Source organism: Folsomia candida, unplaced genomic scaffold (assembly GCF_002217175.1).
Source record: "Folsomia candida strain VU population unplaced genomic scaffold, ASM221717v1 Fcan01_Sc012, whole genome shotgun sequence".
NCBI lineage: Eukaryota > Metazoa > Arthropoda > Collembola > Entomobryomorpha > Isotomidae > Folsomia > Folsomia candida.
The window spans coordinates 3,786,561-3,930,739 of record NW_019091204.1 but is presented as its reverse complement, the minus strand read 5'-3'; the positions used below and the strand labels follow the sequence as shown (position 1 = coordinate 3,930,739).

General features: G+C 36.9%; 9 protein-coding genes and 6 long non-coding RNA genes across 18 annotated transcripts in view; 11 read left to right on the top strand and 4 right to left on the bottom strand.

Moving 5' to 3' along the window:
- The window catches only part of LOC110855440, a 2,434-nt gene extending 2,155 nt beyond the window's left edge, over positions 1 to 279 (top strand). The window contains exon 4 of the long non-coding RNA XR_002548476.2: positions 1 to 279. This exon is cut by the window's left edge and continues 457 nt beyond it. This is a non-coding gene — a long non-coding RNA (uncharacterized LOC110855440).
- Positions 280 to 24,911: 24,632 nt separating this feature from the next.
- On the top strand, positions 24,912 to 25,454 carry LOC118437261. The gene is made up of 3 exons (XR_004835986.1): positions 24,912 to 25,012; positions 25,184 to 25,281; positions 25,343 to 25,454. It is a non-coding gene; the product is annotated as an uncharacterized LOC118437261 (long non-coding RNA).
- A 9,048-nt stretch (positions 25,455 to 34,502) lies between these two features.
- Positions 34,503 to 35,044, top strand: LOC110855422. The gene is made up of 2 exons (XR_002548471.2): positions 34,503 to 34,663; positions 34,799 to 35,044. It is a non-coding gene; the product is annotated as an uncharacterized LOC110855422 (long non-coding RNA).
- Positions 35,045 to 37,128: 2,084 nt separating this feature from the next.
- On the top strand, positions 37,129 to 40,079 carry LOC118437199. Its single transcript, XM_035856072.1, has 7 exons — positions 37,129 to 37,300; positions 37,729 to 37,928; positions 38,012 to 38,117; positions 38,410 to 38,521; positions 38,949 to 39,046; positions 39,121 to 39,239; positions 39,880 to 40,079. The coding sequence occupies exons 1-7, from the start codon at positions 37,184 to 37,186 to the stop codon at positions 39,971 to 39,973; spliced, it is 846 nt and encodes a 281-aa protein (XP_035711965.1). The 5' UTR covers positions 37,129 to 37,183; the 3' UTR covers positions 39,974 to 40,079.
- Positions 40,080 to 51,334: 11,255 nt separating this feature from the next.
- On the top strand, positions 51,335 to 52,247 carry LOC118437234. The gene is made up of 4 exons (XR_004835963.1): positions 51,335 to 51,617; positions 51,713 to 51,775; positions 51,866 to 52,000; positions 52,094 to 52,247. It is a non-coding gene; the product is annotated as an uncharacterized LOC118437234 (long non-coding RNA).
- A 7,823-nt stretch (positions 52,248 to 60,070) lies between these two features.
- On the top strand, positions 60,071 to 64,416 carry LOC110855323. The gene is made up of 8 exons (XR_002548439.2): positions 60,071 to 60,262; positions 60,355 to 60,417; positions 60,529 to 60,576; positions 60,691 to 60,767; positions 60,886 to 60,960; positions 61,120 to 61,175; positions 61,281 to 61,376; positions 61,466 to 64,416. It is a non-coding gene; the product is annotated as an uncharacterized LOC110855323 (long non-coding RNA).
- Positions 64,417 to 65,456: 1,040 nt separating this feature from the next.
- Positions 65,457 to 69,809, bottom strand: LOC110855295 (calpain-9). The gene is made up of 7 exons (XM_022103715.2): positions 69,288 to 69,809; positions 69,026 to 69,105; positions 68,820 to 68,930; positions 68,150 to 68,477; positions 67,231 to 67,666; positions 66,585 to 66,754; positions 65,457 to 66,195 (listed from the first exon to the last, which is right to left on the bottom strand). The coding sequence occupies exons 1-7, from the start codon at positions 69,459 to 69,461 to the stop codon at positions 65,743 to 65,745; spliced, it is 1,752 nt and encodes a 583-aa protein (XP_021959407.1). The 5' UTR covers positions 69,462 to 69,809; the 3' UTR covers positions 65,457 to 65,742.
- A 7,103-nt stretch (positions 69,810 to 76,912) lies between these two features.
- LOC110855235 (prolyl 4-hydroxylase subunit alpha-1) lies at positions 76,913 to 83,379 on the top strand. Its single transcript, XM_022103652.1, has 6 exons — positions 76,913 to 77,074; positions 78,206 to 78,394; positions 80,496 to 80,750; positions 81,051 to 81,215; positions 82,672 to 82,807; positions 83,357 to 83,379. The coding sequence occupies exons 1-6, from the start codon at positions 76,913 to 76,915 to the stop codon at positions 83,377 to 83,379; spliced, it is 930 nt and encodes a 309-aa protein (XP_021959344.1).
- Positions 83,380 to 89,514: 6,135 nt separating this feature from the next.
- On the top strand, positions 89,515 to 92,573 carry LOC118437126. Its single transcript, XM_035855926.1, has 8 exons — positions 89,515 to 89,675; positions 89,742 to 89,872; positions 90,037 to 90,179; positions 90,468 to 90,665; positions 90,990 to 91,184; positions 91,326 to 91,580; positions 92,037 to 92,201; positions 92,490 to 92,573. The coding sequence occupies exons 1-8, from the start codon at positions 89,515 to 89,517 to the stop codon at positions 92,571 to 92,573; spliced, it is 1,332 nt and encodes a 443-aa protein (XP_035711819.1).
- A 2,985-nt stretch (positions 92,574 to 95,558) lies between these two features.
- LOC118437125 (prolyl 4-hydroxylase subunit alpha-2-like) lies at positions 95,559 to 100,655 on the top strand. Its single transcript, XM_035855924.1, has 9 exons — positions 95,559 to 95,773; positions 96,259 to 96,392; positions 96,907 to 97,049; positions 97,527 to 97,721; positions 97,835 to 98,029; positions 98,479 to 98,730; positions 98,812 to 98,919; positions 100,467 to 100,602; positions 100,651 to 100,655. The coding sequence occupies exons 1-9, from the start codon at positions 95,559 to 95,561 to the stop codon at positions 100,653 to 100,655; spliced, it is 1,383 nt and encodes a 460-aa protein (XP_035711817.1).
- A 1,048-nt stretch (positions 100,656 to 101,703) lies between these two features.
- LOC110855275 lies at positions 101,704 to 114,764 on the bottom strand. Of its 4 annotated transcripts, none has more exons than XM_022103691.1 (7): positions 114,588 to 114,764; positions 104,848 to 105,041; positions 104,482 to 104,659; positions 104,320 to 104,425; positions 103,254 to 103,366; positions 102,431 to 102,540; positions 101,704 to 101,855 (listed from the first exon to the last, which is right to left on the bottom strand). In XM_022103691.1, the coding sequence occupies exons 1-7, from the start codon at positions 114,702 to 114,704 to the stop codon at positions 101,756 to 101,758; spliced, it is 918 nt and encodes a 305-aa protein (XP_021959383.1). In that variant the 5' UTR covers positions 114,705 to 114,764; the 3' UTR covers positions 101,704 to 101,755. The 4 variants fall into 4 exon arrangements, with proteins under 4 accessions (XP_021959383.1, XP_021959387.1, XP_021959384.1 ...); XM_022103695.1 differs by having other exon boundaries at positions 104,512 to 104,659; XM_022103692.2 differs by lacking the exon at positions 114,588 to 114,764 and adding an exon at positions 105,148 to 105,328.
- LOC118437210 lies at positions 107,363 to 108,748 on the bottom strand. The gene is made up of 4 exons (XR_004835944.1): positions 108,172 to 108,748; positions 107,747 to 107,831; positions 107,569 to 107,668; positions 107,363 to 107,506 (listed from the first exon to the last, which is right to left on the bottom strand). It is a non-coding gene; the product is annotated as an uncharacterized LOC118437210 (long non-coding RNA).
- Positions 114,765 to 118,579: 3,815 nt separating the features above from the next.
- LOC110855234 (delta(24)-sterol reductase) lies at positions 118,580 to 119,325 on the top strand. The gene is made up of 3 exons (XM_022103650.1): positions 118,580 to 118,612; positions 118,916 to 119,097; positions 119,178 to 119,325. The coding sequence occupies exons 1-3, from the start codon at positions 118,580 to 118,582 to the stop codon at positions 119,323 to 119,325; spliced, it is 363 nt and encodes a 120-aa protein (XP_021959342.1).
- Positions 119,326 to 127,378: 8,053 nt separating this feature from the next.
- On the top strand, positions 127,379 to 128,716 carry LOC118437227. Its single transcript, XM_035856113.1, has 3 exons — positions 127,379 to 127,468; positions 128,133 to 128,338; positions 128,404 to 128,716. Exons 1-3 carry the CDS (start codon positions 127,424 to 127,426, stop codon positions 128,558 to 128,560), a joined length of 408 nt encoding a protein of 135 aa, XP_035712006.1. The 5' UTR covers positions 127,379 to 127,423; the 3' UTR covers positions 128,561 to 128,716.
- A 675-nt stretch (positions 128,717 to 129,391) lies between these two features.
- LOC110855233 (esterase E4) lies at positions 129,392 to 137,719 on the bottom strand. Its single transcript, XM_022103649.2, has 9 exons — positions 137,422 to 137,719; positions 136,821 to 136,961; positions 136,665 to 136,746; positions 136,298 to 136,399; positions 136,071 to 136,226; positions 135,203 to 135,595; positions 134,464 to 134,651; positions 130,248 to 130,525; positions 129,392 to 129,786 (listed from the first exon to the last, which is right to left on the bottom strand). The coding sequence occupies exons 1-9, from the start codon at positions 137,653 to 137,655 to the stop codon at positions 129,591 to 129,593; spliced, it is 1,770 nt and encodes a 589-aa protein (XP_021959341.1). The 5' UTR covers positions 137,656 to 137,719; the 3' UTR covers positions 129,392 to 129,590.
- Between the last annotated feature and the right edge of the window lie 6,460 nt (positions 137,720 to 144,179).

The window sequence follows — 144,179 nt, the reverse complement described above, 5'->3', positions numbered from 1 at the left end:
GAGGGGTTTAAGGTGGCAATCCGTAGGGGACACCTACATATTATGTAGTGATGTTCCCCAGTAAGTATTTTCTCAGTTTTTACATAGCTACCAATGGATTCTACCTGATTCGATCGGCCCTTTGGATTGGAAATCAGCAGTGGGAACTTGGATTGCACCCGGAAGGTCCAAATCCTACGTTCCCAATGGTTTGGGTAATTTCACGACTTACATGCACATTCAAAATAATGCAGAAATAAATTCGAACATTGCAAAGTGACCGTAATGCTGAATAACTTATGTATGAAGATGATCCATAGCAATAATATCCACGAAATTTAAAGTTGCCACCAAACTTAACATCATGCATACATATGTGGATCAATAAATTTGAATTTCGCGGATATTATTATTAGTTTGTTACCATCTTGCGAGAAATTATGACTGCCAAGATGACGATTTTTTATCACCTCATTTTGAGTGTAACCCCAGATTTTCCTTGGATTTCTTTATAGATACGTAATTATAAATATTTCCTTAGCAATTCATACCCAACGAATATTGGGTGGATTCGTACTGGGAGTTGGATGCAGTCCCGGGAACTCAGTTTCACACAATTTATCAAACTTGGCGGCTGAGGGCGGGCAACGTTAGATATACCGGGTGGGTTACAAGAGTTGTCAGCTTGTAGATAATAAATAAATACGTACAATCAAAACTACTATTCAAGCAAGGTTAATAGTCTAAATTTAAATTCCTTGGAAAATTTTCTGTAATGATTTCTGGTTTCATGAAAATATCTGTACATATTATGAAATATGTAGGTATTTGCCCGGAAACCTTACAGATTTTTTTTCAAATTATTAGTATTGGCTGGACAGGTTGTGGTAATCAGTGGCCGCGGAAGCGTAAGTACGGAGTGACAATGTTCCCACTGATATCGCCCTGATCTCCCCATGTTATGTATATAAACCCCCCCCTGCCCTATCCTACAATGTCCCCTCATGTTCCACGGCCACTGGTGGTAATAATCTGTGCCATGACGCTTAACCGCGTTAGTTTTTCGCCAAAGTGAAACAATGACCCAGGACAACGTCTTATTTGAAATAAACCGTAGTAACGTTAGAAGTAGCGCACCCTGTCATAATGATTTCCATATAACTTTCCACCAAAGGTACGGAATAAGGCGACAAAATAGATTATGACTGTCATAGATTATTGCACCAATGGTGTAATATAAACGGAAAAATAAGAAAAAACGAAAATAGTTTGCACCACTAGTGGAACATTAGCGACCAACGGGATACATAATTTTGAAAACTTTGAAAAAATTGTATGGTTCTTTATCCCGACATTCTGAATACGAACAGGAACAGGGTTTCTTGGAAATCCGTGGACACCAAGAATTCACAGGATGCCAGGTATATGGCAAGATTTAGGATGAGTAGGCGCCCCTTGGGGATTGGTACTTCATACTTAAGCCGTTGAGCCAATCAAATTACATATCTCTTGATTGCAGATGCAGATGTTTTCACTAATTCAACATTCACATGAAATAAATTAGGTAAAGATATACAGTTGAAAATTTTATTAACGTTGTTAAAAAAGCTAAAAAAATATGTACCTACATACATAATTGAGCTTTAAAACTCTGCATTGCATTACAAAATTAAAGCAGTACATATTGAAATATAAATACACGGTAAAGCTTACGTTGCTAATATTACGGTAGTTTCTACATAAATACATCAAATCGTCTCGTGGCAGCTTTACATTTCGAAATTTTGTTTAATAAATTTATCAATCTTTCAGCAAAAATACGACAGGAATATAAAGATATGGTTTATACATATCTACTAATAAAAGATTAATTATATCTAAATGAACTCCGTAACCCTTGCATCATAAAGTTAAAACAACATCAAAGTTTCCACACAACAATCCACAAATACACTGGACAGTCTCACATTCAAATCTTTATCCACCATTGTAAACACCGTGCCGGCCACACCGATCGGAATTCTCATCACGGGTAACCTTGCAACCATTGGAACGCTGATGCAAATGTGACATCAGCATTTCAAAGGTCAAGGGATTTAAAATACATAGATGTAGTTTTCATATGTATCTCGCCTCTCATGTGTGTCCAAACCATATTGTGTGCAGGAGGAGATCATGAAGGGGAAGAGAGGATAGGAATGAGGTGCACAGAATGATGCCTACGTCATCATGATCATCATGATCATGAGGGCGTAGTTTGTGCATATGTAGCGTAAGTAAAGGCAGTGATCAAGAAGGCGTGGCTTATGTGATCACGTATATATAGAGTAAGCAGAGAGAAGAAGAATAGAGTGTAGTTTTAGATTCAGGATCAGCAGGTTAGTTTTAGTAATCATCAAGATCAAGTTCAAGGTTTTAGATTTTCGAAAACTTAGTAATAAGTTCCCGTATAGATAATCAGTTAAAATATAAATTATAGCATTAGCTCTCCCACGTATTTATAATACGAGCATTTCTGTAAAGACAATATTTTTCAGTCGGTATTGATGTAAATAAATTTATTCATTATTCTTGTAAAAAAGTTATTTTCTACTACAAATTTATTGCACAACGTCACAAAGAAAAGGGGCATCCGCGAAAGTGGATGTGAATCAGGACACGCAATCCCACAATAGAATAGGGAGCGTTACAACCTCCTGACATCCTTACCGTAACCCTTTTTGAGACCGTGGCGCATTTCCAGCAGAATATCTGCTTCTTTGAAGGATCTTAAAACCTTCGCATTTTTGAACGCACCGCTCGTCATACTTAAGATCGTTTTCGCCAACAAGGATATAAAAACTCCCGAGGATACTAAAGTTAGTAGCAAATAGTCCGGCAGCACGTGGCCTAATCGCACCGAAACAAAAGTAACCGTTACCAGGGTAACGATCCCGACGCGTATGTCCAAGGACAAGGACAACATAAGAATATCCTTCACGGCTTGAGCAGCCATTTGCAGACTGACATAGTAAACAATGTGACGATGGAATAGCCCGGCCTGAATTCCCCGCTTATTAATCCTCACAAGTTTCGTGATAAGCCGCACAATCGATGTGGCAGTATTTATACCGATGTATATCGTCCCAAAGGTGAAAGCATGGATGCGTTCCGCCTCATAAAGTGCGACCGTCATGCCCCAAAATCGTCCAGTTAGGAGGCAAAATTGGAGTAGAAATGCGTTGTTGAAGGTCATCTTACGAACGAGAAACCAAATCGAAGGGTGTGTGGTGCTAACATGTTGGACAAAATAGAATTGCGGATCGAATCCGAGCACCATAAAGATTACGGCGAATACTGGGGTGATGAGGTATTCGAAAAATACGAAAAATTTGTAAGCATGAAAGATAACGAGTTCGAAGAGGGTTTCATTCTCAGGCTTGTGTTCATTTGGTAATTTGACGGCTGTAAAAATTTTAAAATGAGTAATATTTACGTGGGTGTTTTATTATTAATTTTCAAAATGTATGTTCCACACTGTTTCTGACCAAACTTTTGATGAAATAACAAACTTCAAATACTTTTAGAATGCTGTGATTTTTTTCAGTTCTGTAGGTTAACATTAACACTAGCAATAACTCATTAAAATTTACCTCGAAAATATCCCAAAATTTACGACTTGATTTCATTATCATCCGAAAACCGTTTTCCCCTGATGTTTTTCTTTAAGTTTCGAAACGAATAATAATCACTAAGGGACAAGTCTGGACTGCACGGGGCGTGGTTTGTGCAGGTAAAGCGATTTTCGTCTGCACTAACCCTCGCAAAAAGCCAGGTATGAGGTGGCGCGTTGTCGTCTATAAAAAGGCCAACTCTTTATTTTGACCCCACGTTTCTTTTCAACCGGAGGACGCAGCTCCTTCGGGGTTCCTGCATACACGGCCCCATTTATTGTAGTATTTACAGCAATAAATTTTATAAGGAGGGGACCTTTGTTATCCTTGAAAGTGGTCATCATCATTTTTTTGTCAGATTTTTGCACTTTTCAATTCACGGGCGGTGGCAACCCCTCGTGCTTCCATTGAGGGAATTATTATTTGGTCACCGGGTCATAATAGTAAACCCAAGCACCATATGCAACTAATAAAATATTGAGCAGGTTCAAGTCTTCATTTAATAGGTTAAAATTGGCATTGCAAAAGTCGACTCGATCCTGTTTGTCAGATGCCGAAAGCAATTTTGGTACCCAACGGGCGGAAACCATTTTCATACCTAAGTCTTCAGTTAACATGGAACAAATTGCTGGTTTTGAAACACCCATCTCATCTGCTAAATAGCACAGTTTCAATCGCGGATCTCTCATTATTTGTTCCTCTAGTTTCCGGAGCCTTTCTGTGGAAGAAACGGATTTTGAGCGTCCTGGCGACTTTTTGCCCGAGACCTCGTTTCGCCATCATTTAAAATTATTGACCCAATTGAATTTTTGTTTTGTGTTGGGCAGTCTTCATCGTAAATTTTAAGGATTCAACCATAAATCTGCGACACGTATTGCCGATCCGGCATTAAAAATTAAATCACACTACGATATTTAATTTGCAAATCTAGCATTTTTTCCGTCGAGGTAAAGTTTGCCGATTTATTGCTAGTGTTCATGTTAACCCACAGAGCTGAAAAAAATCACAGCCTCCTAAATGTATTTGAAGTTTGTTATTTCATCAAAATTTTGGTCAGAAACAGTGCGGAACATACCTTTTGAAAATTAATAATAAAACACCTACGTAAAAGCTATTTATTCTAAGGCGAGACCCAAACGTAACCATGCACCCAAAAAAAATACGTGCATGGTTACGGCGAAGCCATAGTATGCAGTTAAGTGCCCACCTCAAAACAGTCAGGAGTTTTGAGAGAACCATACGTCGTAGAGACATGCGGTTTCGACCAATGGGTAGTAAATTCTGTGTAGTATTGTTTATAGATCTCTGGGCTTAATCGGTTCATACCTTCATGGTGTAATTCTTGTTTTAGTGAATTTTTTTCTGTATCTCAAAATATTCCACTGAAAGTGAAAAATCGGCAAAGGAAAATCGAAAGGGCTTCAAAAAACATTAACATCATACTTTAGGGTCATGAAGATCGGATGCAAAATGACAAAGTTATGGAGGTTTTTTAATAAAAGCAAATCAATTTTAATTACATCCATAGCAACTTTTATTAATAAATTCTTAACGTATGTAAAATGAATGCACTTTGAAAAGGAAATATCTTATTTATACATTCCATCCAGGAGGAGGAGGGGAAGGATAAATATTCGGATAAATCCCCGTATATGCATCAGGGCGAGGAATATCGAAAGCGTTGTCCACGACCGGATTTTTATTCTTCCTCTGTATTTTTTTACTTACCAATAACTTTAATATCATTAGCGCGAATCTTTTAGGAAGTTTAAAGAAAAAAATGATGAATCGTACCAGGATTCGAGGCCCGTTAAATATAATAAACAAGTACAAAGCTGCAAAAAATATTAATCCGAACACGATGTAGTATAATAAATACTTAAACAGTGAGAATGGGAAAAGCGATGCAAAAAAATCATAGATTTGGTTAAGAACATCCTGTTGATTATCATTCTCGGGTAATTCGCCGTGCGTTAATCAAGCCTCTGCTTGCGTAATGCCTCTGCTTGCGTAATTGGTTTTCTTCTTCCATCATTCTGGTAGTAGTGAACTGAAGGAATGTATGCCCCAATAGCATTTATTTCAGGTCGAGCTGCTGCTCCAGGATTTGGAAGGGTTTCAATGTCATGAACCAGCATCCTCTCCCCAAGATTAACAACTAGTCCATTGATCCAATTAAAATAGAACGGGCGTGAAGGGCAAGGTACCTGCAACATAATAATTCGGTCACAACAACTACTATGTAAGCACAAATTTAAGTTAAAACTCCAACGTACCAAAGTTGGTGTATCCACAACTTCTGAATATGAAGCCAGCCATCTTTCATGTGCTTGATCCCCAGCCATGAAATGAACTGGATGCTCCAAAGTGCAATTTTTATTTACAGGGAAGTAGTAAAAATAAACCGTAGTAACGTTAGAAGTAGCTCACCCTGGTATAATTAGTTGGACAGAAGTTAGCACTGAAGGTGCAAAATAAGCCGACAAAATAGATCATGACTCTTATACATTCTTGCACCGATGGTGCAATACAAACGGGAAAATATATAAAATGTCGGAATTACTTTCATTTAACTTTAGACCAAATGTGCTGAATAACCGCAAGTATAAAATTTATATATTTTAGCGTCAATGGTACAGAATAATGGAGCAAATAGATTAGAATAGAATTTTCAAATAAGTTTGCATTAATGGTGCAGGATAATCGAACAAATAGAACAGAATTCTGACATGATTTTTGGGGGGAAATAGATGGCCCACTTGTTACACATCATTGATTTTTGGGGGGAAACAGATGGCCCAATTGTTACGCATCATTTTTAATAACCAATTGCTCGGTACTAACGGTGCTACTTATTCCAAAATTATAGTCCTATCTCGATCTATTTGCTGAATTAGCTTGCACCATTTGCGCTCGGATTGTTCTATATCAATGGTGGGACCAAACAAGTCTATAATGGACAAAGGGATTTTTAATCAGCATCAATTGATGCAAAAAACTCGTCAACGGACGGACGGACGGACGGACGGACGGACAGACAAGAGGAATTCAATAGGTCCCGTGCTATGCAGGGTGAGCTAATAATACGTTTGGCACCTTCTAAGCGACACAAGATCTCCCACCATGTCACCCCTACAACATATTTTTGTTGCAAACAAAATTAAGGAGTAATTGATGCCAATTGTTACCTTATATCAGGATCTTGATACAGGCCAGCAAGTAAGCTGTTAACATTTCCTTGGGCTGCGTCTCTTAGATGCATTTCCAACTGCATTCTGTTCCGTCTGCAATCAGTGAGGTGGAAGTTTGACACAACAGATTCGATGTTTTCATTCACCACAGCAGAGATGTGGTCAAGGTGGGCCCCAAATGAAGTGGTGGAGATGACACCCTCATCTGTCCTGTTCTCTATCATCATTCGATTTCCGTGCTCTTTATGGAACTGTGCAATAATTTCTGCATGCGAGTTAACTTCGTCGTGAAGCTCTTTGGACCTATTTGTCGCAAAGAATATTCCTGCGCTTGATTTGGCCACCGTCACTCCACATAATGACGTCGTGATCCATCCATCAATTGACAGCAATGCCTCGCGGCAAGTAATGTGGACACCTGCTCCGAAATTTGTTTTAAATACATGCTTTCTAGGATGAACATGGTATGATTAATGACTTACCAGTTCGTAGACAAGGTGTTGGTTTCCCTTGAATAAGTCTGCACGTTTTGTGATCAGTTTTGTCCCAGATAAGAATCCCTCGGCTTGTAGGACACTGTTCATCCTCAACTGTGCACTCTTGTGTAATAGCTACACCAATTGGCTTGATGTAGTTATCATTGGCGTTCAGCCAAATCTTTGTAACATAATAGTTGGTATTAGTTATTTCTGCGGGTGTGAACCATTTTGGACTGGGCACTTTATTGTTCTTTGTCCCAATCGCACCTTCTCCATGGTCTTCTAGCTTTTGATTGTCGGGGGTGGTCTTGGTAAGAACCAAGTCTTGGCAAGCTCCAGCTGTCAGTGGTTCATATTTCTCGTCCTGGATAAGGAGCAAAGCCCTCTTAATACCCACCAGCGTTGGTGGTACGTAGTACGTATAAGAGCGAATATAACACTCAGTTGCAGATATGATTTGCTCGCTTTTATCGGTCGAATAACTTGTCAGAATTATTGCGGAAGAATTTTTCTTTGTGTCAACGGGTCTGCAAACGGGTAAAGCAGGCAATTTTCTCAAAACTCCGTTCAGGTTACTTCCCCCACAGTAGCGTAAGGGAAGTTCCTGCTTCTTAAAACCATCAAACAGGACGTTCACGTTTCCACAAGCTTGACTTAAGCAAATAATGGCAACAAAAAGGCTCAATGTGGCCATGATTTTAAATTTTGAGAAGTAATTAAGTTCAAGAAATTAACTGATTTTTAAATTAAAATAAATATTTCACAGCTTCGTTAAGGCGTAATGGTGGAAAAAGAATGCGGAAACTAAGAAAATCATAAACAAGTTTCATGGATTTTAAAACAAAGCATGCTTTATTACTGGAATAGTAATATTTACATAATATGTTGATTGTGTTAAAGAAATATGTTAAACATTAATTAGGTCTTCATGACCATACTTCCGGGTTACGAAGGGTGTTTTTACAAATCAGAGTACTCATACTAGTTTTTGGCGAGATATTAATTTCCAAAAAATGAAGAATACTGATGTAGCTTGGCGTTCATCAATTGGACGATTTAAAAATTGTAAATTTAAAACTAAATGTGTACTATTAATACCGGTGAGTACAGTCCGGCTAATAGCCATAATTTCCATTCTTCTGTGCATTGGTGGAATAGAACTGAATCCTGGACCAGAAACTACGGTAAGAAATTGCGTATGCATACATATTTACTCGGGTTTAGTTATAACATGTGTGGTTTAATAGATGGACTTCAAGGATGTTACTTATGGACTTATATTGCGTGACAAAGACCGATATAAGGGAATTCATAGGTGGAAAATGATGGCAATGGCTTTACTTGGAAAATCATCCAAACCTTTTTATGACTTTCTTCGTCGACTTGAAGATATTTCAATTGCAAATCCAAAGGTAACATACAATAACAATTCCATCATAATCATATCCATAGTACATTATTAAGAATCTTTTGCATTTAATTAGGGTAAATACCATCAAACTTCAGTAAATGACCTGCTGATTTTTCTATCCGGCATTCAATCAATTGGGAAAGTGGACGTAGTATTGAGAGATGGATTATGGGGGCAACCATCTGATCAAATGTTTGGAACTAATAGCAGAGATGATAGAATGTTTTTGTGTGCTCTTTGGAAGATTGCAAATGAGGTATATAATTTAGTTACTTATCTTTAATCATGACTCGTTCGTTCCCTTTTCACTGCATTAAATACTTACAGGTTGAATGTCTCGGTCCTCTGGAACAATTAGGTAGAGGTGAAATGGATATCCATTTTATCCAATCCATTTGGAATCCAATCCATATCCATGGATATGGATTGGATTGGATAATCAGAGATCTGGATTGGATTGGATGGATTTTCGGTTCTGGAAAAATTATTGATTGGATTGGATTGGATAATCGGAAATCTGGATTGGAATGGATAGATTTTCGGTTATGGAAAAATTATGAATTTTCACTGTGACTTTCTGTATAGAAATCATAACCAGGGCGTTATGTCATTCTAAATATTCTAAAATCTGTGTATTTATCTACGTATATTTTTAACTTAAAGCAGGCGGGTGTATTGCTGGTTTGGTCGATAACATATTGGCATTTGAAAGGAGAGCCAAATTCACTAATGTTTAATAATTGGATTACACGGAGTTAAGTGGAAAAGTCGAAGAAAAAGTTTTGCTTTATTTTGTCAATATTTCGAATGCTATCTGCTATTCATTATCAAGACATTTACAAGATGGGAAATTTGTTACAAGATTTCGTAGTTGAAATTAGTTAGTGTAAATTCATAAAAATAGTTGTCATGTTTGTGGCGTTGGATACTGGGGTCACGTTTTGAAGTGATAAATTCACTAATGTTGGCATCTAGTTTTTGTCTGTCGATTGGCGGTCGTATAAACTAGTTTTGTTATATTAAAAATATAACGAAATTTAACAATACGTGTGTATATCATGGTAGTAATTTTTTAAATATAGTTTTGCTGATTTTGTAAATATTATATCCATGTTTTTACACGGGATTCTATTGGTTTAATTTAAAACTAGAACTGGATAATGTAGATTTTTTGTTTTTGGTTTGAATTGGATTGGATTTTTAATGGTTTGAAAGTTATGGATTGGATTGGATATTTTTTTTTACAAAATTTCGAATGGATTGGATGGATTGGATAAATCCAAATGGATTATGGATTGGATGGATTTTCGTTTTGGTAATCCATTTCACCTCTACAATTAGGCACAGATACTCAAACTGACAGGGACGACAGCATGCGAAGGAAAAAGGAGTACCACCATAACAATTTTATTGAAAGCAGATCTGCTGCTACTAGTATTAATACCGAAGACTCGCCTCCAGTTTCAAATGGTTCTCAAAATATTGAAAATTCAAATGATCGGGTGATTAACAAAGTCTCAGCAAATTTCAAGAAGAAAGTGTTCAACTATCTAACTGAGGTGTGTGATATTTGTGACATGATTATTAGCTCACCCTGCGTAGCATGAGAGCTATTGAATTCCTCCTGTCCGTCTGTCTGTCCGTCTGTCCGTCCGTGTGTTCACGAGTTTTTTGCATCAATTGATGCTAATTAAAAATCCCCTTGACCATTATTGGATAAGTTCGGCGCACCATTGGTATCGAATAATCCGTGGCGTAAATGGTGCGAATTAATTGTGCAAGTACATCGAGATAGGACTATAATTATGGAATAAGTAGCACCATTAGTACCGAGCAATTGGTTATTAAAAATGATGCGTAACAATTGGGCCCTTTATTTACCCCCAAAAATCAATTAGGCGTAACAATTGGACCATCTATTTCCCCCCAAAAATCTGTTCTATTTGTTCGATTTTTCTGCACCATTGACGCTAAAATATATAAATTTTATAATAAATAATTGGGAAAGGGATGCCATACGCACCAATGATGCAGAATGTCGGGATAAGGAACCATACAATTTTTTCAAAGTTTTCAAAATTATGTATCCATAATGTTCCACTAGTGGTGCACACTATTTTTGTTTGTTTTTTTTATTTTTCCGTTTATATTACACCATTGGTGCAATAATAATCTATTTTGTCGCCTTATTCCGTACCTTTGGTGGAAAGTTATATGGAAATCATTATGACAGGGTGAGCTACTTCTAACGTTACTACGGTTTATTTATAATCATAAAAATCATCGTCAAGTACGGAAAGTTACTGACTACTTGCAACTGCTTCGGACGGTGGAGCCAACCTATGCCACAAATAAGGACAGCTTTGTTCTTTGCAAGAGATGCGACTCCAATCTACAAAGAGGAAAGGTGCCAGCAAAGGCAAAGATAAATAAAATGGAACTACAGGAAATACCACCCGAAATCAAATGCGTTTCGGCTGCAGAAGTAAGACTAATAAGTCAAGTCAGAGCGTATGTCAAAATTTACATACTATCAAATGGCCGTGGTCAAAAAGCTTGCAAAGGAATGGTTGTCCACTTTCCAACGGAAGTTTCTGAAGTGGTTAAGCAGTTACCACTAACGACTTTGGAGGCAGATTTTATTGTGGTTAAGGAAACAGCAGACAATGGAAACACGTCGCCAGTAATAGAAATTGACCCTGTGAAAGTCACTCGAGCTCTGCGATGGCTAATTCACAATAATCCCCTTTATAAAGATGTGCAAATAAGGGATGATGCTGAACCCAGACAAATGCAGTCCATTATAATAACTAAATCACAGACTGACAATGTGGCCGAATACCAGTATGATCAAGCCAGCAGAGGTTACCATGATATTGGAGATGGCGTTTCTATTCTTCATGCCTCGTTTTCACAAGGAAATATTCAGTTATTTGGTGGTACTGCAGGCACCCAATGCACTGCAATGTCAGCTAGTTTTATTGCCCACTGTTATATACAACCTCCACCACTTTGGACACGTCAGGTTTTGGATGGAGTCTTGTTGACGGGAAATGACTTCTATATAAAACGCAGAGAAGAACTAAATCATAATATTGTTTACCTGGCTGCAGATGAGGTGGCTACATCTATTTCAGTATTTGGAGGGGCTGAGGTCAACTTAAATATCGATAATTCAACACCAGCAATTCGATTTGTAGGATACGCCAATAAGTGTTGCTTGAGAGACTTACCAAAATTGGATGAAACTATTCGAAGCTTTCTTGATGCCGGATACGTGAATGGAATATTAACAATAAACGAATTCTCAATGGGGATTCATGTACACGAGAATTATGTTTACTACTTTGACAGCCACAATAGAGGACTAAAAGGGGGACGAACCCGTTTAAGACAAGGGACTGCGTGTGTGCTTAAATTTCAAAGTGACTCGGCCCACAGAAAAATATCATCGAAAGCCAATTCTAATTGTGTCTCCCCTCAGACAAGTCCAACTGATGTAAACAGACTTAGATTTACACTTACCGTCTTTAATATTACCAGGGAGGAGGACACAGCCTCTGTGAACACAAATTTAACGCCAAGGGACATGTCTCCGGCCAAATCTCCGCCTAGAAAAATTCGAAGGGTAGAACATTATGAGCCAGACTCTAGTTCAGGTGACGATGATGACGCTCTCCTGCCAGAAGAACCTATGCCAGCTTCCTTACCAACTTTCGGGACCATTGCATTAAGTGATTGTGTCATTGAACTTGACGATCCTGTAGCCCCAGAAATAGACAAGGTACTACAAGAGTACGAACTTCATCGTCCCCGGCAACCCCCCATTAGCTCTCAATACGAAGAGAATTTGGACCTGCTGGCATTTCCTCATTTATATCCGAATGGTATTAATGGACTACATGCTGATCGTGTCATTCCAATAACCCCGTTGGATTATTACCAACAAAGATTCATGTCCTCAGACCCAAGATTTGCTGGAGAATCTGAAGCAGTTTTTGCTTCTTTGGCTGACTGCGACAAGCATAGAATGAAGCAGAAAATTGCAGTTTGTTGTAAGCAAAAGAGGCAAGGTCGAGGAGGTCGCAGGCGTGGAGGTTCAAGAGAAGGTTCTCAATTTCCTGGCGGAAGGCAACGGCTCGCAGACCTTTCTCAAGAAGATTTACTGGGTGTGAGAAATCCACATATATATATGTCAGGGATCAGAGGGTCAAGTAGCTACTGGCGTCAGTAATCAGGTGATCTAATAGCCATGGTTAAAAGTTTGGGTCGTCCGACGTTCTTTTTCACGTTCAGCTATGATGATCTGAATTCAGTGGATAGTATTAACGCTATGTGGAAAGCTAAACACGGGCAATCGGCTGCTGATGTTGACCCTCAAACTATACCATTTATGGAAAGGAAGCAACTGTTAAATGACTATCCAGTCATTGCTGCCAGGCATTTCTCAATGAGATTATCCAAGTTTATGGTCCTACTTAAACAAAATGGGAAAGAAATTTTTGGCAGGGAGTTGGAGGATTACTCTGTAAAGGTCGAATTCCAGGTAAGGTATAAATGAAGAGTAATTATAAGAGTAAGTATGTATACGTGTTCCATATATATGTGCATTATGTAGGCCAGGGGAAGCCCCCACGCACATATGCTTTTATGGCTCAAAGATGTCCCCGACTGGAACACCCCAGAGGGAACTCAATTCATTGAAAGGAATGTGAGCTGCAGCCTGTCTACCAAATTTAAGGACATAGTGCTTCGCTATCAAAAACATTGCCATACTAAAACTTGCTTCAAAAACAATAAACCGTAGTAACGTTAGAAGTAGCTCACCCTGTCATAATGATTTCCATATAACTTTCCACCAAAGGTACGGAATAAGGCGACAAAATAGATTATTATTGCACCAATGGTGTAATATAAACGGAAAAATAAAAAAAACAAACAAAAATAGTGTGCACCACTAGTGGAACATTATGGATACATAATTTTGAAAACTTTGAAAAAATTGTATGGTTCCTTATCCCGACATTCTGCATCATTGGTGCGTATGGCATCCCTTTCCCAATTATTTATTATAAAATTTATATATTTTAGCGTCAATGGTGCAGAAAAATCGAACAAATAGAACAGATTTTTGGGGGGAAATAGATGGTCCAATTGTTACGCCTAATTGATTTTTGGGGGTAAATAAAGGGCCCAATTGTTACGCATCATTTTTAATAACCAATTGCTCGGTACTAATGGTGCTACTTATTCCATAATTATAGTCCTATCTCGATGTACTTGCACAATTAATTCGCACCATTTACGCCACGGATTATTCGATACCAATGGTGCGCCGAACTTATCCAATAATGGTCAAGGGGATTTTTAATTAGCATCAATTGATGCAAAAAACTCGTGAACACACGGACGGACAGACGGACAGGAGGAATTCAATAGCTCTCATGCTACGCAGGGTGAGCTAATAAGGGAAGATTTATGATTCTTAAACGAACAAAGGAAGAAGGAATGACTGGATTTTATCATCCGATTTTACTGCCAGTTCTCCTCTGCAACATGGACATTCAAGTGGTAACCTCGTCTGTCGGGGTGGCCTACTACATAGCTAAATATATGTCCAAAGCAGAACCAATGGACATCAGAGAAGATATTAAAGGGTCAATAGCAAGAATACAAGCTTCAGAAATCCCTGCAAAAAGTAAGATGTTTAAAATAGCTATGAAACTGATGAGCATACCCCGGAAAAATATTTTTTTATCCTACCCTACTCATGTTGAGCTCAACACGAGTAGGGTAGGATAAAAAAATATTTGTCCGGGGTATGCTGATGAGGAATCGGGAGGTCAGTGCACAAGAAGCAGCATTCCGCCTGTGTCACCTTTACCTGCGTAATTCATCTCGTTCAATAGTTTTTCTGCCAACATTCCTAAAGGATAACAGAGTCCGGATGTTAAAGAAGGAATCTTTAGCTCAACGAGAAGTAGAGTTTTGTACAAACATAATTGACCGCTATCAAGCAAGACCAAGGATACCTGAGTTTGAGGCTTTGTGTTTGGCAGAGTTTGCATCAAACTATGAACTCGTTCCTCGTAAAAATTATAAAGACGATGCCGTGCCTGATGATGACCTTATTGAGTTTCCGTTAAGTCCCGTCATTGACGAAAGTACGAGGAGACAATACAGATGCATAAATCAAAGCGGACAAGAAGTTGGCCGAATCAGAAAGCGAACAAAGCCAGCAGTAATTAAACATCCAAACTTTCACCCTGTAACAGACTCGGATTCATATTAGTACTCGTTGGTTCTCCTGTATCTTCCATTCAGAGAAGAAAATTTTTGTGACAATGGCAGAAGTCCAGCCAATGTATTTCAAGAATGTCATCCGCAATTTTGTACTCATGCAAATGACCCATGCCTGCGAAGGGAACTCTCTGAAGAAATTGATAGAGCTTTGCTATTTGTAGCTGAGTTTGATGAAGAGGAAAGAGAAGAAATGGATATTGATAATCAATTCGACCCCCCTTTCGCGTCTGTAGATAGAAGTCAAGCTCCTCCGCCAACAGAGGTGGAAATGTTTCCAAATGTAGAACGTGGAAGATCGCCCGAAGCCTACAATAGGTTGAAGCGATTAGTTGCAGGGCTGAACCCTGAACAGAGAGTAATTTTTAACAAATTTCACAATGCTATTAGGAATAATGAAACTGGCATCAACCAAATTTTACAGGCACCCGGTGGAACAGTAAAGAGTTATCTCATATCAGTCTTAACAATGCTGATCAGATATACTTTGGGTCACGACGCACTGCTAATCGGAGCACCGACGGGGAAAGCCAGCTTTGCTATTAGAGGGATGACTTTGCATCGCCTTTTCCAGCTGCCCATACAAAAAGGATTTATAAAACGCTACGAGCCCTTAAATGGTAAACGGCTTGCTGAGTTCAGAAAAAGATATAGAAATGTTCAGTACATCATTATAGATGAAATTTCCATGGTGTCATATGAAACATTCCGAATAATACATCTTCGCCTTTGCGATATATTTGGAACTGATGGGACGCAACCATTTGCTGGTAAAAACCTACTGGTGGTAGGTGACCTCCTTCAGTTACCTCCAGTAAAAAGTTCGAAAATATTTAAGCAACCAAAGGCTTTCTCTGCCGAACCTGATCTCTGGCGTCACCTTGAATTTTCGGAGTTAACAATAAACATGCGCCAAGGAAATGATCCACTAGGAAAGATATGCTCAGAATTGAGAACTGGAAAATTGTCTAGGGAAAGTCTGGACTTATTAAGGAGTAGGGTGATATCAGGGACGAACCCCACTACAATTAACTGGAATAACGCGGTCCATATTTTTCCCGAAAATGTAGAATGCAGAAAACACAATGCAAGGAAGGTCAAAGAACTTGAACATTCTGGGGTTATAGTCACAACAATCAAAGCCTTTGACACCTATTCTGATGGGCCCAAGCAAGGTAGAAAAGTTGAAGTAACTGAAATTCCTAAAAAAGAGGAAGATACCGGCGGTATTCCTACGTCAATTAAACTTGCAGTTGGAGCGAAGGTTATGCTTAGGTCCAATTTGAACACTGAACAAGGTAGTGTTATTCACAAAACTGATTTGACTTGCAAAATATTTGTAAATCAACTGCAACCTCAAGATAAATTTGTTTATTAAGGTCTCTGCAATGGATCAACAGGAATTGTAACTAGAATAATCTGGCCAGTCAATAGGGATGTACAGATTGGAGAAAACCAAATGCCTCGGGCAGTCGTCGTTAAATTCGACCATGATGAATTGGAAAACCACATTGAACCCATTACGATGGACTTTCAAGGCCGGCATCAACAGCGAATTACCCGCAGGATGCTTCATTTGATTTTATCTTGGGCCTGCACTATCCACAAAATGCAGGTTAGAGGTACACAATATGCCTCCTAGAAAGTTATTTGATTTGAAAGTAACTGACTCCTTAATTAATTCAAGGGTGCTACACTTACTAGGGCTGTCATTGACCTTTCATCTAAATGCAACAAGAAAGGAATTGCATATGTAGCCTTATCCAGGGTAAAACTCTTGAAGGGCTAGCAATTAGAGGATTGGACGCTTCAAAATTATTAGGCAACTGTCCCGTCGACGTTGAAGCTTTGAGTGAGATAGACAGATTGAGATCCACATTGCCTGTGGTTGATCTTGCAACCCTACAAATGAATGACAGGGAGGAGGATGACGAGATGCTTCCGGAAGACGAAGAAGGAAATTTGTGCAGCATTACATAGTCAATAACGATTAAATACTTATACTTATGTGATGTGTTCACATACTAATGTGTTCACTTAGGTCTCCTTCTTCAAAACTTGTCAAAATCTAGAGTGCATATTTTTAATAAATTGGTACTGACAAATGGATCCGACGGAATTTTAAAATTTCCCAGTACCGAGAAATAGGTAAAAATGTTCAGATTTTTAGACCTGTGACGTCGCAGGCGATGAGTCACCTAATCCAACGTAAAACTCGTTTAAGGGTTAAGTAGATTTACCATTTTTTAAATCCAATTCTAACTGCAACATCTCATTAGTCCAGAAAATTGTGGTTTTCTTCTCCTTAACACACCACAAATAATACACCGTAGCCCCACAGATGGAAGTAACAATCATTAAAGACCACGCCCAGATTCTGACATCCATCCATGCTTGCGACGACCGAGGCGCCACAATTGAAGTTGCTCTTCCACACGTGTACACAATTACGGACAAGATCATGCACAGGATCAGGGTTTGCACGGTGTCGAATTTTCGCGTTGAACCAACCACATGTATCCTATCTTTCCCCTTGCGAATATAAATGGAAGTTTTTTTTAAGGGGGGATAATTGTCTATGAACAATTTCTGCAATAAAAGCGCCAGTTCGTACTGCTTATCCATAATGGTTAGAGCAGAATGAGTGGATTTCTTGTTTAACTTGTGTCTTGAGGCGAACGTTCGGAAGTTCATAGAGAAATTACGAATTTTGCTGTTTATTTTTAAGACATTTCGAGTTACATATTTGGTTCGAAAGCTTTTCCCTACTAAATCTGTAATTTAATAGAGCTTTACTTTAAGAACTTTTGACTGTTCAGGTACGCTTTTGGCGAATTAGATAATTCAGAATATTACAGAATACAGCCAGACATAAAGAATACAGGGAATAGGTATTTCTTTTATAATTTAGTTATGACGGTTGTGAAATTGTGTATTTAAGTAATTTCGTGAATATTTATGTATTTAGCATGCGACCAATATATAAACAGAAATTAAATATGTAGGTATACATATAGGCTTACGCTTTTAATCTTAATTTTCTAAATAAGTAAATTCAGCAACTCTCCCTGATGAGAACATTTATTCGAGATAAAATGTTTTCAAATGACGTAACTATGTCTAAAATGCTGTAAACAGTTTAAAATTTAAAATTTGATTACTAATCCAAATGTCAAACTGATCGTAAGAACTATTTGTGTAGCCGAGTTTTATTTCTTTTTTAAACCTTGGAATTTAATTAATTACCAAATTCTGATAAAAGTAGGTTTGAGTTAAACATACAAAAGCAAGATACCGAATTTACGTATGCAAATTAGGAAAAATATTGGATAGTAAGTAGTTAAAAGAAGTTAATTTCTTTGAACAAGAGTTAAAATAAATTGGAAAAGGTATTAGATAAACTAGGTAATTTACCTACATATAATTAATTATTGATTGCGTTGGGTTTAAATAAATTATGGGCATTTAATTAACTCTTGTAGAAATATTATGTAACATAGGATGCGATTACAAAAGAAAGAAACTTTTGAAATAATGTCAGTAAAATCAAAAAAACTTAATTAATTCCAAAGAAATTTTCAAGGATTATAAACAAGGTCTCGACTATTCAATTTTTTGCTTGAAACGAGCCATAGACCCCAATCCTTCCTATCTGGCGAATCTTTTGTCTCGCGGTTCCCAAAAGTGCTTTGCCACTCTTTCTGGCTACCGCTTTTGAGGTGCGTGACAAAATCTGACGGAATCCTTTCAAGTTTTTGGCTGGTTTTGTTCGACAACTATATTCTCTCTTGCATAATGCCCAAAATCGTTCAATTGGTTTTGCCCGAGGGACGTAGGGAGCATATTCCTTTTTTGCAACAAAATCGATTTTTTGCGACCACAGCAACTTTTGAATATTGACATGTTGCTGTGTCCGGTCAGAAAAGTACATTACGATTATTGATAAAGGGGATCAAGATCTTCTTTACACAATCGTTCAAATATCTCTCCGAGGTCATGGTGGGTGTGGTCACGAACGGCTTAGAGACGTCCTCCGATGAGTCCAGTGCTTGCCCAATTATGTGCTTTGTGGGGAATTTTGACCTCGGCGTGTATTTGAAGGAATCTTTAAACGTTTTCTTATTAGTACACGAGTAGTACTTCCTCCCAGGGACTTCATCTGGATCATTCGAGCAATTTGTCTCATCATTCATGACCAGAATCACGGGCATGTTTTGCTTGACCCGTTTTTCAACAATCTGCCGAGAGTTGGGCTTTGCTCTTTTTTGCTGACCTTGGTTGTACTTTGGTGCAGGTGTCGCCCTATAGGATTTGACCCCCAATTTCGTAGGTTTAATCTCATGTAAACTTAATTTTGATATTTTCAATTTGTAGCTCAAATTACTATCTGATATCCCAAGGTTATTTTTGTTTTCTTTCTGAACTCTACGTATCACTTTGGGGGTCGCTACACCATGCAGGATGATTTTTTAATTTTTTGAATTCAGCATTCCTCCTCCCCTCATACATATCTAAAACTCTGCAAATTGCCCCATCATGAATTTTTTCTTTTTCGAAGTGGCTATAAACCAGTATCCGGACGCGCTCGCACACTTTTTCGTAGTAGTGGTAAATTTTTTTTGCGAGTTGCTCTGAATTTTTTGTTCTCATTTTGGAACTAGTCGAGATATCGACTTCCGGTTTTCTGATTTGAGTAGCTAATCGCATGGACTACAAAACTACGGCGTTTCAATTCAGTGGCAATTTTTCTTCCATATGAATAAATACATTTTCCAAAAGTTTCTTTCTTTTGTAATCGCACTCTAATTACAATTATGCTGTTCACCAACCAATTAATTGTTGACTTGGTTAACAATCTGTTCCTTTTAATTAATACTTACTATTATTAGCATACCTGTTCAAAAAAACTTTTTCCCTTCAATGTTCAGTCATCTCGATTTTTGACTGAAGATTTTCATTCATATTCAATCATTTTCGTTCAAATTCATAATGAATTATTCATTTCATTTCACTTCATCTGACTTCATTTCTTACTTCGCCCCATGTATTAAGAATAGGGTGGAAAATGAATGGAGTGAAAAATCCTATCATTCACAATCACTCATGTGAAATGACTGAATCTTTCATTCATTTTCATTCAAATCACAGGATATTCATATTCCTTCACGATCATTCTCTATCATAATCAGTCACATGAATGAAAGTGAACAGGTATGATTATTAGTATGATGCTAATTAAAAATCCCCATGTCCATTATTGAACATCTTGGTCGCACGCCGATGGTTTTAGCGGCGCTGGCGCGCTGGTCAACCTTTTATCTTCGGTGGCGTCTACTGAATAACTAGACATTCTCGGGAATATTAACGTGTTTAAGCATGTAAGTTGGAATCTTAGTATTTGCATTCCTTAAACCCAGCTAAATTGCTGTTATAACGGTGAAATTGCGTATATTTATTCGAACAGGGTAAATTTAAGGCAAAATTTGAACCAAGGTGTTCGTTTAGCCTTTCCAAAATCGATAGGATGCCGAGTGATTAAAATTAACTATATGCTTAAACGGTTCATATATTTATGTAGTAGTTATCGATTTCTGGAAACGTATATAACTTGATGACTTATATAACTTGATGATAACTTATATAGGTCTTACACTCTAACAGACACGGTAACTAAGTTATTACCAGGCGGAGTATCTATGTGACTCTACCATATGGTAATTTATTTATTATTGAGTGGTAGATATTTTATTAATAAACCGGTAACAAACCCTGTCGCGAAATTTGAAAATATTTCCAGTTTGTTACTAATTTTTTACCACTCAATAATAAATAAATTGCCATATGGTAGAGTCACCTAGATACTCCGCCTGGTAGTAACTTAGTTACCGGGTTTCTTAGAGTTTATGTATGATTGAAGTAGGTAGAAAATATATAAAGAATTCATCCTTGTGTCCGGGCACTCTTTAAAAATTTAAAGTATGCTGATCTCATTTTGAATGTTAAAAAGTGCTCAGTTGTATATTTCGATTCGATACAATCCCATGTACTAAAGGTAGAGCATTGCGAATAAAATTATTTGGTTTTAAACCACGTAGCACTGGAGTGTATGTATTTATGCCTTTATTATTTCTCCATATATAAATTATCTAGATATGATTTAATCTCCGCTGACCAATGAATATTTTAAATCGCAAGCATTTAGTTTTGTTCAAATCATTATTAAGAATTCTTCCTTCTGCCTTAAAGTGCTGGTCATAGGACAACCAGACAGCTTAAAATTTTTAAAACCATATCTTAGGATTCCACATTTCGCTGAGCTTATTTTCAAGCCATTTATTGGGGGCATTCATTACGAGTTCGCATACTTACAATGCGATGGTGTGAAGTGTAACTCTCCGATTTGGTTGAAATATCGAAATTATGAGGTCCATGCCAATACAAACAACGTTTCTTGAGGCAGTTCGTGCGATGGTCAGAATTTGGCAAAATATTTTAGGAACAAGTTGAAAAACGGGCGATTTTTATTAAGCGGAGGACGCAAACTCAACTCCAATTCTCTACCCGTGCTAAAAATCCCATATTTTCAACTTTGACATCAAATATTTTGGAAAAATCTGAATGTCGCACAAACTGGCTCAAGAAACGTTGGTTGTATGGACATGGACCACATAATTTCGAAATTTCAGCCAAATCCGCGGGTTACACTTTACACCATCGCATTGTTAGTTAACACCTTAGCAGCAAAAAAAGTTGATACCGTTCGCAAATTTTTTTGGTTTGAAATATAATTTACGAACTTTTCAGTTCATACGGCAGCTTTAAGTTCGCAAAATAAATATTTTCCTAAAAACTTCCATTAAAAAGATAAACTACTTTGTGCCGTATCCTTAAGGTTAAAAAAATAACAATTAAAAAAAATATGGAGGCCACTCCCGATTCTGAAGGTTCCCTCGTGTCAAATCTAATGTGGCAACTTCTACACGTTTATTGTTACTTGTACAAAATAATATCACCGCTACCGTTTGATTTTAACTTGAGCAAGAAAAACCTCACCGTGATAAAGGGCACCTCCAAAGGACGCTTTCTTTCCGCATCCTCTTCCTTATGGATGTTTGTTCACACGGTGGCATGCGGATTTTCTCTGGGCTTCAAACTTCTCCTCAAATCATCCCGGATACCAAAAATAAAAACGGAAAGCGATACTATTGAAAAACTGTGCATATTCGTGGACATATATTTCATCATACTTCCGCTGTGTATGACCGGGATGAGTATTACGATAGCGTTTTATCAGCAAGTCGCACCAAATATTTTGAATAGAATTGTCGAGTTTGAGGGGAAACTTGAAGGTAAAAACATATTTTCTCGCCAGAGACTTTATGGTGGGTTCTTTATGTATTCCCCAGATATTAATAATCTGGTAACAATGAAATTACCACACTCAAAACAAAAATTTGTCAAACCAACATCGCCATCGTCGTCAATATATGACTTAACCGCCCTGGTTACAATTGTGATTCCGAGTGGTAGTGAAATTTTTCCGTCCAGTCATCTATATTATAAGCTGGAAATGTTTATCTGCAACGGAAGTGTTTTTCTGAAACGGAAGTGAAAGTGGAGAAAGTTAAGTTTCGAATGGCCCGAAACAGACATTTCCAGCTAATTATGTAGTCCACATAATTAATTTTTTATGGTATTCACATTACATAATGTGGGATTATGAATAATCCCACTCAAATTTCATGATAATCAAATAAACTCTCGCCCCGCGGGAGACGGGCTTATACACTAGTAACATTATAACCACTGGTATCAAAATCATCATAACTCGGATTCAACATTTTAACCGAGGCGGTTAAGTCATACATTGACACCGGCGGTGTTGATTTGACAAATTTTTGTTTTAAGCGTATGTACTTAATAAATAAATAAAATGTTGTATCTAGGACTCTGGCACAACATTCCTAGGAAACGATCCCCACCCTGGATGTTGCTCCTCTTAAAATTTTTCTTAAAGGGACCACTCATCCTGCTCATAATTTTGATAGGACCTGGACTAGTTTTACTATATTTGCACCCCCTCAATAATTATTTTACATCTAAATCCTTGATCTGGAATTTAATTCTGCAAATCATCACCTTTTTCTTGGCCTACGTCTTATCTGGCGAAGTGGTAAAATCCGCTGTCGCCTTTCTCCTCGTGGGACTCATCGTTATGCAAAGTATTTCCCAAGGAGCCTCCTTATTGCGGGAAATACTTAAATTCAAAAGCCGAAACCGAGGGGCCCTTTTCCCCGGGGAAATTCGGCTTTACCGCGAATTCCAAGTGTGGAATCAATACATCAACGCCGCATTTTGTTACAGATCCGTACCACCTCTCCTATTTTGTGGAGTTTGCATAATAGTTTGTTCAATTTATGGGACAATAAGGATGTACGTATCACTTCCAATTTTTGTGTATGCACTACTTCCCTTAACGGCCGGGGTTGCGTTAGCATTTCAATTTGCACTTCTTCCCCAAGCGGCGAAGGGGTATGAAAAGTCGCGTGAGTTTGTGGCCTTTGCGAGAAAGCAGTGTACCGTGAAATGGGAGAGGAAGGTGGCCAAATCGTTTCGACCGATTGGAGCGAGGTGTGGGCCGTTCGGCATGATTTCGAATAAATGGACGGTGCGGGTGGGGAATGCGGTGACGGATTCGACGGTTACGTTATTGCTGACGATTTAGTGTATATGCGTTGTCGAGATGTGAGGGAATATAAAAAAATTTTCCCAATTCTAACCACAGATTTGGGTCGAATTATAAAAAAATATCAAATTCCATTATCATTTTTTTGCCATGATGCGCGAGGAAGACTTTTGTCGTTCGAAATTTTGGTGCCATGGTGCGGAGGGAAGACAATTGTCGTTATGGAGGATGATTTGTATAAGGCATGCATGCACTGCATCTACAATTTAGTGGGATACTGTATGTACATTATTCTAATAGGTAGTTTGCCACCAAAATCCTAATTCAAAAATAACTTTAAGAGACAGGTATCCATGAAGGGTACTTTTAAAATATTTGGAGGGTACTTCCTATTTAATTGGAGAGGCTTTAAATGCATGCCTTATCACATTACCTTGACCTTACGCGGGAGGGTGACAATTGCCATCGTTTAAAATATATGCAGCTTTCCGGAGTTGGCGGTGTGACGGTAGTGTAAAATATTAAATTGTGACATTTTTGTAAAAAAATTGTAATGGTTTATTATTCGGGAGAAGCACTTACATAAATAATTCAATTTCCAATTTTTATAAACATGTAATTATCCACCAGCTTGTAAATAATTTAGAAATTAACCAAGAAGAGTCGCTAATAATAAAAATTCAACCATAATTAAATATGCAGATAAGTGTGTGCAGAAGTTAGTCGCCAAACGTATCTACATAAATGCTGAAATATGTATATTACAAAATCTAACCAAGTATCAGTTTAAAGCAATTCTTCATACTGTTCATCCAGTATTATTAGTCGCAATTTTTTGGAAAATTTTCTGAGAGGTTATTTGGTTGCTAATTGAAAAATAAATAATCTGCCAGGTAACCTTCCAGAATTTTTTGCGACTAATAATATTGGATGAACAGTAGTTTTCATCGCTAATGAATATTTTTTTTTAATTTTTTTTAAAATTACACACGGAAAATAACGTGATGAAACTAAATACAGTTAAAAAATTTGATGAGAAGACTTATTCCAAAATCCTTTAATCATATCTAAATCCGTCGTCAAGTAGCATTGAACTTAAAACAAAAGCTTATCAGTTTGTGGATGGTAGTTTCCTGCCAAAATATCACTCTACATGATAACACTTTATGCTTAAGGTAGATAAGCTCAAATAATTGCAGTTTAGTGGAGGCTCATACCTTATCAAGGCAGCATTCCTCTAAAAACTCAAGTCCTTCAACCACACCTTAAAAATGGGTTATTTGCCGTTTTTCAAAAAAATTAGGAAATGCAAAGTAACTAAATATATCATTCATTTATACATAATTAGACGATTTTACTACATTTAACTCATTTAAGCATAAAAATTATCTGCAAAAAAAAGTTGGATTCAGCTAATCATGATTTTTTTGGTATATTTAAAATATGCATAAGATTCCATAATATGATTTGGTCCACATTTCCAGATTTGTTGGACTTATAACGCTAGACCCGACAATTTGGCAAGACATGAAAGATCGAGCCATGCCAAAAAAATCTACATTTGCAATATCTGCAGTAGAAAGTATTTTTTCTAACATACACATTTCAATCCATAATTTTTGCAAATATTTTATTTACCGCAGATTATCCAGATCTGATGCAGCCTCACGACATTTGAAAAGATGTCATCCTGAAATCATTTTCGAGAACGGAAAACAATACATCGAATATTTTGAAATTAAATACACTCTCGATAAAATTTAGATAATATTCTGAAGAAAAATTACAAAAGTTAATAGTTTTTTTAGTGTGTAACTTTTCCATGTTAATTTCCTACATTTAATTCTATCCAATAACAAGATTTGTGTTTTCTTTTCAAATAAATACATTTCGAAAAGTATAAATAAATATAAACTTAATTATTTATCGTTTAAAGTAGATAATTCGTACATAAAATTATAAAAAATTAAAATAAAGGACTAGCTAAAAAAATTATTCGTATTTATTCTCCCACAAATAATTCTAAACTAAAGTATAACCGAGAATATCTCGACTTCTTTCGAACTTATGTAACAAAGGTCAAACAATTAGACAAAAGGTTAACGATCTCACAACCATATTACGTACATATGTACATACAACGCAAAAAAAGTAATTCACTAATATAATGGACGATCGCGTCATGGGAGAATGAATTTGCACAATTTATCACGCAGAATGAAGATGGCTGATTGGGGAGCAACCAGTTGTATTGTAGGAGGTGACTGCTTAACACATCTGAAAGGGGAAGGGCGTAGCGTTAAACAATAAATACGTGCATAAATATTCTCTAACTGGAAATTGTATCAAATCCCATAAAAAACTATTCCCTTGTTTTTAAATAATTTCACTTTCACAAATATAAATTACATTCTTAGAAATGGGGTTACGATTATAACCAAAAAGAAAACGTATTTGTACACGACTTTACCGCCGTGGGTATGAATTTGTCACCACCTGGTTATAAATTTATTAGCTCTGGCGACAATTTAACACCAAATCGGTGAAACTTTATTATTAGTCGGTGACAATTGTAACCACTCTATGACAAATTTATAACCACGGCGGTAGAGTCACACACGTTTACTTTTTGGTTATAATCGTAACCCCATTTCTAAGAGTGTAGTCTGTGCCTGCAATTAATATACACTTAAAAAAATTGACGTCGTGTCAAAATTGTAATTTTTGCATATTTATATAAACTGGATTAAAATCTGAGACGGAGTTTGGACCCACTTAACAGATTTTCATCACAAAAGTTTGAAATGTCCGGCAGTCTTTTCAAATTCTAACTTATTTCAAAGTACTGCTCAAATTCGAATAGATTTTAATTTAGGAGAATGCTATTTAGCTGGTCAAACTTCCAACTCCTCGTCCCAACTGGCGATAAATTTTAATTATATCTGTTAATCACGAATTTTTCTACAAGGTCAGATACTGAATCAGCGTGGGAACGCAATTTTGTTCGTGTCCCAAGCATGCATTTTTATTAGGGTTGATAACGTTCCGTAAAACAATAGTCAGGAGATAATAAAGTATGCGAGACAAAAGTTAATTATTTTAATTACGGAGATATGTATCATCAATTGATTAAGTTATCATTAAACGAATTAGATCCGTAATCAGCCCAACAAATTCATACATAGAGTACCCTGCAATCTTGATGACGGACTTGTATGAAATATGTACATATGGGTGTACAAAATTAAGAAAGATTTTGAAAATTATTTTTAAAAAATTTTCAAACAATTTTCAAACTGAACTATGTATATCGGAGGAATATAGTGCAAAAATGTTTTATCACATCTGGCAAAATGTGATGCATATAAAAAATTAAGTGAAGCGTCATAACCTTCTCCCTTTCATATCCTGGGTGGCTGAAACAAGCTTCAAAAAACGCTACAAGTTTTTAAATGGAAATTTATTTATTTAAATAAGTTTAATATAAATATTGCATGAAATAATGTAAATTCTTCGTGTTGTATATTTTATGACTTCTTTCGAGCTTAATCAAGGTCAATCAATTATACAAAAGGTCAACGATATCTAACATATCACAATCACTAAACGACGTAAAAAAGTATTTGACTAATATGCATAATGGACGTTAGCTTATACGTTTACATACATACATACGTCATGGGAGAATGAACTTGCACAATTTATCGCGCAAAATCAAGATGGTTGATTGGGGAGCAACCAGTGGTAAGTGATGGCTGCTTGCCACGTCTGAAAAGGGGAAGGGCGTGGCTCTATTGTACATACAATTTTACGAGGCTATTTTGTAATTGAAAATTGTATCCAATCCCATAACAAATATTCTCTTGTTTATAAATAATTTCACCCCTTACAAACATAAAATATTCAAATTTGCGTATAATTATTCCCTAATAAAAAAATGACATCGTGTCAAAATTGTGGTTTTCCTATATAGAAATCTAACAAAATGGATCAAAATCTAAGCAGAAGTTTAGACGTCTTAGGTTTTTACCATAAAATTATGAAATGTCTGCTCAAAACTTTTTTTTTGAATTATGTTAAAATATAAAACTTTGAAATAGTATAATTCAGGAGAAAGGTATTTATGTGTTCGAAATACATCTCTCCCAGTGAATAATCTCAAATAGCGATTAAAATTAAACGAAATCTGTTAATAATAAATTTTTGTACAAGGACAGATATTGGATGTAATGTTGACAGTGTGGGAATGCATTTCCCAATCATATATTGGTTGATAACGTTAAATAGAACAATAGTCAGGAAATAAATTTACATAATTCCTGCATGTAAAAGCATGCGAGAGACAAAAGACTAATCACTTTAATTACGGGTATGTCATCAATTGATTGAGTTATCATTGAAAATAATTGAATCAGATCTGTATGCAATCAGCTCACATACATAACTAATAAATAATTCTTGATAACGAATTTATTACATGGTACATATGTATACAAATTTCAAGATACATTTTGAAGATTTCGTCCAAAATTTATTGTCAAAGTAAATTGTCTGCACATAATATGTACATAACTCTATTAAATTATCTAGTAAAGATTTGTACTTGTAAAAAATATAGGTAAATTAAGAAGGGTTAAAGTTTTTCTCTTATTTTCGATCAAATTTGAAATGTAAATGTTTATTTAAACCTTGGGTAACTTTTACTTATTTTTATTTAGACTGCAATAATTTGATAAAAGGACTTAATATATTTAAAATGTGTTATTTGCCAAAATTAGAGATAAATCCTTCATTTGGGAGGACTGAACTTTACCTTGTTAAAACAAAAGCTTATCAGTTATCAGATTATCTCCACGGGATGATAACTGCAAAAAATCATGCAGTAAATATTTTTTGCATGTATAGTTTGTAACGTTGCTGATTTTGCATGCAAAAGTCTACGACTAACTTCATAATAATTAAAACGCATAAATGCAGCTTATCCGTAAACATTCCACCAAACAAGTATAGAATTCTGCAAGTCATGATGACGAATTCGTATACATAACATTTTATAAATATTTGGGAGCAATATAATAATAAAGAAATATTTTTAAAATGTTATTCAAAATTTATTTTCAAAATTGTAAACTAGATCGTAAATGATAACCTTAGTCTGTTCATTTCATGGATGGCGAAAACTTCTCAAATTACGAAAACATTACAGGTTTTAATATTTAAAACTAAATATTTACATAGATATTTGGCCAGACAAGTTTAACATAAATATGTAAATATTGCATGAAAGAATGTAAACCTATGCTGAGCATTTTGTAATACTTTGCATGTTTTCTAAGCATAAATAATTAACTTAACTAATTAATTTCAGCAGACTACATATGTTAATTACTTTAAATTGTAATACTTTATATGGTCTATTTTGCAGCGAACTATTGGGATTGTGCTCGTTGGGGAAATTCTTCACGAGTGATAAAATTGCTGTTTTTTTTACTCCAGATATGTAAGTTGTCACAATTTTAGCGGAGTGACATCAGACCCGAAGATTACAGTGTCGGACAGATGTCTACGTCCACATAGTCGCGTCAATTTCATTTTCAAATTGTCACTGAACTACTGAACCAATTTTCATCATTGATATATCAAATTCTCACAAATTTAACGTAATTTCATAAAACATATGAGTTATTTCTGAAAATTCTGGGAAAACTGAGAATCATAGTGCAGAGCGAGAGAGGATGAAATTTGAGCGGACAAAAGTCTACGTCCACTTCACTTTAATTGTCAACAACAAAAATCTCTCCAATTTATAAAATCAGGTAACTTAATAAATCTATCAATAACATATGCCGCATTAATTTTTAAATAATTTTCTTCCAGAAAAATATGATGGCGTCGACACGCAAGGAAATTCCTATCGCTATTCGAGATCTTGTCATTCAGGACTGGAAGGGTGGACAAAAAGGGGGGCTGTCGCAGAGACAAATAGGGACCAAGTATAAATTAGCAAGGACAACCATCCAGACAATCATTAAGAACTTTAGAGCTAATGGTTCAGTCCAAAACAAGGTCAGAAGTGGTCGAAAACCGATTTTGGCTCACCGAGAAGTACGCCACGTGCTCAACAAAGTCAACGTTACACCCTCACTTAGTGCTCCAAAGCTATCTACCGAGATCAAGGAGATGTTCGGCAAACAGGTTAGTCCTATGACCATCCAAAGAACACTGAATAAGGGAAATTTGAAATCCCACAGAGCAGTCCGGAAGCCTCTTATTGTACCGAGGAATGCAACCAAACGAGTGAAGTTTGCCAGAGACCACATTTCCAAGCCACAAACATTCTGGGACATATTTTATGGACTGACGAGTCAAAGTTCAATGTCTTTGGGTCAGATGGGCGTCGTAGAGTGTGGAGATATCCAAAAGAAGCTTTGAATCCAAAAAATCTCAACCCCACAGTTAAGCACGGCGGCGGGTCGGTAATGGTGTGGGGATGCATGGCTTCAAGTGGGGCAGGAAAAATGGAATTTGTTGACGGAATTATGGACCAATACAAGTACCAGGGAATACTTGACCGTAATATCCAGGAATCTGTTCGAAAACTTGGACTTGGACGACGATTTGCCTTCCAACAAGACAACGATCCGAAACACTCTGCCACGTCCACCATGGAATACTTCAAGAAAAAAAAATTCCGAAGCTAGAATGGCCTCCCCAATCTCCAGACTTGAATCCCATTGAGCATCTGTGGGACCACATTGAAAGAGAAATAAGAAAAAAATCTTTTTCAGGAATTCCGGGCCTAAAATCCAGAATTCGTGAAGTTTGGGAAACCATTTCTGAAGATGTGACCAAGAATTTGGTAAACTCTATGACTCGACGCCTTGAAGCCGTCCTTAAAGCGAACGGAGGCCCAACCAAATATTAAAAATTAATTGTTATAACATTCCTTATAAATTACAGTTTTTTTTGTATGTTTTCTCTGACTGGACGTTGATTTTTGTCCATCCAATTGTTTTCATTTTGAATTAAAATACATCTCTGGCCTAAAATAAATTTTTTAGCGGAAAACTAATAATGTGCTATGAAATTACGTTAAATTTGTGAGAATTTGATATATCAATGATGAAAATTGGTTCAGTAGTTCAGTGACAATTTGAAAATGAAATTGACGCGACTATGTGGACGTAGACATCTGTCCGACACTGTACACTTTGTGGGAAGTGATCTCAATGTGCACCATGTTAAATAAGTAATTAAGGGCACAAAAAACATGGGGGCCACTTATACTACATAATCTCAAGCATGACTCAATATTCCAAAATTAACTTTTCACTACATATTCATCATGTACATATTTGTGCACATATGTGTATGGATTCTTCACACATTTAATTTGTCACTCTATATATTCAATACATGTGGTGAATTAAGAAATGAGCTCGAATGAGGTGAAATGAAATGAGTATGAAAGAAAATGAATGAAAACCGTCACTGAAAAATCATGATGCATGACTTTGGAATGAAAATTATTTATTTGAACAGGTATGACGGAAATTAGGTCAGATTACCAGATTAGTATTAAATTCTGCATGAAATCATACAATGCAAGGGCTCGACTGGTGTCACGTGTTTGCACTATACTTTGATTAAGTTTCAAAATTATGAACAAATTTATTAACAAATGAAGTACATAAAATGAAATGAAAAGTTGGCTTTGCAAGTATCTAGTTTGTTTAATTTTTTTAAATTGAATGATTCGTTTGCACGCATTTGTATGAAGGTAGGTCTGGCCAATAGATTTAATTAATGAAGTGGAATTTTATTTTAAAAACACAAATTGTGTTTGAATCAAAATTTTCGAAAAAATTACAGGAAATATGTAGAATTTGTCTTAATTTTGTTACAAATAATTTATACAAATATTACTGGCAAATATTTTGTCCTTTTTTCTCCTCATAGGCGTCTACAATGCAGGGGGCACAGAACAGATTTCCGCTACACTCTCCTGAAGAGAAGGGATTCCAATCAACCGAACACAGCTCACCCGCCCCCTTTCCTAAAAAAATGAATAAAAAAACAAATAAAATAAAAATTCCAAAATGAATTAAATTTATTAACGCAAAAATTATTATATTTTAAAAAAAACACATTTTTTACTCACCAGCCCTGACCATTCCGAATCAGAGGTCGACGCCGCCGATCTCACGCCGCCGCGCCGCCATACGCCGATGCATTTTACGCGCCGCCGCCGCCGAAAAATTTGATTTCCTATTCCTTTAACATTGCGACGCCGCGCCGCGCCGCCGACGCCGCCGAAAAATCACCAAAAACTGGCGCCGCCGCCGCCGAAGATTTGTCGGCGTCGACCTCTGTTCCGAATAAGGCCAACAAGGGGAAGAAAAACCACGTCAATTTCATGTTGAAGGTTTGGAGAAAGGTTTTCAAAGAGTTTCCTAAAGATATATGTTCCTTCGTCAAAGGGAAAAACTGGAGTGGTCCATGGCGACAGAGTGGGGTGATTTGTATACTCACATCCTGGGACATGGACCCTTCTAAGACCTACAGATTTACATACCCAACTACTTATGTATACGAGTGATAATGAGAAAAGGAATGGTGAAAGGTTCTTGGAAAGGTGAAATTTTGTTGAACTTTTAACCTTTTTCATGGCCACTTGCACAACAAAGTAAAAAATTTATGGTCTAAAAATTTTGCATTTTATGTATGATGAAGAGGGTAAAGAATTAAGGCATAAAGACAGGAAAGTTTCCTGAATTTCCAGAAATCGTAGTCAACTTTCTAAATATGTATAAACGTATGTCCTTAATCGTTTACCCTGTCCATCCTAAAAGGCAAAATATTTATCTGTGCAACTGATAATGGGGGAAAGAATGTTGAAACGTGGAAGTTCTTGGAAAGCAGAGTTGTGTTGACCTTTTTGAACTTTTACAAGGGCACTTAAAACATTTATGTAGGTTAAATATTTTGCATTTTATGATGGAAAAATTATTTACTCGCATCGTGGGACATCAACCCTTTTAAGACCTATAGTATGTAACATAAGTATAGCTACGATTTTTTTTTCTCAAATTTAAATTCAATTTTCTCCAGAACAGGTACACATATCTTTCGAAATTATTCTGAAATAATTTCATAATAATTTAAGAATATAAGAATTTTATTAAAATTCTTAAAGCTACAAATAATTGAATGTCAAAAAATTGTGAATTTGACGTTACATAAGTATCCTAACGTTGTAAGTTTGCCACTTTTGTTGGGTTTAGAGTATCATTTCGTACCGAAAAATAATTTTCTGGTAATTTCTACTAAAAATAAAAATAATTTGCCGCCTTAAAAAAATAACCGACAAATAAACCCATCCTTAATATTGGAGAAAGGAAAAAGTGATTTGCCCATATATATAACGCATATCTTTAGGCAAGGAATGTTGATAAGTTCCTGAAAAGGTGAGATTTTGTTAAGCTTTTAACCTTTTTCATGGCCAATTGCACCACACAGTCAAAAATTTAGGGTTTAAAAATTTTGCATTTTATGTATGATGGAGAGGGTAAACAATTAAGGCATAAAGGCAGGAATTTTGACTTCAATTCCTGAAAATTCAGGAAACGCTTTGGTTATTTTTTGTTCAGGAAAAGTTTTCTGAATTTCCAGAAATCGTAGTCAACTTTCTAGATATGTATAAACATATGCCCTTAATCGTTTACCCCTTCCATCGTAAAAGGCAAAATTTTTAACCCAAGCAGATGTTTTATGTGCCCTTGTAAAAGTTCAAAAGTTCAAAGTCCAGGATTCTTACCTATACCAAAATCTGCACAAAATACGACTTATGCAACAAACTGAACGAATTTCCGTGTAAAATGTACTTTCCGTCACGTTGTGACGATATTTAGGAAAATTTGAATAAAATTTAAATAATTTGTAAAATTGTCAAATTCATAGGGTCGAAAGGCGACGGCCCTGGACGTGCAGGTGGAATATATATTCTCTGTAGAGAACTTCAAACTTCCTTCTCAACTATTTACTTTGGGTTTTAAAAATTTAAAACAATTTGCGAAAAATTTGGAATGCTTTTTACGTATATATGCCGTGCTCACTTTTTGAATTTGATTGAATTATATATATAATTTGTTTGAAATTTTACACATTTTTAAAATTTTACGCAAATTTTTGCATAGTATATTGTCCCATGGGCCACAGAAATATATACTCATCGTGGGTCACGGACCCTTTTCAGACCGACATATTTACATATCTGTGCAACTGATAATGGGGGAAAGCATGTTGAAACGCGGAAGTTTCTGGAAAGGAGAGTTGTGTTGAACCCTTGAACTTTTACAAGGGCACAAAAACATTTATGTAAGTTAAATATTTTACATATTAGGATGAAAAGGGTAAAAGATTAAGGCATAAAGACAGGAAAGGTGGCTACGATTTTCAGGAAACTTTTTTGTTAGTTATGTACATATATTAACACGCAATAATATGCATTCTTAGTGCAAGTGTATAAATAACAGAAACGTTTCCTGAATTTTCAGAAATTGAAGCCAACTTTATGCCCTAATCCTTGACCATTTCCATCATAAAACGCAAAATATTTACACCATAATTGTTTTTACCACAGTGTTATGCACGTGGCCATGAAAAAGGTCAAAAGCTTAATAAAATTTAACATTTCCAAGAACGCATCAACATTCCTTCCCTTATAAGTCGGTTAGTGGGGTATGCAAATATCTCGGTCTGTAGGTCTCCAAAGGGTTCATGTCCCAGGATGCGAGTATAAAAGTAATCCCACTCTGTGACTCCGGACCATTCCAGTTTTTCCCTTTGACGAAGGAGCATATCTTGTGAAAACTCTTTGAAAACTACTTTTCACCAAACCTTCAACATGAAATTTACGTGGTTTTTCTTCGCCTTGTTGGCCTTATTCGGCATGGTCAAGGCTGGTGAGTAAAAAACGTGCTTTTTAAAAAATATATGCATTTTGACGTTAATAAATTTAATTTATTTTGGCGTTAGTGAATTTAATTTATTTTAGAATTTTTATTTTATTTTATTTGTTTTTTTATTCATTTTTTAAGGAAAGGGGGCTGGTGAGCTGTGTTCGGTTGATTGGAATCCTTTCTCTTCAGGAGAGTGTAGCGGAAATCTGTTTTGTGCCCCCTGCCTTGTCGACGCCTGCGAGGAGAAAAAAGGACAAAATATTTGCCAGTAATATTTGTATTAAATATTTGTAACTAAATTAAGACAAATTATACATATTTATTTATTGTAATTTTTCGAAAAGTTTGATTCAAATACAAGTTGTGTTTTTTACTAAAATTCCACTCCATTAATTAAATATATTTGAGACCTTCATTCATACAAATGCAGATAAAAGAATCATTCAATTAAAGAAATTGAACCAACTAAATATTTACAAAGCCAACTTTTCATTTTATTTTAATTCAGTTGCCCATGGATTATATGATTTCATGCAAAATTTAATACTAGTCTAGTGATCTGACCTTATTTCCGTCATACCTGTTCAAATAAAAAAAATCAGGCAAGAATCATTCATCATGATTTTCAGTGACGGTTTTCACTCATATTCATTTAGTTTCTTTCATATTCGTTACATTACACATCATTGGAGCTTCTTTCTTAATTCACTACATGTATTATATTAAGCATAGGATGATAAATGAAGGGAGTGAAGAATCCAGATGCATATGTGCACAAATACATGCATGAAGTGAAAAGTTCATTTTGAAATCTTGAGTCATCTTTGAGATTATGTAGTATAAGTGGCATCCATGTTTAGTGTGCACTTAATTATTTATTTAAAATCATACCTGTTCACATTCATTCATTTGAGTGATTATGATGGTGAGTGATAGTGAATGAAAATAAATTTCTTTTGATTTGAGTGAAAATGATTGAAATATTCCGTCATTTCAGATGAATGACTGTGAATGAAAGGATTTCTCACTCATTTCATTTTTCATCCTATGCTTCATACAATCATGAAATGAATTTGAACAAAAATGACTGATTGTGAATGAAAATCATCAATCAGAAATCGGGATGACTGACTTTTGAGTGAAAACCAAATTTTTGAAAAGGTATATATGTTTAAAATAGTGACATTGGTGTCATTTCCCACAAAGTGCAATCTTCAGGCTTGATTTAACTACATACGTTAAAATCTTTCATTTACAAAGTCTTCATTGCTTCGCAACGTTCGCAATTTGGGAAAAATTATGTTGTGATGGGAACATTCAAAGTCGTAATGAATTAACAAAATTCGGCAAAGAAAAATAAAGCTGTAGAAAAATATGTAAGCAAATAAAAGCGATTTTAATATGCACGATTTATAAAATTACAAAGCATGTTTAAGCCTGTTGAACTCACTTTTACTAATTTTAGCATGTCAACATTGTGGGAAATGGTGGTCTTATCAATAAATTGATTAGTCTTCAAGTGACGCAAAGTCCAAATTGATATGTAGTTTATGCAAATCACAATTATATAATAATGTGTCACCACCACCCTGTTGGTTATGAAATCGTAACATGTCTACATATGTAATTGGGGGGCTTCACGTCAAATAAAATTGCACGTTGATTGATGGGTAAATTTGCATATTTGGGGTCCGGAATATATATCGAGTATAAAAGGGAGATAAGTTCAATAAATTTACACAGTTTGGAGACAGGTGGATAAGTTAATTGTTAAGCCCCAACTACATATTTGGGTTCTGAATTTGAGTTTTTCCGTCTCACCTTTGCCTTTTTCCATTTAATAAAATTGGCGATTTTTTAGCCTACACTCTAAGAAACCCGATAAATAAGTTATTACCAGTCGGAGTATCTATGTGGCTCTACCACATGGTAATCAATTTATTATTGCGTGGAAGATATTTTGTTACTAAACCGGTAATAACCCAGGTCGCGAAATTTGAAAATATACCAGTTGTTGACTAATTTTCTACCATTCAATAATAAATAAATTACCATTGGGTAGAGTCACATAGATACTCCGCCAGGTAATAACTTACATAGTTACCGGGTTTCTTAGAGTGTATGTACATACATATTCATCCACCTGCGTTTCTTACAAAAAGAAGATCTTGTTTGATCTAAAATTTTTAAGTTTACAAAGTTGGTTGGGAAAAAGTTTGATTTTTGTCTTAGAAATACAATAGATAAAAAATAATAAGTACAAGTTAAATATTTTGTTCTGAAAAAAATCAAAATTCTAACCTCGTAACTTTGTAAAATTAAAAATTATCTATTTTTATCAGCACTAAGATCTTCAATATAAAGCGCAAGACAATGAACATTTTTCAAAATCGCCATTTCAATAAATGGTAAGTACAAATTTAGTTGGGCAAGTTGAGAAACAAAAATTACAATTCAAAATCCGCAAACAATGGAACGCTAACGTGGTTTGGTTAAATTTGTTTAAAAAAACACTCGGAAATCATGTATTCAAATAAAATCCGGCACTTTTTCCACATTGTGTTTCTAATTTTTGGGAAGAGCTCAAGCGCAGAAGGAAAGAGTGAAGAGTTTTATGCCGAGTTTGCTTTGGCGGAAAGGGTATGAAATATTTTTTTAAGTTTTTTTTATTTATGGTGGAGTAATTTTATTCGGTTTCGCATGTATGTACTCGCAATGGTGGAGTAAAAAAATTTGTAGTAACGGCATTGTAACAAAGTAATTAAGTAATAATTAAACAAGAGTAGTACTACTAATAACTAAATTAAGTAATCATTATTAAGAGTGTGGAATTACACGCTAAATAAAAATAAGTAAATGAAATTTACTCATTGTTGAGTAAAAAAAAGAGGATGACACAACCAAACGGTAAAATTTACCCAACGTTGTGCAAAATTTACACAACTTTGGCCAGATTTTGCCCAACGTTGGGTAAATTTTACCGTTTGGTTGTGTCATCCTCTTTTTTTTTTACTCAACATTGAGTAAATTTTACTCATTTTTATTTAGAGTGAATAATTTTTTTATAGATTGTGGCCTGTCCCCCGTGGGAGGACGGCGTACCCACGTATCATCCGTATCCTTATGATTGCCGTAAGTTTATCGAGTGCACGAATGGATACGCGATTGAGCACAGTTGCCCCCCTTTGACCGTGTGGGATCAGGATTTGCTCACCTGCAATCACGAGGCTTCCACGCCCTGCGTAATTGTGACGACGGAAGGCCCACCGTGAGATTTAAATTTGCATTATAAATTTTACGTGTCATTTCCGACAATAAATTTATTTATGTGTATGTATGTTTCCTTTTAAGGGAATTGACATCTCCGGAAACCGAGGAAACGACTACAATGACACCACCCGTACCAGGGCCAATTGAGGGTGGAGGGATTTATACAATCGTTTATCCACCAGAAGGGGTATGGGTGAGAAATGAGTCGGGTATCGAAAACCCGACCCGGTTAATTTCTGAACCCGACCCGCCTGACACGATCGGGTTAAGGGCGGCTCGGGCTTTTACTGGGCTGATCCGTTAACCGACCCACCTTTCAGGTCTAGCGATTTAAAGACCCGAGCTTGATTAATTTCTTAACCCAACCCGAACTACATAGCCGAACCCGATCGGGTTTTTACCGTTTCGACCCGACTCACCTCTAGTATGCGTGATATATGTATAAATTCCTGAAAATATTATTACTCTTCCACAAATAGATGGCCTTCAGGGTCCGTAAACCTAATATTTTCAACGGAATGAATATCGATGGCATGCCGCATGTTCCAGATTGTTCTGATTTATATCAAGTCTGGAAATTGGAGTATAACTGTAAGTCAGCCAATTAGAAATCATCAACAACCTTTACATGTGAGAATCAGCGGTTATGGAACATTTTTTATTTCAAATTCATGTTAAAAGTTTGTTGAATTCATCATAAATTATCAAATCATGATAAAATCATATTTGTAAAGTTTGCGAAATTAGGTGTAAAATTGATTACGGTTAAATCCGAGCATCGGATTTATGAAAGTTTCAAAATCTCGAAAAATTTAAAACCGGTTTTACGGACCTTTGGCCTAATCCGAGAAATCTAAAACCTGTTTTACGAACGCTTCCCCTAATCCAAAAAATCTAAAACCAGTTTTACATGCCCTATTTTGAACCAGTATACATCTCCCGAGTAAAGTTGACAATCCGTACTTCAAGGGACACCTCGGCACGTTCCCTAGTAAATATTTTCTCTATTCCTACAAAGCTACTACTGGATTCTACATGATTCGCTCCGCCCTTGAGACTGGAAGTAATCAATGGACACTCAGATTATCCGCGATTGCCAACAGGCCAAGAATTTATGTAATCTCTCGTTTAACATGTATGTATTTACATTCGAACTAACGTGGTAATAAATCCTGGTTATAATTTCTTAGCAATACCCGGGCGAACCTTGGGCGAGCTCGATTTGGAAATTGGATGCGGTACCGGGAACCGAGTTGTACACAATTTACCAACCCAATCCCCATCTAGGGGGCAACGTTCGATATACCGGGTGGGGTTGGGTTCAAATAGTTATTGAACCCATACGTGTTCACGGTCATTCAATTATACCGAAATGAATGAATGAATAGTTCAAAATTTCAAAATGAATGAGTGTGTTTTTTAATCATTCATTTTTTGACCTATTAAATACGTGGGGTGAATGAATGAATGAATGAATTATTCATTTAATGAATGAAGAATTAATTCAAATTGAATTTCGAAGTGAAGGAATTTTTAATGAAGGAAAAAATTGAACAAGTACGATTGACCTATTGTCAATAATCTAATAAAGGAACATTTTGTCAAGTTACACCTGGATTACTTATCTTGCGAGTGATATCAATAAAACAAGCCAAAAATGAGGAATCATATGTATGACGCAAGGGGCCCTTTAAAGGAAATTATTGGCGGCAAAGTTCAATTTTTAAGAAATTTTCTCTCGACTGGGCGGAAACTAAGGGGCTCGCTCGTGTGACCTTTGACCCCGATATTTTTCTTGAAAATGGCCATTCAACGGAATGATAAGTGCTCCGTGATTCCTAATTTTTTGCTTGATTTTGTTCTATAACTCGCTAAATAATTCAGGTGTAGCTTGACAAAAGTTTCTATTGTAAGTCTCAAATCTAAAGCTTACATAATTTAATTTATAGAGTGGTCAACGATCTCGGAATAAATCTGGACCTTGTGGCGGCTAACAGTACGGTGTCCGAGCAACGATGGGGATTTGTGAGGTGCCCGGTCTAAAAGGATATATGCAAATAATCGGGAATAAATATGTAACGTGGACACTAATTGACTCATGCCTTAATAATTCTTAAATGTTACAAAAACTGTCCTAATTCCAAAATATTCTGATAAACTATAATTATGATACTTACTTAAGAATAAATTAATTGCATTAATCAAAGTGGAGTTTTACTCGGTTAGAACCGTAATAACGAGAGGCTCAAATGTCTGTATTTGCCGGATTTTTTGCACTTTTCACCTTACACAAATTTGAAGCTTTTGTATTTAAAAATGTACCATGGTATTTTATCGCTTAATACGAAATCTGGCACGAACACAGTTTGCGCTAAAAATTGGTTTTAAGATCTGGAAAATTATGGTTACTTTTCGGCAACAAATTTTAATACCTGACTTAACTAACGTCTTGTATGTACTTTGTGGGGTGACCAGACTACTCATTAATAGAGATAGCCAGGCCAGCGGCGGCGTCTTAACCAACGTCTTACTACACTCTCAGAAATCCAGTATTAAAATAATACCAAGAGGTATCCATATATGACCAGAGTCCCTAACTCAACTGATAATAATACATTGTCCATCATCACGATCCGATAATCCCACCATCCGCATCCAACGTCGACTAAATGTTAAAAATTTAAACACATAAAAATATAAAAACAATTATCATAAAATAGAGTTTAACATTTTGAACCTGAAATTTTTCCAGTTTTTTCAAATTTAAGAAGTCTACCTGATGTAATTTAGGGTATTTTTTGATGCCGTGGTGAGTGCTCTAGCTTGGCCAAACTTATGGACCAGCATCACGCACCACGGCATCAAAAAATAACCTAAATTACATCAGGTATTTACACTTCTTAAATTTGAAAAAAACTGGAAAAATTTCAGGTTCAAAATCTTAAACTTTATTTTAGGATAATTGTTTTTATATTTTTATGTGTTTAAATTTTTAACATTTCGTCGACGTTGGATGCGGATGGTGGGATTATCGGATCGTGATGATGGACAATGTATTATTATCAGTTGAGTTAGGGACTCTGTATATGACTATACCAAAGCAGAGGTCGACGCCGACAAATTTTCGGCGGTGGCAGTTTTTTGTGATCTTTCGGCGGCATGGGCGGCGCGGCGTGGCGTTGCAATCTTAAAGGAATAGAAAAACAAATTTTTCGGCGGCGGCGGCTCGTAAAATACTACCGGCGTTCGGCAGCGTGGCGGCGTGCGATCGGAGGCGTCGACCTCTATACCAAAATGGTATCGACCGATACAATTTGATATTTATGTACTACACTGTTAGAAATCCGGTGTAGTCACGCAGGTATTGATTTCTCGGTATTAACGTTGCTGCTGCCTGGTATTAAAATTGTCCCGGTATGTAAAAATTTGACACCAATGTTGTAAAAATGTAATACCGAGTTATTGCTACACGGTGTTATTTATGTATAAATGCCATATTGGTTGAGTCATATATGAATATTGCTTGGTACTATTTTAATATACTGTATTGTAAGCGATGGCAACTTTAGTATCGACAAATAAGCTCCCTGCGTGATCATGTAAGATTTCTAACAGTGCATATTTGAATATCACAATAGTTGTAAAAGAAAGAAGCCTATTTAGTAAATTAAAGCAACCCGGTTTTATAATACATATTTACCTACATACATACATAAATATGTAATTGACACAAAAGCACTCAGCGGCTCTAGAAATAATTAGTTAGCAATGAAAAATGCATGTGGGCTACTTATCACTTGTATAGGTGAGGATGACGAACTATTAAATTATTCAATAACTGATCGGGGACATTTATTTCTCGTACGTACAGCAAAACGATTTTCTTGGAACAGTTGAAGCCAGAACTTTAATTTTTGGTGACTACGGAACTTCTCGAAGATGGAAATATTTCGAATCCTAATATTTAAAAGTGCGTACACATATTTACATATTTCAAGACCGCAGTCATTACATTTAAGAGAATTCAAACTGTATATTCTTCAGGTGAAACTAATAATAACCATGTAATGCGTTCAGCTACGTCCTTTGAAATTAGGATTTTGAATCCTTTGCTCGCAGGAGTCAACACAGGAGTTTTTCTATTGTTGTGACGAGTTACGTGAATCTATTTATTGGCGCCTATTAAAAATAGAGCTCAGTGACATCTGTAATGTCGCATGTTGATATTATAAAAAGGATACTAGACCCGTAGGTACAGGACGCGAAGAAGTGATGAAGTAAATTATTTGCAAAGATGTCAATAGCAAAGCAACTAACAAAAATCAATTTTATTGTTTGTAGATAACTACCTCTAAGCGCCTCGAAACACATGTATCTATACTACTTCTTAACAAAATAAAATGTGGCCAGATTGAGTGAAAATGGAGAGGTGTCCAGCTTCAATAATGCCCTTTCTCAACAGAGGTTGTTTTCTACTGGGGACAATATTCTCACTGCTACCGTACAGTGAATGTAACTGTCTTTGGAAGGGCTTATTTCACGATTCAGATCTTACATTCATATTCACTCCTAACATGTACAAGATATTAGACGTAGATGGTGATTCCCCTTATTTTCAAGACGTCAGATCCAATAATGCGTACACACCGATTCGCCATCTCGTTCTTCATCAAAGGGAAATGATCATGCCCGTCCCCTTAGAAATAAATTTCATAAATAAGTTTAAACATCGTCCCACGGAGAAATTATCGCGACCTAAAGTTGCCTTCGCTCCGTTGCATGGCACTATGGAATTTATTACTGCACAGGGTCTTCTACAGTGTGAATATATATTCCATATTTCTCACTTGGTATTTAGACAAGAATACTTTTCTGGTCACATTAATTCTCCTCGGAGCAAGGAATGTCTTCACCGCCACGCTGATTGGTTGGGCACTCTTAAGCTGGTCTTGTTCAAGGAAACCTTGCCCGTGCGCCTCCTAATTCCATGCTTGACCTGTAATCCGAAAATATTCTCAGCACCAAGGACCTTCTCATTACTAGGCATCAGGCGGACTTGGGACACTCAGAATAGGGACATGCACAAATACCTTGTCCTTGTTCATACATCAGTTCAAGCAAAGTGTGGCTTACTCTATAAAGGATTGGCGAATCTCACATTTTCTGACTTCTGCCTAGTAGCAGCAATTGCGGAAAAGTATAACTTAGCAGTATTAGAATACAGTACAGGCCGACATTTTCCCTTCGAAGGAAATTTTGGTTTTGCTTTGGCCGCACTATTTGACGAGTTTCGGGTATACCATTTCGTTTACCAAGTTGAATTTATATCCATAAATTTCATGACTGTAACCAATCCACCATCTCCTGCGGGCGGAGTATCCACGTTTGTTTCCCCGTTGGATTTGGAGACTTGGTCTTGCCTCATAATTAGCATTTTATCAGCTGCGGGAATTTTGACCCTGATTCAATGGAATGGGGATGTGAAAATCTGGACTTCCCTCGTTGCTACGATGGCCGGGAAGGTGATCACTGTAAGCTGCATATATCTAGGGCAGGTTGGCGAGAGTTCGGGTAGGGCATATCGTGAAGGAAAGGCGGTCTGGATAATGGTCACCTTGTGGTTATTTGGGAATATGATCCTCATGGGAAATTTTTATCAGGGTTCGATATTCTCATGCCTCACGGTTTTACTCCCATCTCAGACTCCGGAAGGAATAAATGACCTTGTTAACTGGGATATTCCACTGGTATCAATAGATTTAGCTGGTGATAAGGACTCCCCGCTAAGCCTTTTGCTGCATTATGTTATTCCCAAATTACAAAGAATCTATGGTGGCGGTAAAAATCTAAAATTTCAGAAGTTCTTAACCAAATTTCAAGCCAAAGTATTACTAATCCAAAACCAGTCTGTGTGGCATATGACGAACAAAATTATGACAGAAAATTCTACACGTAGGCACCCAACGATTGCATTATTTATGTTAGAGAACGACTTGCAGCACAAGGTAAGATCGGCTAAACTTCAGGGAACTCGTCACATTGTCCGAAATAAGGGAGACACGCCGTTCGGAGTTAGAGTGTTGCATGGCGGGAATTACAATATGCTGGCACCTTATTTTGCCAAGGAAAAGGAACGCTTGCATGAATTCGGTTTGAACCAGATGTGGCGGAAAGTATATGAAATAGCTGTCGCGTTTCGAGGGGCTGATCAAGCTAATAACTATTTTAAGCTGGTGCAGTTCATTTTGGGTAATCTGAGAGAACCTGTAACATTCCATGAGTCACAACTTGTATCAATGGCTCTAATCCTTCCTGTTTTCACTCTATGCGGAGTCCTTATGACGATATCGATTGTTGGATTCATGGCTGAAGATACGAAACTCGTGTGGAAAGTGGGGAAAGTTATCGTCTTGGGAATTATTAATGTTTTTATTAAAATTGGTAGAATCCGTAAAATATTTGGGGCAAGCGGGTTTGCGTCAAGCAGTTACAGGATCAGTGGGGACGGTTAAAATTGTAGGACATACTGAGCAAATTATGTGAAAGCGTTTGATCCACTCTGCTACACTATATTCGACCTCATTCTTACAACTAATTTTTTAGTCAAATTTATTATCAGTACATGTTCATTGCATAATTACAGTTTTTGCGAAAAATAGGAAAAATGCACTTTTTAACATTGGTCGGTATACGGAAAATTCCAAAATTTTAGAAGGAAAATATCGAGAAAAAAAGTCACTTTTTACCATCGAGTTTTCCACAAAATACCTACCAATGAAATATTTTATATTTTTTTTAAATTTCGGCGTCAAGCAACTTACATAATTTATTTATGTATCGTTTATCGTGACGGCGTAGTAATGTGGTGGTAATGAAATCTTTACCACTCAGGATAAAGCTATAACCAATCCGGTAAGGCATTATTACCAAATCGATACCAGTATCAGCGGCGTAGCCAAGGGGGGGGCTAGGGGGGCTTGAGCCCCCCCCCCCCAGCAGAGCCCGAGAAATTAAAAAAAAATACGCTAAATACTGCAAAAAATAAGAATTAAGTTACGAATGGAGTTCCATGTTAAATACATTAAGGGTATTCGTTATTCCTTCAATCTAATCTTCATATCCTTACAATGCAAGTCTTTAACGTGTATAACTCAGATCTGCTTGGGACCAATTTTATTTTGTTCACCACAAAAATTAAACATTCCCATATTTTTTCGTTTTCCCTAACGCGCTAATTTGTGCGCGAGGCGCAAATTTTAAAGCATTTCTCAGCCAAAACCTCGGTTTTTAAAAATTCTGTTAATTTTGGAATTTTAGCGCGAATCCAAAAATTCGAAAACATTTCGATTCAGAATTACTTACCTGACTTATGAAAAATCCAAATAACTCGAAATTTGAATTTCAAAATTTGTTGCCAGGTTTTGAAATTAATTAATATGATACAGTCTGTCAAATTTTTAAATTTTCAAAAAATAATACATGTGTAGTTTTTCAAGTCAAGTAAGTCATTCGGACGAGACATGTTTTCGAATTTTTTGATTTGCGCTAAAATTCGAAAAGTTACAGAATTTTTAACAACCGAGGTTTTGGCTGGAAAACAGTTTAAAATTCGCGCCTCGCGCTCAAATATGGAAAATTGTAAAAATACGGCTGTGCTAATCTTTTGTGCTGAACAAAATAAAATTGGTCCCTTTGAGGTCTGAGTTTTACACGTAAAAGACTTGCATTGTTAGTCTTTTCATCTCCAAATAAGCCACTACAGCTACGAGATCTTGTTAGCGTAGTAGAATTGACCTAAAGAATCACGTTTCTAACGAAACGTAAGCCTCAAGTGGTTTTCTCCGATTTTCACTGGACAAATTTTAAATTATTGATTCACAGAAAGATTTAAAAACACTTATCTTTTTGTATTTTCTTAAATGCTAATACTTATATTTATTTTCCCTTCTGGTGGAATTTTTAACCAAAATCAGAATCATTAAAAATGATACACCTTTTCCAATTCTAACGTGATTTCAGAAATTAAAGAACATGATTGCTCAAAATTAAGTTGAGTAATTACGAAAGTTTGAAAAACTTGTAATGTTAAAGAAGTTGAGACTTGTCCCATTTTAAAAAATTCCGAAGTAGCATGAAAATTTAAAACTTAAAAAAGTTATATTGGGCGTACTCACAAGAACGTCTAATTTCGCATCGCAACTCATTTAGTAAACTTGCGAAGATCAAAATATTTCTTTCGTGAGGGGATTCGCAAAATATGTCTTCGCAAATCTCTCCAATCTCGTAAATCTACTGAAAAACATTTATTTTGGTTATTGTATCCATTTATTTCATTAATTTATCCTGCTGGCGATGATGAGGATGAGTTTGCGTAGTAATTTTGCGGAAGAAGAACATGCCCAATTGCTTGGTAAATTTGCGAAAAAAAATCCCATGATTTTCCAGTGAAATTTTTGCGAAATCTCGCATATCTCGCAAAACTTCGCAGGTTATGTTGCTGTGTTCAATTTGCGAGATATGCGAAGTTTGATGTGAGTACGCTCATTTAACTACACGTATTTATTTTTATTTATTTTATTCATATAAATATGAATAAATATAAATATATATTTATTTCTAGCATAAAAATTTAAAACAAAAAGTTTCTTGACACGAATCATTATAATTGGGTAGAAGCCCAAAAAAATATTAAGATCACCTTTTTTAGGCTACAAATTTCTACGTTACCTTACGAGCGTACTTAATAACTCTAACTTACACTATTTTAATACAGTTTGCATAAATACATGCAAAGTTATATATATTTTCGGTTTAAGTATTAAATACCAGGCAAGTTTGACACAATACAAGTAAATTATGCCCGACCAATAAGCTGCTCAAGAATTATGCATATTTGCAGTCAATCGCGTGTATTGCTTAATGCATCCGAATTTACGCTCGAGCCCGAGATAGATTTAAACATAACGTTCGAAAAATTTAAGATTTTCCTCCAAGATTTTCACCATGGGTGAAAATACAAATACAAATTTTGGAATAGGAGATACTTTAAGAGAAATCAAACAAGTATTCAAAATCCGACGTCGTGGAAAAACTGTAAGGCAATGGACAAAAAAATCCTACGCCAAAAAGAGGATCCTGACAACCAGTCCCACACATCAGGAAAATAATGACTAACATAGTTTAAATAAAAATCAAGTATGGTTAGGACCAGAGTTGTTGTATTTAAATACTTTGGTATTTAAGATCAGTATTTACTTAAATACCGGATTTGGGTATTTAGTATATATTATTTAAAATCTAAATACTGAATTTCAAGTATTTAGTATTTATTATTTAAGTACCTGAGTGCATAAAATGTATTTAACTAGTTTAGTATTTAAATACTTTAAATATTGCAAGTATTTAAAAATTAATTATTTAAATATTAATTTTCTTCTACAGTCAATGGAACAAGCATAGGCACCACCCGCGCAAGCTACCTAAAATTGCCTATAACTTTGGAATGCATTATCAAATTAGCATGAAACTTTGTACACATTTAGTAAATTTAATGTAGTGTTCGATTATAATCATGTTTTATTGATTAAAATTGGATAAACAAAGTTTTTAGATAATTTGTTGGAAAATATGTAAAATTAACCCGCAAAAAGTATTGGCACCCTATAACTTATAAAATCATAAATCAAAGAATCGCCAATTTTATTACGTCACACTGCTTCTAATGTTACGTGGCACCTCCCCTCGACGCAATAAGAGCATAAATAGGCCGTGGAATTGATTCGACAAGTTTCTTTATAACGCTTTTCTATATGGCTGCCAAAACTTCTTCCGAACTTTTGGCAAGCTCGTTTTTCGACGAGTGGTTTCCAATCAGTCCCTCTTTTCTCAACCCGGACAATCAGAATCACATCGGGAGACTGTGCGGCCAACGAAAGAAGCTTAATCTTTTCAGTCTCCAAAAACTTGCACAGTTAATTTGGCTATATGTTTGGGGTCACTGCATTTATGGAATATGAAATTCCTTCCTAGGTCAGGTTTTTGCCAAATGATTTCAAATTATGGTTTGTAATGATTAATAAGACCTCCCTGGTCATGATTTTGTCGATAATTACCAGGCAACTACGCCTCGACCTAGTCATTTAACCCCAAACCACAATCGATCCTATGCTGTGTTTAACTGCCATATGCACATATTCGTTTTTGTGAGCCTTTTATGGCATCCGCCAGACTTGGACCATTCAATTGGCTCCGAATAACTAATACTGGCTTATGTCGAAGCAGCAGACCCTTCTTTACTCAATGAAAGTCTATTTAGGGTGATATTTACCCCATTCCAATTTATTGAGCTTCTTCGTTTTGAGGACCCTCGCGCTTGTCGGGCAACTGGACCCTGAAACCCCATGGCATGATTTTTTATTGATCACCAGATTGCATGATCTGTTGACCCCATAGCTCGTACTCAAATTTAACATGATTTTGGAGGTTGAAATATTCCGATCTCGAGTGATAATTTGCTTGATTAATCCGTTGATTTTAGGATTAGGCGGCTTTTTTAGCCGGATCATAAGAAAGCAGGAACTAAAATGATTGCTTCATGTTCTTTGGCTACATTTCGAATATCACGGAGCATGTTTCCTGTCTGAGTTTTTGATATCCAAGCTTGTTTGAGAAGGAGGCAAGATTATTTCTCGCTCCGCCAAAAATAGCTCGTTTGGTGTCGCAATTTTGGCTGTAGACAATACCAATCTGGACTTACGAAGCAGATAAAGTTATATTTTGTTATCTGATTAACTTACCGTGACAAAAGGCAGAGGTTTATCGTTATAAAAATTTCGCTCAAATAATTAAGACATAAGGTGCCAATACTTTTTGCAGGTTCCAACGTGGCGTGTTCGTATCAAAATCAGAATAACGTTACGGTTATATAATTTCAGTCGGGAACATGACTATAATCGAACACTACATTAGATTTTCTAAATGTGTACAAAGTTTCATGCTATTTTGATAATGCATGCCAAGGTTATAGGCAATTTTAGGTAGCTTGTGTGGGTGGTGCCTATACTTGTTCCATTGACTGTACATGATGCAAAACTCGGATTTCGGACGTTGTTAATTAACGAATTCATAGCATTCATTTCGTGTTCTGAGGTATTGATTAATTTTATGGGAGCAAAATCAAGCAATTTATTTCCACTCGTGTCTCAAAACATTTGAAAATTAATCAAATATGAGTGAAAATTTTAGTTAAATTGATAATTTGTATTTTAGCTTTTATATGCTTATTCACATTTGTTACTCATTTTAAGCTCGTAGCATAAATTATTAATTCCATATATTTAGTCTTATTTGCACAAATATTTCCAAACATTTCTAGTAGTTAAACAAGCCTTAAAGCTCAGCTTTTAAGCAAATAATTTATTTTAAGGTTACCTCATATTGTTTGTTGGCCATTCTACTTGAGAGTATAGATCTAAACTACGGGTCGGAAGGGCGGGGAGTCATGTCTGGTCGGCCTGGAGGTGTGGAGGGCGGATCCACCGGTGGAAAAATGTACGTTTTGGATGTGTTTATGTATTTATGTACTCGTGTATCTTTTATTACGAGAGCCAATTATGGGGGGTAGTCCTAAGTAGGGTTGTATGGTTTTGTAGTGTGTCGTGGGGAAGGGGGCGGCGGTTTTTCTTGAGAGGATTCGTGGAGTCCGGTTCGCGTGCTGGATTTCGGAAGATTCGCCCTCGGAGGAACATAATCCCGGGGAGCTGTGTCTGGAGGACGGATGCGGGGTCATCCTCCGTCATCCTAGTTGGTCGGGAGAAATAGCCTTGTTTCCACCCCGGGATAACTTGAATCTTTACCGGGAGTATCTACCGGAGGAGATGAAGGTGGGCCAGTCGCCTAGGGACCCGGAGTTGGAGTAAGTCGAGAGGTTTTTATTCGTTCGGGGAGGGGGGTTTAGGAGAAGCTATTGGAGTAGGTGGGTGCGGGGATGTACGAGGAATCATTTGTTTGTTTTTACAGGGTTGTGGTAGGACCTCATATGAGGTTCCTGGTGACGGCTCGCCAGGATAGGGAGGGCATCTATCAAACTCGATGGATTCCGAAACTTTCATTCGAGTTGGGGGAGTTTGCGCGTGACTCTGACCCGGTGGAGGATGGGAGGCGTCTGGCCGTGAATACGATGGAATCCGCCGTGGGAAGTTATCGGGGCGTAAGGGTCCGTATTCCCGCGGCGTCGTTTTTTACGGAACAAAGGCTGGGAAGGGTGCCAGAACGAGAAGAGATAGCCGGTTGGAGGTAAGAGAGTCTTTGTTGTAAGGGCGGGATTTGTTCCTGAAATGATGGAGGTTGGGTTGTAATCAAGGTTGGTATCGGCTGACAACTATCTTCTTCGTTTGGTCTGGGGGGACTATGGACATCTGGTCGTTCCAGAGTGGGCGGTGGGAATCAATGAGCCCGAGGCCCTGGTGGCGGTGTGGGTGTCTTGCGCTCCATTGGTACCAGACCCTTCGTGGACGAAACTGGAGTTTCTGTCCACGCGTCTCCCCATAGACAAGGGTGCTTCGCACGGGGTCGTCCAGCTGCAAGGATACCCAAGGTGGGATGTCATCCTGCCTCTTAGGAGGTCTGACATGAAGCCGCTGCCTATGGGTGGATCGGGGTACCGACCGGAGAAACCGGCGACGGGCGGGAAGGAAGCGACGAGGGTGAGGGAGCATTGTAGTTGTTTGTCTTTGTCTGGGGATTTATTGATCTGTGTATAGTTTCGCGTGCGGCTGAGGAAGGCGGTTCGGGAGGATCCATATGGGTGGATGTTCAGTCAAGAGTATGTGGAATTAGTGACCCTGGAGTTCATCATGGAGCATAGGGGTACGATATTGGTGAGTTGGCTGGCGGGAAGAAGGAGGGGGGGAGTTGATGTGAAGTGTGAGTCTGTTTTTTTTAGGCGGGTGTCCCCCCCGGGGTAGGGGGAATGCCGTACATGACGGACTTGTTGAACTGTGCTACGGCGAGAATGGTGCCGGATACCGTGTTGGACGGGATCCTAGAAGGGTTTGCGCGAGAGGAGGTTCTAAGGACCTCTTCGGAAGATGATGACGATTAGGACGAGGAGGAGGACTACCAGCCTCCAATTTCTGTGATGGAGGTGTCCCCCAACGAGTCGCGTCGAAGTCTTCGACCTTTGCCGCATCGCAGAGAAGATCGTGGTCATGTTTTGGGGTACAACCTACCCGAGTGTCGAGTTGTGTTAACTCGCCTTCCTGAGGTAGGCTCAGGGAGTGGCAGAGCTTCTGGAATCGAAGTCATAGATTTAATGTGCTCAGGTGAGGTGCTATTGTTGTCATATGGTTTGCTCAGTTAAGGCTGATTATGTTGTTGTTGCTTGCTTCTATGCTTCTTGTTAGATGATGACGCCGCAGCAGTTGGCACGGTGGTAAGTAGTTATCGTAGAGATGTCTGTGGATTGGTCTGTTTTTATTGATTTTTTTTTTGTTGTTTGTTTGTGTTTTATTATTATTTATGTCGTTTTTTGTTTGGGGGGTGGTTGTGTTTGTGTTGGTTTACTTTTGTTCTTTCTTGCGAGTGGAGAAGTAATGGTGACATGTGTGTTTAGGAGGTGGGCCACAGAACTGAAATGCAGCCGGGTAGTAGTGGTGGAAGAGGGACAACAGGCGGCAGGAATTATCAAGTAAGGGATGAGTTGTTTGCCAATTTAATAAAGATGAAACCCCTGAGTAGATGACCTGATAAAAAGATTGACTGTCGGAAATGGTTTGTATGTAGGTCCAATATTCGGGATCGGTGTCTTCGGAGGAGGAGGAGGACTAAGAGGCGTTGTTTGTTAAGGTGAGAAGCCGGGCTAGTAGTGTGTGGATGTAGGGGTACGCACTTGCTTGAAGAGAAAAATGATGGTCTGATATTGTTTGAATTTGGCAGGTGAAACGTGTCCGGAAGGAGAAGAAGTCTTCCACTGGTGCAGGTGAGAAGACCGAGAGGAGCGCCAACCAGGCCGGTGGGAGCGGGAGGGTGATGGCGGAAGGAAAAATGAGGATAAAGGCCAGGTCCAAAAAAGTAAGTGAAACTGAGTAAGGGAGAACCGTTGATGGAGGGGTTGGACAGAGGTGTAATGGCGAAGATAATAATTAATTGACTTGATGATTTCAGTGGTTTCGGAGGAGGTGTCCATGTGGCCATGTCTTCATTGCTATGGACCGATGGAGGTATCACCTGAAGAACTGCAACGGGGGTTCTTGTAATCCAGGAAAATGTCATCTGATAGGATGCCAAGGAAATCCTAATCCAGAAGTAGATTATCGTCGTCGTAGATAAGTTTTTGTTGTGTCCAATAATGTGCACTATTTCCAATAATTTGTAACTGGTTAATTGTTTGCGGTCTAAATAAATTTGACAAAATTTCCGATATCTCCAATAATTTGTAACCGTGGTTAATTTTTTTGTTGTCGAAATAAAATTGACAAAATTTCCAATATCTCCAATAATTTTTAACCGTGGTTAAGTGTTGGTCTTCTGAATGAAATTGATGATGCTGAGTGGGTAAAACGGGTGTCTGAGTTGCTTGAAAGAACGAGATGGGTGGGGTGTGGGGGTTCAGGTGGACGGCAGAGAGAGAAGGATAGAGTCGCCGGAAGTTGAGCCGCAAACAGGGGGAGATTTAGGGTGGGCCTGGGTGGGGACTGGAGAAAAAATGGATTGGAGCTGATGAGGCGTAGTTGAGGATCACCGATGAGTCGTCACTTTCAGGGTCGGGAAGTCTGGGTTACTTGTTGAAAACATTGAAGTAGGAGAAGGGAGATCGGGAACTTCTAGAGTAAATGGAAGGCGAGAAAATTATGAGGCCAACTTATGGTGAGTGGAAGGTGTCCTTATGATTTAAAAAAAATTGAAAGGGGGTTGTGTATGCGGGAAGTATGTACGTAAATGGGCGTATTTAGGCAAGGAGGATCCTATGCATGTTGTGGGATATGACTCGTATCCCATATGAATCTAGGTGTCGGAACGTTGTCACGCTGGTTGGGTGAGGTGGAGAAGTGGGGTGAGGAGGTGGGTTGGATCTATGTAAGAGAAAAAGAATCCGTTGTCGTTGGTTGTTAAAGAAAGTGTGATTGGCATATGTCGGCGTGGCGGCGTATGACAACGGATGGCGCGAAGAAATTATAAGTATTTTTATTGTTGAGGCGGATCGGCTGGATGAGATTGCATTGATGGAGAGCCTTGAGTTGAATTTTGGGGTGGGGCTGGCCTACTGGTAGCCGGCACAGGACGTGAGGGAGTGGATGGAAGTGGTGGGGAAGGGTATGTTCGGGTAGAGTGGGGGGATTGGAGGAGTTTCCTCAGGTTGGATGGGTGGTTCGGCGTGATCTTGATACGTGGTATGACGCGGTTTTAAGACGCGGGAGATAGCATGACAGGAGGCCCCTTTTGGGAGGGCGTGGAGGAAGTGAACGTAGGTTACCTGGCACCGTTATGAGTTTTGAAGGGGGACAATGGTGAGTTTTTCATTGTGTCGTGTGCAGAATCTATAAGCGCCATAATAGGTGAGGATATTGGGGTTGCGGAATACTTCCGGGTGTCTGGCTGTAAATTCGTTGTACCATTTTTCATCCACAGCTGTAGAGTCGGTGAAATTAAATGGGCGTGGAGGTGAGATGCTGGACGTAAATTTTCCACACATTTGGAGGAGGTGGTTGCGGGTGAAGAAAAAGTTCGCATCAAAAAGTCGGAGAAGTTCGGAGGCCAATTGCATTTCTTCGAGATAGGTCAGCAGGAGGATTGAGCTGTTGTACGCCCGAAATTGGGTGGACGAGAAGGTGGCCTTAGGCGACTTGGGAACTTGTTGGTCCATGGCACGGGAGTATGAAATCCTCCTTTAGTTGGAGTAGAAGTTGTGTGGTCTTGTTGAACTGCACGTCGTTGACTGTCACAAGGTGGAAGATACAAGACGGAGGAGCCAGTGTCTGGGGCGATACTGCAGGTTGCGAGGAGAAGAGAGTCGTCTGGAAGAAGAATATGGGTTGGTGGGTGATGGGTGTTATGGCCTGAGGAAGGGTCGAGTTGGATGGTCTGCAGGATGAGTATGCACAATTGAGGCAGGAGGGAGACTGGTTTTGAGGGGAGAGAATCAGGTGAGAATGAGGGCGTCCCTGAGAGGAAGGTCGTTCTTCCTCGTGGGAGATATGAGATTGGCCGAGCCGTCCTGTCGATGCGGAGAACAGGTTTGGTGAGGTTCAGGTGTGCGATAAAAGGTAGAAGGTGGGTTGGAACTAGATTGTGGTCGGTTGGTCGGATCGTTGTAAGTGAGACGGCTAATTGTTTGAACAGCATGGGAGATGAGCCCTGAAGCGAGGAGAGTAATATTGTGGTCCAGTTGGTCCAAAAGGTATATGGATTGAGAATAACATCGGGGGCGAGTAAAGTGTTGAGTCAACCGGTGAAGTGAGATTGGACAAAGTGTTGTAGCAATTGAGTATATAGAGGTAGAGTAGAAGATACCGTTATACTAAACGTATTGCTGAGTCGCGTACGTGGTTCGTGAACAGACGGGGAGGTACGTAGTAACGTTTAAGAAAGAAAACTAATGTAATTGAGCTGACAATTCGCTACTGGTTGAATGACAGATCGAAGGTTGCCTAATACTGGAAAAATGTGCAGACGAAGGTGACCAGGAGGAGTTTACTAAGTGTTAAATCTTAAGGTAGGGGAGTGAGGGTACTCATTAGGGGAGATGTCCATGGAAGTCTATATGCAACGTAAATGCACAGGAGAAGGAACTCTCCTGTGGATTTATGATTATCGCGTCGTTAGTTCTCTTATATATTTAATGCGGCGAATGGTTGTGGGGACCATAGAGCGACCGCTGTATAATATGGTAGACTATCCGGTTTTCGCTTCTAAGTAATAGTTATGTGGTACAAAAGAATGTGGGATGTCTACGTAATCCTAGATATCGAAAATCACCTATGGAAAAGCGCAAAAAAATACACAGGAGAAAGATCTTCTCTTGTGGATTTTTGTTTTTGTAAATCCTATGGGTGGGTTTTATAATGCGTATATATATATATCTGGGTGACCGGTAAGTATTACTATTTATTACTATTGTATTAATGGGTATAGTCAAGGGGACCATCCTAGGTTCGCCGTGACACGTATATACGTGTATACGTGTATACGTATATACGTGATACGTATATAATTAATACAGCTATCTGGGTGACCGGTAAGTATTACTATTTATTACTATTGTATTACGGGGATAGTCAAGGGGACCATCCTGGGTTCGCCGTGATACGTATATAATTAATACAGCTAGTGTAACAAGGTAATCTAATTGAGAACGTTGCCGAGGGGCAGAGGTTGGTCAAACTCTGCCCGTTTTAAAAGTATGTGGGATAGAGAAATTCGTGGGTCGTGAGGCGACGCAATCGGGGCATGAAGGAAAAGGAATGTTGCCACCGGCGGTGTGGGGGCGAGGCGTTGGCTGGGTGAAGAAGGTAGAGGGTTACAATTGGAAAGTGGTCGGGAGAGGTTGGTAGGTAGATTAGGTCGAGTTAATAGATCTGGTCGCCAGGTATTTGGGATATGTGAGAAGGAGCGATTTGGATTGTAGTTAGTGTGTATAGGCAATAAGTTAGAACGTGATTGGCGGGGGTGTGCGTTAGGGGGAGAATACAACGAGTGATTATCACTACGAGGTCGGTTAGTATTGGGGTTGTAGCGTCGTCGAGAATGGACTCTCCCACCTCCACCAAAATTACGGCCGTCACCATCCTGTATGTGATGTGTGCCTCGGAATTCTGTATTCCTGGATTGCCAGTGATTCGAAGGTGCTGGGATGTGAAATTGGCTATGTACATTCTGGCGGGTAGAGAAACCGCCACCACGGTTGATAGAATATGAAGATCTACCCCTATGGTTACGGTTACGGTTACGGTTACCCTGTGAGGTGCGCTGTTGGTAGTTATTGTGTCTAAAACCACCCGTCGGTGGGGAATCTGGGAAGGTCATGTGCTGACCCGAGGAACGAGGGCGAGGTGCATCTAACATATGAATAGAATCTGAACCTGCAGAGACTACATGAGGCCTCATGTCGGATGTACCAATCCCTTGTTCCCTTGTTGTAATTGCGAAGGAAGTTGTTGGGCTAAGAGAGAGACGAAGTGCGGGTCGTTGGTCGATCGGGGATTGACGAATGGGGGGTGTGCATTACAGTCTTGAATGGAAGTAAACCTTAAGGCTTGAATGAGGTGGGCGAAAGCTGCATCGTAGGAAGAAGATGTAGCGGGTGTGGGCCACCCCGTGAAATTGTCGATGTGAGAGATGTGTGGTGGGCAGGCGCAGAAGTCGCCATCAATGGTCGAGATATGCGAGGGAGGGAAAGGTGGTCGATAGAATGCGTTGGTATGGTGTGGAGGTACAGGTTGAAAGGAAGGTAGAATGTGAAGTGGCACAAAATGTTAGCAGGGAGAGGTGCCGCGGGGGTTGGTAAAGGTTCCAACTCCGTATTAGGACAGACTTGTGGGAAAGAAAGAGGAGAGTTAGTGTCTGTCGGGGGTGAACATCCTGGAGAGATGGTGATGTCGTTGATAGTTGTCCCCATTTGGAAAAGAGTGGGTGATGCAATAATGAAAGGAAAAAATGGTGGTGGTTGAGGAGCGGAAGGTTGTTTTGGGCAGAGTAAAAGATGTTGTGGTACCAATAAGGATAAGGAGGGGTTGATGGGCACGGAGTCGTTGTGCAGGAGGTTTCGTAGACTACGATGTTTGAGATGCGGTTTGGAGTGGAGTGTGGTGGTTGATGGAAGACGTTGGGGGCTGGCGTTTGGTTGAGGATAGAAAGTAGCGGGAGGCAAGATACTAGTTTTGAGATAAAAAGTCGCAGGGATGGATGCTGCAGGTAGTTGGTTTGCACTCGAAACTGGATTTTAGCTATCGGGGTCAGAAGAGAGAGGTGATGAAGGAGAAGCAGTTTCTGGTTGGGGTGAACGTCTTGGACTCAAAATGATATCGTGGTGAGGAGCAACAACCTCGTTTTGAGGTGGAGATGTTGAAATTGGAAAGGGGGTGGCAGGTTGGAGAGATTGACCAAGTGACGTGGCACCAAAAGTATGCGGAACAACCTCGATTTGGGGTCGAGATGTTGAAATTAGAAAGGGGGTGGCAGGTTGGAGAGATTTGCCAAGTGACGTGGCACCAAAAGTATGCGGAACAACCTCGATTTGGGGTCGAGATGTTGAAATTGGAAAGTTCCTCGCTGATGGGAGAGATGGGCCAATCGACGTGGCACCAAAATTATGAGGACCAACAGTGTGAGATGATGCTGGGGTTAATTCACATGTAAGGCCGACTCGTCCGCCGAAAAATATTGGTCTAGTGGGCGTGCCGGATGAAAATGTGGATCGTATGTGGTTATAGGTAACCGGTAAGTAGGAGGAGAACGAGGATTCGGGGAGGCCGATGTGGGGTTAGTGGTTTGGGATGTGTAATATCGATGTCGAGAAATGAAATTATCCTCAATGCGGTCGAGTTGAACGAGCTGCCGCTCTCTCTTATTACAAAGTGCTGTGTGTCAGGTATGGGAAAAAAGAGCTATAACTACCAACACGCTAAATGAAACGGAGGATGTCCTAACGGCTGGAGAGAACAACGGGGTGCGTACGACTTACTGTCACAGGGTAAATGATTTTCAAAATATATCGGCGCCCCTCGGAGCGTGAACCGATAATTAGAAAAATACGCTTAATGGCGAGAAACAATGGCTACTGTGGCCTACTAGGTGCAAAAAGGACTGAAAAACCTCGTCCTTGCTGTCTCCGCAGTCAAGGGAAATAAATTCATACAGTCTTCTATGTGTACTTGAAATGTAGGGGCCCCTGTGGGCAAGAAGTGTTCCCCAAACTTCTCCCCGTCCTTTTTATTTCTGACAGGTACGTGATTCTAGGGAATTGTGGACGTATGGTCGGTGGTGGGAACTCAAAATTTTTTTTCTGTAAAATATCGACGGAGTACCGACCAATGGTGGATCGTGTAAAATGGTGAAGGGGGGAGAGTGTGGAGGGGGTGGTTAGAAAGTCATGGAAATTTTTTTTTTACTTACCTTGGTGATAGTCTATCACACAGGCGTCGTGAAGATGGGGGGTAGAGAGTGAATGGGGCGTTTTTGTCCTTGTGACACTTCGTCACACTGCAGTTGTGAAGATGGGGCGAGTGGAGAGAGGGGGTGCGGCGTCCTTCTCTCCTTCTGACAAGGAGAGGCCGCCGTGGGTACCAATGTGAAGTTCCGATTATGGGGGGGGGGGTTCACTGGATTGATGGTGGTGGTGAGGCAGATGAGACGATCGTCGTCGTTGTTGTACATGGAAATAAATTGCGTCTTGGAGGCAAGGTGAGATTTGGTGAGACAAAGTCAGGACAGGTTTTATTGCACGTATCAAGATACAGGCAGTCGACTCGCTGTCGATGGTCACTCTTGTTCTTACTTATATACCATACGTATACCTATTTAGTCTACTTATATGTCTAACCGGTTATTGGGTGGTAAGAGTTGTAAGAATTATAAGAGTTGCCTTTTTGACATAGTGATCATTGATCACTAACACAACTACGAAAAGGAGATAGTGAGAGTTGCAGATCTAAAGAACCAGTTTTTCAATAAGGATTTGGCAAAGATCACCTCTTCACAGGATACATTTGGTGGTCAGAAATATATCGTAAAAATCAGAGTATGCAAAAAGGCGCCTTTTTGGGAAAAAATTCATGCCTTTTTGCCGGTTTGCCCGTTTCAATGCCGAATTGCCGTTTTGCGTGCCTTTTTGCCCGTTTGATGCCTTTTTGCTTTTTTGCGTGTGTTTCTATTTGGTATTGCCTGAACCATTTTATAAATTTTTCTATGGACAAAAAAGGGTGACAACAATGTAATTGGCTTTACATTTCGGTTGTTCTAAATGTTACCAACCTTACAGTTCTACACAATTAATCCACAACATTACTTCCTTATATACGCAGTCATGGTCATGATAATTTAGAGTATTTGTGAAAAATTGTACACCTCAAGATGTGCATAATTTTTTTAGTGGTGTCGACAATCATCCAAATCGGATTAATAGTGAATTATGAAAGTGAAAGTGAATTGCGAATTGTGAAAGATTAAAACTAACTAATCATGGGATCGTATTATCACATTGCCCCGATTTTACCAAAAAGGCAAAAAGGCATTTCGGGCAATCGGGCATGGCCAAAATTCACGTGCCTAATAGGCAAAAAGGCATTTTAGGCACGGCATGCCTTTTTGCCCTTGCACACTCTGGTAAAAATTATCCTGAATACTACGAAAAGTAAAAATATGCATGCATGCCTACCTTTCTCATCACATTTTTAATTTTATGTTAAGCTTTCTAAGTGCCCCATCATTTGTTTGTCGGCGTATTTCATGCAGGAGAAATATTTTCAATTAAACCTTTTCGTAGAAAGACTCGTGGCTGAGGAATGTCACCAAAAATAAATTTGGAAATTTGTACAATTTTGTATTTTGTACCATATGTAAATATGTACTTGTTCCAATGTAGTCAAGATTTCTTTACCAAAATCTTGCCCTTGCATTTTCCAAATATTTGGGAAAAGTAAAAAAAATAGCCTTTTTGCATATCAAATTTGTAAAATGTTAGTTCCGCTGAGACTTTTTTTTGAGTGAGTTCACACTCATAAAAATCATGTTGTTCCCCTTTTGAGAAGTGAATACATTCTAAATTTTAAACTGTACCAAATCCAGGCTAAACTTTACTATGTACATATGTATCAAGTCAAGTTAATATTACTCTGAATTTACATATTTTACCTAATTTATAATTCAGACTGCATCTACATATGTCCGGCATTGTTTTTAGAGTGCATAGGACATGTTATTTTGGATCGCATGATACACAATTTTTGTATAAGAATGGAAATATATTTTTGTCACAAGATATTTTACCTTCTTGGAAGGATTCATGCGTATGCAAAGTTTGCATACATTTTCCATGCAAAGTTTACGCGTGTAGGAGTGAAACAAAGACCCTCTGCCAATAAACTTTTGGTGCTTGCCATGTTGGCCGAGAGTGGAAAATTCCGCGGTTGGCTTTCCTTTCACATTTCGTTCTGGATAAAAGATAAAAAGGCAGCCATTCTTACTCCAACCTTGCTTTTGTCGTGACGTGACTTATTTTTTGGGTAAAAAATGTAGTTTTTTTAGAAATTTGAGATAAAGTGGGGGTGGGGGTGGTGAACTGGACATAATGTAGCTTCTGGCATAGTGGAAAAATCTGGTTTCAAGTTATTAATGGTGGTAAGAAGTGATTTATGATAAGTACAAGTTTAACGGATAAATTTTACTGGATAATTATTTAATACTTTTCGTATTTTTCTTGGTTAATTCAGGTTGTTGGAAGTGAAAATTAGTGAAGTATCGAGGCATGGAAATCAATTGGTTAGAATTAAATGGTATGTACTTCATTTTTTTAATATGAAATTCGTATTTTTTTTTCATTTTTATGTAAGAGGAATCGGAATTAGGAGGAAATTGTGCTTTTAACGTGTTTCTTATCAATTAAGGTGGCTTCCGGAATAGTGGAAAAACCTGGTTTCAAGTTATTAATCGTGGTAAGAAGTTAATTCACAATAATTAATTAATACACAATTTGAACGGACACATTTCACTGGATAATAATGTGTAAGTAATTATTTAATATTTTTCGTATCTTTTGATAAATTCAGGTCCGTGCAAGTGAAAATTTTGTAGTATCGAGAAAGCCAGGATTGGAGCCTAAATCCGTTAGAATTGGAAGTTAATGGTACGTACATTAATTTTTTTTAAAAAGATTTTGTTCATATTTTATTTCGTTTTTATTTAAGAAGATCGAAATTTGTAAAAAAAAATTGTGGTTTTAACGTATTTCTTTATTAATTAAGGGGCACTTTTTGTACAAAATTGCGTAAATGGGAAAGCTTGGAGTCGGAAATGGATTAAAATGGGATGTCAAAAAGGTATATATTTTTTAAATACAAGACTCTTGTAACAAGAGTACTTCATATTTTGTTTTAATTTGAATTCCAAGAGTCGAAATTTGTAGAAAATTTGTATTATTTTAATCTATTTTTTGTTATTAATTAAGCTTTTAATCTGTTATTTTATTTGTTACGCAGAAGTTAGAAATCTTGGACTCGAAAATAAAGTAAAATTACAAATGGACGTCAAAAAGGTGCTGAATTTTTAGCTAAAATAATTTGTTTTCATTTCTTAACGCGACTTTTCAAAAATAATGATTGAGTTTACTAATTTGTAAATATTTTTTTGTCTTAAATAGTGCTTATCTGCAATTCCGTTATCATTAAATTGAATTCAAGTTCGACTATGTATTCACCTAGACACCTTATCCCGTTACGGAACACTAATTAATTAAGTGAGTAATTAAACCTTTAAATAATTTCGTGCTAATTGCAAGATTTGTTAATTGGGGAGAATAATAATTCATTTAATTTGCATTTACAGATTAAAATAATTTCTACAAAAGAAATTCCAGATTAAAATGCGGAGAAGAATGTGCTGCCGGGAATGACAAAGAGAAGATAAAATGGACAAAATGCAGCCGATAAGTTTCCTACTTATTAGATAAGACCTTAGTTAATTTAGTCAGTTAATTAGCAAATCCACCAGGTGTGCTTATTTAGTGGCGGATTTACACATACATACAACATTTCATTCACAATTACATTTTACATTCACCACAAAAGATACAAAAACCATACTTAGAAATCTATCTTTCTTTTAAAAATCCTGAAAAGCTTCTTGATAATTCTTGGAAAACGTGAAATTTGAAAAAATATTGCAGCATTTTTTAATTAGATTCGCCACTTTTAAAAACTAGTTAGTTCTTTTACGAAAGTCGTAAAGTTTATGTTTTGAAATGATTCGCTTCCGAAAAGTAACAAATTTTTTAAAAATTTCGAAAACTAGGTTATTATACATGTATGCTAAATGTAAGGGATACATATTTAGTTCGCACATTTTCTATCGTTTTGTGCAAATAAGTCAAATATTACGTGCCCATTTAGCTTTTCACTTAATCACCCCCAGAGTAGTTTAGGAGTAGGACGATTTGTGATTAAAAGACTAAAATTCGTTACACCCGCGGGGCGATATATTTTCGTTATATTCCAATTTTTAGTTTTTATAATTGACTCTGAAAAAAGGTATTTTTCAGATTCAATTAAAACTAAATAATTCCGTAGTCATGAAAATTATAGGTTTTGCTTTAACAATCACCAAGATAACGATAAGAATAAATCTCCATGAAAAAATAATCCTCTTCTAAAAAATTAGGCATGGTTAAAACCACGTGGTAATTAAATATAACCTAATTTGTCTGGTAAAATGCAAATATTACGAAGTGAAGAAGCTGAATAAGGGTAAATTTCATGTTTTTGAAAAGATAACTTAATATAAATTGATACAGTTAAACAATAATTTAACAAAGGTTACCCATAAATTGGGAGTATTTCTCTTATAAATGAGCGCTTTTATAGGCGCGCCACGTGCCTCATTAAATAGTTATAAAACGGAGCGAGCTATGTATACGAATACCAAAAATTATACATACGCCAAATTATTAGGAAGGGGAGAAATTATATTTTTAGTGAAAAGATTGTAATTTCATTGAAAATTTTCAACATAAAAATATGTAGTGGTTTGCTTATCATTGTAAGATTCTCAAACCAGGTTAAATCCAATTAAACATTGACATTTCGAAGGGTTAAAATTTGCCAATTTTTGTAGTAAGGTTCCACATGAAAGTATCAATATTTATTTACTTGAGCGGGAGTGACGACGACGCTATGTAACTTTTATCTTGGTCATGTTAATCCGTCCTAATTCCTCTTAATTATGTCAATTTTTTTATTTAAAGTAAATTTTCACATCTAATTACGGGCTAATTGTGCTAGACCGTAAAGACGGGGTAAGAAAACAATTTTTTCGTTTTTTTTGAATAAGGTATTTTTAACCATGTTTTTTATCATGATTTTTAAGTTGGCAGGTGCCAATATTTAGTTACTCACAGTTTGTTGGTTTTATAGCATTTATTTTCATACATACATCGTCCTCCCTGAATAATTGTAATTTGCAGGGAGGATCACGTTAAATATTTTACCAGGTTTAATACGAGTGTTAATGTCACGATGTTAGTGAAGAGTTACAAACCGGAAGTTAATGGACAGGTTTTAGTCAAATGCATTAGTTTTAAGAAATGAAAAAATATGTATTTTACTATATTTATCGACACAATCATAGTTTGACATTTAACAAATTTTGGGGGTTTATCTATGTATACCTCAGAAATTTAGAAATACATATGTAAATAAGTATATTAGTTTCACTTCCTTGAATAAATGTACTATTGAAGGAAGGAAGATCAAAGTTGAAATTGAGTTAGGTGTAAATTCTCAATTATCACACAAATCAATTATTACAAATTTTAAGTTGGTCCAAGAAACAAGATTTTTCCATGGGGAATCGTCAAAAGAGGAAGCTATTGATTAAAGCGTTACATACGATCCAGTGATTCGATGGTGGGATTGTGTCCAAGGTCTCCTTAATGTTGCACCAGTAACGATTAGTACCTGGAATTGATACACGTCTTATCCTTATAGTCCCTCTCTAGCTTGGAACAATAATCCCAGTGCTTTTAAGCCTGGTCCACAAGCAATCAGAGTTGTTCCAATTATTCAACTTGGATAATCACGCATGTGCTTATCACATTATTATTCGAAATGACCTTATCATAAGTAATTTTTTGTATTACTATGCATGTAACAACTATCTGAACAGATGCTCCCATATGGTATGAAAACAGAGTGCCATTTTGTACTTTACAAATTAAATATTATGCATGACAAACACTGGTGGCAGAAGAGTTATTTTGAATAATAAGTTTCAAAGTTACAGTTCAGTTTTGACAAAAAGTACAAAAACACAACGTGTGAATTTAATTCGTACCTTCATAATATTTGTGTAATACACAAATATGTATTTACATATTTTACATAATTATTTGCCTAATTATGTACATTTTATGTAGTGGACAAGCAATTAATTTAGATAATTATGTACATAATTAGTCGGGTATTTGTTGTTAGGATTTACATATTTCAAAAAATGGCAGAAATTTGGAGGGTTAGTAATAATTTTAATTTAATTGTAGATATATTTACACACAATTAATTGTACATTTGTACTGTACAATTGTAATTACAAATTATTTGTACGTCGCTAATTTTAATATTTTTTTGTAATGTTATCTTAAATAAAGTACATACAATTATTTCCATGCGTATGTGTAACCCTGCATATAATTGATATTTGTACAAATTATTATAATTATTAATGTGTTTTAACATGTGGGAATGAGCGATATGAAAAAATAAAGTAACTTGCAGAAAATAAAATAATGAGAAACGAACAAGTGCAATAATTTAAATAAATATGCAAAAATTATAATAATTTATTAATTGGCGAAAGTTTAGTATACATCATAAAAATTTGTACATGTACAAATTTTTATGATGCAGATTCCTGTAAATACTGGTGACCAAGGATCCCGAATATTAGCTGGGATGCAGGTTGCTTTAAAAAATTATAGGCTCTCGGTCACATGCAGAATATGAATTTACATATACATATGTAAATACATATACGGGGATCGGCCCCCCGTGAGAAAAGGTGACCTAATAAAGCATAAATTGTAATTGTATTGCAATAAAACTTTGATAACCGGCGAATGAATCAGAGGTAGACGCCGACCAATTTTGCGGCGCCAATTTTGCATGATTTTTCGTCCGCGCGGCGCCACAATGTTGCAAGAATATGAAACCAATTTTATCGACGGCAGGTAAAATACTACCGGCCGTATTTACCTTTGGAATGAATCCAATTCATGGGGAAATACATCAAGGCCATGCATGCAAATATCCGCCATGATTGGTAATGGCAATTGATTCCTACCATGTTTTTGTCTCGCAAACCCACGTGATAAAGGCAAAATATGTACATACATATTTACATAAAAAAGTTGACGTGAGTGTGCCGATAGACTAACTTGGTTCAAAGGGGCGGCGAAAGTTTGGGGGGTCGGGGAGCATATGGGGACATTTTCATTGTGAGATAAGGGGGGGAGGGGTTATTAATGATAGGATTTTCCTGGATTTCCAACTTCTGCCAGCACTGTTGATTCATGATTTAGGCATTTGTACTGATTTTTCTCCAGTTTTTAATGAAGAAAAATCAGAGGAAAATATTTTAGACTTCATGGAACGTGTCAGGATTAGTTAGAAATTAATTAATAACAGTATTTTGTAATTATTTGACATCACACAAAGGGATTACTTTCCGTATGAATAACCCAATACATAAATTTGTAAATCTTTGGTTTTTGCAAATTTCTTAATTTCGAAGGTATGTAAATAAATTTCATACGAACACAAACGTATGTATGTAGTGACGTATTTAGTAAGCCTAAGGAGCATTGTTTTATTAATATTCGGAATAAACCGTGATTTAAAATTTGTCAGTGAATAAATTACAATTAAATAATATCTCAACCAGATTGTCTCCATATTTGTCTCAATATTTCGATTGTGAATATCGAAATTGATTCCCAGTAAAATAAGTTATAAATACATAAATTATAATCACATTTTAAATAATTTTTTTCCCATAATTTAACCCGATCTATTTTAAGTTTCCAGTTTTAAATATTGAAATTGATTCCCGTTTTATAAGTTCCACCCGAATCCGGGTCCCGCCCCGGGTGGTGGTCCCGTTGGTGGGAGTGGTTGCGCTGGAGGTACGCCGTACGAGGGAGGGTAGCCGCCCATCATGTTTTGTTGGGCGGGTGGATATTGTGCGGCGGCGTAGGGCGGGGGAGCGTAAGGAGCCTGGGGTGGCGCATGCGCATACTGAACCTGCGGGGGCGCGCCCCATTGTTGCTGTTGAGGGTGCGGGTAGGCTTGTTGTGGCGCCATTTGCGGGGCGGGTGGTTCGGAAAAAATTCGGAGGAGGAAGTTCCCGCCCATGTTGGGTTCGAAGGTGGAGGGGACGATGACATAGGTGCCCGTCGCGACTTCAAAGCGCGCCGATATTTCGCGAGAATTGATGTACGAACCGGAACTCAGGGAGCGTTCCCGTTTGAAAAAAGACATGTCCATGAGGCCGGTGTAGCGTGGGATCTGAAAAAAATGAAAAATACAATTTTAAGTCAATTCACGCTAAACTTTGTAACCTTTTAGAAATTTTTTCAGGGAAAATTAGTCTACAAATTGTTTTAAATTTACACAGATCAAGGGCATATTTTTATTTTCTAAGGGTTTGTCCTGCAAATTTTTTAACAGAACGACCGGATTTTATAAAGTTACGAAGGACTGCGTGAATTATGTAAAAATATTTTTATATGGAAAATTTATAAAATTTTTCAATTCGTAAAATGTACAAGTTTTTACAAAATGATTTAAACATTTTGAGTAAAGTTTTTTTTACATCGAATCGCTGGGGTTTCGTAATTTTGTAAAATTTTGTTAACCATTTTTCAAAATGTTGAAAAACTTTATATTTAATTTACCCGAAACATTCTGAATCCGATACAGGATTTTCCTAAGCCTTCTTTCCTCGTGTAGGAACGACTAGCCGTCTGCTGGATGAGGCTGACCACGACCGTGCATTTGTCTGCAGAACCGTCCACGCTCGACGCCGTAAAGTCAAAAAAATATTGCGGATTGGTCGCAAACGTGTCTGAAAAGGGGTAAAAAAATATTGAAATTTTAGATTTGAGTGCAAAACAATTTACATCGTGGTTTTTTAATGAGAACTTTTTGAAAATTAATAGAAAATCAGAAATTAAATGTGGATAAATTCAAAATAACCACAAAACCAAAAAGTTTTGGACTACGAAAATACTGCAAAATTAAGCATCACAACATTAGAGGTTTTCATTACGAGTTGACATAATTAGCAGCGTTAGCAAAAAAACGAAGTTCACAAAAAAATGCAGCTGGAAAATTCAATTGCGAATTTGAGTATCTCTTGTTTAAGATGCTATTGTCATATTTATGGCATCCGTACGCAAATTCTACCTATGTAAATCATGTTTGCAAATTTAGAATGATCAATAAAATCTGTTCAAACATTTTGGACGAATTGTGCAAAAAAACAATTTGCAAAAATTATAGGGCTACAAACATCTGCACTTCTCTTGTCCTATTTCTTACTGTGATTCATGCACCCGCCCGCCGACTGTCCGGGAATCCAGGCCCCCTCGAACGCCATCCGTTTCCAGGGGATGAAATTCTGCTGCGCGGGATTGCTCAGTTTGACATCGTTGACCGGATCGGGGGACAAGTGGCATATTTCGAGGCGGTGAAAATGGTCTTGGAAATCGTCTACGTTCATCCAAAATTCGCCATCGTTTCGTTTGACCAGTCCGAGCCGGGCTTTGGTTCCCGCGTCGACGCTGCTCCACTCGCGGGAAGAGTCGCTCCATGCCCCGTTCCATTCAAAGTCGCCCCACGGGTTTCGAATCCGGACGAGTTGCGCGATCTGCGCTCCGTTATAGACGGACACCTCGCATACGCCCGTGATCGAGTAGGCGTGCCCGGCAACGAGACCTTGGCCAGTGCGGGTTTCGCCGATCCGGCCGGCTTGATTCTGGAAAAGAAGAGAGAATTAATTATTTTTGGGAAACTTATTTTTTTTTAATTTTTTGGAAATTCTTTTAATCTACAAAGTTCAAAAGTGAAATTAGTATAAGCAATTTTAACAAATTTTGGTTTTCAAAATTCTAAAATCGTGTTGGAGTTTGCGATATTATTTTACGTCATAAAGTTACGAACTTCAAAAGTTGGGATAATAATAATTTCGCAAATTTTGTGATCTGTTTCGCATTTTTGAGAAACATTTGTATTAATGCGGAACTTTGAAAATTATTTAGGCGATTAAACAATTAAGAGCCGGTCAGTTTAAAAAAATTATCAAACTGATTATGTCAAAATTTTGAAAGGAAATCTTGTAATTTTACTTGATGGAAATTCTGGAGATATGGAAAACTCTAGAATTTTTGATTTTCCTTTTTTTAATGATTTTGGCAAGTAAAACATTTTCGGATTTTTTTTTTGCAAATTTTTGTCTCACGTGTAGCGCGCAGGTCATCAGCGAAGCGCGATCCTGTGCCTTGCTCATCACACTAAAGAGTTCCGACTGATTGTTCACGTTGTTCCACTGGGTCTCCTGAATATCGATCATCTCAATAATCCCCCCGCTGAAATCTTGCATCGCTTCGGACGCGATCCCGCCGCTGAGGGATTCGTACGACCCGTGAAATTTGGCGTACGCCTTTTCCAACAAACACGACCAGAATTCCGACTTGTCCTGCGACTGCATGAAGAGCAACTGACCCCGAGAATTGCATGGGAGCCGGTCATCAATTACGATTTCGACCCAGCGTCCGAAAGTCCAAAATCTGAAAATTTTCACAATTTTGGTTTTAGTTTTTTAAGAAAAAGATTGGTAAAGTTCGACCACGTGAAGTTTTATAATACGAAATTTGTGAAGAAAAAATTGTAACGTTTGGACACGTCTTTTTAATTTTATAAATAAAATAACCTGGCGAAATTTGCGAACAAAAAAGTTGAAAACTTTTGACACGGGATTTTTAGAATTTTTAGAGGACCCTGATGAAATTTACGAAGACAAATTTGGTAAAGTTTGGACGCGCGAGATTTTTAGAATTATTTAAAAAGAAAAACTTGGCGAGATTTCTGAACAAAAATTGGTAAAAATTTTGCCACGAGGATTTTAATACCGGAAATGGAACGCTCCGCAGTACTGGCCCCGTTCGAAAGTGTTGTCTTGTGGGACGACTTGAACAAATAGATTTTGGTGAAGGGTAAGATTGCTGACGGCGGCGATGAACCTGTCCACATTTTTTGCATAATTAATTAATTATGTAAATAGTTATGCAAATTATCTATGCATAAATGTATTTGTCGCAAGCCATGTTATTTATACCAGCAATTTCCTAATTCGCCTTGAATCACGTCGTGACGAGAGACGCCATCCGCGTAAAATTTTGGTTGGTTGGACAACTCCTAAAAAACCCGCAAATTAAATTATTTGGCGTTAAGTCGTGCCAAATTTTTTACATAAATTGGTAAATTATTTGCAGATCATTCATGCAATCATGCAATGCGACTCAAGTCATGCTATTTAGGGTCACGAGTTTACGAATCTATTTATAATCACACCCATTATGCAAATTAGCATCACTTACGAAAGGCCGTTTCCACGTGACAGGCCCCACGCGGCTGAGATGTCTGTCCGCCCCGGAAACGTAAAGTGACCGGTTGACCGGTGGGAATTCGTTGTCCTCAAATAGCGTCCCATATTGGGCACAGGTGGCTCTGATTTGGTAAAAATTCTGCGCTTGAGGATTTTGCGAATACATTTTGCAGTTTTTGTGACTTAAATTTGTGTAACAAAAATTATTAATCTACATTCATGTGTATGTATGTTTCCAGAAAACTATGTTTCACAATATTGTACACGTGTGTTTTTTTAATTTGCAAAATTTGTATGCAAAAGTTTTGCTTGTTTAAACAACTTAAACGTATCTATGAATGAACACAGTAGGGAAATAAGTACCAATATTTCTTGTATCACATCAATTTTTGTATAAAGTTTACAAATAAATGTGCTATTTTTTGTATAAAGTTCAAACTTATGAATGAATCTGCTGACTAAATACGTAAAAACCAGCCAGCTGGGATTGAAATAGAGAAAGCTTTTTTGTATAAAGTGGATGTGAGCTGGTCCGTGTTAACGGAATTGTTTAGTTAGTGAGACATTTGTATGTATGCATGCATACATACGTAACTTCTGTTTAATGTGAGTGGTTGCTATGACAACCCGTTCCTGCAATGCGAAATGTATGCAAATATTGAAGGATGTGTGATTTTCTGATATGGAATGAATTTTCCCGATATGGTTATCACTTTCACGTCATATTTATTATTAACGGATTCGTCACCTTGTCACCGTTACGCAAAAATTTGCATACAGCTTTTAGTTTGCATGATTTGAAAGTGCACGTTTAGAAATTCGGTATAAATATATTACCGAGCGGTTTCCATGTAGGTATTTATGATATTACCAAATTGGTAATGCCGTGTAGTAAATAATTAGCTCGGTTAAAATTTATAAATTAACAATGTCGATGGAAATTTGTTTACGGACATCCATAATTTTAATACAATTCAGAAGTAATTTTAATACCGAGAAATCAATACCAGCCTATGACTAAGTACACCAGATTTTTAAGAGTGCACATTTGCACTCGAAAAATTGGTTTATTAAAAAATTGAGATGTCACATTTAAATATTTTTCTAAAATTTATTTCAACCATATTTTCCGTTAAAGTTTAGCATAATTTGTAACTGATGCATCAGTTAGGTTAGTTATTAGGTGAGAAAAGTTGGCAGTTGGGTAGTAGTGAAGAATTTTCTGTGCAGCAACTTGGGATTTTTGCAAGAGGTACAACTTCTCTTGGGCAAAAATTTCTAGATTTGTGAAATTCAGATCCTTTGTTTCGAGAGGGGTTTGTTCTTCTTTTTTAGTTTTTTGAGCTGCAATAAATATATGTTTGTTTTGTAACGGTAAAAATTTTGAAGATTTGGCTCCTAAAAATTGGGGGTTCTCGTTATAATTTTGCATCGCATCATAATTTTGAAAAAATTCGAACAGGGTGTTGATTTACTTCGTCCAGATGCTAGCTTTTTTATGGACTCAAACCATAACTTTAAAAAAAGTTGATATTTTTCTTCGAAATTTAATCATACCTAGAATGAAGATAAGTCTTAATCATGAACCCAAGTTTTTTCCGGTTTAGAGTTTCAAATTTTCGAATATTTAGCAAAAATTTGAACGAATTAAATCAACACCCTTTATTTACTAGCTTTGGAGATATTTATGTGCAAGTTCAGGAATGAATTTTCAAACCAAGTTTTTTACAAAATTGCAAGCTTTGTGCTTTGCTAACCCCGCTAACAAATTCGTAATAAATACCCCCAATGATAAGATGCTTAATTTTGAAATATTTTCATAATCCAAAAATTTCGTAGCTCTATGGACTTGTCAACGTCTAGTTTTCAAGTTTTCTATTAATTTTTGCGAAAACTTACACGTTTACATTTAAAAATATTTTGATAAATGTAAGTTATTCTGCTCTCGGGTCTAATTGTAAAATTTAACCCTTTTCCGACACGTATTTACTTTGTAACAAATCCGCATTTTTTTTATTTTAGGCGGATTTTTGAATGCTGAAATAAACATAAAAATCTTAAATTTTACCTTGTGCTCGTTCCGCCAACAAATTTTGGGTCCCGGTAATCATGCTGAAAATCATTACAAAACACATCCCGATTGATCCCAGCATTGCCACCATTTCGAGAAGCATTACCCATGATAATTGTGGGACCGGTGCAGCCTCTGTGGTCCGAGAAGTCAGCTCGGATGGCGCTTTGTCAGCCAGTCACTGCGGCGATTAGAAATGTTATCGCGATGAGGAATTTTCCTCCCATTTCTAAAAAATTTGAATCTGACAACGTAGAAAAAATTAGGATGTTTTTGTAAATTGGGAATGATATAAAAAATATAAAAAATATGTAGTTTGTGTGGTATGATAATTTAATTGATAGTTTAATAAATGATAATTTAATATTTAATAATAATATAAAGTAAAAAAAATACGACCTATTTTACCATAATTTTGACCAGAGTTGAGTCGGTTCTCTGACTTTCGGATGAAGTGTTTGTCCGAGCCGAATAATTCGGTTAGGTTTGGTTGGATATTTTTTTACCCGAAAAATTGGGATTCGGTTCAGATTGATGGGAGACAATGCCTCAACCTACTCAACTCTGATTTTTACCCACACGCTTAAAAATATTGTTATTCTTTTGAGAAGTAAATCACCCTGAATTCTAAATTAGGTAAATCCAGAGTATCATTGACTTAATACAGAGGAAAGTTTTCTCTGTATTTTATACCACTTACGTACTATAAAATTTAGAGTGCACTTATTTAATTTTTAAAATGACAACATTATTTTTTAGAGTGTATTATGCAACAATAGAAAGTATGTAAATACGTAGTTTTTACCCGTTACCTTCTGTAAACTCTGTTGAGGACAAATCAAATTTTACAGGGAAACTGACTAAGGAAATAATTTGGGAACGCTTAAGACTTCCGACCCTCTTAAAGTGGGCTGCATACATACCTATGTACGTAAATTTATAAAGAGGACGGTCTACATACGTATTAAATATTTTTTGTCTCTCGTCAACGGAAAAAATAACGGTAAATTAAACGGCTTATTTTGAAGCCACGAGACAAGTTCCACGCATCAAAATAAGTGTACACTTCAATTTCTGACCAGTACACAAAATTTCATATAAGCCGATAGAAGTTTCGGAAACTTTTCTATTGTTTTTGATGGTCCTGAAAGCTGTGACCCCACTCATCCTCAGAATGAAACCAATGCTCAAGCTAAGAACAGGAATCACAAGGCACTTATTTTTCCCTTGAATGGCCTCTGTACATAACAATATTGACGGAATTGTTTTCCCATGAAAACAAACACTATTAATACCTGCAAGAAATTAGGAAATGTGAAATCTTTAATAAATATCGTACTGATTATGTACATATGTCGACACTCTAAATGGATACAGGTTTTGTAAAATTTTCTAAAGGTTGAGTATGTATCTGCAAAAAAGAGGATGACATAAAAATTCGGTTCAAACTCATCCAACGCGCAACGGTTAAACACATTTTGCACAGCGTTGATATATAAATTTTTATTTAGAGTGATCAGTTTTTATTTAGAGTGCGAAATGAGTTGCAAAGCTAATGCTAAATCCTTCACGAGTATGCTCAATTTTTTCTTGCTTCTGGAAATTTATTCAAACTTTATTTTTTTGTTACCATTCAATTCACATAATTTGTAGATGATATTGATGTGGGTAAAAATTTGGGAATCTGGTAATAAAAATCTGGCTGTGTGACTGGTCGGGAAATGTTTGGATATTTTTGCGAGAGGAAAGTTAAATATTTCTCTTTGTAAAAAACTTGGTCTGGGGTAAAATCCGGTCCTTCCTTTTTGCGGCGAGGTTGTCGTCGAGTTTCTTCATCTGCAATATGTTTTAAATTTTGAATGAAAACTAAATTTTTCCATGCAAAAAATGTCAAAAAATCTCACCTTTCCCGTCTTCAATGCTTTTTCTTGTAAAAATATCGTACGCGTGAACCATAGAGTTGTAAAGCTTCATCGAAAAGTAGATCGTCAATCCGACCACCGCCACGATTTCATAGATGATGGTAAAGAACGTGGACAAGATCCAGCTGTCGATTGGATCTTCAGGCCATAACTGGATCCGACCAGGCCCATAGGTCACCGTAGAGGGTGGCGATTTGCTTGTCACGTCAGTCACGTGGGATCCAGACGTTGTAGCTACAAATATTTATAAGTATAGTGTTGCGGTTGAGTTGATGATGAGTTGATGCTAGAGTTGAGTTGGTTATCCGAATTTTGGATAAAGCGTCCATCCGATCCGAACGGAACCGGAATCTTTCGGATCTGTTCGGATATTTTTTAAGCGAAATATTCAGACTCGGTTCGGGTGGATATTTTTCAGCTGAAATATTTGAATTCGGTTCGGTTCGATATTTTTCCAACTCAAGAATTTATCTGGAGGTTTAAAACATTTAATTTTCGCGAGTTGGTGACTTTTTGTGGTGCATTTAAGGCCAACTCATCCCCAATTCATTTATGTGAATATGTAAATATGTGTAACTTACCGGAAAAACTAGTCACAACGATTATCTGTAATAGTAGTGTTAAGGCAATGAAGATTTTTTCCCTCATTTTTGGATACTTGCAGTTGTATCAAATTTTATGGCTAAACTGACCCACGAAAAAATTCTCTGAGCCGTCAGTATTTATTTCTATGTAGGGTTGATTATGTATCTGTTCAGCTCATGCGTGTGAACTACTCATGTGTAGAGAGCGGATATGCATGTACATAAATTCTGCAAAATATGCATGTATGTGGTCAAAAACCTGAAAATATGCACATTCAAAATGCTTTCAACTTGAATTTTCGACTATCTTTATTACGCAATATAATTTTGAGGAATGGAAACCTTTCCATTTTTTCTTCGAGTACATCCCGAAATATCCAACTCTGTAATAAATGCATTAAATTTTAGGATACGTAGAAGTAACGGTGAACTATAAATGTGCAATTGACATAATTAGTCTTTGCCTTTGGGCAAGTCGTCCCTTCCTCATACGGAACCTTTGGAAGGTACATGGTCAAATAATCCTGGCAGGCTGACCGTTCATAAGTTATGTTCATGAGTTATAAACCCCTCCCCTCTTTTCTCTCAAGTTTCGTACTTTATGAACGGTCTCAAAGCACGTGAAAAAAATTGAAACAAAAATGTTCTAGCATTTAAATATGTATGCATTCTAATGTCCATGATTCCTAATTTATGACTTATTTTGGCAAATTTTGCAAAATAATACGAGTCAAACATTAACCAACATGCATGTTTGTGAGACATATTTTTCGAACATACATTTTATTGTACTTATTTTATTTTAATGAATATGAACCCACATGAATAAATTTATTACTAATATTACAGTGTTAAAACCTTCTAATTAGACCAAAATCTAAAGATTAAGAAAAAATTAAATTATTATGAACACAATAATAATGAACACAATAATTATGAAAACATATCTAAAAAATGTGGCACTTCTCATATTTACTTATGAAATTGAAATTAAAAGGAAGGGAAAGTGTTTTTTAATTGTGTATTGAGCATTTTATAGAACAATGAGGTATATGTTTTATATTTAGATCTACTTATGAACAATGCAGCAAAATGTATGTAGCTTATAAAACAATTAGAAAGTTGTTACTCCAAAGGCTAATGGATGAGTAACAAAATTTACAGCAGTGGATTATTTGTTCAGTTTTTATAGTTAGTTTCACATATACAAATTTTCTGAAAATCTTTACTTTATTTTTTAAAAAAATCGTGGGAATCATGTCTTTCATAATCTTTCCATTTTTCTTAATACCCGCATCATTTTCCTTGGCCATGGGAAACTTTGAGGCTGGCTCCTTCGCCCTGGATCCTCGACTTTTAACCAAGTTGGGGAAAGAGGAAGATAAATTTGTTCCCGTTTTGAGGCACATGGTGGCCTCGTGTTCGGAGAAAAGTTGTGCGGATGAGGGTGCCTGTTATGATTTAGTTTTAAGGTAAGAATTTGGAAATATTGAAGTTTAGAAAATATTGGATTTTGTAGGATTATTTAATTATCTCAGATATCTGGACCTGTGCCCGGTCGAGAATATCGTGGAAGGAAATAAGGACAACCCATTCTACGCTTTTAAACTTTTATTTCGAATGGGAAATGTTTTGAGCGAGGTGAACACAAAGTGTTCTGAAGGGAAAGGTGAGACTATTCATTTATATTTATTAACATATATTTACAAATACTCAAAATGTCGGGAATTTATTTTTTGGTTATATAAATTATACTCTTGATGGTCTACGTAAAATGGGTTGGAGTAGGTTAAGCCTGACTGGGGCACTGTGAAAAAAGCGCCAAGTTCAAACTCAACTAGTCGACTCTTATTTAGATGAAGATCTGAGACATATGTAGTAACTTCGAATTTTAATTGTTTCAATTTTCAAAATTCAATTTATGCTTCACAGGAACATTTGCTGTCGAACTAGTCGCGCTTATTAGAAAACTTGAGGTCGCTCTGGGAACAGTGCTCCCTTCTCTGCGGGACGTCGAACTTGCGGCGGAAGGGATGTTAACACTTCAGGAAACGTATCAAACAAGTACGGAAGAGATAAATTTCCAAGAAATATTAGACTTTATGTCACACCTTAAACCCATACCTGCACTCTTAGAAATGCGATTTTTAGTCTCTAAAAAATAATGCAACTATTTCGAAAAGTAGATGCACTCTGAATTCTAAGTTAAGCAAACTAAACTAAATCCAGTGCAAATTTTACTTTTGGTAAAGTTAACGTTACTCTTTACTCTTGATTTAACACAATTTACCCAATTTCTAATTCGAAATGCATTTACTTTTCAAAAGGGTATCACTATTTTTAAGAGTGTGCATTAATGAAACTGTTTCAACCCTTGATACATACTTACAATGAGGAGGTGTCAGGTGGTTATCGCCAATGTGGACGGGACTAATTTTAAATTGTTCAGGCCCAGAAATAAGCCCATCCGTATTTTTTCGTTTTCCTGAATGGGCATATTTACGCCCGTGGCGGAATTTTCAAAAAAAAATTCAGCCAAAATCCTGATTTTTAAAAACGCTGTAACTATTCGAATTATAGCCCGATTTCAAAAATTGAATACAATTTGTGTTCAGAATTACTTCCCTGAAAATATAAAAATTCATTTTCAAAAATTTTTTTAAATTTAATATTTTCATGCCATTTCTGAGTTTTTAGAAATGAAAAAAACGATAATTTTTTGAAAATTAAAAAATTTTTGGAAATGAATTTTTATATTTTCAAGGAAGTAATTCTGAACACAAATTGTATTCAATTTTTGAAATCGGGCTAAAATTCGAAAAGTTACAGCTTTTTTAAAAATCAGGATTTTGGCTGAAATTTTTTTCGAAAATTCCGCCACGGGCGTAAATATGCCCATTCAGGAAAACGAAAAAATACGGGTGGGCTTATTTCTGGGCCTGAACAATTTAAAATTAGTCCCGTCCACATTGGCGATAACCACCTGACACCTCTCCATTGTTAGTTTTGCCGTGGAAAAATTGCCCACCACGACTTCAACATGACGCTGTCCTTCTTGGAAATCCTAGCTCTGGGAAATTTTGCCAAAAATCTGGAAATGGTTGATGTGGGTATTACGTATTTAATCCAGGCGAAGGCGGTCGCATCCAGTAAAAAAAGCAAGTCCTTAGTAGCAAACCTGCTCAAACAAGCAATCACTAAGGTACGTAAGAAATTCTAGCAGTATTAACGTAGACTTAGGTGACTCATCGTCTCAAAAAATCTCACGGCAAAAAGCACAGCGCGAAACCATTTTATCTGGTATTTCTTGTTCACCAGAACATATGTTTTGTGTTTTGTTTTGTTTTGGAAGGGGCGTCCATTCACTATGTATTGTATATCTAAATCTTCTAAGATCATTTTTATTATGTTTTTATTCAATTCATAAAAGTCTAATATAATACGCAGTAGGTGGGTGGTCCATTAGTGTTAGATTTACATTACCTACATACGCGTATACCTATCCACGTTATAGTTACTCTAATTTCAAATTTGTTTTCTGGGGCAATTAAGTCGAGTATAGACAATCAAAGCTACACAACTGTAGCAAGTAAGTTGATAAATAGGATGGCGTTGAGTTTTGTTAATTACGATAAGCCAGTTTTTTTAAAATGGAATCCTCTTTAACAGGAGGTCTTATGTGTCTTCACTTTTTTTACAAAAACTGCAAACACTCCTTCAAAAAGTGGCAAAGTCTGGAGTGTATATTTTTAATAAATTAGTAACGACTTGCTCTACAAAAGTGTCGCTTTATACGTTTGAATGAAATATCAGAGCGGAGAAATGATTAAAAATGTTGTAATTTTTAGGCCTGTGACGTCATAGGCGATGAGTCACCTAAGTCTACGTTAATGGGAACCGTCCATAAATTACATAACGCAAGAGGTGGGGAGGGGGCGTCTTAGCCTCCAATCATATCGTTCCTGTGTTACACATGTTAGAGGGGGAGCGGGGGGGTCTACAAAATCGAGATTTTTGTGTTACGTAATTTATGGACGGGCCTAAAGGTCATGGTTCATACATCTTGCGGGAAACCCTTAAACATAACGTGACGTAATTATGAAAAATAAGTGAAAATTTTTGACCATTTGCTGCATAAATTTGTCCAAATTTCCTGAATTTGCAAATTTAAATTATAACTAGGGCCCATCCATAAATTACGAAACGCTTGAGGGGGAGAGGGTCTAAGCCTCGTGCCTATGTTAAGGGGGCGAAGGGGTCTGGCGATTTCATCCTTACGTAATTTATGGACGACCCCTTAAATTTAATGTGAATGATGGTTTCATCTTGACAGCACAACACATACTGGTCGGAACGCGAGGAGGCCACGGATCTCGAACGGTACGGGTTATTCATGACACCAATCCGTCCAGAAGAACCGTTACCCGCGCAGACAGGAACTAAACTTCGGCAGGTCGGGGTAGCCGGAGATATCCCGGGAGAATTGGCAATGCTTAATCTGTGCGCGGGAAGTAATTATCAGGCAAGTAGGATTTAAATTATAGGGGAATTATATATTTTTCGAAAGAATTTGAATCAGATGTCGACATTTTTGCGCGCCGAATAAGGTATGGCCCAGAGTAAGTTAGACAGTTTGATCATAAGGGATTCTGCGCAAATAGTGGAGATAGTTGCTCATCAATGTTAGTTTTTTGAAACGCAATTTCATGGGCTTTCAGCAGGTGTAAAGCATTTTTTATTAAACAGGCAAAATTCAATAGAAATCGGGGTCAAAGTGAAAAACTCGCGAATTGAGTTTTTCACAACTACAAAATTGTCGCTTGACGTGACTCGAACATGACGTGGTCGTACTTCAACGCGGAAAGATGCCACAAAACCGCAATCTACCTTTGTATTTCGAAGTATGAGGATGCCAAAAAGTGCAATTTTTATAAATTTTCAGGCCACCTCTTTTCATAGATACCAATTAAAACTTGAAAGGCATAAAAACACTTTTCAGCACTAAAGCTTCCACGTAAATTTGTGGCGCTGCTCGGATACTCCTTATTTCAAAATGTTAGTTCCGCAACATTAAACTTCATAAACTGAGGCTTACAGAAAAAATAAACTAAGGAGGAGAGTACGCCAACCTGATAATGACAGATCTTGATGTCCTTTGGATATATGGTAGTACCCCCTCTGAAAGCAAAAAGTGTGAAGCGGTTTGATGCCATGGCCCAATTTACGCCCGTCACACCCCTTTGAAGGCGCGCCGGATGCCAAACTAGCTGCACTAAAAAATTCGCCAAAAATCCAATTTTGTTCGGATTTTCATAATAGTTACATATTTATGATCCCACATAGTTGCTTTATCATATCAGATATCAATCTGAATTTTTTTGGAATTTTGAATTTTTTCAAGCCATGCCCTTTTCAGGAAATATTCGAAAATATTGAAAATTTCTGAAAAGTTAATTTTACAACTGAATATGATAAAGGGACTATCTGGGATCACAAATACATAATTATTATGAAAATCCGAACAAAATTGGATTTTTGGCGAATTTTTTAGTGCAGCTAGTTTGGCATCGGGCGCGCCTTCAAAGGGGTGTGACGGGCGTAAATTGGGCCATGGCATCAAACCGCTTCACACTTTTTGCTTTCAGAGGGGGTACTACCATATATCCAAAGGACATCAAGATCTGTCATTATCAGGTTGGCGTACTCTCCTCCTAAGTCTCCCAAAGTACTTTAACGACCAAAAAAGGAGAGTGCAAAAAATATCTAAAGAAGAGTGTCGACAAATGTCATTACAAATTATCGTTATTTATGACGATAATTACGGCAAAGTTGATCTATTAGGAACTCCGGGATTGAAATTTTTTCACTCCACCTACCCCTCAGATGTGGAATATTAACGTCAATTTAAAGTGAAAACCAAATTTCCTGTAAAATTCCTGGTTTGGCGGGGGACGGGCAGTTTTGGCAACATTTCTCCACCTTATATTTGAAAATCTACCATAAATACAGACGTTAATAAAAACAAATGTTTGAAGCTGTCACAGCTCTGGATAAGGAAACTATGTAATCTGAATGCAACTTTATTTTGGCCGGACCTCCTAACCTCACATTACGCCAAAATTTGAACCCCGTACTTACGGGCATTAGGAGTCGATTTTGTCCTTTCAAAAGATAGCCCCTCAAATGTCCCTCAATTGTGACCAAACGAAAAGTTTTAGGCCTTCTGTAAAACAAGACACTCTAACCTAAACTCCAATGCGAAAAAGCACGAAGAATTCAAGCGTTAATGGGGAAAAATCAACGAGGACATTTTGTAACCGAGTGGAAAACGGCTAATTTGAATGTTGGCGCGGAATTTCGGATTGGAGGCTAAGAAGGGGCTGTGACAAATCCTCCGCCATAAAAACTGGTTGGTATGATTAGTGCCTACCTTGCACCGAAGCTTGTATAAAAATATTCCAACCAAGTCGAACTCCCCCGTAGATCACTGTCTAACTTACTCTGGGACACGGTATATTTGGGATCGAAGTCGCCGAAAAATTGGCCCGCGTCGACCTCTGATTTGCATTTACCTCCGCCCAATTTCAAATATGTAAATTAATAATTTAATTCCTAATTAACAGAATGAAACGGAAAAGGCCAGGTTGAAATGCTGGTATGAAACCGGGTCGAATCCCTATTTTAGCATTGCCCCCATGAAGGTAGAATTATTAACGGGTAATACCCGGGTAAATTTACGCCTCATCCACAACGTCCTTGGAACCAATGGGGTTGAAAAGTTGCTAACTTTTACAAATAAAGATATGAAACAATACGCACTATTAGACGATCCGGTCAGTGGTAAACCCATCGGCGGAGTGTACAGGACTAAACTGCAGGTAATCAATCAAATTTGCTCGTTTGACCTGGCTGGTACCCGGGTATTATCCGATCCAACAGGATAATACCCGGTTATAATACAGTTTACAATCACATGATTCCGATGCGACCGGATTTCTATTACCCGGCTGTTTTTATGACATGAATCCGACCAGGGTTGGAATATTCGATCGGCCATTGTCGGATCGGATTCATGTTAATTCCGATATAAAAATCCCATCCGGATCGGAAAATTTCGGGTCGGACTTACCCAAACTTCGCAGTTATTTATTTTCATGATTTCCTTCTATTCTGTAAAGAGACGGGTAAACATGGGACAGACTGAATTTCTCGCGCCGATCTTCAAAAATATTGAAATGTTGAGCGGGATCGGTTTTCTTGCTCCGGGAATGTCGGAGGACTTGCAAATTTCCGAGTATGGCTATGTCGGATCCAGTATCAATATTCACGTGGATGTGAAAACTGTGAGTAGGAAATATTTATCGCACAATGTGAAAAGTTATGAAATGCTCTACATAGGGAACGTAGTACGTCATCAGATATGAGGTGGGGCGATTTGAGTCGCTTATCTTGCTCGTGTTGATAAGCTTAAGTTGACGTGGTCTACAAATCAACTTTTTTGATGACGTAATATATATATGAGCATTCCCTAACTTCATATTTTTTTGAATTATCTAATACCAATGGAAAAAATTATGAATTTCATTTTTTTGCTTTGCAAACAAAAAAAATGCAGGAAAATTTGCAGAGAAATTTCACCAACGACGTGCTCAAGTGGGACAGAGCGGTCACCTGCATGTTTTACGTAAGTGATACGTATATATTTCAAGGAGTAAAATATGTTAATTGCTTGATTACACTCTTAAAAATCCGGGTTTTAGATTAATAACAAACCGTCTAACTCTAGCGAAGTAATACGGCGTATTGATGTAGTAATGAAGAGTTTGGTATTAAAATTTTACTACATCGGTATCAAATTTTTGCGGGCCTGTATGCATAGTTTCAATACCAAGTACCTAATAACAACTTCTGTACTACCGAGTAATTAATACCGGATTTCTAAGAGAGTATGTAGGTGAGCTACTGCTACAAAATATGTCTGAGTGAGTTGGTCCGAACATTTTTAAACCTTACCCGGCTAATTTACGAACCCGAATTTCGGGTCGGGTTTACCCGCATCCCGACGCATTTACAAGGGAACATACCGAGGTGTCCAACGAGTTAAGGGTCGACACCTATACCAAAATGACCACAATACATGACTTATTAAACAAACTGAAGGAATTTCCGTGTAAAATTCACTTTTCGTCACGTTGTGACGATATTTGTGACGAGCGCATGACCATCGGGTTGACAGAGAGGGAGAGGTCGACCGCTGAACGATCAGGTCGACCACAGAGAAGCGTCGTCGTCTTCACGTCCTCTTCAGAGATTTCAAATTTCAAATAACTTACACACCTCTAATTTTTTTCAAAATTTCTTCAAAATTTCGAAACGTTTTAAAAATTTCAATTTTTTTAGAAATTTCGAAATTTCTTCAAAATTTCAAAAAGTTTTTCAAAATTTCAAAATATTTTCAAAATATCTTCAAAATTAAAAAATGTTTTCAAAATTTCTTCAAAATTTCTTCACAATTTCAAAATGTTTTCAAAATTTGAAAGAATTTGAAATCTCTGAAGACGACGAAGCTTCTCTGTGTTCGACCTGATTGTTTAGCGGTCGACCTATCCCGCTGGCAACCCGATAGTCATGCGCTCGTCACAAATATCGTCACAACGTGACGAAAAGTGAATTTTACACGGAAATTCCTTCAGTTTGTTTAATAAGTCATGTATTGTGGTCATTTTGGTATAGGTGTCGACCCTTAACTCGTTGGACACCTCGGTATGTTCCCTTGTTAGTTTATCTTACATTATCTAGATGACGGATGTGGCTTTTGGGGGCGCCACGGTCTTCCCAAGGCTTGGCGTGGCAGTCCAACCGTCCCAAGGAGCAGCCATTGTTTGGAATAACGTCGACGAAAAAGACGTATCCGTCATTTGGGAGAGTATACACGGTAAGTTTATACATAAGTCGGGGAACGTTCATATATTACGTGAGTATAAATTGGCGTTTTTTTTGCACCTGCCTCTCACAAAGGGGTAACCAACTAACTTTTAAGATAGATATGTGCATCAGTTTTAAGGGAAATTTAATTTAGTGATGACCCCCATTTTGACCTCTAAGGTCACAGGAAGGTTACCAAATGTAAAATTTGAGTAAGTATGTATGGCACACGGGTTTGCGTTAGTCAATGCCTGGAAAAATTAATATGATACTCCTCATTTTAATGACACTGGTTTCACCCTTTTGGTTGCATGAGTGTCTCAAAAGTGATATCTTCTTCTATTTAAATATTGAATTGCATAGGTGGATGCCCCGTCGGTGTTGGGAAGAAGGTCATAGCAACGAAATGGATCCATCGTGCCCCACAATTAGATAATTCTAAAAAAAAAATCATTTTATTACGAATAATATGATAACGGTGCCAAGTTTAAATTTCTTTTGTGGGAAATGTACTTAATACTATTGAGTTAATAATAATAACTTATTTATTGCATTTTAGCCAACAGCCTTTGCAGATCATGAATGGTTACATAATATTGATAAGATTATAAAATCGTAAAAAGGTATAAAAGAGGTATAAAAAGCTATAAAAATGTATGTATATACATTTAAATATAATTATCTCCATTTGCTACTTATCAATTTAATACAATTATATGTACTTGGTCAGAACATATTTAGTATGTTCTGACCAATAACTACTTTTATACCTTTTTACGATTTTATAATCTTATCAATATTATGTAACCATTCATGATCTGCAAAGGCTGTTGGCTAAAATGCAATAAATAAGTTACAACAACTAGTATAACTAAATCATGAATAAAATTTACTAGCTGTAATTTATAGCTCCAGGCATAATGAGGCTTACTATGCATTATAAATATTCAAAATTGTTAAGGTAAGGTTGAAAATTAGTGATGAGATGTTGCTAGTGGATGCAATGAGGGTTATCACGGTGTCCAAAACATACCCCGTATTTTAGACGGGTTGAGGGTATTGGGTAGCAGTCCACGAGTTTGTGTGGGTATAGCTTTTGCTGTTGGCTAGTTCATTACCCCGGAACAATAATAATTACTTATGTTTGGGCAAACTTTTACAATAATCATGAAATTGTGGTGGAGTTAGAAGGTCCTGCAGGTCATCGTATTTTCGTTTTGGAATTTGTAGACGGGAATGATCCAGCGCAGGGAATACAATATTTTGGAGCGGTCCTGGATCTTTTGGAAGATTGGTCCACTCAGATTGATAGTCAAATTTGTACTCAGTAATTCTGCTTGGATTATATTTAAGATGTCGAATGTCTGTTACACATGGGTCACCTGGTTTTATCCTGGTCGTATGCTGGAATAACGCTGCATCTCATTGAAAGAATAGTTCTTGAAGTGGGAGTGGTTGTTACAATATATATAGTACTTCGTATGGAGAAGGTTTCGTCCTAGCCTCGACGCAATGTTATATACAGTCAGTTGGTAAGTATATAAGTTTTTTCTTCAAGTTGCATTCTATTGAACTGTTTACCGAGTCCACCTCCATTTGAGTGTGTACCTTTTCCAAGAACTTTTGTGTTATGATTTTGCTGCTTATAATTGCGTTATCCAGCAACACCATCGCCATGATTGCATTCCTATTTTGATTAGTGCATCCGTCACTATAAATAATGCTAGTCACTATAAATCGTGAAATTATGAACAACGAATTTAGGCTTGTAGTAGCATGGGGAGGTTATATTGAAGTGTCCTTCTGTTTTAGCTTTCGGTTTGATGTGTTGATAGTGAGAGACGAAGCTGGATTTTTGCATCCTCAAGATGTCCTTATTCTTCAGATGTAGTTCGTAATTGGTTAAAAGGGTTATATTCATGGTTACTAGGGAGTGCTAAGAATGCTAGTGTGGAAGGAAAACATGTACATCAATATGATGCATAACTTGTGAGGAAATTGAGACTGCATGTATAAGTATGTAAAAGTAAATTGCATGAGAGAAGGTAAGCAGGAAATGCATATGTACTGGGTATGTAATGCATATTTGTGTATATGATGGATGGCACGAGAAACTTGCTCGACTCGCTATGCAGGAGTCTCATACTCTCGCTTTGTGTCACCCATCCATGCATACAATGTAAATGCATCCACTTTGTTCATGAAAAGCAAAGAGAAAGATGCATGCATGCATATTAGTTATGCGACGGTCAATTCTCGGAAGGACCAAAATAACTGCGACTCAGGTCACGTAAGCTGCGTTCTTTCGCGTCCAATCAGCCGTATATAAACTCCTGGTTTGGTCCACAACCAAACCAGGTCCAAAAAATCTATGTGCCAAAGCTACATATTATGCACAAGCGTATTTTAACTAATCTCACGTTACCTCAAATCAGAAGGAACGGAGAGAATACATATACACGTATCAATTTGCGTCACAAATAATTATAAATATAAAATATCAACTTACCCCATAATAATAATAAATCTTATTATTATTTATTGCTACATATATTTATTTAATGCTCTTACAGGCATTAAATATGTGTATGTAAGAAACCAAAAAGTTAAATAATTAAATAGTCATTACATTGTTATCTATATTAACCTTTTCATTGCCAGTTTAATTACTTACATAAAGTCAATCCACACAAATAAAAATAACACAAGATCAGTCATCACAATTTTTCACGAACCTAAACAGGGAGGTCAGGATTACTTATAGGAAATCCTCCTCCTGCAGTGATACCTTTGCATTGGCATCGTGTTAAGCCGTGGCCATCTCATTTGTGTAATCATACATTGTCTTCCGGGGAAGTCTTCCTGTTTCCTATAAATTCTTTTCCAGCAACCCAATGTCAGTGTATTTATAGTTGGTAGTGTTTAACTTATACACTCGAATAGTATTTAGCACAGTGTGAGAAAGCTGGAGTCGGTTACCAACTCCTTGGCCTTGAGTGAAGAAATGCGGTTCATCCGTCGTTGATTCATTTTGTTGTGGATAATGTAAATCGAGAGATCCCTTGTAGGAGATGACTTGTCTCCAAATATTGCACGTAGCGGATTTATAATCCAATCTGGGATGCTTCCTAACGGGAGCAGGTGCGTGAACGACCGTTGGCGGTGGTGAATCATGAAGGTCAGCGAGAATAATGCAACAATTACAGAGTCAATGTGATGGAGAACAAAACGTGCACTTTTCACTATGATGATTACTGCAAACAACGCATAATTTAATGATTTCTTGATGTTGTGTACGCACATTTGCACAATGGAGTTCAGCACAGTTTTCACAGTGGACAATATGAAAGCCACCGCAAGAGTCGCAGTAAGTTTCCAAAAGGGAGGTATCCATCTCCATCATAGTCTGCTGCTAGAGTGGAGCTCTTTTTCAAAGTTTATTAGAATTTTATAAGTGGCTATTATTAGAGTTTTGAGAATTTTCAACGCGACTTTTTTTAACGAATTTTTAAGTTGTAGGACTATTTATGTAAGAATTTAAAAGACGTATTCTATTAAAAGTTTAGGAATTTTCTACGCGACTATTTTTTAGGAATTTTTAAGTTCTTGGCGTTGATTGGAATTTAAAAAAATTTTTAAGTGTTTTTTTGGATTTAAAAGAATTTTTAATTGAGGGTTATTAGAATCTATATTGGTGTGTAAACTACTGAGAAATGCTGTCGGCTAGCTAAATCTAAAGTAGATGAATTTGCTGGTTCAAGTGAGCAGAAAGTCACCCTCTTGCAAGTGATATAAAAATAAGTTGCTGATTCGTAACGAAACAAAGGATTTCCTAAACAAAATTAGCCTTGGGAGTATGCACGTACATCGCTAACAAGTGCGTTCCACCATTTTGAAATTTTGCCCCGGCGCCCCTGTTGTTCCTGCAAAAAATAAAATTATTCACAGCCTTTTGAAGCTATATTGGTTGCTTCGATTCGCCGGGGATGGGGTTTCCAAACGTTGAAGTTTCCTGTACCATAGTCCTTGAATTCCTTTGCTTCGATAAAAAATTAAAGAACACTATTACCAGTAGTATTCACTATTTTTATACTAACTATGACTTTCTGCTTAAGATGAAGGAAAGATACAAAGATGTTCGTTTCATTCCTCTTAGTTTTGCGACCTCCTTCTATCGCGATTATTTAAATGATTGAACTTCTGACTTCGGTCATTACGCTTTTCTTTTCGTGGGCACCAAGAAATATTACGTTGCTTATTTTGATCCAAACTACGATGACAAGATTCACCACATTTATAACCACGATATGTATTAATTATGCTACCGCTGAGATTCTTGAGAAAACTTGGGATCACGATTTCACAACTCGCGACACCACCAAAGACTATTATGATGTACCTGCAATGGAAAATGGGTTCCAGTTTATTCCCTTACATGCGGTTTATTCCCTTACATGCGGGCGGAGAGGGGGGATTGTTCTTTTGTCGTATGCGCTAGCGGTTCCTTCTTAAAATCAGATCAGGGAGGCTATTGAGATCAACAACATTGTTGCCTTGATAGAAACAAACAGGGATGATTTGCTATATGGTAAACGTTTGGCATCGTGCCATGTTCCCGAAGATGAGCATGCCTATGTTTTATAAAATACGTGTCTTGCATAACGCGTTAGCTTATTTCGACTACTAATCTTATATTTGAAAATAAGCCCTTCTGGCACACTCTCAGGCTTCTTTGTTGTGACCTAGATGGTGTCGAGCGCAAGAGTTTTATCATCAAAGCTATCTCCTCTTTCTTTACTGACATTGACAAAATAAACACATCTGCTTTCCGGGAACAATGCATAAATTTTGACATGTGTAGCGTTGCCATAATAGGTCAGCCTCATTAGGTATTCAATCCATTCTTCTTTCTTAGTAATCGTGATTGCCTCAAGGCATTGAGTGATTAATGTTGCGATCATTATTGCATGTCATCTCTCTCCAGTTGCAAGTTCTCTTCAAGTCATCCCACTTTCTATTCCTGTCCATCAGCCTCTTACCGACGGGCCAATAATGAAATGGCATATAGGTATACATATTGGGTGCATGTTTTACTATATAAACAGGCAGCAGTCGCAGTACATGGGTCGTCATTTTGTGGGACAAGTTTCCTGTCTGCTGCTGCTGGCCTGCCCCAATATTTTTGTAATTGTGTGTGTGAATAAGAGAATAAAAGTCCACTACTAAATCTCAACCTGCCTCTCAAGTCGAGACAATTCGTTCCCCATCTCATCTCCTCTAAGTTACACAACTTCCTGGCCACTTGTGGGGTCATTGAGAGAACTGGTAAAACAGTTCATTTCATTTTCAATAGCAAATAGGAATGCTTCAAACGCTTAAACAGAAAGACCAACCGGCGTGCTCGGATTTGTATCGAACCAAAACAAATTTTTTCTCCTGTTAAACGTGATCCAAACTAGCCCTTGGTTAAAATCTTGCCATTTTTACTCGGATTATCATCCTTATTACTATTTTTCTTATTATTATTATTATATAATAATATTGTAATATAGTAATAATAATAATATATTATAATAATTATTATTATTATCCCTTTATCTAAATATCCAACTCTGTGATAAATGCATGAAATTTAGGACACGTAGAAGTACCGGTGAACTATAAATAAGCAAGTGCCATAATTAGGTGATGGCGATGGGTAAGTCGTCCCTTCCTCGTAAAGGAACCTTTGTCAGGCACATGGTCAACAAATCCTGGTAGGCTGATTCACTCAAGGGACTGTTAATAAATCATGTTCGTGATTTGTAAACCTTCCCCCCCCCTCTTTTCGCTCGCGTTTGGTTCGTTATGAACGGTATCTACATAAGCATGTGGAAAAAACAGGAAACAAAAACTTTTCAGGATCATTATGCGAATTGTGTGATTTCTACATATTACAAATTTTAGTTGTGTCACGCAAGAAACAAATTTAGGACTGGGGAAAAAGAAGGAGGAAAGTATTTATTTTATGCATGTATGTAGGTATTCTATGTACATATACATGATTCAGGTTTCCTAATTTATAATTTATTTTGGCACATTTTGCAAAAAATGGAATTTGTCAGAAATATTTTTCTAGCACATATATATGTTAAAATAAGTACATATACTTGTTGTGCTTTATTGATGAATACGAATCCGCATAAATCAATTTATTCCTAATGTTATAGGATTAAATCTTCATTTACCAAAATCCAAAGAATACAAAAAGGGCTAAAGTATCTTCATTGTAGAACAATAATTATAAAAATTTAAAAATATATCTAAGAAATGTAGCACTTGTCATACTTAATTGAGAATTTAAAGTGTGAAATTGAAATTAAAAGAAAGGGAAAGCGTCTTTTTATTGTATATTGAGCATTTTAAAGGACAATGAGGTATTTTATTTATATTTAGATGTCTAGTTAACTTTGTATCTATTTATGTATCAACAATACAGTAAAATATAATTAATACAACAATTAGAAAGTTGGTACGACTAACTAAATTTCTAATAGTAAATTATTTGTGCGGTTTTTGCATTGATATTTTACAGTTACTTTTACAAATAAAAATTTTATCAAAATCAAAATTTCAAGTTTTTTTTACAGTACTTTACGTATTTTAAAAAAAGTCGTGGAAATCATGTCCTTCATAATTTTTCCATTTTTCTTAATACCTGCATGATTTTCATTGGCCATGGGAAACTTTGAGGCTGGCTCCTTCGCCCTGGATCCTCGACTTTTAACCAAGTTGGGGGAAGAGGAAGATAAATTTGTTACCATTTTGAGGGACATGGTGGCATCTTGTTCCGGAAATAGTTGTGCGGATGACGGTTCCTGTTATGATTTAGTTTTAAGGTAACAATTTGGAAATATTGAAGTTAAGAAAATATTAGATTTTGTAGGATTATTTAATTTGCTCAGATATCTGGACCTGTGCCCGGTCGGGGATATCGTGGAAGGAAATAAGGATAATCCATTTTACGCTTTCAAACTCTTATTTCGAATGGGAAATGTCTTGACGGAGGTTAATACCAAGTGTACCGAAGGGAAAGGTGAGACTAAAGTTAGATTTATTGATATCCACAAACCGCTAAATACCCGAAATGCAGGGAGTTTATGCAATTCTTGTTTGCTTGGATTAATATTTGAGACATAGTAACTTCGAATTTCAACCGTTTTAAGTTTTCAAAATCTCATACATATGTATGTTTTACAGGAACATTTGCTGTCGAATTAGCCGCGCTCATTAACAAACTTGAGGTCGCTCTTGGAACAGCGATGCCTTCTCTGCGAGATGTGGAAATTGCGGCGGAAGGGATGCTAAAACTTCAGGAAACTTACCAAACGAGTACAGCGGAGGTATGGGGACCTGCCAATAAGAAATTTTTGTCACACTTTACACCCATTCATACCTACACTCTAAAAAATAATGATTCCCTTTTGAAAACGAAATGCAATTTGAATTTAACATCATGTAAACTGTATAAAATCCATAGTCAACTCTACTCTTTATCAAGGTAGCGTTATTATGGATTTGTGTAGTATAGCTTTCTCAAATTATAATTCGTAGTGCATTTACGTTTCAAAAGGGTAACACTATTTCTAAGAGTGCACATTAATAAAACTGTTTCAATCCTCGGTATTTAGTTTTGCAACGGAAAAATTGCCCACCACGACTTCAATGAGACGTTGTCCTTCTTGGAAATCCTAGCTCTGGGAAATTTTGCCAGAAATCTGGACATGGTTGATGTTGACATTACGTATTTAATCCAGGCGAAGGAGGTCGCATCGAGTAAGAAAAGGAAGTCCATGATGGCCTACCTGCTCAAACAAGCGATAACCGAGGTGAGAAATTTAAACAATGAGTATTAAAGCTCATGACCCTTTTAAAAAACAAGCACAATTTTTGATCATTTGCTGCAGAAGTTTGTCCAAATTTCCTGAATTTGTGCATTTAAATTAAAATTTCAATGAGGATTAGGAGCCATCCATAAATTACGAAACGCCAGATGTAGAGCGGGTCTAGCAATAAGCCTCCAACGTTATCGTGCCTATGTTACACATGTTAAAGGGTGTATGGAAAATCGCGATTTTTTCGTTACGTAATTTATGGACCACCCCTTAAATTTCAATTTGAATTTAGTTTTAATGATGGCTTCATTTTGGCAGCACAACACATACTGGTCGGAACGCAAGGAGGCCACGGATCTCGAACGGTACGGCTTATTCACCACACCAATCATCCCAGAAGAACCGTTACCCGTGCAGACAGGAACTATGCTTCGGCAGCTCAAGAAAACCGGAGAAATCCCGCCTACAGGAGAATTATCAATGCTTAATCTGTGCGCGGGAAATAATTATCAGGCAAGTTGAGACTGTAGGTTTTAAATTACCGTAGTTTCCATTTTTAGGGACCATTTAAAATTCTAATTTTGAATTTCCCTCCGACTAAGTATTTCTAATTGAGTAATAATTAAACAAATCATTTTGTGTTCTAACTAACAGAATGAAGCGGAAAAAGCCACGTTGAAATGCTGGTATGAAACAGAGTCAAATCATTATTTCCGCATTGCCCCGCTGAAGGTAGAATTAATGTCGAGTAATGCCCGGGTAAATTTACGCCTCATCCACAACGTTATCGGGAGCAATGATATTGAAAAGTTGTTAACTTTTACAAATGACGATATGAAACAAGCCGCAATTGTAGTCGACACTGTGAGTGACAAACCCGTCGTCGGAATGCACAGGAGGTCACTTCAGGTAATCAGATTTTGCTGTGGGATTAATCCGATAATATACGATCGTACGGTAATTTGCAAGAGTATGGATATGATCGGATGGGAATTTAGGCCGTTTACTATAACATGGATCCGACCAGATATTTCCGATCCGGAAATTCCGGATCGGATTGTTCCAGCGAATATTGTAAGATAGAATTTTCCGATCGAATATTGTCGGATCGGATTGTTTGATCGGATGTTGTCAGATCGGATTGTTTGATCGGATGTTGTCGGATCGATTATTGCGATCGGATGTCGGATCAAATTGCTAGAACGATATTGCCAGATCAAATTGTTCAATCGGACATTGTCGGATTGGGTCCAAGCTATATAACATTCATATTTCGATCGGATAATGTCGAGTCAGCCTTACGCTCGTATCACCAATGTTTATGTTTGTACAATTAATCCCATGATTTTCTCGTATGCTTTAAAGAGACGGGTAAACATGGGACAGACCGAATTTCTGGCGCCCGTCTTCAAAAATATCGAAATGTTGAGCGGTATAGGTTTCTTAGCTCGGGGGATGTCAGAAGACTTGCAGATTTCCGAGTATAGCTATGTCGGATCAAGCATCAATATTCACGTGGATCCTAAAACTGTAAGTAGGAAATCTTTATCGTATCTTTATGCGAAAAGTTGTGAAATGCTCTAGGGAACGTGCATGTATTACGTCATGAAATAGATGGGGGCGATTAGCGTCCCTTATCTTACTCTTGTTAATAAGCTTAACAGGAATAGAATAGGGTAGGGTTGGGAGAATAGGTGCTCAATATACAAATCCAAATTTTTTACTGACATAGTATATGGATGTTCCGTAACTTCGTAATTTTTTTGAATTATGCAATACAAAATGAAAAAATTATAAATTTCATTTTTTGGGTTACAGACAAATTTCACCAACGACGTGCAAAAATGGGAAAGGGCGGTCACCTGCATGATATACGTAAGTGAGACGTGTTTAAAGGGGTAAATTATGCTAATCCTAAGCTTTTGGCCACATACACTCTTATAAATCCGGTTTTAAATTTAAACTAATAACAAAAGGTATTCATGTTTGACCCTACCAAAGTAATACATGCACATGCACCACCGGTGTTAAAATTTTGCCATATCGGTAGCAAATTTTTGCACACTGGCATAATTTTAATACCAAGCAACTATGTGAACTTTCTTGTGTACTAGCGAGTAATTAATACGGAATTTCTTAGAGAGTAGCTACATAAGCTGATGAGTAAAATATGAGTGAGTCGGATCTAACATGTTTTAACCCGTACCCAGCTTATTTCCGAACCCGATCGGGTAGCGGGCGGGTCGGGTTTACCCGGGTCCCGACGCACCTTAAGTTTATCTTACATTAGGTGACGGACGTAGCTTTTGGAGGCGCTACGGTTTTCCCAAAGCTTGGCGTGGCCGTTCAGCCGTCCCAAGGAGCAGCCATTATTTGGAATAATGTCGATGAAAAGGACGGATCCGCCATTTGGGAGAGTATACACGGTAAGTTCATAAAATACGTAACACAAAATTGGCGAGTTGTCCCCTCCCTCTCACAAAAGGGTGAAATACGGAAATTTAAGTTTGGAGTCAATAGTGACCTCCACTTTGACCTTAAAGGTTACAGAAAGGCCAGCAAATGTTAAATTTGATGCATGTATTTTACCACATGAATTTTGACGTACACGCAAAACAAAAATTTGTCAAATCAACACCGCCGGGGTCAATATATGACTTAACCGCCTTGGTTAAAATTTTGATTCCGAGTTATGATGATTTTGATACCGGTAGTAATTATAATGCTATGACCGGACAGAAAAATTTGATTACCACTCGGAGTCACAATTTTAACCAATGCGGTTAAGCCATATATTGACACCGGCGGTGCTGATTTGACAAACTTTAGTTTTTAGTGTATGACACTGATTTTACCCCTTGGTTGCATGCGTTTATAACGGTTTATTTAATTAGTGATACATACATACATATCTTTATTGGTTAAATATTTAATTGCACAGGTGGATGTCCCGTTGGTCTTGGGAGAAAGGTCATTGGAACGAAATGGATCCATCGCGCCCCACAATTCGATTAAAATAAAATAATTTTGTCATAAAAACGGTATAATCAACCTTAAATTTCTTATACAGAAAATGTACTTGATGCTATTGCTGTAATACATACAGAAGTATTTGTAAAGAATATAAATTTTTGAACATTAAATTATGTGTCTCGCATAACATACGACAATTCCGATTGTGTCAATGTGATAATAAAATACGAAAAATAATGGCTGCAAGTTTAAAAAAAGTTTTTTTTAACAAATCAGGAACCACTAACAAAGTGTGAGATAGGTTTTCGCATAATCTTAGCCCTTTTATATTCATGGCTGGACAAGTACCAGGCTGAACAGATAAATAAATACGACCACAATACGAAAAGTTGAGGTCGTCCCATGCTTTATGCATGGCCCCTGTACCATAAAAAAGTGAAATTGGACTAAAGCATACCAAAGGCGTTAGGACATGGTTTTGACGAATTCATACCTTAATTGCGGGATGGTTTTTAGTCGTAGAGATTTCTAACTTTTTTTATGTGAAAGCCCATGTCTCAAACTATAGGTAAGCATATCTGGCTTCCGATTTTGTGTACTCTGCGAAATGAGGCAAGGTCAAATTTGGAGAGGTGTCCTTTTTTAGTTTTCCAAACCAGTGTTCTTATAAAATGGCGTTGAACTAAATATTTTTTTCTTAGGTCCTGATGCAAAAATCGTCTTTGCGACTATTTTTAAGGGACTTAGCATGCTTTTCACTATATAAAACCACTTTTATCTCATGCTTATCTTTTAAGTCCCTTTTGTAGTCTAGCTTCATACTTGTCCTAATGGAATACTCTCGTGAACGCAACTCCTCGACTTTTAAGGCCCCCACATTTTACGACTTTGATGCTAAAAATCCCTAACGTGGTTTTTATCCAAGGTACATATAGTATATTGCACTGTAAGTACTTTTGACACAATTTTGATAAGTGGTTAAACCCCACGGACTGAGTTTTCATCAGACCTTATAAACTTTTTGGAAAAGTTCCCGTCGTTTTCGATGTCGAACTTCAGAAATAATTTAACTAACCAAAACGCAATAATTTTATTATTTTGTCACTTGTACCTTGTAGATAAAATAGTTCTGCAGTAGGGGACACAAAAAGATTAGTAAAATTTATTTTCTAAAAAATTTGACCATTAATTTTCCAAATAAGTTCACGAGTTTTTAGGATTCCGCGACAGCTGATTAGCTAGGGTCGTTCTCCAGAACTGTTTACACAAAATCTTCACTGTTTAATTTAATATTATTTGGGACACTTAGAGCTTTACCCTCAATCTTCATTTGACCCAGTGGGTCCGCTTTCAAGGTCAGCAGGTCAATTTTCCTGTGCACGGTCCGATTTATCAATTTTCATGAAAAAGTATCAGCGACGATGGAGGCCCAACGTTATGTAATTGATGTAGATTCTTTTATTATTACATGCAATGATTATCAAGGGTTGTAATATTAACAATCATTCACCTCTGACCTCATAGGTTATCATGCTATATGAGAAATTCAGTTTGGAAAGTGTTTTTTTGGCTCCTTCCAACTCTGGGGGCACTGGAGGGGGCATTTATAAAGCTATCGGCCTAAAATTTTAAATATATCTTTTTGAGAGTATTATCTTGCAACTGACCAAAAATCAGTTCAAAATTCAACTCCCCGCCAGAGATATTCACCCGCAAATTCGTCAAAACCATGTCCTAACGCCTTTTGTATTGAATAGAACAATAGATTTTAACTTGTGTAGAAAGTCATAAAACCTAATTAAGTATGTAAATATTTAAACGCAGTCACAATCATTTAGAACTTTAGACTTGCTTAAGTACAGTTTAGAAGAATTTATAACGTCAAGAATTTTTAGGTTGTTAGAGAAATTTACCATGAATTTTCTACTTTTGGTCGTTTTGACGACCAATCTTGTTCTCGGAGAAGAAGTCGGGAGGAAAGTGGAGGGTGGGATGTTCACCCTGGATGTTCAGCTTTTGCGAAAATTGGGGAACAAGGAAGACAAAATAGTGCCCTTGTTGAGGGAAATGGTCGCTTCGTGTGGAGGGAAGGAAAATTGCAAATCGCCTTGTCAGACGGCTGTATTAAGGTATGTGCCAAATTAACAGGGATGCACTCTTAAACTGTGTTTCAATTCTGGTGATTGCAGCGGGAAAGTCACGTGCCCATGTTAAGTAAATCGGCACGTCACTTTCCCGCTGCAATCACCAGAATTGAAACACAGTTTAAAAATAGCGTTACCTTTTTAAAAAATAAATACAATCTAAAAGTTCTGCACACTTTTCAAAATTATGTTACCTTTTAGAAAAGTAAATCCAGTCTGAATTCTAAATTAAGGAAGCAAGAATGTAGAATCGGATTCGAGCTTCGATATTAAGGAGAGTTTATAACTACGGTATTTCAAACGTGTTTTTTTGCATACTGTGTCTCATAAAAGAAGAAACTTTTAACATTTTATACCAGCTGTCAAAGTATTTTGAACGTTTTCTTGTATTTAAGTTATAAATTTATTTATGTGTATTAAAACTTCCTCCAACTTGTTATCTGGTTTCAAATGATTTTTCTTATGTGCAGGTATCTGGATCGGGTTCCGGTGTGTTCAGGAGATGCCGGCCCGCATAAGGAAAACCCGTTTTCCGCTTATAAATTAATTCATCGCGTGGGGAAACGTCTCGCTCTGGCGAATTCGACTTGCTCCAAGGAAAATGGTAATTTGTTAAACTCTGTAAGGAATGTACATATGTACGTACAACCGCTTGGTATTAAACTTCTACCGGTATCAATACCACTTTGGTTCATAGAGTCAAACCTGTTCAAAAATTTAATTTTCATGCAAAGTGAGTAATCCTGATTTCTAACTGAAGAATGTCCTTCATATTCAGACATTTTCGTTCAAATTTATTTCACTTGATTGAACTTCATCGAACTTCATTTCTTATTTCGCAAATGTATTAAGCATATTGTGAAAAATAAAAGCAGCGAAAAATCCCTTCATTCACCGTCATTCATCTGATACATGTGACAGACAACTTTTTAGTTATTTTCATTCAAATGATAAGAATTTCATTCTCATGCATTATCATTCACTATCATGCATATCTAATCAGTCAAATGAATGAAAGCGAACAGGTATAAATTCATGTAAATTTTGCTTCGAATTTATACAACTAAATTTTTAATAATAACTTTGTCATTAAAAAAATTATTTATTAAATATTTCAGAAAACTTTGCTGTGGTATTTATATCACTTTTTGATCAATTCGTTTCCTCCCTCGGGTTAAACTTTCCTTCAAGACAGGACATCGCCGATGCCTCGGATGGGATGTTACGGCTTCAGGAAACTTACCAAATGAGTGTTCCACAGGTAATTACTTTAGTGCGGTTCACGAGCCGAGTCAGGTCGATTAGAGCCTGAACGAGCCGAGCTAACTTGTGTATGCATTCGAGCTGGGCTGGGTTCGAGCTAAAATGTTTACGAGCTGAGCTTAAGGAATTAAGCTCGAGCTGGTATTCTAACAAGCCGAGCTGAGGAACTTGAATCGCATTGTAACAAGTCGGGCTAAAATACTTGCCCGGTTTCGGCTCGAAGAAAGATTTGAGCTTGAATTTTAGCAACCGAGCCGAGCTGCTTCGGGTTTTAAAATGCAAATTTAGCAAACGAGCTGACCCCAACAAGTTCGTTAACCAGAAATTATGCTGTCGAGCTGCTTTCGGCTCGGCTGGGATTAAGCTCAGCTCGATTCGTGGCAATCGTACCGAGCTTGTGAACAGCACTACATAGGTTTCAATTGTATCCAGAAATTTACCAATAATATATACGACTTTGTTCCATTTATCACAGTTCACTCCAGGAAAACTTGCCCAATATAGCTTCAACTTGTCCTTTTCGCTGGAAGAAATCATAATTTTGGCCAATATGGCAAAAAATTTGCATATGTTCGACATGAATATTGAGTACCTATCGCTAGCGTTGGATATAGCCCCGGCTAATTTAAAACTTCAAGTATCTGGTCTGCTCTTGGACGCTATTTCAAAGGTAATTCGTTGTAGCAATTACGTACGTATTTAATTACCAATTAAGATTTAGTTAGTTAATACAATTAGTAATTAAACAAAACAAAGATAATTTTGCTTACTTAATTTTACCAGCACAACGAGAAATGGGCGGAACTTTCAAACGAAACGGAGTCCGAGCGTCTCGGATTATTTGTTGAACCGATCCAATCCGGAGAACCCCTGCCCATGCAAACTTTCACGAAACTTCGACAACAAGTGGTAGATGGCGTGATCCCGCCAAGTGAAACCTTAACACTTCCCAATCTTTGTGCGGGAAGTAATTTTCAAGTTAGTAACTTAATTTTTTATGGTTTAAATTTCGCGATGCTAATTGTCGATAATATAAATAGAACCGCAAACCAGATTCAACCCAGATTATTTTTACCACTATCTTCTGACAGGTTAACTCTTTCTAAAAAAATTTAAATACTTCGGCAAATGCGAAAAAATGGGCCAGTCATTCATGGGCGCCGCAAGTTTGAGGGTTTCGAGCGGAATCTGTCCCCTGTGGCAGCAACTGACACAATCAATTCCACGTAAAATCAACCATTGTTTCGAAATCACGGCACCCGTAAATCTGAATTTCAAGTTCCGTACTACATAAATTTTGTTTATAAATCTAGAAAAGGAAGGTGGTCAAAAAATAATCTGGGGTGAACATGATTCGCGTCCCAATATTTTAGTTGAATTTCGCCCTAGTATTAAAAGATGTATAATTTGTTTTGCGCTTGAAACAGAATCAGAGTGAAAAGGCCAAGTTGAAATGCTGGTATGAAACGGGATCCAATCCTTATTTTCTAATTGCTCCGCTCAAGATAGAGTCTGTTTGGACAAGCGCGCGGATAAATTTGCGCCTCATTCACAACGCGGTAGGAAACGGCATGATTTCTGAACTTTACGGATTGGCAAACGAAAAAATGGGACGGTCCATGGTGACGTTGGATAATTTGAATAAGGACGAATTTACAAATGAGCGAACCTCAATTCAGGTAAAATCTAAAAAGTCCCGTCGAACATTTTGGGTCTTCATGACGTTGAATGGTGGATATTTAATTATGAAATTTTCGTAGACGACCCTAAAGTCCACACAAACTCCATTTTTGCTCCCGCTCTACAAGGACGTCGAAATGCTGACGGGGCTGAAGTTTATAAATCCGGAGAAGGCGGAAAAATTACAGGTTGCGCAGTACAGTTATATAGGATCCCATTTCACCCTACATAAGGATTCTTATACGGTATTTGACTTGGTACATTTCAAAACTTAAGTTAAGGACACGCTTGTAGTACTCTCGCATGGGGGACTCACCTCGTTTGCATAAATCTAACTATGTCCATTTTCGGCGATTCGGGGGTGAGTAAACTTTATGTCTCTCGCGGATGCGTCAAAATATGCAAATGAGGTGACACGCAGAAATAATTGCACGGTAAACAGAAGTACAAATTGATATGGTATAGATTTGTATCTCACTCTACGCACTTTCAAATGACATTTGAAATTAATGCAACCTTTAACACGGAACCAATTTTTTTGTGCAATGAAACCATGGATTAAAAAAAATGCGAACTCATCTTTATAAAATTTATATTTAAATTTAAATTTTATTTATAAATTTATAATTATAAATTTATAAAATTTATTTAGGAAATTTATAAAATGGCAAATGATTTACCACTTTTTATTAAAAAGCGATTGTTCTGTAATACAAATAATTATCATTCTTTTACATAAAGCGAGTTTATGATCCCATAAATTACTCAGCATTATGGATTTGAGAAAAAATCATTTTTAAGGCAATTTAAATTTATTGTTAAATAATTTAAATTTTATTATATTGCTGAAAAATGGGAAATGAATTATAACTTTTTTCGTGAAAGCGATTCTTTTGCAGTAACAAAAATTAATTTTGCATTATCAAGTATCAAAAGTCGCTTTTACTTCAAAACTCAAAACATCTTGATGCAATTTTAAGGAATTACCCTCAAAGTCCTTGAATAGCGATACAGTGAAATTAAAAACCAGGATTTCCCAATTTATTTCAGACAAATCTCACCAGCGAGGCGAAAAGGTGGAAAAGAGTGATAACCTTCATGGTTTACGTAAGATATGAATTTTTTTAAATTCATGTGGCTTGGAGGTCAGACATGTTACCGGTTTAAAACAGGATTTCGCAACACTATTTAATGCGAAAAAGCCCGATAATGTTTTTATACCAATTTAAACCGCATGTTGTTCTTAAAAACTAATTTGCGTATTTATTCAGTACCGACGCGGATTATCTGTAAAGTCTTTGTCTAATTCATTCTTTCGACGACATTTGAATTTCTAATTTAGAAATAGCATTTCGTTTCTTGAAAGTTTGTTACATTTCTTGCGCTGCAAAGCAAAAAAAATGTAAGGTTTAAGAAATTTCCAAAAAGTGCTATGTGCCATCTTGTGACGTGCGCTATAAAATATAGCGACGGGAAGCAGATCAAATAATCTGCAAAAAAACACTTTCTTGCAGTTTTGTATTTCATGCTAGTTGCTACTTGCGCGCTTTAAATAGTTCAGAAATCGGTCACCAGATGTATTTCTTCCGGTTGGAACTATGTACGGTTTGATTTTCTAAATAAGAGAATTTTCTTACATACAAAACATGTGGAGGCCAGTCTCTCATTTAAAAGACTGAACTCTAATGCGTCCATTAATTTTTAAGAATGAACGTGTTTTTTCCCCTTTGACCAGTTGACCGACGTGGAACTTGGAGGCGCGACTGCATTCCCCGAGCTGGGCGTGGCTGTCTCACCGTTAAAGGGTGCGGCCCTGATCTGGAATAATATCCATTTAACGGATGGAACCCAGATTGAGGAAAGCTTGCACAGTACGTTGGGATTTTGATGTTTAATAATTTTGTGTAATTGGTTTTTAGCTTAAGTATGAATAATTTATCAAGGCGGATGTCCAGTCGCACTTGGGGATAAAGTCATAGCAACGAAATGGATCCATCTCGTACCAGATGTTACAAAATGAATAGTTTAATATGATGGAAATTATTCTTTATAATAACACAATAATAATACAGGTAATATTTAATGAAATGAACAGTACTTTATTGTAACCTAAGGTATCAGATAACATTTAGTGCGACAGATTCGAATTAATATTTGTAAAAGTAAGAAGCAATTTTGGCAGGTGTAACTTGTCGAGTTGAGTAGACTCGACGCGATCGGAGCTCTACCTATTTTGGGTGTACTAGTTTGAAACCTACAGTGCAGAGTTGATATAGCCCGAGTCAGGCCAACTTGTAGTTTCCACCCAAGCCAACTTTTTGGCTTGGAATTAAATGCCTATCAGAAAGCTTAAAAATGAAAGTTATCATGAGCCCGGACGGACAGACGGACATGATGGTTCCATAAGCCCTGACTCCGGCTAAATATCTACTAGAATTTTTGCTAGCCATGATTGTTGATTAAGGTACATTTTTGCTCTACCGCTTACCTGCATCTTATTGAACATCTTGAAGGAGCTTTAATCAGGGCATGAGTTGATGCATATGTATCAATATTTGAATACATTGTTATAATACAGAATTTTTAAAATATGGGATAACAAACGGACTTTTCACATGTTTGAGATATATAAGTAAGTATTTTTGTAACTGTTCTGTATCAAGGTTAAGCAATGCATACTTAAATTCGCTTCCAAACCCTTTGACCGGGTATTTATAAACGTACATAGATGCCCTTTGATTTTTCAACCATTTCATTCTTCCACCAAGTCCAAAACTTTAATTCTTACATGAATTTCGATTTCGTAACAACTTTTAGTATTTCTACGTAAAAGGTTTGAAATTTATTCACTTTCATACTATTAGGCATCATGCAAAATGGGCAGAACATAGGAAAGCATTGTACAATGAGAGATATAAACTAATGACATAACGTTAATGACAGATTCTCAAGTAAATAAAGTTTAGTCAGAATTTACTGAAATTAGAAGTTGTTTTATTGCACGACCAATTTTTTGCCAATTATTTATGTATATCCTGGACATCTCACAAATCCCCATTGTTGTTCAGAAACAGTACTATTGGGCTCCACAATATCCAGATCGAATCCGATGTCGTTGGCCACTCTGCAAATTAAATTAAGCGCTAGATTATTTATCTACATTGAAATCATGTGGTTGCAACTCGTACGCTCGACCCACTTGATTAAATCTTGTCAAAAAATCGTAACACAAACTCAAATTTTTGGGAGTGACAAAGTTAAATTTAGGGATTCCCGTTTTCGTTCACTTTAAAATTATTGGACTAAATTGTAAAGTGTGGCACTCTGCATTCTAAATTTTAAGCACAAGATTATGAATTTTAGACACCTAGATATTTATTTACTCCAAAGATCTTGCTTCACTGTGATAATGTGTGGTCAGAACTCAATTTTTCGACAGACTTTAAACCTTAAAATTTTAGTGTATCCGATGTATGCAATTAGCGGGGGCAGTTGGAAAAAAATTCGACACGCTTAAATGTGTCTGAGGTTTCTTATTGTGCAAAAGATTCTGTTGAAATCAGTTTTCTTCCCAGTTATTCTAGCTCGCTATTTAACCCCCCTCGTACATATGTATGTGGATTGTACTAGTACAATCGAGGACTAGTGTATTAGTCCTCGATTAGCTAGAGTTATTAGTTAATAACTCTTGCTACTCACCCGGTATATCGAATGTTGCCAAACCTGCCATAATTACGTTGATAAAGTGTGTAAAACCGAGTTCCCGGAACTGGGTCCAACTTCCAAACCCCATACGTCCCCATGTCTACCTACATGCATAAGGAAATACACAACGTATGTATGTATATACACATAAATAAGTACAAGACAAATTGTGGAATTGGGCTCGAAATAACGCAGCAACAAATGGTAACCCTGCGTGTAACTAAATACTTAATATGCTTACCACACTGACAATGGATGTCTCCGAACGTATGCTCACAGATTTGGGCCAAGGGCCATTTGGGCGTCAGTCGATCATAAATATAATTAGCATGAAATTTGCAAATGGAACTATCTGCCAATGCTAAAATTTATCGAAGATATTTGCATAAAAAGAGGAGACAACGCACTCCCAAGGCTGGCAAATTTTTCATTTTAAAAATTTGCTGCGCATTTTTCCCGCTTTGGATGCAAATATCTCCGTCAAACCTGCGCATTGGCAGATAGTTCCATTTGCAAATTTCATACTAATTATATGTGTGATTGATTGACACTAATTTCGTCCAAATCTGTGAGCATACGTTGGGAGACCTCCATTGTGAGTAGATTATATCGACAGACGTTGATAATATCTCATAACCGCTAAATTCAAATTTTTTACATTATAATACCAATTTTCTCCCCCGATGGAACTTAATTTAAATTTCGCAGATATTATTGCTTTCATCTGGCGACAATTTGTAATGAAAGCTGTTGAACACTCAGGGTTATGGTTCATTACCAGCTGTTTGTGAATGTATATTACAATCGATAAGTTTACCTGAATGTCTGGGGTCATATTTTCACCAGCGCGCAATGAAAATCCCCACTGCTGTCCATACTGATTCCTAAGGCCGGTGCGAATATAGTAATAGTCCACATCGGACCAGGGATCTGAAAATATATACATTAAGGCAGTGCCGCTATTTGGTTTAACAATTATAGCATCGTATTCTTTGTAACCAACTTGACCGTGTTGTAAAATCTACAAGAGGCACACGTTCAAGCCAATAGGGTAAACGAAGGTTAAAATATGAATAATACATTACGGTCATAGGGATTTTACATCTTCTAATATTCATGTCCATTCCCATGCATGTATGACTAACTACTGGCGGCATTAATTAGATAATAGTGGAGGGATGATACACTGCTACCACCAGCTGCACCCATCTAGTGGCATTCTCGCCACACCCATTCTTAAAGAGTAGCAATAATGAACACCGAAATCTGTTCGCAGGTGAGTCATGTCTGCAACATCGTACACGGCAAAAACGCCCGTCGGTATTTCAGTACGGCCGTATCAAAAATCGCATTGCGAGCCATCCGTACTTAAATTTGAGTACATTGGCACTTTGCGATTGTACTTCGGTTAAGTACGGATGGCTCGCAATGCGATTTTTGATACGGCCGTCCTGAAATACCGATGGGCGTTTTTTGCAGTGTAGCGATTTCACAACGATCTTTCGCAATTACTCTATTTCGCTGAGAGATCCCTGCGATGTCCGAGGGAATCGGCGGCCAAGTAGTTCTATAATCGCTATGAAATCGTTACGATTTCGATGAGCGATTCGCCATCGATTTGCCCACTGGTTTACTTATGTAGGGTTAGCAAGTTAATCAAAGGTGACTGGTAAACTCTACTAAATATTGCCTTGCCGAGGTGGTGGAGATGCTCAACTTAACCAAGCTGGTAGTCTTTGCTACCACTTGGTGGAAGAAATAGTAATAGAGCGTTACCATACTACCGCTGATGGTAATACCTAATCTTACCAGACAGACGGTAATACGTGGTATTAAGAATTTATTACCGGATTTTTTTTAGAGTGTAGTTGGCTTACAGTTACCTCGTAATTGCCATACTTGAGATAAATCTGAACAACTTGGCAGATGAGGCAAGGCATGGACTTTGTTTCCGTTGGTAAGATTTGATTTATAAACGCTGATCGCCATCTGTAGTTAAAGTGTGGAGCTGTTACAATTCTTAAAAATTGGCACTACATTCATACCCCTGTCGCTGAATTAACGATGGTGTATACCCCTCCATCCATGACTGGGTCTGGCGTGGGTGTGGTGGTTGTAGTTAGTGTAGTTGTAGTTGGTGTATTTGTAATTGGTGTAGTTGTAGTTGGTGTAGTTGTAGTTGGTGTGGCTGTCGTAGATCCTGATGTAGTTGATGTAGATGCCCTTAATAAATTGATATTCTCAAATAAATTATAAATTGTTGCATAATTGCATAAATTATTTATCTATGTATGTATGAAGCTTATTTTAGTATTTACGTAATGCACCAGTTCTGGAGGTACATATGCTATTTTAGGACGGACAAAACGATCACAATGCGTAGCTTACGTTACTTAATAATAAAATCTTACGGCGTCTCCGTCGTCACAATAAGGCAAGGCGTCACACTCTCATGATTGCAAACGAACAAGGCCTGGTCCCACACGGTAAAAGGGGGACAACTGTGAACAATCGCTTCCCCGTTGCTGCACTCAATAAACTTCCGGCAGTCGTAGGGATAAGGCCAGTACGTGGGGACGCCTTCCCACGGGGGACACTCATAAACCTAGGTAACACAAAATTAATTACTGTTTAATTTTTGGAACATACCTTTAACGATTGTTACGTTGTACAATAAATAAATTTTAAAAAGTAAATATTTTATGTCACACTTTAACCTCGACGTCAGCAACGTTATGCAGTGCGGTAGAGCTTCTGACTATAATGAATAATACGAGGTAGAAAAAATGTTTGAAGTTTGTTTGACACATGATAAGTAATTTCAGGTGTGTAAGTGATATGAAAGTAACTTTGAGCTGTACGTACTTCTTTCTGTGTCGATTCAACTTGGACGGTTTGATTTTTATACCACTCTCCTTAGTATCTGGTATTAGGGGTATTCACGCCATCGTGTCATGGCATCAGAAACTTCGGATATTTGAAAATGATTACGGGCGACAAATAATTAGGTCGGGAGAGGACTAGTAGGAGCAGATGGATCGGAGATGACCACGGGCGGTAGTAAATGGGCGGGAGTTGATGGGTGGGTTGGTTCCGTATACCGTTATCGGGTATACTTGGCATTAACTTGCAGGAATTCGATAAGCAAACAAGTAATGGGGTTGCAAAATGGTTTTAAGGAATCATTATCCCTTCGGAAGCTATGCAAATATCTATTTGACGCTAGATGGTAGTAACAATTCCCGCGAAATTTAAATTTGTCACCCTCCAGTGGCAACGTTAATACCATGGCGTGTGTAACCTACACAATTTTAACAGGAATCCGTGAAGATTTTGCAATAACTGTTTTTATAAAACGAAAATATTTATATTTGCACTCTTCTTTCTAAGAATTTGGTTGAAACAAAGGTTATTTCGAGTTTACTTGTTGAACGTGAATGCCCCCAATACCTAAATTGCAATTCATTGAATTTTCCAATACCAGATTGGCATATGTATCAATGCTGCCGTCATCGACAACGTCCAAGTATTGATAAGAGCTCATCAATGGAAAGATAAGGTTTTCAATTTCACTGAATTTGAACTGGTTTACAGACAATTAAAATTAGTTGAGTTTTTATCTGGGCCAATTTTCCGTTGAAATGAATCCTTATCGGGGAGAAATACATGGAATATTTAATTGGACTTTAGTTCAATGATCTAATCATTACTGCGAAATATACCTATTTAGACACCTGGATGCCGGTGTAGAAATTGAATCTTTGAAAATTGAGAATTAGCAACCATTTTGGTGCTATTTTCGTTTTAGCTCATTATTTTTTGGACAAGAGTTACTTTGGTTTAAAAATACGAAAACTTTACAGTTTTAGAATGGCGTCAATCTTTCGACACCGAGTGTAACCTCTCATGTGCACATTAGCGAGTGCATAGATTAGTCATTCATTATTCGATGAATAACCGAGTTTGTTTTTAATTTTTGAGTGAACAAATCTTGAATAAATATTTATTCATTTCATATTCATTTAAAATTAATCAATAATTTTCATAATTTATCACGCTATGCTTAATGCACGTGGTGCATATGTATATTTACATATATATTGAAAAATTAATGTAATAAGGCGAATTTGAGATAAGATGAATATAAATGAAGATTGAACAATTAATGAATATTTATTTCCCTATTTTCAAATATTTAATCCATGAATAGCGGATGATTAGTTTTTCCAATTTTTACTTATCGTTCCACCATCTGCATGTCCCGGACCAAATTTGTGACGACAAATTCATTCACAAACTCATTGCCAGATGAGATATATAGGTACGTATACATACATACCAAGGAAGAGCTCCGATCGAATCGAGCTAATTCTAATCCTATTTTGCTTGGTGTAATTAAAGTGTTTTCACGGGTTTATTTGTAAATATTTCGAGCGTGTTTTTTTGGATCATTGTCCAAACATTTTCGTGATAGTCGATTAATAAAGTATGCAATTAAAGGTGATGGGTTCAAAGGAGCCTGGTTTATGCTTGGAAAATGTGCATTTAGATTTTTCCAATAATTTCGGAATGTTTCATAATTTTTATTCAACTAAGTTCAGTACTAACAATGGAACCTTTTTTCAAGCTACACCGGGATCGACTAGCGAGTTATGTCAAAAAATCAAGCCAAAAATTAGTAGTCACGTGACACTTCTCTTTCCGTTGAATGGCCCCTTTGAAGAAAAATATTGGCGGTTAAGTTCAATTTTTGAGCAAATTTTCCCTTGCTTTTTCCTCCACGGGGCGAAAACCAAGGCGCTCGTGCGAACTTTGACCCCTAATAATTTTCTTCAAAGGGGCCATTCAACGGAACGATAAGCGCCATGTGATCCCTAATTTTTGGCTTGATTTTTTGATATAATTCGTTAGTCAATCCCGGTGTAGCTTGAAAAAAGGTTCCATTGTAAGTACTAAGCTCAGGGGACGTGCATAAAATACGTAACTTGTCCCACATGTTAAAAGGATGTGAGAGCGGTTACGAGGGATATACAAATCGTAAATTTTGCGTTACATGTTTATGAAGGTTCCCTAAACGGATTATTTAGACGTTTAGTAATTTGCATATTTATTTGATTAACATAGTCCCATACATATTATTCCGGGCATCTAAAAAATTGCCACCTTTGAGCCGGATCACTCTTATTATGAGGCATGATAAGGTTTAGATCGACTCCGACATCGTTGAACACTCTATGTAAATAAAAATGAAATTTTAGTATTACGTAGATCGAAGAAATGTTGATGCAGTTAGTAGAAGTATTGGCCTACCCAGTATATTTAATGTTCCCACCTGCCATCGGGTACAAATTGTTAGGGCTTGAAAATGTGTAGGATTGGGAGCCAGGCACCATTTCTATTTTCCAAAGCGACTCACAATGGAGGCGCAAACCATGTTCAGCCCAGATTATTTTTTGACCATGTTAGTTTGGAAGAGCAAGTCTCTAGAAACAACATTTGGTTCACCACTTGCGCAGATGCGCAAAATTCAGCACGTTATGGGCACCACAAGTTCGCAAAAACGCATGATTTTTGATGCAAGGTCCAGCGTGAGCTCACTCTTGACCACTTTTTGCGAACTTGTGGCGCCTATAACTTGCTGAATTTTGCGCATCTGCCCAAGTGGTGAACCAAATGTTGTTTCTAGAGACTTGCTCTTCCAAACTAACATGGTCAAAAAATAATCTGGGCTGAACATGGTTTGCGCCTCCATTGTCAGTAAAATGTGGCGACCGGTAGAGCTAAACAGTATAATTAAAGTTTAGAAATATGAAGAAGCTGAGTAGCTGATATCAGTGGAAAAAGTACAAAAATGCATTGATATGGTCCTCCTGGTTGGTAACACTGGTTAACGGTCGGCATTTATAATTCCACCCTCACCCAAATCCACCTCACCCGGACCCATCCATGTGGTCAACGTGAGATACCTTGGGAAAACGTGATATCTTATTTCATATTGGGGTATCTTTCATAACTAGAGAGCGAAGCGAGCTGATTAGGTTCAACTAAGTACGAGAAAAGCGAGGAATGCTTGGCTAGCTACCCCTAGCTAGCTAACAAAGCCACCTAGGTCAACTTGCTAGCACAGCTAATTAGCCTAGCTAGCAGAGCTACCTAGCCTAGTTAGCTAGCAGAGCTACCTAGCCTAGTTAGCTAACAGAGCTACATAGCCTAGCTAGCTAACTAGCTAGCTAAGCTACCTAGGTTGTACCTAGCTTAGCTAGCTAGGTTAGCTAACTAAGCATTTCACACTTTCCCTGTACCTAGATGAACCCATAGATCGGAGTACTCCGGGCTTGGAGTACGTACTCCGGCCTCCTGAGGCCGGAGTACGCGACTTTTTCTGGAGTACAGAGTACGCGGAGGCCGGAGTACGCATGGCTGGTCGGAGTACGGAGTACGCAAAATATCCGATCTATGGATGAACCTAACCTGCTCGTATTGCCGCTAAGGATAAGAAACGAACGATACCCCAATATGAAATAAAATCTTATGTTGCTCCATAAAAATTGTGGGGTGGAATGGGGGTGGATTTGGGTGGGGGTGGAATTATAAATGTCGGTAACGATTGCGCAACAAGCGGTTAGGCCATAACTCCACTGTTGGAGTGGTTGTAGTCGGAGTGGTTGTACTTGGAGTGGTTGTAGTCGGAGTGGTTGTAGTCGGAGTGGTTGTAGTCGGAGTGGTTGTAGTTGGAGTGGTTGTAGTTCCCGATGCACAATCAGATTCGGCCCGAATGCGTCCCGCATACGATGTTTTCGGTTTAGAGGCGGCCGAAATTATCGCCTCAATTACGACTACGGATAGATTTCTAATTTCAGATTCTATGTAGTAACTCACCGTAGCGGGTGGGCCACCTTCGGTTTCAAAGCTAAAAAAAGATTTCGTTTAACCGACAAATTTATGCTATCGAGCAGAATTCGGATTTTCTCTCGCTATCCGAATTCTGCTGCCGACTACGGCCCGAATGCGGGGCGAGCTCAGCTCAGCAGCGGGGTTTTTAAAAACTATATGCCATGCCTTTCGCTATTAGCACTTAGCACCGGTCGCTGATTTCGCTACTCAACGTCCCAGAAAACAGTGAATAGTTTAAAGAATAAACCCGTTGCCGTGGTTTTCGTAGAAGAAGATAAAACTTTGGTTTCGGATGTGTCAGCAAACTGGTTAAGTGCCAATAAGTGCCCAGTGTTCTTGGCCATCAGGTCCAGGAAGTCAAAAGTAATCAAAAATAAACCAATCATGTTGTATCCGATATGAGCTGGGAAAACACCAAAGCTCTCTTCTTAAATTTTCAAGTAAGTTTCCATTCTAGGTGGTATTATAAAATGATATAATTTGTCAGTATATTAGGATGCAATATAAATGTAAGTTTATTTGTATTCCGTTGCTACATTAAATAAAGTAAATTGATTTGTGAACTTTCGACTTGTGTATTTTAATTATTTTAAATTCGGGAAATATCATTCGGAGCGAGTGAGATATATAGCACGCGGATAGAAAGCTGTACTCCGAAAGCGCATAGAATGCTGAAAGTCGCATACGGACCGAATTCGGGTTACGCATTCGGGGCGAAATCTTTTTGCGGCAAGATCCGCATGTGGGCCGAATTCGCTAGCCACCCGTGGAACGCATTCGGACCGAATCTGATTGTGCATCAGGTTGGTGTGGTTGTAGTTGGTGTGGTTGTAGTTGGAGTGGTTGTGATCGTTTCCTCAGTATCAAGAGAGGTCAATTCGCTTAAAAATCATGGGGTCAAATTTATAGTACCCAACCAATTTTTTTTTTCTTCCAACCAAAAGCGATACTTTTCGCAACACTACAGAGGGAAATCAGACCAACTGTGCAACAAACCCTGTTTCCATATTCAAAGAAGAGAAAGTGAGAAACTCGGATTCTGGTGGGTATCCACCACCACTGCATACTGTGACTTCACAGTGCCGTATGGTGGTCTTGATTGGATATCATCAGTATAAATTCAAAGGAGCGTTAGTTTTTAATTTGGGACAATTTTAATAACTTAAGTAATTGCAATTATCTATATATTTTTTTTCATAAGCAGCCATAAGTTTGTTACGGCACTTGCCGTATAAGCCACTCCTTTAGAAACTTTGACCCCAAAAAACTCATTGTCCCACACTTTTACTTCGGACAATAAAAGGTGAAAATGTAGCTCTTCTCAGGTAGCAAAATCTGGCATCAGGTTGTCAGAAGTAAAAGTGTGGGAACAATGCGTTTTTTAACGATTTCTGTGTATGACAAAAAACCGCCAATTTTCAAATTTTGAAACTTTTGATGCATCAAAATGCTCGTAGGGGCAGGGAAATTAGATTGGCAAATGCAACCTGTGGTCTAATTTTTACCCAGTGTGCATTGACTTTCACATTTTTTCAAATTTCCTTCTCAAATTTCTGAAAAGGGGATGGGTGCATGTAATTTAAAAATATACATGCTAGATTTATCCTTGCACCCCGAATTCAACTTGCAATTTTTCTTATCAAATTCGGTGAAATCGATGCGAAACGGGTTTGCACAGTTGGGTCAGCCTGTATCTACATGAAAGTTGCAACCAATCGATTTTTTATCCAACCAAAATGTGCAATAATATAACCAAAGAATTATGTATCGAAATAACATAATTAAATGAATTGAAATATGTACCAGAGTGTCCAAAATTTTTCGATTATACACAGTAAACGGAACATAAATGCTAAGCCGACGTCCTCCCAAACCAGTGGAAGTCGGTGATTGGCTGTTGCATTTTTTGGCTGCACACTTAAAAATATCATGTTGTATTCTATAATATTGAACGCATCGAGATCGGTTTGCGGCATCATACTTATGACCTCGGGGGGAGGATCCTCTTAACTTAATCACCACCCCCCTCACACCCAGGGGGTGTGGTCGAGGGAAAATGAGATTTTCACTGAAATTGAACCTATACATGAGATACTGTGAAATTTAGGGCTTCTGATTTGTGTCGCACCCCCCCCCCCCTGCGCCAGGGGATGTGGTCGGGGAAAAATGAGATTTTTACTCCAATTAGATCTATAGATCTTTATACATAATTTACGATGATGAGTTTTTAGAAGAAGAACTACAAACTATAACTGAATCATTAAAACAGAACGGTTATCCAAGAAACCTAATTCAAAAAAGAATCAACAGAATGAAAACCAAATTCCAAAACCAACTCAACACAGACCAAATTCCCGAAGAAAAACCTCCTAGGATCATCCTTCCTTACATGGGACCAATCACACATCGACTAACATCCTATCTACGCAAAAAACTGAATTGTGATTTTGGGTATTTAACGGGAAAGAAAATAAAACAGATCATTTGCTCACACAAGGAAAATCCATCACCAGATAAGGTAGGAATTTACAAAGTAAGATGTTCATGTCCTGCTATATACATAGGTGAGACCAGTCGCCCCCTACAGCAAAGAATTAAAGAACACATGAATGACATCAGAAAGAAAAACGTAAAATCTGCCGTAGCACTCCACATCCTTGAAAATCCAAACCACATCATGACCCAAGACTCAGCAAGTCTAATCACTCCAGAGAGAAGAAATTTTCATAGAAAATTTCTTGAAAGTTTATATATCAGAAAATGTCGCAACGCCATAAATCAGGACAACGGAAAACAACTGAATCCAATTTGGTCATCTTTAATGCTGCCACTCATCAAACACCCGTGACAACAATTATAAACAACAAATTAATGTAACTCTCATGTATGTGACATATCGTGTTTTAATTTCCAAATATTTTGTCCCTGATGATGACACGAGTTCCGTGCCGAAAGCTTGGGAAATAAATTCAATTTCTTCCTTCAACCATGTCATCGGAGAATTCTTCTTTAAATTAAAAATCTGTATTTATTTTGCTCAGCAATATTTGAAGTTTCCAGTGACTTTAACTTGTTCGAGGGTCCTCAGCCAGCCTTCGAAATTAATTCATTAACTGGGGGGTACAAGGGACCCACGAGCTATGGCAGCGTCTTTTTCCCTTTTTCCCAAGTTGGTGTGGAAACCTTTGTACCGTCCAGATAGCATACACGTTGGACTATTCCAGCCCAACTGGTAAGATATCTGCACCGGGAGGACGTTGGTGGATGAGTCACGATTTGGGCAGCGAAGGATTTAAGGGTAAGGGGAATATTCTGGGCATGAAAAGCACAGTGGCTCCTTATTAATGTGTCACTCTAGTCCTAATACTTCTAGGAAAGACGTTAGTGAAAATGGGAGGGCGAAATTAAATTTGTCAGCAAGGTAATACACGATTGCAGGTCAAAGTTTTGCGAAAGGCAAAACACCCCTACTTTAGGGGTGTGGTTCTCCGAAGAGTGCAAACTTCAAACTCTGAAAATGGTTGTAAATGATGGCCCCCCTTGGTATGTACATATTCTGAAAAAATGGAGTTCTGAAATTTGCACATTTTTTATGAAGTTGTACTATTTCTTATTGAAATCCCCATGCAATTGTCGATCAGAAAGCATGTTTCAAAATTTTTTGTAACCCATGGTGACAAAGTGATAGCTCAGCAAAAACAACATGTTGCAATTTTTCAGCATCATTTTGGTAAACAAAAAAATTCATCAAGTTTTAATTGCTCAATAAAAATCGGAACTGATCGCAAGCTGGTCGACCGCACCATAAAATGGTCCGTTGACACTGGCAGTGTTGATAGTGAAACAAAAGTTGAAGGGAACGGTCAAAAGGGTCACAAAAAATCATGGAGGCGCAGAAAACCTGAATTCCTCCGAATTCACGCCGGACCCTAAGAAAAACTTCCCTGCAAATGAACGGGTTAAGTAAAACAATGTCCCGGTCCCTTAATCCAAGCATTGGACTTATGTCTTTAAGATGTGAAGAGAAACACTCGCTAACTTCAGGCCTTCTAAAAATATACCCATCAGAAGCCGGGCGCTGATCATGCGGTTCGCGCTTGGAAAATGAAAACAAACATTTTTAAAAGATGAGCAAACTCTCACAATTGAGGCCAAATACAATAAGCCAGAGGACCGTGTCAACACCCCACCAATCCATATTATTCACACAAATTTCAAAAATATAAATCCGACCCACCATTCTGATTCTGTGATTTTTTTTATTGGGCATAAGTCGAATTTGATCTAAAAAGTGATTTTTCGTCCTCCGGGGGTGAAATTTCGTATTAAGAAATAGTTATCGAAGTCAGCGAATTGTGAAACCCCTGAACCATCCCCAATTCGATAATAGCCACTAGACATTCAAAGAGAGCTCAGGTCCAGCTCATGAGGCCAAAATAGTAAATGGGTGGTTGAAGCCCATAATTCCTGACTGCATTTAGGACCAAGAATAAAATTCACAGTCGCCGAACGTCAACCTATGGAATACGATATATGGTAAACTGAAACTAGATACATGTGCTAAGACACATACAAGTTTGAAGCAAGAAAAAAAATCTATCGTCTAGAAATAACACCAATATCCCTTGGAACGCATGCGTACCGCGAACCCGAAGTTGACACCAAGACTCCGGGATCGTTACGAGGTTGAAATTTTAAAAAGTGAATAGTGTTTCTTATATAGAATTTCATTGGCCTTTCAGTGATATAATTATTTCTTCAAAATTTAACAAACTGGGTTCGCTACAATGAGTTTTTCTTGTAACAGTTCTTTTGCGAGTACCAGGTACATACAATGGAGGACGATATGACGAAGCAATTTACTAATATTTATCCAACGATTTGATAAATTTTACCCAAATATTATGTTTTACTCAAACATTAGTTGATTTTTCACATTTTTGTTTAAAGAGTGCGTGATCAAGAATTGGCATTACTTTAGTTAATCCGGAACAATAATAACGAATTTAGATCCAGTCAGTGAGTAAAGTGACTCTACCGTGAGGATAACAAATTAATTAACCCGCCTAAAATGTTTGGTACCCTATTGTCGTAATTATTACCAGTTCGGAAATAAATTTAAATTCATTCCGCAACAATTTATTACCAAGAAGGTATGTAATATCACGCGTGGTATTTGCCTTGATGTTTAGAGTGTTGTAATGGATATTAAAACCGGCATAAAATTACTTTACAAGAAAACTCTAATATTTCATACCATTTTCTCCAACGCAAACTCAGAATAAAATTCTGCACTGTTTGCCTCCGTGACTGAACTGTTGCAAAAAATCAGAAACGAGAAGTACACAAAGTAGCGGAATCTGTCCCGATACATGATTCAGTTTTTGTTTCAAAATAAATTCAACACAACTACTTCGACGACGTATGCTGTCAACTTGTCTCCTAACTGCGCAAATTTATCGGACTGAACTCCCTTTTATATTCGACTGTGACGCAACTATGCCATGAAGCCCCAGATTAGTATAGCTAACAGAATAATTTATCTACATAAGTTGACTTTATAAATTAAACTTTAGCACGAACCAATTTATCGATAAGGTCAGGATTTCACTGAATTTTAACAAGGACACTTAATCAATGTCAGGTTTGTTTACTACATACATAAATTTACGTATTACCTAAAAAATGGATAAGTGTTTCGTTGAAATAAAGTGACAGTGCACTCAGAATAAAAAGTAAGCAAATTGCTACCGGGCGGTGTCTATATATGACCTCACCGGTTTGGTAGCGATTTTCTACGGAATTGTAGTAAATTTGCTACCACATTTTGACTAATCGTAACAGCGGGGTAAGGAAATGCTACAAGATGGTAGCAAATTTACTACAATTCCGTAGAAAATCGCTACCAAACCGGTGAGGTCATATATAGACACCGCCCGGTAGCAATTTGCTTACTTTTTATTCTGAGTGTGACAAATGGGCGGAATTTACACGTCGGGATTTGTAAACCACCGCAAAATTACTGAACCAGCTACAGTTAGTTGAAAATAGTTGATGACGCAGCATTTACAGGGTTCGCAAGGACAAAAAACCTCGCTTTTGACTTAATTGGCTTTCACCTGGGCGAAACTTTGGTAATTAATTGTTTTACTGAAATCGACGCATTATTGTTTTAATGAATAGTTGCCAATACTGAAACTAATTATAATTTAGTTAGTTCGATAAGTGTACCAGCACGTCGTCACATAATATCTACATTATAAGCTGGAAATGTTTGTCTGCAACGGAAGTGAAAGCGATTTTCCGTGACGGAAGTGGAAGTGGGGAAAGTTTCACCTCCGTTTCCAACCGACATTTCCAGCTAATAATATAGATACAATATAAAAATAATTCGGTGGAATTATGAGCAATATCACTTAATTTTCACGAAAATCAAATAAGCCCGGCGGAAGACGGGCTTATACGCTAGTAATATACATGGTTTAGACTATTTATGTACAGCAAGAAAAACGGCGTGATCAGAACTGCAGCATTAATCAATGTCAAGATTAATAATTGAGTACAAAACACTACGTCAGATGAGTTTAAATTTGATGAATTATCCATAATTATGTGAAACTGGTGTGATATTTCCAGTTATACAAATTAATCATCTCAAAGCTACCTTAATTCCTTTAATCAGTATATTATAATGCATGCATATGTAATAAGTAGTAAAACAAACTTGCATGTTTACATTCATTTGGGTAACAAGGAATCGTCATGACTCGCCTGGTTGCATTCAAATATTTATTTCGGTTAATTTTCGAAAGTTTCTGGAGAATTTTGAAATATTTCAAATTTTGTTGGCCTGTAAATTTTGTGGGTTTTGACATGCGCTAGACCTTAAAAGGTGAGAAGGGTGTCCGAGCAGTTACTAAATATATTCAAATATAGTAAAATAATCATGTTTGGTAATGCTGTTGTTATTACTACTTCTCCAAAGCGGAGATAGGAGTTTTTTCATATCCGGTCCATGTTAGCCAGCCTGACATACACTCAAAATAAGGTGGTAATGAATCATTACCATGCGGAATGACTATGTGGCTCTACCACGTCGGTTACGATTTGTCGTAGAAATGGTAATAATAATTTCAGGGAAATTCAAATTCATTACCAAATATTACGGAAGTGAATACCATTATGTATTAAATTTGAATTTCCGTGAACTTATCATTACCATTTCTACGACAAATCGTAACCGGCGTGGTAGAGCCACATAGTAATTCCGCATGGTAATGATTCATTACCACCTTATTTTGAGTGTATGTATATTTCATGGAACTTCCCCAGGTAACAGGTTTAACGAATCCGTTACACAGGAAATATTCCAAGTTTCAATTTTGCGATAAAATATTTTATAAATCGGACCTTTCAATTCATAGCACTGGCTAAATATTAACCGAAAAATTGATACTACAAATTCGCGAGAGGGTTACAAAATTCAACGCAAAGGCGAATTGGACAAATATGTATACAACTATTAGGTATTCTTGAACAATACGCCAACAGCTTGTAATAAGTACTTTAATTCGATCATGGAAAACAAATATGGAAATTGGAATTATTTTGCAATACATATTCAACCAATTGCAAAATTAGGGTCAGAAATCAAGGCATATTCTAGTCCCAAATAATTTTTTTTAACTGTTTCCAGTGATATTCGACCAACATTGAATGATTATGATACAAAACTCAAAATTTGCTGAAAATTTGCACATTTTGGCCCAGATCTCAAAAACCACCAATCGACCACCTCAATGTTGTTACGGATTTTTGATCTACTCAATTTTACGCAAATTTTAAGGCATCTAACTTTAAAATAGTTAGAGCGCGAAAAAAATACTATTTCATTGTATATATGTATCTATCTTAAAAAGTGGAAATACATGTTAGTTCCCGGGATGGTTGGATATCTGTTTATATGCTTGAACTTTTGAACTTATGTAAGATGGGCAAAAACACCCGTGGGAATATACATACATGCATGTTTGTCTCCCACTCGGGATTCCTGTTTCTCTAATTTGCATATAAAACTAACCAAAGCTAACTTATCTATGTATATATGTATGTAATGTAGAGTTCCCACGATTCAGATTATTGAGTAGGTGCATAGCGTAATCCCGATTGGAATCTCTGCCACTGACATATTTACATATATTTACCAATATGAATCATGAGTTGCGTATGTATGTAGAGAAAGAAATATAAAAGATTGTCATTAAATACGTAAATGAACCGTCATAAACGCACATAAGGAAGTAGCTGCTTCAGACTCACTTCACCACAGCCACTCCCATGCTATCGCGGGAACTATTGATTTTACTCTATGTCATCTATAGATTCAATTTTTGTAAAAATATACAAAACCATATAAACATTGAATATATGCTTTTGTATATTTCAAATCTTTGAATTTCGCCACGGTCACGATTTTAGCCCTCAAAACCGTTTTTGGCGAAAAATTCCTGTGGGTGTCAAAACAATCGTACACGGTTGAGCGATAGCTCATTTTTTTCGTGAGGCCTTGCCGCAACCAATAAAAAATATTAGAAAGTCCAAAAAAAATTATCCATGAAGTTTTCATTTTGGCCTCTCATTTTGAAGTAGTTAAAAAATTCTGACCTTCGACCGGGCGGTGACCTTAGAAATCGGCGACGAGGGATTATTCGCCAATTAGTTTATACAACTGCATGCAGAGTTTCGAAGCTGTAAGTGCATGGGATCATATCGCAATTAAAAATACGTAAAGGTGCCTTCAATTTTTTGAGACACTGTATTACGTAGATAATTTTTTCCAAATTTTCAATCAATGAATAAAAAATGAAGGATGTTTTTCAATTTTGAAAACGAACGAATCAAAATATTTTGAACACCTTATTATTTATATGATTCCAGGTAAACTCTGTGGCTCGCTGGTACAAGAAATCTTTCTATAAACATGTCCAAGATTTCTTAACTGTGTCTCAAGCTGCCCCCATCTTTGAATAAATCCCGGTCCGCGATTATTACCACCGCCACACGTACTGCGCTTTCTGGTATTTCGAGATATTCGTGCCGTACATTGACATGCCCGTAATGCGCTGGCTTTTCGGTTGGACCGCGCCCAGCGAGATAAACTTTTACAAACTGATCCCGCACAGTTTCAGACGAGTCTTTGAGCTAAATATGGTCCTCCAAGATTTCATCGTGCCGATCGAAAAAGCTAAAATGGCGCTGCAATTTTTCAACGAACAAGTCGAGGTAAGGATCATGATGATGATATTGATGATGATGCACACTCTAAATAAAAAAGAGTAAAATTTACGCAAGGTTGAGTAAAAAAAAAAGAATGACACAATCAAAAGGAAAAATCTAATTTAAAAAGAGTAAAATTTACTCAAAGTTGAGTAAAAAAAAAGAAGGTGACACAACCAAAAGGTACACTAATAGAAATGAGTAAAATTTACTCAAGATAGAGTAAATACTCATTTTTCCTAACCTTGAATCCTTTCTGTAGAGTTTTGCTTAAAAATAAGGAATAAATCTATTCCTTTATTTATTCAGATCTATCCTGTCTGGCTATGCCCCAGCAGGTCGTTCAATGAACCTGGATTTTTTAAATTTGACGAGAAACCGGACACGATGCAGCTTGATATTGGAATTTATGGAATCCCAAAGAACCCCGATGATTACGAGCTTGTCAAATCCAATAAAATATATGAACAGTTCTGCCTTCAAAATAGATGGTAAAAAACCGAAATTTTTAATAGCCTATTTTTTGAAAAAAAATATTAGGAAATTCAATTCGTTAAGTGTCCACTTACAGTTGGAAAGCTCTCTACGCAGATACGTTTTTAAGCCGGGACGAATTTTATGAAATGTTTGATCCAACGATGTATAACAAGGTGCGGAAACAACTCAACTGTGAGAACGCTTTTCCCGACGTTTATGAAAAAATTTCGGCGAGAATTTGACAGAAATTTGGAGAATTTTTCGTATTTAGTTATATCCACCGGCGGCATCCTTGATCAAAATTATTTGAATAAGAATCATACCTGTGCAGCTTCACTCAATTTGCGAAAATTGAGGCTTCATTCACGATGAAGGAGTGAAGGAGAGTGAAGCTGAGTGAGGGAGTTGAAAACTTTCATCGAGTGAGTGAAGCTGAGTGAGGGAGGCTGAGACGAGAAATGAGTGGAATGAAGGGTGAAGGAGTGAAGGAGATGAAGCTTCATCCCTCTACTCCTTCATCTCCGGGGAAAAAGGCTGGCGGAATATAATTGGTTTACATACTAAAATCGCCGTCCCAATATTAAAACAGTGCGTTTCATATCATCCCAGGAAATTCTTATATTACCCCAGCCCAGTCTGACGTTGTCCCAGCCTAGTCGCACATTACCCCAGCCTGGTCTCACATTGCCCCAGCCCAGTCTCACATTGCCCCAGCCTAGTCTCACATTGCCCCAGCCTAGTCTCACATTGCCCCAGCCCAGTCTCAAATTCCCCCACTGGATGGCGCCAAAATATTTAAATTATGATGATACGAGGGACTGAATTGAATGAAAGAAAGAGTGAGGAAAATAGCTTAGTGAGGGGAATGAGGAAATGAAGGGAATGAGGAAGTGAAGGGAATGAAGGAGTGAGAATCAAATTTATCAGCGAGTGAAGCCTCACTCAGCCTTCCTTCACGCGAGTGAGGGGAGTGAAGGGCAACTTGGCCCGAGGTGAAAATGAGTGAAGTTGAGTGAAGCGAAATTCGCTTGCACAGGTATGATAAGAATATTGAATGAATATTTTTCCCGTTTTCCAAAAAGCTCTTGACCCCGACTGCGACCTATCATGTTCAAATTCATGTATGTATTCAATACAAAATTATTAGCTCACCCTGCGAAGCATGAGAGCTATTGAATTCCTCTTGTCCGTCCGTCCGTCTGTCTGTGTGTTCACGAGTTTTTTGCATCAATTGATGCTAATTAATAATCCCCTTGACCATTATAGAATAAATTAGGCGCACCATTGGTATCGAACAATCCGTGGCGCAAATGGTGCGAATTAATTGTGCAAATGGATCGAGAAAGCACTACAATTTTGGAATAAGTAGCACCGTTCGTATTGAACAGTTTGATATCCAAGCTGATGCGAAACAATTGGATGAACATCAATTGATACTCACTAGAATGGATCAGGTCCATTTTTTCATAAATTAATAGCACCGTTGGTATCTAACAATCGGAAACACCAAATGATGCGAAAGAATTGGGGGCTTTGATGCATAACGCACCAATAGTGCATACTACTCGGCGGATTTTATTTGACAATTCTGACATAAATTTTTCAAAATTATCGTTGTTCGTTGGTAGGTAATTCTGCACCAGTGATGCACAATTTTTGGACTTTGCTCGATGCATAATAATTATTGATCTATTTTGTTTAATTTCTCTGCACCATTGGTGCAATATTGCATAAACATTATTGATCTACTTTGTTGCATTTTTCTGCACCATTGGTGCATAATTGCCAAAAAATTATGTATCTATTTTGTTGCATTTTTCTGCACCTTTGGGGCAAGTTATAACCAAATCATTATTACAGGGTGAGCTACTTCTAACGTTACTACGGTTTATTCAATCATTATTCGATTACAGATACTTAATGAATATTGAGCGAGTATTCTTTTAAAGTTTTGAATGAATGAATTTTGAATAAATATTTATTCCTTTCATACTCATGAGGAATTAATGCATATTTTTTGTCGTTTTTTACGCTATGCTTAATACAAAGGTACACATACTGATAAATCAATCTAATTACTAATTAGTAATTAGATTTAAGACAAACTGAATAAAAAATGAGTACTGAATAATTCATAAATATACATATGTACTTATTTTCCAATTTGTAATGAATGAATAAAGGAGGATTAATTGTATCCAATTTTTATTTATCGTGCCCCCATCTACATGTCTCGGACCAAATATGTGACACACAAACGCATTGCCAGATGAGGATATATTTCAATATACCCCAAACAAAACCACTTAATTAAAGGGCCCGCGCCTCACTCCACCATTCTAAAACTAGTCTCACAGGTAAAACTAATTCGTGCATTATGTACATAACGAGACGCCACTTGTAAATGAGAAGACATATCAAAGAAATCACAACTAATCTGCTTAGGATTATGTATACATTCAGCCTCCACTTATCGGTCTTAACCTTAGCGCGGAATAATTTTATTTCATCCATGGCAGGATCCGCATTCATATTCATTTCGTTCAAGTTCATCTCATAAATGTGCAATTTTTCGATTAACCGATTTATTTGTTTAATATGGTCGGCAACGTCGTAGTAAGACATTTTATATTTGAACCAATAATACCAGGCGACCAGACCGACTGGAATTGTGATAGGGACGAGACCATAAGTTGCCCAGATGAGCAATGAGGTTCCCCCAGTAACCATGGATTTGACGTGGAATTTGTGTTTCAAATTTTGCGACTTTTGCACGTTGCTTTCCAAGGTGGAAAGGAGTGAGGCTGTGGACAAGTAAAATATCTGTATTGGAGTATGTATATAAGACGTCACTTTTAAAAATAATGTCGCCCTTTTGAAAAGTTAATGCACCTTGAATTCTAAAAGAAGTAAACCGTACTCATACATACGTGTTCAGTTTCATTCATGTGACGGACTACGTTAGAGAATGATTGTAGATGAAAATGAATTTCCTGTGACTTGAATGAAGATTGAGTCCTTTCAGATGAATGACTGTAATTGAAAGGATTTTTCATTTCATTTTACACCCTGTACTTAAATACATAACACAAAGGGCGATGTGAAATGGAATGAGTTTGAAAGAAAATAACTGAATATGAATGGAAATCTGTACTCAGAAATCGAGATGACTGAACTTTGAATGAAAAAAGTTTTTTTGAATAGATAGATCTAGAGTAACGGTGACACGATAAAGATTAAAGTTTTCAATGCACATGTCAGACATGTACAAGATATCAGAGCTGGGCAATTACTTCAAAGTGAAATTACAAATTATAAACACAATTACAGTTACATTTTTAGAAAAAGAGGTAACTCAAATTACAAATTGTAATTACTAATTTGTAATTGTAATTGTCAATTAATAATTTGGTCAGGTCTGCAAAATACTGAGAAAAGTAGTTAATTATTCAATTTCTTTAACATCAAGCCGCATATTCATCGCGAGTTCTTCCAGAGTGTCGATTTCTTCTGACGCCGTTGAAAATCTGAAACCTACCAAATTTTGTTCAAAGGTTTGCAAGTGCTTTCGAATTCTTTGCAGAATTAAGTCTATTTTGGTGGTGTCGTGTTTTAAGTAACGCAACCGGTCGACAATCTCCTCCATGATGGTTAGTATTCCTTCCAGCTCACTTTTTTGATGTGCCGTGTATCCCGTAATGATGGCGTCAGTGACAAAAGTTTGAACTGATATGAGGGATTCTGGGGTTGCGATGGAATTGGAAAATTTGGACGTGATATCCTCCGACGTGGGGATCTTTTTCGCTGTAGAAATTATAATAATGAAATTTAGGGTACATACTACTCAAAAACTGGATTAAGTTCATAAAGCTCAATATTACGAAAATCTAAAGCTAAGAGAAATAGTACACAACAAATATTAGGCAAGTGGTATTGAATCATTACTGGCCGGAGTACATATTTGACGCTACCGGCATCGGTAATATGGATCGTTACGCGTAGTAATGTGATGATAATGAAATGTTTTCCACTCTGATTCAAACTATTTATAACCAATCCTGTAGGGGATTACTGGATGCTATACAGTGCAGGTGATATGTAGTTCGGTGATTCTCTAAATGACAGTTTCTAGTAGTCTCTTATTTAAAAAATCAAACCTTAGGGTTGTGCTGTCATGACTTGTCCTTGTCAGAAATGTCCAATTTATCGCACTTTAAAAATTTGTGGCAAAGGATGAGGCACCCTCCTTACGTGAAATGCCCCACCGTGATATTTGCCCCAAATTTTGATATGTTATACATTTCGACGTGCTGAACCAAAAATGTATTGGTCCCTAAGCCCTAAGTGACCTGGTTCGACCGGAAATAGAGGTCACAGGTCAGTGCACTTTTTCGCTCGAAACCCCACAAACCGTATATTTTTGGAAAGCTACGGACTTCGCGAGTCCGAATATACACTAGAATATGGTCTAAGGTCAACCCTTGACCTTTCGAAAAACGTTTATCAAAATTTGAAAAACAGAAACAATCGAAAATCCGCATTTATTTTTTCAAAATGTTCCTTTCACTTACTTAATTCAGAATGCATTCACTTTTAAAAGTGGATGTATATTATTATGATTATTTTTAAGACTGTGAAGTATGGAGTTTAATTAAATAAATTATACAATTAATCTGGCGAAATTATTTATTATTGCGCACTGTGTGTGTAATACATCATTGTAAATATAGTGACCTATGTAATAAGTAATCTCCCTCTTAAAACGGGTTTTGTTACCAAAACACCAAAATTTCTCCAAAATCCTTAATCTTAAAAATTTAAACCCTCAGCATATTTCTTTACTAGTTAAAATTATTTCGAAAAATTTATTCACATTTTTACAAAAGCTGTCCACTACTCTTTGATCGGATATTAATAAATTTATGTACTGGGCCTAATGTAATTGGTATGAATCACGCACTACTTACTAACTTACGCAAATGTGCCAAGAAACGTTTCAAGCTCATGCATCGTATGAAACTGGAGCAGTTTGCTTCATCTCGACCAAGCAATACATACTCAACAAGTCGAAATTTACATACCATATATATACATAAAATGTGAACACATACATACGCTCACAAGATTTTTGCAATGATTACATACATACATAAACCATCTAATCTCACCATTTCCCATTTAGCGTGACTCATATGTATGTAAATTTCTGGCATAAATCTTCATGAACTTGTTGACGGAGAGAGAGATTCTGAGAAAATTGAAATATGTACATAGATACGCTCTTAGCAAACTGGTATTAAATCACTACTAGCTGGAGCATATGTATATATATATTTATTTACATAAATAAGGCTCTAGCCACAGAGTAATAACGAGCATACCTAGTAGTCGCTAAAGTTCTGTTATAAGAACAACTCGCTGTAGCGAACCCAGTTTACCGAATTTCGAAAAACGACTTACATTACTTAAAAGCCAATGAAATTCTGGATGAGAAACACTATTCGCTTTTTAAAATGTCAATCTTATAAGGCTAGACGAGCCAGGAGTCTTCGTATCCACCACTCGATCGAAGTACGCACCCGTTTCAGGGGAGATTTGTCCCATATCCTGACGACAGAATTTTGTATGGATTCAAAACTTGTGTGAAGTTTAGCACATACATCCAGCTAAAGTTTAAAAAATATGTCATAGTCCAGCAGGTTTAGGTTCGGCGGCAATGAATGTTTTTCTTGGTCCGAATTGGAGTCAGGAATTTAGGATTTTAACCACCTAATTATTATCTTGGTCTCATGAACAGGATCTGAGCCCTGCTTGAATGTTATTTTTGAATAGGTACTGGTTAAATGGTTCCACATTTCGCTCGAGAACTTGAAAAAATAATTTCTAACACGCAATTTTGGCACCTTATTAAGAAAAATCACGATTTCGACGCAATTCAAGTTAAGTCCAATAAAAAAATCATAGAAGCAGGATGGTGGGTCCCATCAAAATTTAAGAAATTTTTAAGGATAGCCTAGACTGGTGGGGTGCAAATATGGTATTTTGCTATTTTATTTGACCTCACCCATAATGGTGGGCTTATTTTTTAAAATTATCGGTTTCTATTTTTTAATCGCGTACCGCATGATAAGAGCCCGGGTTCTGATGGGTCTGTTTTTACTTGGCGTGCAGTTAGGAAGTGTTACTCCTCGTGTCTTGAAGACATAAGTCTAAGGTTTAGTTTATGGGCCAGGGACTTACAATGCGATGACGCCAGCGGTCTCGCTCCGATTTTGATGAAACTTGGATGATTATGTAGCAATAGGTAAATAATTGAATACATGTTTCAGGATTTTTCATAATGCTGAGTTTAAACACAGTTATGATGGTATAAGTGGCCGAAAATTCGCATTTTTCTCCCTCAAAAACAATAAAAGGAAAACTTCACGAGAAAAATGCGAATTTTCGGCCACTTATACCATCATAACTATGTTTAAACTCACAATGCGATGACCCCAGCGGTCTCGCTCCGATTTTGACGAAACGACGATAATTATGTAGCCTTAGATAAATAATTAGACACGTGTTTCAGGATTTTTCATAATGCTCAGGTTAAACGAAATTATGACGAAATCTGTGAGCGAGAATTCCCATTTTCACCGTGACATTTTTCTCTCAAGGGAGAAAAATACAGATTCTCCATTACGAAGTCCATCATAATTTCGTTTAAACTTAAAATTGGTGGGCACGAAGTGATTTTCTACGATTTTGTTTGTTGCATTTTTGAAAATTTTAAAAATGTCAGAAAATTTCAGAAATTTTCAAAAAATTTTAAACTTTTCAGAAATCTTTGGAAATTTTCAAAAATTTTCAAAATTTCAAAATTTGTACAAGCAACATAAAATAGGAAAAAACACTTCATGTTCACGCAATTTAAGCTTAAACGAAATTATGATGGACTCCGTAATGGAGAATCTGTATTTTTCTCCCTTGCCAGAAAAATGTCACGGTGAAAATGGGAATTCTCGCTCACGAATTTCGTCATAATTTCGTTTAAGCTGAGCATTATGAAAAATCCTGAAACACGTGTCTAATTATTTATCTAAGGCTACATAATTATCATCGTTTCGTCGAAATCGGGGCGAGACCGCTGGCGTCATCGCATTGTTAGTCTTACTTGATCCGTTCATTTGCGAGGGAAATTTTCTTTGGGCTCGGCATGGATTTTGGCGAATCCAGATTTTTCGCGCCTTGGTGAATTTTGGTGACCTTCGTAATCGTCCCGTTCCACTTCTTTTTCGGTTGTCGATACTGACAGTGTCAGTGCACCATTTTATGGTACGGTCGACCACCTTCCGACTAATTCCGATTTTTGTTGAGCAATTAGAAAATGTCGATTCTTTTTATTCGCTCAAATGTTACTGAAAAATTCAAACACGCCATGTTTGCCTATCTGTCATTTCTGCACCTTGTGTCACAAAAGTTTTCAAAACATTGTTTCGGACGGTAATTTGCATGGAGATTTCAATAAAAAATTGTCTTGCCTGCTTAATTTACCCGGGAAATCTTATAACAGAACTTTAGCGAGTACTACGTATATACACTCAAGAGTGTATATACGTACTGGATTTCTAAGATTAGAAATCCAGTATTAATATAATACCCGGCGGTGCTCATATATAACTCTACCAACATGGTATTGATAAATAATACTGTGTAGTTATAACTCGGTATTAAAGGTTTACAATATTGGTATAAAATTGGACTTTTGACGTGGATTTGAATGGGTGAAAGCACTACTTTCTCTATATTTTGGGAAACTTTGAGTGGGTGTGGCTTGGCTAGTGGTGTAAATGGGGCCATGAAGTCAAACCACTTCAAGGTTTTAGTACACTCATCGGATACTACCACATACATGTATGTATGCAATGTTAACGTAACACTAGATAGTGAGGATTTAACACACTGTGGGGAAGATCTATCACCATGTGGGGTAAAATATTATCACAATTTGGTTAAGTCATGTGGGCTCCTAGTTTTGCTAAGAGGGTAGCCAAAAAGCGGATCTATGGGTATAAATTAAACGAGTTTTCAGGGTAATTCAATGTTTTACTTATGTTTTTTTGATACAAAACACGTTAGTTAATGCTGATAATCACCACCTGCATAAAAATATATGTTAAATATCTGGTTGAATTAATATGTATTGATTATGTCTGTCTTGACATGAGAATACCGGTTTCAAATCAATTCTTTGCAGTCAAAGTGTTTATCAAAAACCAGCTTTTGTTCTACATGTTTAGTATCATTTGCACCACTGCGTTAACAAGACTATTTAGTTATTAAATTTTATTGTTCAAAATGGGAACATTTGTACTAATTGAAAAATCGTCAATGATTTGGCTGGTAAGTAAATTAACGTTACATTGTATGCGGGTTTTGAATCTGAATTTTTTTGTGTATCAGCCTCCCTTCTTTCGTGTTCTTAAATAATGATCTTAAAACCTGTTCATCTCTTACGTTTTTTATAAAAAATGAAGATCTTAATGCATCTAAAAATCGATAGTTTGTGGATTTACAAAGTTATTTAGGTGATTAGAATTTTAATTTTTTTCCTCCATGATAAAATAGAATAAAATATATAAAAGTTATAAATTAAATTTAAATTTAAAATGAAAAAGTAGAAATTAAAATTCTAACCACCTAGCTTCGTAAACCTAAAAACTATTGATTTTTGAAATCCATAATTTGTTTTAATGTAAGGAGATGAAGATGTTTCAAAATCGTGATTAGAATTCAAAGTAAAGTAGACACAAAAATTCAAATTCAAAAAACCTACATTCAACTTATCTTTAAAAACAAGTATACTCACATATTTGCATAGAGTAATCCTAAGGGGATGTCCATGAATTATTTCATGGCTTAGGGGTGGTAGCAGTTGTTAAATCGGGGTGTCACGAGGGGTGTCTGAAAACTCGGCCATTTTTGCGTGACACGATTTATGAACAATCAGATTTTTAATCGTCTACTAATCTATACATAATAAATTACCTTTTTGTTTATCGACAAGTTACTGGTCCTGTTATCATCAGTCCACCTAGTCTTATCTATCCCAATAACTGATCGAAACGTGGAGAATGTTTTAACCGAAAAATTTACAAGCCACACGTCCGAATATGGCCAAAGTCGAATCGCAAAATTAAAATTAGTAACGCCAAGAAAAACTACTCGAACGGGACGTCAGAGCAATTACCCCCTCATGATTTATGGAGGATGGTACGTACATATTTCGAAAATTTTTAAAATTACGTAAATGAATATAACTATCTTTTTTTAATTAGTTACCCACCCGGCCAGGCCGGCGGGTGGGGGTGGGGTTACCCTCCTTACAGCACATTTCGAAAGCAAGATGGACTGATAGGTCAGGATAACGTGTTTGACTTCACATCCCTCTGTAAAGACCAGCCAGGTGGGTGCGAGCAATGGGGTAGACCATAGGGCGACCCAATCCGAGGAAATTCGATCCGATCATGATTTTATCATGACTATTTTTAACTTGATTCATAGTAAGTTTACTCTGACAATGCAAGTCTTTTACCTGTACAACTCAGATCTGGTTGGGACCAATTTTATTTTGTTCAGCACAAAAAATAAGCATACCCGTATTTTTTCATTTTTCCTAATGCGCTAATTTGAGCGCGAGGCGCGAATTTTAAACTGTTTTCCAGCCAAAACCTCCGTTTTTAAAAATTCTGTAAATTTTCGAATTTTAGCGCGAATCCAAAAATTCGAAAACATGTCTCTTCAGATTGATTCACTTGACTTATAAAAAATCCAAATACACTATTTTTTGAAAAAGTACACATTTGAAAGAGTTCATAATTTTAATGAATTTCAAAAACTGGCAAAAAATTTTGAAATTCAAATTTCGAGATAATTGGATTTTTTATAAGTCAAGTGAATCAATCTGAAGAGACATGTTTTCGAATTTTTGGATTCGCGCTAAAATTAGAAAATTTACAGAATTTTTAAAAACGGAGGTTTTGGCTGGAAAACAGTTTAAAATTCGCGCCTCGCGCTCAAATTAGCGCATTAGGAAAAATGAAAAAATACGGGTATGCTTATTTTTTGTGGGGAACAAAAAAAAATTGGTCCCAACCAGATCTGAGTTGTACACGTAAAAGACTTGCATTGTGAGTATTTGTATAAGCAGTTTGCTTAATATGTATAATAAATTGCCTGCATTTACGTAAAAGGTAGCAATGTTTTTACCAATGTTTGTATAACTATTTATATTGTACAACATTTGTTGCGAATTTTCGCCGAATATTTATGTATGCAATTTTAGTCATATTTATTACAATTTTGTACACAATCTTGCAAAATATATCTCGTTGGATAATAAATTGTACTGAGGGGAGTGGGAAATTAGCCTTTCAGTGGCAGAGAACTTGGGTCGTTTGTTGGATTTTATGTTCAATTTTGAATTTATATTTTAGGCTTGTGTGTATTTACATATAACAGAATTTTATAGAAACACAGGATCACCACGAAGTCCCAGACTTTTCCAGAATTCCACCCTTTCGGAAATTTCTTGCGGAAATTTTATCATTCTTGGAACCTGGTTAACGAAATTAATCTCCAATAGTTGCATTGCAGAGGGTGAAATGGGCTTCCAGATTTTAGCAGGGGATCGGTAATCGGATTCGTTCAGACTGGGGGTTCTGTCCAAAAAGAAAAAAATGTGCACTCTTAAAAATAATGTTACTGATTTTAAAAGTAAATGCACTCTAAATTCTAAATTAAGTAAACTATACGAAATCCAGAGGAATGTTAACTTGATGAAGAGTAAAGTTTAGTCTGTATTTAGTACAGTTTATGCAATATACACTCTTAAAATCTGTTATTAAAATAATACCAGGTTGTATATATCTACTACTTTGCAAAGTGGTATTGATAAGCAACATAGAGTAGTAATTCATCGAAATTAAAAATTTACCATATCGGTAGCAAATTTTTGCAAATTTCTACGGAACGCTACAAGTTTAGTACCAATCGGTAGCAAGTTTAATACCGAGTAAGAAAATATATTAGATTTTAAACAGTGTGGAATTTATGTGCAAAAGGGTACTACTATTTTTAAGAGTGTAACTGAAATCAAGCCAAATTTTAATTTACAACATACCCCGTTTCTGCAAAACTGGTCCATAAATTGACCAAAGTTTCCAAAACTTTGAAATCCTTACTGGTCTCGTTCATATTGGGAAACTGTTTCGTATTGTTGTACAAATAGAGCATTTCATTCGTATGAGCGACCCCCCAGTTGTCCCGATTCAGCCCGATAGTTTGCACGATGGATCGCTCTCCCGCGTAGGAAAACATGTATCCATACGTAGGGGCGATTTTGGAATGTTGCTCCATCATGGCGTGAACCCCTTGGACGATCATTCTGTCTCCGAATATCTGTAAGTAAATAGTTGGAAAAAAAATTGTTGGTAAAGATGTGTCCTTAAAGTACTTCGAGACGCAAACGTATATAAAGGAGTTAAATGTTCTGGTGTTTTAATTTAAAAAAAAAACCAACTGCATACGTATTTTGTGGCACCTGCATACATATTTGCATACGACGGATATCTCCCAGCGTATGTTCTCTGATTTTGGCTAAAATCGTGTAAATCGATGACAAGTATAATTACTATGCACATTTGCAAAAGACACAATCTCCCAAGATCTAGGTTTGGGAAATAAATTTTCATTCAAAGATAAGGCAAATTTTCTGCGTTTTCTCCAATTTGGAGGCAAATATCTTTGCTAAATCCAAGCTTTAGTAAAGTGTCTTTTTCAAATAAATACATATGTATTACATTTAGGATACACCATTTTGGTCAAAATCGCTGGGAGGCTACCTTGTAAGTGTTTTGCATTCTTCATTTTAAGAAGTGCCTGCTGCATTTCCGTTCTTATAGTCATATAGCTTCTTTTAAAATTAGTTTTATGACGTGCAGTTCCCAGATAAATACATAGTCTCAACTTAAAAAGTGATAGTAGAGTAGATGACTATATTAGCTTAGTTTTAAGGAATTTCAAATTTATTCTTAATCCATTGAAAAGCCAGTTAAATTTCAAGTAGAAAACGTGTATTAAACTTGAAAATATATTCCTCCTGTGACCATGAAAAATTGGTCACGAAAGAGAAAGCTCCATCAAAAATACGCACGAAATTAATGGACAAAGTGTATCATTCCCGGGTCAGAAATTTTTTTGTGACCCCGACAGTAATATGAGGCTTAGAACAGACTTTTTCCTCAATTTTAATCAATATTTGGTGGTGAAGTTGTCTGCGGTTCGAAAATTCCAACGTTAAACCTAAAGTGCAAATGAAGTCAGAAATATTGATTTTAATCCAGTTTTTCACGAATTTCGCTGTAAATGCTACTGTAGACGCCTTCACAAAGGTCGGTGGGGTTTCATCCGATATGGACTAGTTGAGGGGGTGCCCCAGTTTCATCAGGACGTTTATCAAATATTTTTTTAAACTATCTCCTCTCCTTAATCAAGGAAATTGGGCTGTTTTTGCTCAATTCCGCCGATTCCCACCAAAACCATGAATGGAGCCTGATAAGATAACATTTTGACCTTTTTTTGTATGTTATGTATATATGATTATACATAAATAAGTGGTACACAGTGAGAGGAGACAGAGGAGAGTATTTATTAGTGGAGAGTTAAAGCTGGAGTGATGTACAGATTCATAACTAATTACATATACATATCTACGTAGGCATACATATACCTAACACTACCCTCTCACGAAAAAATATTTCTCCTGAAAAATAGTCTGAAAGAGTGTGTAGGTTTGCAAACTAAAAATTTCAGTAGTCACAATTTGAATTAGAAATTTTGGTGGTTTGGGAAATACATAGGTAAAATTCATGGAAAAATGAAATATGAAATGACTCCGGAAAACAAACATGAACAAAGATTTTGCATGAATAACACTGAACAATTTAATACACATATCGAATGACGCAGTAATTTTGCAGGGCTGGAACTTGAGAAGATGGTATGGCTCGCAATCGGTGGTGGAATTGTGTCATCTCAGGCGTGGTGGTGGTTGACTCATATAAAACTTGCAGATTGGGACAAAACGATGAACAAAGAAAAATACATTTTTATGGTCGTGGTATGTGGTCCATCGGGACATCGGAGATACATAAATACGCAGACTTGTGAGGGTTTTCTCTGGGTGACCCATAACCGGACAACTCGAAGACGCAGGGTTTTGTGTGGGTGACCCATAACCGTGACTCGTTAAAAAAAGGGGAACTATGTACAATGTGGATTTCCATACTTGAATAATTGACACAATTGGACTCGCAAATAATATGTAGACGTTGCTCATTACAAACATTAATCTCAAGGCGTTATATTTCATTCTCAGCCTGGGAAAGTCGTGACAACGCATAGGAGCATAAAAGTTCAGCAGAATTTTGAGACAAGGTGAATCAGATTTGCAGCAAAATTTGATAAAGAATTGGGACAATTTTTAGACGAAATGAATAAAAATGAGTTTTTTGCATATATTTTGCAGAAGTTTTGCAAATTTTGAACGAATTTTGATGAAAATTTTTCAGAAATTAAAAGGAATTTTTTACATTTCTTTTACGATTTTTTTACAATTTTTAAGGACAATTTTGCATAAATTTTTTTGACGTGTTTAAAACAAATAAACCGTCGCAAACGCGCATACGGAAGTAGCTTCAGACGTACTTCACCCCAAACGGTTCCACCACAACTCGGGAACACTTAATTTCACTCTATTTCACCTATAGATTAATTTTTTGTAAAAATCTCATTTTGCCCCGACCACACCCCCTGGCGACGAGGGGGTGTGGAACAACTCGGGAACACTTAATTTCACTCTATTTCACCTAAAGATTAAATTGCACTAAAAATCTCATTTTGCCCCGACCACACCCCCTGTCGCCAAAGGGGGTGTGGTCCGGTTGCCCCCAAAAGTTGATAGGATCCTTCCCCTGGGGTCCTATGTATGATGGCGAAAACCGATTTCGATTATCTCGATCCGTTCTCCTGATATCCTGCTGACAGACAGACGGACAGACAGACAGACAGACAGACAGACAGACAGACAAAGTCTTCACATAAAGTAGCTGAAGCTACTTAATAACGGAATTTTGAATTTTGCATATTTGCTCGAATTATGAAATGTAAATTTTGGACTGGAGATTTGGAAATTTTAAGAATGAAGGAAGATTTTCAGGGTGGTTTAGAACCAATTTACAGACCTGATAGCATCCGGGAGGATAATCCAATTTACAGACCAGATGACGAAAATTCACAAAAAAAGTTTCACAGGAAAATCACACAGTTTACACAAGGTTTTGAGAAGAGAGATTTGGGAAGTTTCCCTATCGGAAGCAAAATGACAATGCTCTAAGGGGCGTTGGTCAAGCTGCTTAGTCGTCGGAAGAATTTTGAAAATTTTAAAATCCATTGTGAGTGGGAGGAGCGAAAGAAAGTACTCGACGGTCCACCAATGTTATGTATATATTATTATACATAAATAAGTGGTACACAGTGAGAGGAGACAGAGGAGAGTATTTATTAGTGGAGAGTTAAAGCTGGAGTGATGTACAGATTCATAACTAATTACATATACATATCTACGTAGGCATACATATACCTAACATGTGATCAGCTAACCCTTAGCGTATTTGACCTAAAACGTGTTAGTTTTTTTGATGAAATATGTTTCTGTCCTAAAGAAATTATCATCGGTAAACAGGTTAGTTTTTCTGGTTTTTTCACCGTACCGTTTGGGGAGAGAGGTCGATTTTTCGACCATTGCTTAGGCTTAGGAAATCTGTAGCATGTGATGCTTTCTAATCTAAAAGACCTTCATCTTGGGGTCACTTTTCAGTGCTAATCTGATCTCTAAAGTTGAAAGGTCAATTCTATGGCCAAACTCTTTGGTGTCAGACGGAGATTTTGTGCTATTTTATCGTTCAAAGCTTCGGACATCACTGTAGTCTTCCTTGACCTTGGACCACCGAAACCTTTATACCAAAGATAGACCCTGTCTCTAGGATTACTTTAATAGTTTGGGCATCCAGATCGTAGTTGCACTTGGACTGCTACACTGCATCAAACATCGTGCATTTTTTTCTCGTGCAAAAAGTGAAAAATTATTGCCGCGCGCGTGTAGCTAAGCTTCTCTTACTTTTGACCTAGTGATGTCAAGTAAAAGCGGTCAACACCAATGATAGGCACTGAATGTATGCACAAACCACAACTGACCTTTTAATTTTATGTTGACCCGTTCAAAAACTACGCTCTACTATCACTTCGTATGGTAAGACTATGTATGTACATATACTCACCTTCATCCACTTCTTTCGATTCCGAAACGTAATTTTGGGATCTTTTCCTAAATAATAAGTTTTAATTTTCTGTGCAATTTGTCCAGCATTTTGGGGAGTGGTCCGGTTCTCAAAACTTAACGCGTACGGTATGATACTGTTCCAATTTAGGTTTATATGGGTACGATGGCTAGGGTATAGTTGAATTCCTGGAAAATTCAAAAATATAAATATATCTGCATACTTATTTCCCGAATTAAAAAAATCAGTTGGTACAATTCAGTTGGTACAATTGGATATCCAAAACGAGTAAAAGTTTCCATAACTGTGCAAACAAGTTCTGGACGCCCAACATAGAAAAATTGGGCAAAATTTCACTATTCCCACATGCATACGTAATTTAGCATGGATTTTGTACATTTTACCACCAATAAATTTTTAATTTCATGAAATTTGGAAGAACTTTTGTGTTGAAATGTTTTCCTACGAGGAATTAAGACATTTTCGAAACTATGCCATACTACGTATGTAAATAGAAAAATGGTCAAAATTTATAGGAAATCAGATACATGTAATTACGTCAACGGATTATTGGAAGATTCAAAAATGGAGAACTTTTTGTCCTGTTTTCTATTTTTGACATTTCCGAACATTTTATACTTCCAAAACTCGGTGTCCAAAACTAGCCAAATTCGGATTTAGACGACGGGTTTCAGCAGAATTTAAAATAAATGTACAAATTCCAATTTGAAATACTCACCCGCCGCGAAAACGGAACCTTCATCCTTATTTAATCCGACAATCATCGGAACGCGACTAACTCTCCCGTGTCGGTACGACACTTCCGGTGCCTCAGTGAGAAAGGGGGATTTTGTCCATGCCGACTCGACCACCGGTCCGAACGGAAGTCTCGACAAGAGAAGCATCCTCCACGCCTTGATCGACCTGCCGACCACCCAATCGGCATCTTTTGCCCGAAGACAGGAAACAATGGCGGCAGAATTCCCCCTTTTATGACAACCCATTTCTCTTGCGACGACCATGGAACTCGAGTACGTCTCGTTTTGCACGGCCCAATTCGCAAATGGGGATCCGGATTCGAGAATTGCTTGCTGAAATAAGTCTTTGCTTTGTGGCGAGACCATGTGCAGTCCTGTAAAAGAAGGCGTGGTAAATTTAAAAGTATTTAAAAATACAAGCAGGGTTTCACTTTGTAAAAGCTAATGCAGTGACAAAAATTGCGGAAATTAGTTCCCGAAATCCGGTCTCAAATTCTGCAGTAATAGACAAAAGCTTCATGCATACTGTAAAAATTCTAAATAATAATTTTAACATAATTCTGCAGAAGATTTGTATGAATTTTGTTTTGCAGAACCGCATGTGCATAATTAATTATTCATACATAATAGTTTGCCGCAAAATCGCTCATGACAACGTTTTCTGTAGAAAACTGGTACAAATTCTGCAGAAAGTTCGTTCAAAGTTTTACCCGGGTTATATATTTACCTGAGCCACAATTTGGTCCATTTTAAAAATAATAAAAATATTTTTGCACATTTTCTAAGTTGTGATACGAAAATTGCATAGTTGGTTATGGGGAAAACGAAGCATATTTATAACTTTCGTACCAACACTTGCTGCTCCCGCACTGTTCCCGACGAGCGTGATTCGTTTCGGGTCGCCCCCAAAGTTTTCAATATTTTCGACCACCCATTTTATTGCAAGAGCTTGATCTTTCATTCCCCAATTGCCAGATGCTTCATCGTCTCCAGTGCTGAAGAATCCTGAATTATTTTTAAATTTGTGTGGCAAGTTTTAAGATAAAATTTAAATGAGTTATTTAGAAGTTAGTTACCTAACACACCGACACGATAATTAATCGTAACTAGGACTACGTTTTCCTTATTGAGCAAGTAAGCAGCACCGATTTCAGAACTTCGACCGTAAATGTAGCCACCTATAAAAGTTAACTTTACTTAATTTACGTGGTATTCATGTCAAAAAAGTGCGACCTGTAGGTGTCGCTTAATTTCAGAAAGAGCTATGTTACTACACTCAATTTGTACTTAGCTCATAATAGAATTAAGGTGCGACGCGTGATACATAGAAACCTGCCCTCGTGCAGTTAGCTCATTTTAGAATTAAGGTGTGACGGCACTTAGATCATTTTGACATTAGGTAGGACGATATGCTAAATAATTTACCTGAAAAATATATCTTACCTCCATGAATATAAATTAAGACTGGTAATTTACTCTCCCTTCCTGTTTTCTTTACAGGATCAGGAGGAATCGCATCACCGAACTATAAAAAATATTTAAAAACTGCTAATTGTACCAAAAACTAAAATTCGTTTTAAATATAAGTATTTACATTACCACTGGAGTATAAACATTAAGAAATAGACAATCTTCGGTTCCATGAAGATACATGAATTTAGACATGTCAAGTTGTAAGCATGCCGGAGATTTTTTAACAGCTTCGAAAATTCCGGTCCAGGGTTTAACTGGAACAGGGTCCTTAAAAAAATTAGTTTACTAGCTGTAAATAAGCACTCTCATAATCATAACCTGTTTAGTAACAAATCGTTACTTTACATAAATATTTATGACGCTATACCGATTAAGTAAAAATTTGGCTCCAAATAAAAGCAATTTTTACTTTACGCAAAATTTACGTTTCTGTACGACATAATAAATTTTTGCAACGAGTACTGGGCAATAAATTTAAATTTCACAGAAATTATTGCTACATTTTGTCACAAATTGTAACCAAGGTAAGTAATACATATTTTTACATATGTATATACCTATGTATATACACTCTTAAAAGTAATGCTACCCTTTTGAAACGTCCTGGAGAAATGATAAAATTATTGGTAGGATGTGTATGTACAAAATATTTATATAGCGGTTCCGAATGGTTACAGTTTATTACCACGTTATCTTTATTATTTTAATTTTTGAATAATTTTCTAACCCTGAATCGAAGCTGCCCAGTTGGCCCTTCGGCGTATTTGATCCCTTCAAACGCAACTATGGGATGTCCTCCCACCGTTTCTTGAATGTACCCTTCAACCCATCCATTCCTCGTTTCTGCGAAGGGCGGAGGAGGCTCAACAATTATTTCGATGCACAAGACACAAGGAAGAAAAAGTTGCCAATTGAGAACAGCAAAAGTTTGCCAAATTTTTATAGATGCGATTCGCATCATTGTGATAATTTACGAAATAAATTGGCGAACAATTTATCCGTGCCCCTTCAATAGAGGTGCTGGCAAAAACTGAACAATTTGCGATTATGAATGTGGTACATGTGTAATTTATACGAATGGGATAATTAAATCATTACCTGCATTAATGATTTCCAGGTAATGCGTAATTAATTGTTAATTAATAAACGGTTACAACGCATGTAACAAAGTAGTGAAATAAGTAATTGGATAAGTCTGATGCATATTTATGTCGACACCGTTTGGCTGATTAAGGGTTTGGTTCACCTCTTTTTGTAACATTTCTGGTCGAAATAAAGGTTATCACTAATTCGGAGCTACATTCCGATGCATATGCAATTTGGTACTCACGAGACCTGTTTGACCATCAAGTGTGTGACCTGTAACGCGTAAATTCGAATCAACTCTACCACTTGGCGTTATGAGGTTACGCCCAAGGTTTCACGTATACGTATGTACTCGTCTTTGCGTTTATTAGTTACCTGACCTAGAAATGGACGGACGGAGTAACGACGATAACGATCTTATAAAGTGAGCGTTCACATATTAATTCATAAATGGTTAGAAGAGCTGGGAGAAATACTATTTAGAAATAATACTATTTGTAATTCAAATGCATTTTTTTACAATGGTATCGGTATTTTTAATATTACGTATTTTGAACTTAAAAGAACTAAAACATGAGTAAAATACGTTAATATTTCATTTCGTACTTCTAAACTCGGGGCATCTTATATTCTATATATAAAGGGTTCGTATTTATTTTCTCCCCAGTAAGTTTTGACTACTCGCGCGGACACAAATTCAGCTGCTATTTCTGAACCTGTTAATGCTTATTTTTAAAAATTTTACCATGAGTAGTCCAATACCATAGGCCGACCATGACCTTCATAGAGTCTTGATAAAAAGTTTAGTTGTGCAGCAATTAAACATTTTTAAAAAATCGGAAAAATTATGATGCATCCGAAAAACTGTATGACTACGGACGAGCAGAAATTTTTTCATATACAAAAAGCAGTCTAAGCGATGTAGTAAGATGTCAGCTACTACAACCACAACAATTCAGCTCAAGATTCACGAAGAACCGAAAGTTATGTACTTAATTGTTGAAAAAAGTTAATTGACTCAAAACGACTAAAAATTATAAACATGTAAATTTACCATGCCACAATTAAAAAGTTTACAAAATCGACGAATTGGAGTTACATTGCTCATAGAATAACCCAGGAAACATTCACATATCATAGGAACATTGATGTCAGTCTTAAATCTGGGGAAATATTCCAAAAAAGTGGCGATTTCGGTGAAAGAAAGCAAGGTCAAGAACTATGGCATCATATCTTCAGGACTAATGGATTCTCAAATGAACCATATCCAGAATTGAACCTACAACATGTGGTATACAAAACCGAAAAAAAGTCGCCTGTACCACCCATGAGTGTTTCCAAATCGTCGCACTAATTCTAAAAAGACGTAAGTGCATTCGATGCTAAATTTTAAAACCACGTAAGTGCACTCGATGTTTAATTTTAAAACCACGTAAGTGCAGTCGATGCTCAATTTTAAAAAGACGTAAGTGCACAAAAAAAACTAGTAAAAAGACGTAAGTGCACTTTTAAAATTATAAAGAGTAATTACTTGTTCAAAATTGTCCTATCAAGGGAAATTTGAACTTATTGGCCCCCGCAGGCAAGTAATGAAAGAAAATTCAAAATTTAAAAACCACACCCTCAGGGGGTGTGGTTCTCGTCACCTAACGTAAGGTGAATTAAATCATAACGTATTTCTTTCCTCACCCGGTGACGCAATTCCTGAAGATTATTAAAAATTTAAAAACCACACCCTTCGTGGGTGTGGTTATCGACGCCTAATTTGCAATAAATAAAACATGGCATGAAATATATCCTTTTTCTCATCTCGATGATCCATATTCGACGGTACATTCAAAATTTTAAAACCAAAACATTCAGGGGGTGTGGTTCTTCAAGCCAAAATTGCATTTTTACTTGGTTACACCCCCAACGTTTCCAAAATTGAATTTTTACTTGGTTACTCCCCCAAAGTTTCAAAAATTGAATTTTAATTTGGTTACACGCCCAAAGTTTCCAAAATTGAATTTTAAGTTGGTTACACCCCTAAAGTTTCCAAAATTGAATTTTTACTTGGTTCCATCCCCAACGTTACCAAAATTGAATTTTGACTTGGTTACACCCCCAAAGTTTCCATAATTGAATTTTTACTTGGTTAGACCCCCAAATTTTACAAAATTGAATTTTAAGTTGGTTACACCTCCAAAGTTTACAAAATTGAATTTTGACTTGGGAAAACTTTAGGGGTGTAAACAAGTCAAAATTCAATTTTGTAAACTTTGGAGGTGTAACCTAGTAAAAATTCAATTTTGGTAACTTTGGGGGTGTAACAATTTTGGAAACTTTGGGGGTGTCACTAACTTAAAATTCAATTTTGGAAACTTTAGGGGTGTAACCAAGTAAAAATTCAATTTTTGAAACTTTGGGGGAGTAACCAAGTAAAAATTCAATTTTGCAAACGTTGGGGGTGTAACCAAGTAAAAATTCAATTTTTGAAACTTTAGGGGTGTAACCAACTTAAAATTCAATTTTGGAAACTTTGGGGGTGTAACCAATATAAAATTCAATTTTGGAAACGTTGGGGGTGTAACCAAGTAAAAATTCAATTTTTAAAACTTTGGGGGTGTAATCAACTCAAAATTCAATTTTGTAAAATTTCGGGGTGTAACCAAGTCAAAATGCAATTTTGGCTTGAAGAACCACACCCCCTGAATGTTTTGGTTTTAAAATTTTGAATGCACCGTCGAATATGGATCATCGAGATGAGAAAAAGGATATATTGCATGCCATGTTTTATTTATTGCAAATTAGGCGTCGATAACCACACCCACGAAGGGTGTGGTTTTTAAATTTTTAATAATCGTCAGGAATTGCGTCACCGGGTGAGGAAAGAAATACGTTATGATTTAATTCACCTTACGTTAGGTGCCGAGAACCACACCCCCTGAGGGTGTGGTTTTTAAATTTTGAATTTTCTTTCATTACTTGCCGGTGGGGGCCAATAAATTCAAATTTCCCTTGTTAGGACAATTTTGAACAAGTAATTACTCTTTATAATTTTAAAAGTGCACTTACGTCTTTTTACTAGTTTTTTTTGTGCACTTACGTCTTTTTAAAATTGAGCATAGACTGCACTTAAGTGGTTTTAAAATTAAACATCGAGTGCAATTACGTGGTTTTAAAATTAAGCATCGAATGCACTTACGTCTTTTTAGAATTAGTGCGACGAAATGTGTATCGAAAGTTATGGTAGCCGGTAGTTTTTTGCGTCTGGCGTGAAAACCCTCCGTATTATACAAATATGGCACATATGAATGCAAATAATTTTATAGCGAAAATGCAACCTAAAGGCTTTGATGGCATGATAAACAAGGAATTTATTCCATATGTTAGTCAGTACTTTTCATGCAAGATGGTGGTGCAACTCACATGAAAAAAACTACCATGCCGCTTTGTAAAGGGCGGGGTAAAACGGTTTGGAGCAAGGGGCTGTGGTCCGATAAAAATCCGGATGTGGGGGTTTTCGAGAACCTATGACCCATACTTAAGTATGATATGCATAAAGATCCAAAACCACGCATAACAAGCGAAGTAACAATAAAAGTTCAAGCAAAGCGCAATCGCATCCTAAAAACCACTTTGGAAAAATGAGCACTTAGCTTCAAGTAAAGGGCTGTGGACACGGTTAACGTGGGTGATGGAAAGACCAAATACTAAGGTCACATTGACAAAAAAATTTGATTCCCTGCGTGTCCCCGTTTTGAGAAATTGGCTTACCTTTTTTGGCTGAAAAAAGTGGGGAGAAAATAAATCCGAACCCTTTACATTTCATATTCTGTATTGCATGTGTTTTTCTCATCTCTGTAAGTTCGCAAATGTTGACGAGGTTATGTCACAGATTTAGACGGGAAAGAAGCAAAACAATGGAATCAATAAATACTAATTTTTTTATGTTTTCTGCATTTTTGTACACCTTGAATCTGGAAATTAAACGTTGGGTATATAACCAGTTATGCAAATTCAGAGAGTGAACAGGTGTTGACAGTTATGTCATAGTTTATTTGCAGAAGTAGAGTTCCATACTTACCATGCTATACATACACTCTCCAGACAATTCGGTAATATATGTAGTATTACCAAGAGGTGATTAAATAAATGTTATTGGCAACAGGATCGCACATCCTAAATAAAGTTGTGCCGAATTTAGTTATATGTATAAAATAGAGGGTGACGCAATACTTGGGTACACGCTTAGAAATTGGGTTACGATTATAACCAAAAAGTAAACGTATGTGACTCTACCGCCGTGGTTATAAATTTGTCATCGAATGGGTACAATTGTCACCCACTAATTATAAAGCTGCATTGACCTGGTATTAAATTTTCACCAGAGTTAATAAATTTTTAACCAGTTGGTGACAAATTCATAACCTCTGCGGTGGAGTAATTCGTATACGTTTACTTGTTGGTTACATGTATGTATAATCGTAACCCAATTACCAAGAGTGTAACATTTTATGTTTCCAAGGTTGGACCAACCTGGCACAATTACATATTGTGGCGTCCTCCTTTAAGTAAGTTCTACCAACTTTTATTAAGAGTGCATGTATGTACACAATTGCCATTACTGACTTTCCCAAATATAAAGAAGAATGGCTTGTATTCCGTCATACTACAATATTTATTACGTGTTTTCTATAATAAGTACCGGTTACTAATCAATACCATTCAATTTCAAACTTTTTATCAGATTTTTAAAGCGTTTGGTGTGAAATGAAATACACTTTCATAGAATACGAATATCTTTTCTAATTTGTGTATAATCCGTAGATACACTCTGATTTCATTTATTTGACCAGACTTATTGGTTGTCGTGTTATTTGTAAGCGTTGAACAACGAATCTCGCTTATTTACATGTACTAATTAAAATATTGTGCACATACATATGTATATTTGAATTAAATAATCTAATACGTTTTTAACTGATTTGAAATTGAAATGAAATTAAAAATTGAATTGAAATAAATAAATTTAATAATTCCAATAAGACTTGAAATTGCTTTTGGTCACTTTACATAATAACACATCAGCGCAATTTTATCAAGTATATATTCTTAAAAAATTGCAGACAAAGTCAACCTGAAGGCGAAAACGTAAAATTCAGCGCTTTTTACATGTAAGACGCTCTAAAAATTTTGAATGGGTTAATATATTATACTACGTTACATTTTGACATACTTCTGTAAATCAACTACATGCTACATCAACTATTGGAATTATATTTAGAAGCTGGGCATCTTGTGTAATGCGTTGTTTGCCAATTAAACTACTTAAGATTATAAACTAACTAGGTAATCATGGACCATATAACTTACCATATAAATTAATTTTCTCAACTTCCGGATGGCTCCACGACACATATCTTTCAGTTTAAGCAAAACAGTGCGAATCATAGCACCCACCTGATAAAATTGAAGTCTGAATTTTAACACCACCTGTTAAAATTGAAACTTCAATTTTAACAGCATAAACGAAATCTTATGGTCGATGTTAAACTTGTGCAAGACAATTTCTTGAAAGAAACTCAGAACTGCAAACCCACCAAAAATCAACTATAGTTGAAAGCCAACTACAAGATTTTCCAAACCCAAATTATTTTTAGGTATCAGGGCAGTTTGATTTCTGACAATAAGGTTGTTGGCAAATTTATAAAACTCCATATATAGTTGGTAAAGTCCGTTGGAACTCAACCCTTGTAAAGTACGGTATAATCCTTCCGACCCAAAATATTTAAAATTCCAAATAATATTACGATTGAACAATTCTCTTTTCAAAGCATTACAAGTAATGTTAACATAATTCATCTATATTATAATTTCGAAAAGTCCGTCCCGTGAAATTTTCCGTGACATCCCAGCATTCTGATTGGTTGCCAGCTTTCTGAATCCGCCAATCACAGCACGCATGTATTTTCGGGTACAATTTATGTAGCTTACAACCGATGTTACAATCGATGTTACAACCGATGATACAATCCATGTTACAATCGATGTTACAACCGATGATACAATCCATGTTACAATCGATGTTACAATCGATGTTACAATCGATGTTAAAATCGATGTTACAGTCGATGTTACAACCGATGTTACAATCCATGTTACAATCGATGTTACAACCGATGTTACAACCGATGATACAATCCATGTTACAATCGATGTTACAATCGATGTTAAAATCGATGTTACAGTCGATGTTACAACCGATGTTACAATCCATGTTACAATCGATGTGACAATCGATGTTACAACCAATGTTACAACCGATGTTACAACCTGTGTTACAATTTATGTTCAAGCAAATACCTTCGCAACGTAAAAACATTAGCTTAGAAACGAACAAAAAATCCATCATCA

Excerpts from the sequence above, each read along its gene's own strand:
- LOC118437199 (XM_035856072.1), top strand. The coding sequence starts at position 37,184 with ATGTATTCAAATAAAATCCGGCACTTTTTCCACATTGTGTTTCTAATT. Across the intron at positions 37,929-38,011 it reads GTGACGACGGAAGGCCCACC|GGAATTGACATCTCCGGAAA; the intron begins GTGAGATTTAAA and ends TTTCCTTTTAAG. Across the intron at positions 38,118-38,409 it reads TCGTTTATCCACCAGAAGGG|ATGGCCTTCAGGGTCCGTAA; the intron begins GTATGGGTGAGA and ends TTCCACAAATAG.
- LOC110855295 (XM_022103715.2), bottom strand. The coding sequence starts at position 69,461 with ATGTATTCGCAAAATCCTCAAGCGCAGAATTTTTACCAAATCAGAGCC. Across the intron at positions 69,106-69,287 it reads TCACGTGGAAACGGCCTTTC|GAGTTGTCCAACCAACCAAA; the intron begins GTAAGTGATGCT and ends CGGGTTTTTTAG. Across the intron at positions 67,667-68,149 it reads TGATGACCTGCGCGCTACAC|AATCAAGCCGGCCGGATCGG; the intron begins GTGAGACAAAAA and ends CTTCTTTTCCAG.
- LOC110855235 (XM_022103652.1), top strand. The coding sequence starts at position 76,913 with ATGACGCTGTCCTTCTTGGAAATCCTAGCTCTGGGAAATTTTGCCAAA. Across the intron at positions 77,075-78,205 it reads TCAAACAAGCAATCACTAAG|CACAACACATACTGGTCGGA; the intron begins GTACGTAAGAAA and ends TCATCTTGACAG. Across the intron at positions 82,808-83,356 it reads CATTTGGGAGAGTATACACG|CCAACAGCCTTTGCAGATCA; the intron begins GTAAGTTTATAC and ends ATTGCATTTTAG.
- LOC118437126 (XM_035855926.1), top strand. The coding sequence starts at position 89,515 with ATGGGAAACTTTGAGGCTGGCTCCTTCGCCCTGGATCCTCGACTTTTA. Across the intron at positions 90,666-90,989 it reads TCAAACAAGCGATAACCGAG|CACAACACATACTGGTCGGA; the intron begins GTGAGAAATTTA and ends TCATTTTGGCAG. Across the intron at positions 91,185-91,325 it reads GCGCGGGAAATAATTATCAG|AATGAAGCGGAAAAAGCCAC; the intron begins GCAAGTTGAGAC and ends TCTAACTAACAG.
- LOC118437125 (XM_035855924.1), top strand. The coding sequence starts at position 95,559 with ATGAATTTTCTACTTTTGGTCGTTTTGACGACCAATCTTGTTCTCGGA. Across the intron at positions 97,722-97,834 it reads TCTTGGACGCTATTTCAAAG|CACAACGAGAAATGGGCGGA; the intron begins GTAATTCGTTGT and ends TAATTTTACCAG. Across the intron at positions 98,920-100,466 it reads AGAAGGCGGAAAAATTACAG|TTGACCGACGTGGAACTTGG; the intron begins GTTGCGCAGTAC and ends CCCTTTGACCAG.
- LOC110855275 (XM_022103691.1), bottom strand. The coding sequence starts at position 114,704 with ATGTATCGGGACAGATTCCGCTACTTTGTGTACTTCTCGTTTCTGATT. Across the intron at positions 104,660-104,847 it reads ATTGTGACGACGGAGACGCC|GGCATCTACATCAACTACAT; the intron begins GTAAGATTTTAT and ends CAATTTATTAAG. Across the intron at positions 104,426-104,481 it reads TCGTTAATTCAGCGACAGGG|ATGGCGATCAGCGTTTATAA; the intron begins GTATGAATGTAG and ends CTTTAACTACAG.
- LOC110855234 (XM_022103650.1), top strand. The coding sequence starts at position 118,580 with ATGGCGCTGCAATTTTTCAACGAACAAGTCGAG. Across the intron at positions 118,613-118,915 it reads TTTTCAACGAACAAGTCGAG|ATCTATCCTGTCTGGCTATG; the intron begins GTAAGGATCATG and ends TTATTTATTCAG. Across the intron at positions 119,098-119,177 it reads TTCTGCCTTCAAAATAGATG|TTGGAAAGCTCTCTACGCAG; the intron begins GTAAAAAACCGA and ends GTCCACTTACAG.
- LOC118437227 (XM_035856113.1), top strand. The coding sequence starts at position 127,424 with ATGGGAACATTTGTACTAATTGAAAAATCGTCAATGATTTGGCTG. Across the intron at positions 127,469-128,132 it reads AATCGTCAATGATTTGGCTG|TTACTGGTCCTGTTATCATC; the intron begins GTAAGTAAATTA and ends TTTATCGACAAG. Across the intron at positions 128,339-128,403 it reads CTCATGATTTATGGAGGATG|TTACCCACCCGGCCAGGCCG; the intron begins GTACGTACATAT and ends TTTTTTAATTAG.
- LOC110855233 (XM_022103649.2), bottom strand. The coding sequence starts at position 137,655 with ATGATGCGAATCGCATCTATAAAAATTTGGCAAACTTTTGCTGTTCTC. Across the intron at positions 134,652-135,202 it reads AGGTTCCGTTTTCGCGGCGG|GAATTCAACTATACCCTAGC; the intron begins GTGAGTATTTCA and ends TGAATTTTCCAG. Across the intron at positions 129,787-130,247 it reads ACCAGTTTTGCAGAAACGGG|AACCCCCAGTCTGAACGAAT; the intron begins GTATGTTGTAAA and ends CTTTTTGGACAG.